Source organism: Hemitrygon akajei, chromosome 8 (genome assembly GCF_048418815.1).
Source record: "Hemitrygon akajei chromosome 8, sHemAka1.3, whole genome shotgun sequence".
NCBI lineage: Eukaryota > Metazoa > Chordata > Chondrichthyes > Myliobatiformes > Dasyatidae > Hemitrygon > Hemitrygon akajei.
In genome coordinates, this window is record NC_133131.1 from 45,722,890 (window position 1) to 45,845,682 (window position 122,793).

At 42.9% G+C, this 122,793-nt stretch overlaps 1 pseudogene; it reads right to left on the reverse strand.

Annotated features, from left to right (window-relative positions):
• Nucleotides 1-17,282: 17,282 nt before the first annotated feature.
• Nucleotides 17,283-92,306, reverse strand: LOC140732500 (cytochrome P450 2D20-like; annotated as a pseudogene).
• Nucleotides 92,307-122,793: the final 30,487 nt, after the last annotated feature.

Below are 122,793 nucleotides of genomic sequence, written 5' to 3' on the forward strand. Positions count from 1 at the left end.
GGAAACCCGCACAATCACAGGGAGAGGATGCAAACCCCTTTCCGATATTGGTGGGATTGAACCCTGATCACTGGCAGTGTCATAGCATTACGCTAACTGCTGCACTACCGTGACATCCCAGACTTTAAATTGCCACTGATCAATGTAACAATCGATTGGCCCCTTTTTTAAAGAATGAAAACCTTACTAGTGCACGTTATTTCAATTTATAACAGTGTGATAGAATCTTGTGGTACGCATTTTCAGGCTTTTGTATCTTCTGCCCGATGGGAGGGGTGAACGGTGGGAGGGTCTTCAATTATGTCCGAGAAGGAATGGAAGAATGAGTTCCTGAACTTGGCCAAACTGCCTGAGGAAAGAATAAAGTCTGAATTTGATTTGATTACAATTGCAGGTTCTGCTGACTGCTGAACAACACTAATTTACAGCAGAGTTCATTGTGATAAGATCAAAGAGTACTGTTCTCCTAATGCTAATGAGTGACCCTACTTGTAACATCTTGTTACTGCTATGATAAATAGGAACATTTTGAAGGCACAAGTGTGCAAGAGGTTTTGGTTGAAATTTGGACTGGACTATACCTTGTTTTGGATGATGGGAACTTAATGGACAACAGGTCAATGAGCAGCGCACTTTCATGTGAAGAGCTTGGGATATTGGTGGATGCTGACGAGAGTGCAGGGAGGACACAGTTAGGTTTAAAAGACATATAAAAAGAAGCAAAAGGACTGATGAGCTGCATGCACGCAAGGGCTCTGTGGGTTTAAGATGCAGTAGTAATAATTTAAACACAGCTCCAAAAGTACAGGAATAATCACTTAACATTCTTGATCAGGAAAAAAGTGTCAGGTGACAGAGCTGATTCAGGAAAATGTATATAATGCAGAGGCAGAATCTCTTTAAGAGGTCAATGAGTGAGTCCATTCGCTTAAGTGTGAATGAGGTGTTATATGACTGGGAAGGTCTCTGAGGCCACCACGGAGTGAGTGGGAGAAAGAGAGGGAAACCTGCAAGGGTGTTACCAGATTGTAAGGGCTGGTGATACTGAGGGTTCTCTGCTCCCACAGTATGGATTAGAATAACGTTGGAGCTCATCTATGATTCTGTGATCGGCATTTGGTTAGACCAACGAGGAAAGAGCCAAGTGGAATGACTTCCAGAGTAGGAACACTAGGGGAGCACGTTGTAGTTTTCTGTACTCAATTCCATGATTTCTGGTAAATTGATTTTTCTGTATCAGCCAGCTGTCTGTGATATTGCAGAGATGCAAGAGAGACTGCAGGTGCTGGAAATTTGGGTCAACACACACAAAGAGATGCAGCGGGTTAAGAACCAGAGTGCCAGAACAGAGAAGTAGAGAGGTTGTGGAGGCAGATTTTGTTAAGATCTTGGACAAAGCCAGGGATCAGAAAATTGAGCATGGTGCTTGCTTAATGTTCTGAGTTGCATATAGTTCAATGCAAGTAGTATTGTAGGAAAGACAGATGAGCTCAGGGCATTGGAACTATAATATTGTAGCCATTAGTGAGACTTAGCTGTAGGTGGAGCAGGACTGTTGGTTTAATATTCTGGAGTCCTGTTATTATAGACCGGCCTAGTGGGAGGGATTAAAATGGGGGGGTGTGTGCATTACCTGTCAGGGAAAATGTCACACAGTGCCCAGTCAGGACAGACTGGAGAACTCATCTAGTGAACTCATCTAGTGGAACTGAAGAATAAGAAAAGTATGTCCATGTTAATGGGGCTATGTTATAGAACACCCAATAGTCTGTGGGATTTAGAGGAACAAATTAGTAGTGCAATCAGATCTGGAGTGGAGGTCTTGGTCTCCCACTTCTGCACAACCCCCTGTGAGAGAATGGGGCTCGACTCCACCTCATTCCCTGCAGGCTGTACGGTGCCAGTTTCAATATCACTTCATCACTGTCATTCCTCTCCCTCCTGCTCCTTATCCGACAGCATCTGGTACCGCCTGTCCTGCTGTTCCATCAAGTGGGAAACAGGGAGCCTCTCCTCATTCCCTGCAAAGACAAAACAACAGGCAGCTATGCACATAAACTTCACCCAAACCTCCGCCGATGGTGACGCATCAGTGCACAGGGTAGTGACAATGTGTGCTGTTCATCGATAGGATATTGTAGTCACAATGATGTAGTGCTGATGGGATTCTTCATGGTGGCTTTGCTCCAGATGAAGTTTGTACCTCGGTGCCCCCACCCATGCCTCCTTCAGCCTGGGGAGAACCCCTCCCACTGGAGTGGCCTCCCTTCTAGCTATCACTGCTTTATCATATATGGAGAAGGTGAGGGGCTCTGAATGATCCTTGCAGGATGCATCGTCTTGTGGAGGGGGAGTGAGAGAAGACCATCAGTGAGAAGGGGCATTGGATGGTGTGGATGGAATCATAATTTGTGATTCACACTTGGTGCAAGTAAGTGTGTGTGAGGCAGGAATATTTCTGTTGGTGTCTATCTCACCTTGGCATCCCTGGGGAGATCATGAAATTCTTGAAAGGGTTGATTAATGCAGCAAGGATTCTCATTCCTGAAAGAGAGAATTCCTTCTCCTCATGGGTTTCTGTCTTACCTGCATGTCTGTGACTGGTGAACAACTCAATTTCCCTTTCTGTATCTCTCTCTCTGCCCACTGCAATCTCGCTCACCTCCATGGCAGAACTGCTTCCCCGGGCAGTTGCTTTACTGGGCAGCGCTGTGGTGCAGGAGGTAGAACAGCTGCCTCCGGCTCCAGAGACTCCGGTTCAATCCTGACCTCTGGTGCTGTCTGTGGGGAGTTTGCACGTTCCCCACAAGCATCGGTTTTCTGCCACAATCCCAAAACCAGGAGATTTCTAGTTAATTGGTGACTGGAAATTGTCCCTGGGGTGGAGAATCTGGGAGGAGTTGATAGGAATGTGGGGAGAATAAAATATGGGATTAATGTAAATGTGTTGGTGCAGACTCGATGAAAGGGAGTTTCATGCTGAATCTTTCCATGACTAGGACACACACTCACACACTCTGTCAAATTTCCCTTTATTTCGGAGTTACTCTGTAAGGAGGGTTTCCAGGCTTTGCCTCACCATGTTATATAACCTGGTGCATTTTTGAAACCTCCTGAACTTTGTTGATGGGCAGAGATTGAAACATGAAAGAGACCTCCATCCAATCCATCTTCATAACATATTGCTTCAAGAAGGCTAACAGTATAGTCAAGGATTCCTGCCTCCATTACCATTCCCTTTTTTCTCTTCTAGAAGTTACAGGAAATTGAAAAGCCCAATAGGCCAGACACAAGAACATCTTCTACCCCAGTACCACACTGCTGTCTGACTTCTGAACTAATCCCCTCTTTGAAATCCCCTTCCCAGTGTCATAGAGTCAAAGAGCCATGCAGCATAGAAACAGGTTCCTTGTCCAACTAGTCCACACCGACTGTGTTCCCCGAGAAGCTGGTCCATCTGCTCGTGTTTGAACCAGAGCTCTCTAAGCCTCTCCTATCCATGTATCTATCACGATGACTTTTCAATATTGCTGATGTGTACGCTTATCCACTGTTTCTGGCAGCTCATTCCAACTCTGCACCATATTTGCAGGAAGAAGCTGCCACAATGTTCCTTTTAAATATCTGACCTCTGATCTTAAACCTATGTGATGCACCATCAATAACTCACTCTGAGACGTAGGAAGCAAGGTATCGGCTTTTATTGACTGGAAGAATGAACAACACTACATCCTGGGGAATGAGGCTGGGCAACAGGCCTCAGTCGCCTTTATACAGGGGTCTGTGGGAGGAGTCACAGGAGCAGTCAGCAGGGGTCTGTGGGAGGAGCCACAGGAGTAGTCCAGACAGGTATATGTAGTTCACCACACTATGCCCTCTTGTTTTTAGCCCCATCCCCAGGAAAAGACAACGTGCTTTCATCTTGTCTACGCCCTTATGACCTTGCATAACTCTATCAGCTTACCCTGAAGTTCCTAAATTCTGCAGTAGTGTCATTCCTTTACTTGACATTAACCAGTTACCATTTTATTTAAAAACTTAATGTAAATAGTTCCTGGGGTTTTACTGAAGCTTTTAACTAATTTATAACGTGGTGTTCCCATGTTGTGAAACTCTAAACTCTACCTCTCTGGGTTATTACTTTGAACATTTCTCTTTGCACTGTTTCAGATTGCATTACAATCTTTCCACCATTCTGTAGGTTTGCACTCAGTGTCGTAAAACATGGAACATTTAAACACAGAACAGGCCCTTTGGCCCATAATGTTGTGCCAACCTTTTAAACTACCTGAAGATCAATCAAACCCTTCCCTCCTACATTGCCCTCCATTTTCCATCATTTATGTACCTATTTAAGACTTTCATAAATACCCCTAATGTACCTGCCTCTACCACCACTCCTGGCAGGACGTTCCACGAACCCACCACACTCAGTGTAAAAAATTTTCCTTTAAACAAACCGTCTATAGTTTACACTGATCACCTTACAGTGAAGTTCCCATTTATTTATTATTATTTTGTATTCAATTTACTCTGCAAATCTCACATGAGCAAAGAATGGTGTTGCGGTCTGGTGTGTAATGACAGTAATCTAATCTGAATCTGAATCACTGTGCCTTAAGTGAAGCATTTCAAAACATTTACATTGCTGTCTCTTCCCGCCCCCAACTCTGGACCTGTTCTCCACCTTCCAAAGATTTGGAAGACTCGATTAACTGGGGTTGGGAATGGAAATGTTTTCAAATAAAAAGGAATGATTAGAATTCAACTATTAGTTACAAAGGTTCCACATGAAGGAGTTGAAGTGGGTAGGCAACATGCGCCATCTGGTGGCTGTGTACTGAGCTTCATGTACTTGCATGAGCGAGAGGGTCAGTGTAGTCTCCAACAGTCCCTCCCCACCCACCATTCGTGGACTGTGTGGAGTTTGTTTACTGCCCGTTCGCTCTGGAGAACATGGAGATCTCAGCTCTCCCTCAGCCCCTGCTCAAACTCTTCCACTGGTTCATGCTGCTGACCTTGTTCTGCACCGTCTTTTGTCTGGTCTTTGATGTCACCAACAGGCAGAAGACATAAGAGCTACGCTACTCTCCCAATAAGAAATAATCAAATATGCAAAAGAGGAATAGTGACGTAGCCTCCAACGATGGCATGAACATCAATGTCTCCTTCAGGAATTTTTTTTCTTCCCACTTTCATCTTTTTCTATTCCCCTCTCTGGCTTCCAACCTCTTCTCATATGCCTATCACCTCCACCGGTGCCCCTCCTTTTTCCCTTTCTCTCTTGGTCCACTCTCCTCTCCTATCAGATTCCATCTTCTCCTGCCCTTTACCTTTCACATCCACTTGGCTTCACCTATCACCTTCTAGCTTGTCCTCCTTACCCTCCACTCACCTTTTTATTCTGACATCTTACCCCTTCCTTTCCTGTCCTGAAGAAGTGACTCAGCCCCAAACGTTGACTATTTATTGATGACCATGGATGCCACCTGTAGCTGAGTTCCTCCAGCAATTACTTGTGTGCTGCTCTACATTTACTCTCCCTTTCAAAGCCTGCATACCAGACCTTGAGCTCACTAAGGAGTGACCCATCACACCCAGTTATGCCGTTAGGTTTCCCACTGTAGGAAATCATGACACACACACACCCTCCTAAAACTGACATGCATTTGTAGTTTTGTTCCCAGATTCCCACTCTTGCCTCATTTTAATATTGTTAGAAAGAAACAGAAAGATCATCTATTTTTTAAGTGGTGACAAATTAGCAGACCCTGGTGTTCAAAGGACCCTTTGGCACCCCTGTATACAATCACTAAAAGTTATCATGCAATGAAGCAAGTAATTAGAAAGGAAAAGTTTGTTGGCCTGTAGTGACATCTTGCTGCAGTTCTACTGAGCCTTGCTGAGGCCACATCTGGGGTCCTAGGTATTTTTTTGACAGCATATGAGTTAGAGCAGCAGGAAGGATTTAAAAGGAGACATCTTTATAGAGCAGGCACTGAAGGAGTGGGTGACGGAGTGGAGGGAGTCTGAGTAGGAGGGCTTTGGTTCAATGGGTCGAGGCGAGGTAAGCTACTTGTGAGGAATAGGAAGTATGTCTGTGAGGCTGGTGTTCTGTACTGGGCGTCAGATGTGGGATGTCCAGGAGACTCCTAGCCCCCCCCCCAGACGGCCACATCTGCACCAGGTGTGTCGAGCTGCAGCTCCTTAGGCACCTTGTTAGGGAACTGGAGATGCAGTTCGAAGATCTTCATCTGGTAAGGGAAAGTGAGGAGGTGATAGAGAGGAGCTATAGGCGAGTAGCCACACCGGGGACTCAACAGATAAGTGGGTAACAGTCATGAGAGGGAAAGGCAAGAGTCAGATACTAGAGAGTTACCCTGTGACTGTCCCCCTTAACAATAAGTACTCCTGCTTGAGTACTGTTGGGGGAGATGGCCTACCTGGGAAGCAACAGTGGCCGCATCTCTGGCACAGAGTCTGGCCCCATGGCTCAGAAGAATAGGGGAAGGAAGAGGAAGACATCAGTGATAGTGGACTCTATAGTTAGGGGGTCAGACAAGTGATTCTGTGGACACAAGAAAGAAACATGGATGGTAGTTTGCCTCCCGGGTGCCAGGGTCGGGGGTGTTTCTGATCGCATCCACAATATCCTGAAGGTGGAAGGAGAACAGCCAAAGGTCGTGGTACAGATTGGTAGGAAAAGGGAGGAGGTCCTGAAAGCAGACTACAGAGAGTTAGGAAGGAAGTTGAAAAGCAGGTCCACAGAGGTAGCCATCTCGGGATTACTGCCTGTGCCATGCGACAGTGAGTGTAGGAATAGAGTGACATGGGGGATAAATGAGTGGATGAGGGATTGGAGCAGGGGGAAGAGATTCAGATTTCTGGATCTTTGGGACATCTTTTGGGGCAGGCGTGACCTGTACAAAAAGGACGAGTTGCACTTGAATCTGAGGGGGACCAGTATACTGGCAGGGAGGTTTGCTAAGGCTATTGGGGAAAGTTTAAACTAGAAATGCTGGGGGTTGGGAACCGAACTGAAGAGTTGGAGGAAGGAGAGGTTGGCTCACAAATAGAGAAAACTTGTAGGCAGTGTAAGAGGGAGAATAGGCAGGTGATAGACAAGGAATGCACTCAGACCGATGGTTTGACATGTGTCTATTTTAATGCAAGAAGCATCATGAACAAAGTGAATGAGCTCAGAGTGTGGATCAGTACTTGGAGCTATGATGTTGTGGCCATTACAGAGACATAGATGGCTCATGGGTAGGAATGGTTACTTAGAGTGCCAGGCTTTAGATATTTCAGAAAGGACAGGGAGGGAGGCAAAAGAGGTGTGGGTGTGGCACTGTTGATCAGAGATGGTGCCACAGCTGCAGAGAAGGAGGGAGACATTGACAGTTTGTCTATTGAGTCTCTGTGGGTGGAAGTTAGGAACAGCAGGGGTCAATAACTCTACTAGGTGTTTTTTATAGACCACCCAATAGTAACAGGGATATCAAGGAGCAGATAGGGAGACAGATTCTGGAAAGGTGTAATCATAACAGGGTCATCATAGTGGGAGATTTTAATATCCCAAATATTGATTGGCATCTTCCTAAAGCAAGGGGTTTAGATGTGGTGGAGTTTGTTAGGTGTGTTCCGAAAGGTTTCCTGACACAATATGTAGATAAGCCTACAAGAGGAGAGGCTGTACTTGATATAGTATTGAGAAATGAACCTGGTCAGGTGTCAGGTCTCTCGGTGGGAGAGTATTTTGGAGATACTGATCATAATTGTATCTCCTTTACCATAGCATTGGAGAGGGATAGGAACAGACAAGTTAGGAAAGCGTTTAATTGGAGTAAGGGGAAATATGAAGATATCAGGCAGGAACTTGGAAGGAGAAATTGGGAGCAGATGTTCTCAGGGAAATGTAAGGCAAAAATGTTGCAAATGTTCAGGGGATATTTGTGTGACATTCTGCATAGGTATGTTCCATTGAGACAGGGTAAGGATGGTAGGGTACAGGAACCGTGGTGTACAAAGGCTGTTGAAAATCAAGTCAAGAAGAAAAGAAAAGCTTACGAAAGGTTCAAAAAACTAGATAATGATAGAGATCTAGAAGATTATAAGTCCAGCAGGAAGGAGCTTAAGACGGAAATTAGGAGAGCCAGAATGGGCCATGAGAAGGCCTTGGTGAGGAGGATTTAGGAAAAGCCAAGACATTCTACAAGTATGTGAAGAGCAAGAGGATCAGATGTGAGAGAATAGGACCAATTGGACCAATTAAGTGTTACAGTGAGAAGAGTGTATGGAACTGGAGGAAGTAGCAGGGTATTTAATGAATACTTTGCTACAGTATTCACTACAAAAAAGTATCTTGGCGATTGTAGGGATGATTTTCAATGGACTGAAAAGGTTGAGCATGTAGATATTAAGAAAGAGGATGTGCTGGAGCTTTTGGAGAGCAATTTGGATAAGTCGTGGGTACCGGATGAGATGTACCCCAGGCTACGGTGGGAAGTGAGGGAGGAGATTGCTAAGCCTCTGGCGATGATCTTTGCAACATCAGTGGGGATGGGAGAGGTTCCGGAGGATTGGAGGGTTGCGGATGTTGTTCCCTTATTCAAGAAAGGGAGTAGAGATAGCCCAGGAAATTATAGATCAGTGAGTCTTACTTCAGTGGTTGGTAAGTTGATGGAGAAAATCCTGAGAGGCAGGATTTATGAACATTTGGAGAAGTATAATAAGATTACGAATATTCAGCATGGCTTTGTCAAGGGCAGGTTGTGCCTTACGAGCCTGATTGAATTTTTTGAGTATGTGACTAAACACATTGTTGAAGGAAGAGCAGTAGATGTAGTGTATATGGATTTCAACAAGCAGGGTACCCCATGCAAGGCTTATTGAGAAAGTAAGGAGGCATGGGATCCAAGGGGACATTGCTTTGTGGATCCAGAATTGGCTTGCTCACAGAGGGCAAAGAGTGCTTGTAGACAGGTCATATTCTGCATGGAGGTTGGTCACCAGTGGAGTGCCTCAGGGATCTGTTCTGGGACCCTTACACTTTGTGATTTTTATAAATGACCTGGATGAGGAAGTGGAGGGATGAGAAATGGGTTAGTAAGTTTGCTGATGACACAAAGGTTGGAGGTGTTGCGGAGAGTGTAGAGGGCTGTCAGAGGTAACAGGGGGACATCGATAGGATGCAAAACTGGGCTGAGAAGTGGCAGATGGAGTTCAACTCAGATAAGTGTGAAGTGGTTCATTTTGATAGGCCAAATATGATGGCAGAATATAGTATTAACTGTAAGACTCTTGGCAGTGTAGAGGATCAGATGTTACACGGGGGTGACAGAGGAGAATCCAAGTGCAGGACACTGGCACGTTGTCTCAGTTGGGGATGCTGGCGTAGACCTGAACGTAGAGCAGGAAACCAGAGGGATCTTGACAAGGAGACGGGATTCACAAGAACTCTCTAGAAACTAGAGCAGAACTTAGAACTACCGGTTCTAATCGGAACAGGGAACGAAGTATCACACGAGAATTGACCAACGAACTGGCAACCTGTGATAGAGTCGCCATTGTATTTATTTCCCAGTCTCTGATGAAGGCCAGATGTACGATTATTGGGTAACTAGCAGTAATTGACTGAAATTGGGGCATGATCAGGGAGAAAGAAGTGTTAAAGGGGAACGGCCAACTGGAACCATGACATCAGAGGGATCTTGGGGTCCCAGTCCATAGGATGCTCAAAGCAGGTTGACTCTGTGGTTAAGAAGGCATATGTATATCAGTCTTCATCAATCGTGGAATTGAATTTAGGAGCCGAAAGTTAATGTTGCAGCTATATAAGACCCTGGTCAGACCCCACTTGGAGTACTGTGCTCAGTTCTGGTCGCCTCAATACAGGAAGGATGTGGAAACCATAGAAAGGGTGCAGAGTAGATTTACAGGGATGATGCCTGGATTGGGGAGCATGCCTTATGAAAACAGGTTGTGTGAACTTGGCCTTTTCTCCTTGGAGTGATGGAGGATGAGAGGTGACCTCACAGAGGTGTATAAGATGATGAGAGGCGTTGATCATGTGGATAGTCAGAGGCTTTTTCCCAGGGCTGAAATGGCTGCCACAAGAGCACACAGGTTTAAGGTGCAAACACGAGCAAATCTGCAGATGCTGGAAATTCAAGCAACAGACACAAAATGCTGGTGGAACACAGCAGGCCAGGCAGCATCTATAGGAGAAGCACTGTCGACATTTCAGGCCGAGACCCTTCGTCAGGACTAACTGAAAGGAAAGGTAGTAAGATATTTGAAAGTGGGGGGGAAATGTGAAATGATAGGAGAAGATCGGAGGGAGTGGGGTGAAGCTGAGAGCCAGAAAGGTGATTGGCAAAAGGGATACAGAGCTGGAGAAGGGAAAGGATCATGGGACGGGAGGCCTCGGGAGAAAGAAAGTGGGAGGAGAGCACCAGAGGGAGATGGAGAACAGGCAGAGTGATGGGCAGAGAGAGAGAAAAAAAGAGGAGGGGGGAAAAGAACTAAATATATCAAGGATGGGGTAAGAAGGGGAGGAGGAGCATTAACGAAGTTACTGAAGTCAATGTTCGTGCCATCAGGTTGGAGGCTACCCAGATGGTATATAAGGAGTTGTTCCTCCAACCTGAGTTTGGATTCATCTTGACAGTAGAGGAGGCCATAGATAGACATATCAGAATGGGAATGGGATGTGGAATTAAAATGTGTGACCACTGTGAGATTCTGCTTTCTCTGGCAGACCGAGTGTAGGTGTTCAACGAAACGGTCTCCCAATCTGCGTCGGGTCTCACCAATATATAAAAGGCCACACCGGGAGCACCGGACGCAGTATACCACACCAGCCGACTCACAGGTGAAGTGTCGCCTCAACTGGAAGGACTGTCTGGAGCCCTGAATGATGGTGAGGGAGGAAGTGTAAGGGCAGGTGTAGCACTTGTTCCGCTTACAAGGATAAGTGCCAGAAGGGAGATCGGTGGGAAGGGATGGGGGGGGACAAATGGACAAGGGAGTCACGAAGGGAGTGATCCCTGCAGAAAGCAGAAAGAGGGGGGAGGGAAAGGTGCTTGGTACTGGGATCCCATTGGAGGTGGCGGAAGTTACAGAGAATTATATGTCGGACCCGGAGTCTGGTGGGGTGGTAGGTGAAGACAAGGGGAACCCTATCCCAAGTAGGGCAGCGGGCGGATGGGTTGAGGGCAGATGTGCGGGAAATGGGAAAGATATGTTTGAGAGCAGAGTAGATGGTGGAAGAAGGGAAGCCCCTTTGTTTAAAAAAGGAAGACATCTCCTTCGTCCTGGAATGAAAAGCCTCATCCTGAGAGCAGATGCGGTGGAGACAAAGGAATTACGAGAAGGGAATAGCGTCTTTGCAAGAGACAGGGTGGGTAGAGGAATAGTCCAGGTCGCTGTGAGAGTCAGGAGGCTTATAGTAGATATCAGTAGATAAGCCGTCTCTAGAGATGGAGACAGAAAGATCAAGAAAGGGGAGGGAGGTGTCGGAAATGGACCAGGTAAATTTGAGAGCAGGGTGAAAGTTGGAGGCAAAGTTAGTGAAGTCAACGAGCTCAGCATGCGTGCAGGAGGCAGTGCCAATGCAGTTGTCGATGTAGCAAAGGAAAAGAGGGAGACGGATACCTGTATAGGCTTGGAACATGGACTGTTCCACAAAGCCAACAAAAAGGCAAGCATAACTGGGACCCATACGGAAGCCCATGGCTACACCTTTGCTTTGGAGGAAGTGAGAGGAGCCAAAGGAGAAATTATTGAGAGTAAGAACTAATTCCGCTAGACGGAGGAGAGTGGTGGTAGAGGGGAATTGGTTAGGTCTGGAATACAAAAAGAAGCAGAGAGCTTTGAGATTCCTGGTGGGGGATGGAGGTATATAGGGTCTGGACATCCATGGTGAAAATAAGGCAGTGGGGGCCAGGGAACTTCAAATCATTGAAAAAATTCAAAGCGTGAGAAGCATCACGAACATAGGTGGGAAGGGATTGAACAAGGGGGGGGAATAAAATACTGTCAAGGAATGCAGAAATGAGTTTTCGAATTTTGAAGCTGAGACAATAGGTCTACCTGGACAGACAGGTTTGTGGATCTTTGGTAGGAGGTAGAAATGGGAAGTGCAGGGTGTGGGAACTATGAGGTTGGTGGCAGTGGATGGGAGATCCCAGAGCTGATAAGATTGGTGATGGAATAGGAGACAGTGGCCTGGTGCTCCTTAGTGGGGTCATGATCGAGGGGTAAATAAGAGGAGCTATCAGAGAGTTGTCACTGTGCCTCGGCCAGGTAGAGGTCAGTATGCCAGACTCCAACAGCTCCTCCCTTATCAGCGGGTTTATAGTGAGGTTGGGATTGGTGTGGAGGGAGTGGAGAGCAGAGCGTACGGAAGGAGTGAGGTTGGAATTGGAACACGGTGTGGTGAAGTCAAGACGGTTGATGTCCTGTTGGCAATTAGCAATAAAGTGATCCAGAGCAGGCAGAAGACCAGAGCAGGGTGTCCATGAACAGGAGGAGGGTTGAAGATGGGAGATGGGGTCATCGGTGGGTGTAGGAGAGTCCTTCTCAAAGAAGTAAGCCGGTGACGGAGCCGACAAAAGAAGAGTTCAGCGTCATGGCATACGCAGAACTTGCTGAGGTGTGGGTGAAAGGGGACAAAGATGAAGCCCTTACCAAGGACAGAGCGCTCTGACTCAGAGAGTTAGTCCTGATGAAGGGTCTCGGCCTGAAACATCGCCAGTGCTTCTCCCTATAGATGCTGCCTGGCCTGCTGTGTTCCACCAGCATTTTGTGTCTGTTGCTTGAATTTCCAGCATCTGCAGATTTGCTAGTGTTTGCACCTTAAACCTGTGCCCTCTTGTGGCAGCCATTTCAGCCCTGGGAAAAAGCCTCTGACTATCCACAGGATCAATGCCTCTCATCATCTTATACACCTCTGTAAGGTCACCTCTCATCCTCTGTCACTCCAAGGAGAAAAGGCCAAGTTCACACAACCTGTTTTCATAAGCATGCTCCCCAATCCAGGCAACATCCTTGTAAATCTGCTCTGCACTCTTTCTATGGTTTCCACATCCTTCCTGTATTGAGGTGACCAGAACTGAGCACAGTATTCCAAGTGGGGTCTGACCTGGGTCTTATATAGCTGCAACATACCTCTCGGCTCCTAAATTCAATTCCACGATTGATGAAGACCAATACACATATGCCTTCTTAACCACAGAGTCAACCTGCTTTTTGCGTCCTATGGACTCGGTCCCCAAGATCCGACTGATCCTCCGCACTACCAAGACTCTTACCATTAATACTATATTCTGTCATCGTATTTGACCTACCAAAATGAACCACTTCACACTTATCTGAGTTGAACTCCATCTGCCACTTCTCCACTCAGTTTTGCATCCTATTGATGTCCAGCTGTTACCTCTGACAGCCCTCCACACTATCCACAACACCTCCAACCTTTGTGTCATCAGCAAACTTACTAACCCATCCCTCATCGCTCCACTTCCTCATCCAGGTCATTTATAAAAATCAACAAGTGTAAGGGTCCCAGAACAGATCCCTGAGGCACTCCACTGGTGACCATCCTCCATGTAGAATATGACTCATCTACAGCCACTCTTTGCCTTCTGACTTCTGAGTAGAACGACAAGCATTCACAAGGTTCATCATTCCCAGTACCAAGCTCTCAAAATAACAGAGATTTGAGAGCGTGTGACAGGATTTTATTTACCACTGTGATAACAGTATTTCATGATCTGTGCAACTGATCACTTGGGTTTTTTTCAACAAGATGTTTTCTGTGAATTACACAGTGAATGGTAAATATGTTAGGTACAGTTCTTTTTCAATAAAATAAGAATTTTCTACTATTTGCCTTCCACGTGCTCAGATATTTCATCTGTTCACCTTTAAACTGAATTGTCACTGAGTGGATTCACTTTAATTATTTGGTCTGGTGACTTATGAAAACCATACTGCTGGCAAAATCAGTTCTCTAATTGTATGGGGCTTTCCAGATTTAGCAATGAGCAATGGAATGCTGTATGAAGCATGCAAACCATCACTGTTTTGTTGTGAAGTGAGAGAAACATGTTTATAGAGTGTTTTCTTTCTTTTCCAATATTTTTATTAAATTTCATATACATAAATACAGAATTCATAGGGGTACTTATTATAAATCAAAATAAGATAGCACAAAATGCACTATATATATCACACTGATACAATCACAGTATCCCATATTCATGATCAATTAAATTGAATTATGAAATACAATAATAATATGGTTAATAATAGTATAAAAAATCTACACCCACTACCAAGACAAAGCTGGTTGGTTTAAAAAAAAGAGGAAAAAAAAGAAAAATAAAGAGTACTTTACCATATAGTGTTTTATAATAATAGCCCAGATCTACATTTTAATAACAATAACAATTCAAAGATTTTTAAAATAGTGCAGAAAGGGTCCCCATAGCGTTTGAAAATCTTAGTTAGAATCAGAAATCAAACAATGAATCTTCTCTAAATTTAAACATGACATAACATCGCAAAACCATTGAGCATGTGTGGGGGGGAGGCAACCTCCTTCCATTTAAGCAAGATCACCCTCCTAGCCATAAGAAAAGTAAAAGCCAGTACCCGCAAATGAGAAGGCTCCTAAATTATCGCTCTTTCCTCAACAATACCAAATTAAGTAGTCAACGGATTGGACTTAAAATTAACCTTAAAAAGTACAGAAAAAGTTTGGAATACATCTTTCCAATATTTTTCAAGGCTCAAACATGACCAAAACATATGAATTAATGAAGCCTCTCCATTATTACATCTATCACAATAAGGAGATGTATCTGCAAAACAATGAGAGAGCTTGTACCACTTTAAATTGAAGGAGGGAATGACGAGCACATAATGATGAAGAATTAACCATTTTGAAAATAGCCCTCCAGGTCTCAGCAGATAATGGAGTCTGTAAATCCTTTTCACAAGTTTTTTTAAATTTTGTCTAAAGGAGCCATTCTTAATCCCAACAACAAACCATAAATATAAGATATTGAGCCATTATCAAAAGGTTCCAAGTTAAAAATTACATCTATTATGTTTTTATAGAGTGTTTTAAGTTTCTGGAAGTTTTTACAAAGTGCCTTAAAATGAGCCAAGTTCTTGTTTGCTTTATCAGTGTATTCTCTTCAAATGTTCACGTAACCTGGAAAAAAAACACTCACACAACAGATGGATTGGCTGCAATGTAACATGCTGCAATCAATAAAGGAGAAAATTATGATGTCATCGTAACTCAGGCAAAACTTGACTCTCTGTTTGAAGCATAAAGTGGGACAGCAATATCTCGGTTGGGCCATGGGCTGGAGAAATGCGGTCAAGGCCATTCGAAAGGGCAGATTCTGAACTTTACCTAATTGAATGGCATACCCTTAATCAAAGGAATTGTGCCACTGTGTGATTAAATATGGGAATCGTACTGGCTAACACCATACTGCAGTAGTGAGCAGCAATAATGCACAGGCCAGACCCGGAAATAACACAGTTTCTTCAGTCCAGATTTCTCATGATATGCCAGATACACAAGCGTCACATTGCTTTTCAATGACAATAACACGCTTTGTGCAAAGTGGAAGAAAACGGTGGGTTAGCATGAGATGAGTGATTACATGATCATTGTAATCAGCTCTGAGATACTTGGGATCAACTGCTTATAATAAGCATTTCATTGCTTAAATTAGCCTTTAATCTCCCAGCTGACCCCTTGCTACCGAGCACCCCTCACCATCTGCTTTATCTTTATTGCTCCCTTAGAAACTCCCACCACCCCTGGGGTGGCGATATCACCCATTCTAGGAATCACTGGTGTAGAGGGCTACGGGCCAAATGCTGGGAGGTGTGTCTAGCTGAGATGGACATCTTGGTTGGCAGGGACCAGTTGGGCTGAAGGGCCTGTTTCTATGCTGTATGACTCTGTCACAAGCCCCAAACCCGAATGTGGGGGGAGAGAGGAGGAGTGAAGAGTAAGCTGAGTTCAGATGGGAGTCAGATGTGTTTAGTCAGTGTGAGGTGGATGTGATGGACCTCTGATCCTATTGGGTAACAGAAGGAGATAATGTTTGTAATCACCAAAATACAGGAGAGAATGATTATGTTTATAGTTTGTAAAATGCAATATCGAATAGTTTCCCAATGATTTTAAGAACATGCAATATTGCCTGATTCAGATAAATGATACTAACGTTGATGCTAAACACAAGAGATTCCACTGATGATGGAAAACCAGAGCTGAACAAACAATTACCAGAAGATCTCAGTGATTCAGGCAGCATCTATGGAAAAAAATTAACAGTGGAAGTTTCCGGCTGAGACCCTTCTTCAGGACTGGAAAAGAAGGGTGAAGACACCGAATAAAATTGTAGGGAGTGGGAGGGGGAGAAGATAGATAGATAGATAGATAGATAGATAGATACTTTATTCATCCCCATGGGGAAATTCAACTTTTTTCCAATGTCCCATACACTTGTTGTAGCAAAACTAATTACATACAATACTTAACTCAGTAAAAAAAAATATGATATGCATCTAAATCACTATCTCAAAAAGCATTAATAATAGCTTTTAAAAAGTTCTTAAGTCCTGGTGGTAGAATTGTAAAGCCTAATGGCATTGGGGAGTATTGACCTCTTCATCCTGTCTGAGGAGCACTGCATCGATAGTAACCTGTCGCTGAAACTGCTTCTCTGTCTCTGGATGGTGCTATGTAGAGGATGTTCAGAGTTATCCATAATTGACCGTAGCCTACTCAGCGCCCTTCGCTCAGCTACTGATGTTAAACTCTCCAGTACTTTGCCCACGACAGAGCCTGCCTTCCTTACCAGCTTATTAAGACATGAGGCGTCCCTCTTCTTAATGCTTCCTCCCCAACATGCCACCACAAAGAAGAGGGCGCTCTCCACAACTGACCTATAGAACATCTTCAGCATCTCACTACAGACATTGAATGACACCAACCTTCTAAGGAAGTACAGTCGACTCTGTGCCTTCCTGCACAAGGCATCTGTGTTGGCAGTCCAGTCTAGCTTCTCGTCTAACTGTACTCCCAGATACTTGTACTAGCTAGAAGATGATAGGTAAAGCCAGGAGGGTGGGAGCAGTAAAGGCTGGAGAAGAAGAAATCTGATAGGAGAGGAGGGGACAGCAGGGGGAGGTGATAGGCAGGTGAGGAAAGAAGTAAGAGGCCAGAGTGGCAAATGGAAGAAGGGGGAAGGGAGAGGGAAGAAAAGTTACCAGAAAGAGAAATCGATGTTCATGCCATCAAGTTGGAGGCTACCTAAACAAAGTATGAGGAGCTTCTTGTCCACCATGAGAATGGCCTCGTCATCGGAATAGAGGAGGCCAGGGACCAACATGTCAGAACAGGAATGGGGATAGGAATTGAAATGTTTGGCCACTGAGAAATCCCACTTTAGGCAGATGGAGTGGAGGTGCTCGATGTAGCGGTCCCCCAATTTACGTCAGGTTTCTTCAACATAGAAGCTAGATCAAGAGACAAAGAGTGAGCAGGCGAAGGATGGAGCCTGCCCAGCAGAACCATATGGGTGTAACTGGGGATCAGTGCAGGGGTGAGGAGCTGGAAGACATGTTGCTCTTATCCTTGCAGAGATTGTCTGGCTGTAATCTTATTTCTAGTGGCAGGAGGGTTGGGTGTCAAATACTGACATGTTCCTTGCATTATTCTTCCGTATCTTTGTACTGTCTTGGGATATTTTGAAATTACATCTTCATATTTTTATCTTTAAATTAAACCATTTCAAACCACAGTATGCCATGGAATATGGACAAAACCCAGGCAGGGAAGCTCCTGGGAAAAGTCCCGCACACATCTTATCTGACTTTAACACAGAGCCGATAGGGGGCTGGACTGAGGGTAATTCTGAATTGAGCATCCTTGCAGTTTGGCTTTGGCTCATTCTCTGGGAGAAAGAACGTAAATCTTTGGAGCATGTACGTGAAGAAGATGAAGAGCTCTGTCTTTGCCAGCTGCTCCCCCAAACACACACGATGACCTGTAGGGGCAAGGGGCAGGAGAGGTCAGTGTCCCAGAACAGTGACAGGCGGGCTCTAGTTAAGCAATGAATTCCCATGTGCTTCTGCTACTGTTGTACCACTGTGGTGATTCAAAAAATCTAAAATAAAAACTTAAAATGCTGAAAACTCTCAGCAGGTCAGGCTGCCACAGTGAACTTTTCAGGTCTATGATGCTACATCAGAACCGGGAAAGAGGGTAAGCAGATTCTTACACAGATATTTTGCTTTGTCTTAAATTCAACATAAGGTAATATGCAGGAGCAGAATCCCCATGGACACCACCCAGAACTTAAAAACACCCTCTTGTCTAAATGGTTTTCATAACCAACCGCCACTACACATCTCCCACGCACACACATTACTTCCAGATTTTCTCAAATTGAAATGTCAACTGTACATTCCCCTCCATAGATGCTGCCTGAGCCGCTGAGTTCTTCCAGCTTTCTGGTAAATAAAATTGGTTTATTAATGCCACACATTTAGAGGCAGAGTGAAAATCTTTGTTGTGCATGCCATCCATACAGATCATTTAATCACATCAATGCATTGACATAGGACAAGGAGAAACAATAAGAGTGTTACAGTTAGTTACAGAGAAAGTGCAGTGCAGGTGGACAATAAGTTTTGAGGCCATAATGGCGTAGATTGTGAGGTTAAGAGTCCAATTATTATACAATTGTTTTATAACACTGGGAAAGAAGCTGTCCTTAAACCTGCTGCTACCTGCTTTCATGCTTTTGTACCCTCTGCCCGATGGGTGGAGAGGAGAAGCTGGAATGGCCAGAATGGGTGGGATCTTTGATTAACTACAGTTCTTTACCGAGACAGCAAGGAGTCCAGACAGCAACTGTGTGTTGCTCCAGATTCCAGCATCTGCATTCTCTTGTGTCTCCCCTATTTCCCTACTTGGGTCTTCCCAACTTATGTATACAACCCCCTCACCGGGGCTCATATACAAACCTGGCTCATTAGCTAACTCTGCTAACGGCCACGTGAATCAGTGGTGAGAAGGCCACCTTTCATAAACAATATACGTCAGGGGCTGATGTGCTTTGGGGTTCAAGCAAACAGGAAATCTGGGATGTTCTGACTGAGGAACATAGATTTTAGTGATTGTTGAATTAAAAACTGCTCATACACAATTATCCATCACCAAGGAATGACAGATCGTACACTGATGTAAAATTATAAAGAAAGTATATTTACCAATTTTCTACTTTATCAAACAGTTAAAAGGAAGAGGAAAGAAATATAAAAGGGCCCATTACAGTTATAATGTGCACATAAACGTTGGGGCTCATTTCTGAAGTAGTTGTGTGTATCACTACACTCACATGCTAAACCCAAGTTCTATGTGAAAGAGAGTAGCCACAGTTCAGCCTTCCCTCGAAGACCATATCGAATGAACTGACTCCCTCCTTGGAACAACTCATCTGCACGAACTCTTCTTACAATGGGACTCTCCTTCAAATAGCATTCTGCCACATCTTCTCTTCTGCCCCACTCTGCAGCTCCCATCAAAAAGACCCCAAACTAGACTAATGTCCTTTAGAAATTTGCTCCCATCCTACACTCTTGTATGTTTCACTGGGCAGAAAGTTACAGCATGTACCGAGACAACCCTGAATGGCTGACACAACATTCCTGAGTTGAACAACATGGCTCCTTATCTTTAGCTGAAGCCAAAGCACTGTTACCAGCAGTTCACACTGCCTTCACAGAAATCTGCTAAAATATAAATACTTCACAGAAAAGCAGTAAAAATTGTACCTATGGCATTACATGTAAATAAGTCCAAACTATGTATCTCCTTGTCGCAGGAGTTTGAGACCTCACAGAGGGCCCTGACAAGATGTGACAGGAAACAAACACATTCCCTATCTCAGCTCCTCCATTTGAAACTGGATGGGAACTGGACAACCATAGCTTTCTCTTTTGGCAAGTTGAACAATCCCTGAATCCCACATTACCTGCAGAGAATGGGATGAAGGCCTCTGGCTTCACAAACTTGCCCTCTGTGTTGAGGAAGTGTCCTGGATTGAACTGATATGGAGTCAACCACAAGTCTTCGTCAAACAAGGCTGAGGTAAGGTTTGGAATAATCTGCGTTCCCTAAAGAAGACACATCAGTCAGAACAATAAGGAGATGTCTTCTGAGTGTGAACTACTGCAGGGAATATAATCCACAGTCTAGATATACATCCCCCCCCACCCCGCATCGTGGTGTAATGGCATTGAAGCCACACCATGCAAGATTGGGGCTTATTGATCCACTGTAGATGTCTGGGTCCTGTGTGTTCTTGGCTTATTAGATCAGAAGAATGTGCAGATGCTCCCACCATGTAAGACCGACCGGTACTCCTGACAGATTGCAGAGACCTCTTCTCAGGGACTGCTTGCTGACTGATGTGCAGTCAATTTTCCGAGCTTCCCATGAGGTGTTTGGGGATTTTCGGGCTCGGCTGCAGGTTATAGAATGCGGGGCTGGGAGAGTAATCACACTTCAGAGAGCAGCCCTGCAGAGCCTGAGATGTGGAGACGGGCAGAGACAGCAGCTGGGAAGTCAGTGAATGAAAGGGAGAGGCACCAAGAGTAGGTGGATTTTGAATGGTACAGTTAGGGGAGACTCAGGAAGGGTGGTCAGTCCGAACGAGGGAGCAGAATACATGTATATGGATGGGGGGGGGGGGGGGGGGGGGGGGGTGTGTGTGTGTGTGTGTGTGTGTGTGTGTGTGTGTGTGTGTGTGTGTGTGTGTGTGTGTGTGTGTGTGTGTGTGTGTGTGTGTGTTGTGTTCACACCTGTGACTGTGCACAATAATGGCTTATCTCCAGTTACTTGGACCTCTTGCCATTGGCCCAGGACCTCTCACTCTGTTCAGCTGTCAGCAGTTGTAAAGTATTTTTTTTTCTCTCTTTACTCAGTACTTAGATGAACCACTATTACAGCCAGCAGGCTTTCCAGACAAGTCTCTATTAGCTTTGCACAATGCAATGGAGCGATATTTGCCCATTCTCCTTCGCAAAATTGCTCAACCGATGCCAGATTAGTTGGAGAGTGGCAGTGGACAGCAATCTTGAGGTCTTGCCAGAGATGTTTGTTTGGGTTAAGGTCAGATCTCTGACTGGCCCATTTAAAGACAATTTTCCTCATTTGAATCCACTCCGTGTTTGCTCTGGCAGTGCGCTTTGGGTCATTGTCCTGCTGAAAGAATAACTTCCCTCCCCTAGTTCAAACTTTCAAGCAGATTTTTATCCAGGATCTCTCTGTATTTAACATCATTCATCATCCCATCACTCTTGACCAGATTTCCAGTTCCTGCTGCTGAGAAGCATCCCCATAACATGATGCTACCTCCACCATACTTTCCAGTAAGGAGGATGTTAACTGGCTGATTCACAGTATTAGATATAGACTACACCCACTGCTAAAGAAGCATATCGGTGCCCACAAAGACTTTGCAAAGTGTCACTAGGAAGACAATGAAAAGATGTGGAAGATGGTGTTGTGGTTGTATGAGACTAAAATGGAAGTTTTTGGCCTCAACACTAAGCGGTACATGTGACTCTACTGTTAAAAAAAAGGGCATGTGATTATTCACAAATAAAAATTCTCAGTTAAATTGATCAAAATCCCTGGTTGTAATACTTACTTATGTTAACAAAAGGTTGGGGGCTGAATACTTTTCCAAGGGACTGTAAGTAAGGAGTGATAACAGAATACAGTAGTTGGGGATATTAAACTGTCCTTGTACTTAATGTACAGATTTGTCATACAGGAACAGCAGGTGGTTTGGAAGGCAAATAGGATGTTGGTTCTAATTACACAAGGAGGGATGGAGCATAATAGCTGCTACGATCATAGATGAGACTACACATGAGGTGCTGGTTGTAATTAATGATTCCTTTTACAGAAGGGATATACCGGTAGTTTATTGGAGGTAGTTCAGGGAAGGTTCATCACGTTACTTTCTAAGATAAAAAGCTTGTTATAAAGAATGATTGAGCACATTGGACCTCATCATTGAAGTTTAGAAGAACGAGAGATGATCACTTTGGAACACATTTCTCATGTGGTTTAGTGTTGTAGATGCCGAAAAGGATGATTCTCCCTTGAGGAAGAATCATTTTCTTAAAACAGAAATGATGAGAACTTCTTTATCTCACAGAGATGTCTCTATGCTAGAGTTGCTGAATGTATCCAAAACCAAGATGGAGCCATTTTTGGTCTGCAGGCAAGTCAGTGTTAGGGAAAACAGGCTAGAGAGTGCAACTGATGTCAAGATTAGAGCATCCCTGATCATGCTGAATGACAGAGATGACTCAGGAGGTCACAAGGCTTACTTCTAATCCTGTTTCTTATGTAGAGGAGATGGCCTCATACCCAAGTTTCATTGCAGATTGTACCTTAGGGATGGTGTAACCCATAACCGTGGTATCTCTGTATGTTTGATGAGGCAGTGAAATTGGAACAATATTCCCTAAGCGTTGTGTTTCATGGATAACAGCGTTTGTGAATGGCATTTCCTCCCGGTCTTCCAACCTTGGCCTTCGACCCTTCCTAATCACTCTGTCAATCTCCTTGTGAACCCGAGCTGCAGGAACAAAACAGGAACTAATTTCTCTTTCTTTCTCCATTGGTGCAGCCTAAACTGCTGAATATTTCTAGCATGTCGAGTGTCAATTTATAAGACATCTTTACAACCAGAAAAGTAAGTTTCTGAAATGTAGTCTCTATTAGACAGCTCTCACAAACAATACAGTGAATTGAGGGATAAATCCCAATCTTTGAAAGAAAAGAGAGAAAGGTTTCACTCTGATACCTCATCCAAATGACTGCACAACCAGAATTATGTCTACAATCTTTGGAGTGGGTCTTGGATCCAAAACAGAAGGGATATCAATATATTGCTGTGCTGTTTCCAATGTGTCAAATTGGGACTCTGAAGCTTGCAAACATTTCAGAAAGAAAGATCTGTGCAACCCCTATCTTAGAACTGACTGAATGAAAGCTACATGAAAGCACGTTTAAATATCATTGGCACAAATGTCCCATTACTAAGTGCACCTACAACATGTGTAGAATCCTCTGAGGTCAGTGCCCTTTCCCTGAGGAAGCAATGCTTAAAGAGTATTGTGCAGGCATTTATGGAATCATCCTCCAGTTCTGTAATAAACATAAAGCTTAGGTTGCATAATTTTTATAGATAATTCCTCCAACAACACAGTGTGAGTGAGTGCTTGAATATTCTATCACCAAGTACATCAACGTGCCAAGCTTCAGGAATTGTTTCCAGCAGTGGCCTGTGTTCTGCTGTCAATACCCTCACTCTAAGGAATGCCGACCCAGAAACTGGTCAGACCCCAAACCCCAGCAATATTTCAGGGATGTGGGCAGCCATCTCCTTTGTGTGCTTTGGGGAACACTGGTCCTTACATCCCCATTCACACTGTTACACAGCCAGTCCACCTTCAATGCAACAGGGATTTACTGAAAGATGTACAGTTCACATTTTTGGTTTTTCACGCATTCACTTTCAGTCGTGTAGTAGTACAGATGGTAGGGTTGCTGCCTGACAGTTCCTGAGACCTGGGTTTAATCCTGATCTCGGGTGCTCTCTTTGTGGAGTTTGCACATTCTTCTGTGCCTGTATGGATTTCCCCAGGTGCACTGGTTTCCTCCCACATCCCAAACACAGACAGGTTGGTGGGTAAATTGACACAGTAAATAAACTCCTGTGTGTGGATGAGTTTAGAATCCAAGGGGAAAGTTGATAGGAATGTGGGGAGAATGAAATGAGATTAGTGTAGCATTCTTGTAAATGGATGGTCGCTGGTTAGCATGGAGTCAGTGGGCCAAAGGGCCTTTCCCATGCTGTGTGACTTTGCAACTTTAATAGAAGACAGTTTGCTTGTGACAACCAGGCCGTGACTAGGATCGGAGTTTGACTCTGTGACCTATGACCTCATCTGATTGGAGTGTTGACTCAGGCACAGAAGCCCTGGTGTTACTTACACTGTATGTCTGGATGGAGCATCATGAAGAGAAAACCCCAGCGTAGAGTGGTCGAGGTGGTCTCTGTACCAGCAGCAAAAAGGTCAAAGACTGTACTGATCTGATTCGATCCCTGGAAACTTGTCCCCGGATTATCCTTTCGCTAAATGCAGAAATAAAATCACATTGAAATTGTCAGCATTTATATTCTTATCTGGACTTGTAGGAAATGTATGTAGTTGGGATCTTAAAAAATCTCTGATCTGTAAATATCGAAAAAAGTGAGCATTGAAAAAGTTAAACTTCATTGAAAGTTTCACAGAAGAGGAGAGATTCCCTCCACCAAACAAATCCTGAAATTGTTTAATACCCAATCTATTCCATTCTTTAAAAGATAGGTCAATTAAAGATGGTTTAATAAAATAATTAGAAAAGATGGGACTCGAGAGGGAGAATCTCAATAAACCAAAATGTTTCCTAAACTGTAACCAAATCCCAAAGTATGTTTCACCACCACATTGTCAGTTAGTTCATTTAAAGGTAAAGGAAGCGAGGATCCAAGTAAAGAAATAATGGAAAATTTCATATCAGAGTTGACTTCCAAAGAAACCCATATAAGGCAATTCTGATGGTTAATGTAATATATCCAGAATGTAATATTTTGTATATTAACTGCCCAGTAATGTAGTCTAAAATTGGGTAAGGCAAAGCCTCCATTCTGTTTGGATTTTTGACAGTGAGCTTTATTTATTCGAGGTTTTTTATTCTTCCATATATAGGAAGAAAGAATTGAATCCAAAGAGTCAAAAAAAAAAGATTTAGGAATAAAAACAGGCACAGCTTGAAAAAGATATATAAATTTAGGTAAGATATTCATTTTAATATAAGGAATTCGGCCGATCAGTGATAAAGAGAGAGGCGACCAATTAGAAAGTGTTTTTCAACATAATTCATTAAAGTTAAAAAATTTTCCTTAAATAAATCTTTATAATTCTTAGCAATTGTTACTTCTAAATACATAAATTGCTTTCTTAAAATTTTAAAAGGAAGGTTAATATCAGTTGGTATTAAATTGTTTAAAGGAAACAGTTCACTCTTATGTAAATTTAATTTATATCCTGAGAACTGACAAAAATTAGTCAGTAAACAGAACACAAATGATAAAGAGGTCATAACATTAAATATAAAAATCTGTAAATCATCAGCATAGAGTGACACATTACGGATAGTACCTCTCCTTAAAACACCAGTAATCTCTTTAGACTCTCGAAAAGCAATTGCTAAGGGTTCTAATGCCAAATCAAAAAGCAGAGGGCTCAAAGGACAACCTTGTCTAGTTCCACATTGGAGTTTAAAGGGTTTAGAATTCTGAAGATTAGTAAAAACCTGAGCAGAGGGAAATAAATAAAGTAATTTAATCCAATGAATTAAATTAGGTCCAAAATTAAATATTTCTAGGGATTTAAAAAGATAATTCCATTCAACTCTGTCAAAGGCCTTCTCCACATCCAAAGATATCACACATTCCGATATTTCCTTAGATAGAGCATACATAACATTTAACAAATGCCATATATTAAAATGGGAATATCAATTTTTAATAAATTCTGTCTGATCATCTGAAACTATCGAAGATATAATATTTGCAAGTCTGCAAGCCAACACTTCAGATAAAATTTTAGTATCAAAATTGAGTAAAGAGATAGGTCTATACGAAGAGCATTCTTTCTTTCTTTTTACAATATTTTTATTCAGAAAAAAACAAGATTTACAGAGTGCAACACATAGATACATCTCAACATAACCTGTGTACATTCATATATTGTAATAAAATTGATCAAAATGTTATAGCATAACACATAAAGGTATACCACTCTGTAATCAAAAATTTATAGAAAGGTCATACATCATAAAATAATTTTTTTATATAAAAAAAGTCAACCCCCTACCAACTACCAAAGAAAAAAGCTGATGGATGATAATGGATAATTAGAAAAAAAACATATTCGCTTAAGAAGAGGAGATAAAAATATACATAAAAGTCTGTGTACTGTTAAACTTTATAAATTGGAAAAGTAATTTAGGAAAGGTCCCCAGATATTATAAAAAGATTGTTTCAAATTTAAGACTGAGCAGCGGATCTTTTCTAAATTTAAATAAGACATAATATCACGTAGCCATTGAAGATGTGTAGGAGGGGTAGACTCCTACCATTTAAGCAAGATTGCTCTCCTTGCTAAAAGAGAGGTAAAAGCTAAAACCTGTAGGTTAGGAGTATTTAAAGTTATATCTTTATTTGCAATAATACCAAACAAAGCAGTAAGGGGATTTGGGTCAAATTGGACCCTAAAAAGTTGTGAGAAGGTATGGAATACTTCCCGCCAAAACTTTTCAATTTCAGGGCAAAGCCAAAACATATGAATTAAAGAGGCATCAGCAGAGTTGCATTTATTGCAAAGTGGAGAAACATTCGGATAAAAACTGGACAGCTTCTGTTTAGAAATGTAAGCTCTATGAACCACTTTAAATTGTAGAAGAGAATGATGAGCACAGAAAGATAATTTATTAACTCGTTTAAGAATTTTATTCCATCTATCATCAGAAATCTGACAACTTAGGTCATCCTCCCAAGCTTTTTTTATTTTATCTAAAAAGTCTTGTCTAGAATCAATCAACAAGTTATAGATACCAGTAATAGAACCATTAACAAAAGGTTTTAAATTTAAAAGACCGTCCAGTAAATTTTTATCAGGACCTATAGTGTTATGGATTCAGCAACAATAAATATATGAGTGAGGCAGGGGTTTTTGTAACAAATAAAAAAATTATTAAACACTGAAAAACAAACCCCAAAAGTAAACAAGCCACTCACGTAACCGGAAGCCAGCTGCTGTGTGGCAGCTTAAACAGTTCTTAAAGCGATGTTGCAAAAACAGTTCTTCAAAGTAGTATTGCAAAAGTTCAAAATGCTTACAATCCATTTAGGGAGAGACTTTTTAAGATGATTTAAATTCTCTTTCACATTGTCTTGCTGCAATTCCCAGTCGAACTACTTTTCCCACAAAGAATTTACGAAGATGAAAAATGAAACGGCTTAAAGGCACTGACCTTTCCTTTACAACATTGTACTCAATCCTTTCTGCTATTTCACAGGGATTAACACGAGCACAGTCAACGAATTCCTTTCGAATGAGGATCAAATAAGGTCGAAACTGTTTCACTGTCGAAATAGTCTTTCCTCGATCTTTTAACTCCCGAACTTCGATCTTCATTCTCCACTGATTTTTAACTAGCAGTATTATAAAGTAACTGCTGGCAATGACCTTTTAAACTTTAGGCATTAAATAAAACTCCATCTTTCAACTAAACTGCGTCATAACATTAAATCACGCAGTAGCATGAAGTCAACATGGCAAATCCAGCAATGAACTGCCCCTCCTCACAGGGAGGGGTCCTCCTTTTATACCCTGTAAAAAAAACCTGTCACATGACCTCTACTGGCGGGAAAATGATGTCACTCCATCATCACAAGACCATTACCTCAAGTCCAGTATAGCTTCAACACCTGTCACGTGACAAGTACACCACTGTCACCTGTCACAGGTACATAACACCTCCCTCCAAAAAAAAAATTGGTCTATCACGAACAAAATTTTAACAATTATTTACAAGAAAAAACAAATGTATAAATTTTATAACATACACAATATACATAGTATCATATAACATCTTACAACTCACAATACAGTAGGAGTGTTACAATTGTAAAAAAAACCATTCCATAAAAAAATTACATTGTACATTCAACATCAAGATAGACAATCAGCAACCACATTATCTTTACCTTTAAAATGAGTTATCACAATATTGTACTCTTGTAACATCAAACTCCAATTTAATAACCTTCTGCTTTTGCTTTTCATCTTACTCAGAAAAACTAACAGATTATGATCAGTGTAAACAATAAGTGGTTTTTGAGTTGTACCAACATATACATCAAAATGTTCTAAAGCTAAAACAAGAGATAACAATTCCTTCTCTATTGTCGAATAGTTTCTTTGATGCTTATTAAATTTCTTAGAAAAGTAAGCTACTGGATGATCAACATCATTACCCTCATTCCTTTGCATTAATACTGCTCCTGCAGCCTCATCACTAGCATCTACAGCTAATGAAAATGGTTTTTCAAAGTCAGGTGCCTTGAGCACAGGTTGTTGACATATCATTGTTTTCAATTTTTCAAATGCTTCTTGACAAGGCACTGTCCACACAAACTTCACATTCTTCTGCAAAAGGTTAGTTAATAGAAGGGCAACATTAGCAAAATTCTTACAAAATTTTCGATAGTATCCTACCATTCCCAAGAATCTTCTGAGAGTTGTTTCCCCCCTTTGGAGTGGGAATCTCTAAAATTGCCTGAACTTTTGCCTGAACAGGAGCAACCTTACCTTGACCCACAACATAACCAAGGTAAGTCACAGTGGCATGTCCAAATTCACTCTTAGCTAAATTAATAGTTAAGTTAGCTTTTGAAAGCCTTTCAAACAATTTCTCTACCGCAATAATGTGTGCTTCCCAAGTATCATTTCCTGTCACTAAATCATCAATATAAGCATCAGTATCTTTCAATCCCTGAATCACAGAGTTAATCATCCGCTGGAAAGTACCTGGGGCATTCTTCATCCCAAATGGAAGAACATTATATTCATATAGAGTTACAAATGCAGAAATCTCTCTACCTCTGTCCGTTAATGGAACACACCAATACCCTTTCAATAAATCAATCTTTGTAAGGAACTTTGCTTTTCCAACTTTATCTACACAATCATCTACTCTAGGAATTGGATATGCATCTGTTTTCGTTACAGCATTCACCTTCCTATAGTCCGTACAAAACCTAATACTGCCATCTGGTTTTGGTTCCATAACACATGGTGAACTCCAATTCGAGTTAGAAGGTCTAATAATATTATTCTCTAACATATATTTAATTTCTTTCTCAACAAGTTCACATTTTTCTATGTTCATCCTATATGGGTGTTGTTTAATAGGTTTGGCATCTCCAACATCTACATCATGTGAAGCTATAGTAGTCCTTCTCAGAACATCTGAAAACAAATCCTTATATTTAAAAATTAATTTCTTTATCTGTTGTTTCTGCTCTAGCTGTAAATGTGCTAGTTTCTCATCAATATTTTCCAGAATGGTTGAATTTGGTATCCTGACAGAAACAATGTTGGATTTAGAATGAAATTCAGATGAATCATTTATCATGTTCCTAGTTAAATCAAACTCATTCTCATTAACCACAACAGTCACAGTATCAGATTGTTTCTCATAATATGGTTTTATCATATTTATATGGCAAAGTTGTGTTGACCTTCTACAATCTGGAGTTTTTATCACATAATCCACATCATTGATTTTAGGCACAATTTCATAAGGACCATGAAATCTAGCTTGTAAAGGATTCGTTTGCACTGGGAAAAGAACCAGCACCTTATCTCCAGGCTTAAACATCCTCATCCTAGCTTCTTTATCATACCAAATTTTCATTTTCTCCTGAGCCAATTTTAAATTGTCCTTGGCTAAGCTACAAGCTTTATGTAACCTGTCCTTAAATTTCAAAACATAGTCCAACAAATTAGTGTGTATTTCCTTACTAATCCACTGTTCTTTTAATAAAGCTAAAGGTCCTCTAACTCTATGCCCAAATACAAGTTCAAATGGACTAAAACCTAAAGATTCTTGTACCGATTCCCTTACTGCAAATAAAAGCAAGTTTATACCCTCATCCCAATCACTTTAATTTTCCATACAATATGTCCTAATCATATTCTTGAGGGTAGAATGAAACCTTTCCAAGGCACCTTGCGATTCTGGATGGTATGCAGATGAAGTGATTTGTTTAGCTCCCAATTTATAAACTATCTGTTGAAACAATCCAGACATAAAATTACAGCCTTGATCAGTTTGTATTTCCTTAGGTAATCCAAAATAAGTAAAGAATTTTATAAGAGCCTTTGTCACAGTTTTAGCTTTTATATTCCTAAGTGGTACTGCCTCTGGAAACCTAGACGAAGTACACATAATAGTCAACAAGTACTGATAACCAGTTTTTGTCTTTGGTAATGGACCAACACAATCTATAATAACTTTAGAAAACGGTTCACCAAATGCTGGAATAGGTTGTAATGGAGCCACTGGTGTAACTTGATTTGGTTTACCCACAATTTGACAAGTATGGCACGTTTTACAAAACCTCGCCACATCTTTTCTTAGACCAGGCCAGTAAAAATGTTTTAAAATCTTGTCCACAGTTTTCCTTACCCCTTGATGTCCACCTAAAGGCACACTATGAGCTAAAGTCAAAATCACATTTTGATAAACTTTAGGGACAACTACCTGGTAAACAATATTCCATTCCTCACTTGCAGGAATTGTAGGAGATCTCCACTTCCTCATCAACACTCCTTTTTCCAAGTAATATCCTACTGGCACCTTCTCAATTTCACTATCTAGTAGAGCTTGTTCTCTTAATTTTATAATCTCAGGGTCTCTATTCTGCTCTGCTATCATCTTCTTCCGAGACAGAGATAAATCTTCATAGTCAGACTTATTCCAAGAATCTTGTTCAAACAACGAAGGTAAGAAAGTCTCTGACACATCCTCAAAACTCGAATCCTGAGTTGAACAGTCATGAGTAACAACCTCATTCTGCACATCAATCTTTTTAGCCATAGCTCTAGTCACAACACAGGAAGAATCTGTTAGAATTCATCTCTGGTTCCTCTGACTCCATTGTCAAATGCACTTCAGGAAAAACTTGTCCACCTGCCAAGTCATTACCGAACAATAAAGAAATATCCTTCACAGGTAAGCTAGGCTGTAATCCTACTTTAACAAATCCTGTAACTAACCCTGACTTTAAATTTACTTTATGTAAATGTACAGGCATAAAATCACTCCCAACACCTCGTATATAATTTACCTCACCAGCATCAGACTCTTCATTAAACTTCAACACACTGTCTAACATCAGTGACTGACAAGCTCCAGTATCCCAAAGGATTTTTATTGGCACCAGAGTAGATCCTTCTTTCAAGGATACAAACCCTTCAGTTATAAAATGATCATATCCTTTTCTAACTTGGTCAGACTCTAACAAAACCTCATTTGTGTTTATCGAACCCTGTAATTTTACAGGTGCTTCAATATGTTGCACACAAGCAACTGGAACTGCTTCCTTCTCTTTCTTTTTCAATCTGAAACAGTTAGCTATTACATGGCCAGGTTTCTTACAATAGTTACAAATAAGACCAAACTGTTTTTCCTTCATATGTTTTCCTTCCTCCTTACCTTTCTCATTAACTTCTGATTTAATTTCTGATTTACCTTGAGTCCCCGTGTTATTTTTCCTCTTAAAAATTCTGCCCTGAGGAAATTTATTCTTATGGATTAAAACATACTCATCAGCTAATCTAGCAGAGTCCTGCAATGTATCAGTATCCTTCTCATTTAAATAGGTCCTTACTTCAACAGGGATGCTTCTTTTAAATTCCTCCATTAAAATCAGCTCTTTCAATGTATCATAGTCCCCAATTACATTTTTAGAGGAAACCCATCTCTCAAAACACACAGTTTATCATAGGCAAATTCCACATAAGTTTTTTCCACAGACTTCTTCAAATTTCTGAATCTTTCCCTATACGCTTTTGGGACCAATTCGTATGCTTTCAAAATATGCTTTTTCACAATATCATAATCAAGTGCTTGAGCAACAGTTAAAGCTGTATAACCTTGTTGTGCTTTGCATTTAATTACACTCTGTAACAACACTGACCATTTATCTTTCGGCCACTGAAATCTGAGCAATCATTTCAAAATGTTGGAAATATCTTTCCACTTCTGTTTCACTAAATGGAGGGACCAATTTAATATCATGACTAGCAACAAGCAGTTTTCTAGAACCAGAAGACTGATTCCCAGACCTTAATTCCGTCATTGCATATTCAAATTCCCTTTTATTATTATCAGCCTCTAACCTACAATGCTCCAATTCTGCTTTACTTTGTTCCAACTTCATTTGTTCGATTTGCAACTGCATCTCCATATTACTTATTGGAAACAACTCTAAAATTGATTCATCAAAATCACCCGAATCCACATAGTGTGACGTGATTTTTCTCTGTAATAGAGCCTTTGATATAGACTTCAACATACGTTTAAGTTGCAATCTACTAGCTATCTCAGACACCTCAGTTTTCTTCGCCTTCGCTAATAACTCTGCATCTGGCGAAGCCAGAAACTCATCAATATTCATTGTTGCCAAATACCACTCACAAGCCAATCAAACAAAAGAATCGAGTATTCCCCTTTTCCAAAACACCGATTCAAAATTTAACAAGCATTTAACCTCAAATGATTCATCCCAGACGAGCCCCCATATTTATGTTATGGATTCAGCAACAATAAATATATGAGTGAGGCAGAGGTTTTTGTAACAAATAAAACATTTATTAAACACTGAAAAACAAACCCCAAAAGTAAACAAACCACTCACGTAACCAGAAGTCAGCTGCTGTGTGGCAGCTTAAACAGTTCTTAAAGCAATGAAGCTTAAACAGTTCTTAAAGCGATGTTGCAAAAACAGTTCTTCAAAGTAGTATTGCAAAAGTTCAAAATGCTTACAGTCCATTTAGGGAGAGACTTTTTAAGAGGATTTAAATTCTCTTTCACGTCGTCTTGCTGCGATTCCCAGTCGAACTACTTTTCCCACGAAGAATTTACGAACATGAAAAATGAAACGGCTTAAAGGCACTGACCTTTCCTTTACAACACTGTACTCAATCCTTTCTGCTATTTCACAGGGATTAACATGAGCACAGTCAACGAATTCCTTCCGAATGAGGATCAAACAAGGTCGAACCTGTTTCACCGTCGAAATAGACTTTCCTCGATCTTTTAACTCCCAAACTTCGATCTTCACTCTCCACTGATTTTTGACTAGCAGTATTATAAAGAAACTGCTGGCAATGACCTTTTAAACTTTAGGCATTAAATAAAACTCCATCTTTCAACTAAACTGCGTCATAACATTAAATCACGCAGTAGCATGAAGTCAACATGGCAAATCCAGCCATGAACTGCCCCTCCTCACAGGGAGGGGTCCTCCTTTTATACCCTGTAAAAAAAACCTGTCACATGACCTCTACCGGCGGGAAAATGACGTCACTCCACCATCACAAGACCATTACCTCAAGTCCAGTATAGCTTCAACACCTGTCATGTGACAAGTACACCACTGTCACGTGTCACAGGTACGTAACAATAGGAAAAGTAGTTAATTGGAAACTTAAGAAATCTCTAATTTGAAGGTATCTGTAAAAATGTGTTTTTGGGAGTGCAAACTTAGTTGACAATTGGTCAAATGAAGCAAGAGATCCTGAGATAAACAGGTCCCCAAAACACTTAATACCTAGTTCATCCCAATCCTTAAAGAATTTGTCATTCATGGAAGGGATAAAAAATAATTAAGGAGAATGGGAGATGATAATGAAAAATTCGCTAAACCAAAACATTTTCTAAATTGAGACCAAATCCTTAAAGTTTGCTTGACAATTATGTTATTTGTTGTTTTATTTGCTGAAAAAGAAGAGTATGATCCAAGAAGAGAGACAATAGAGGAATTTTTTACAGAATTAACTTCTAAGGAGACCCATGATGGGCAATCTTTACGATAAATATAATAGGACCAGAAAGTAATATTCCTTATATTGGCAGCCCAATAGTAAAACCTAAATTTGGGTAGGGCTAATCCACCCATCTCTTTATTTCTTTGTAGGGAAACTTTACTTAAATGAGCTTGTTTATTATTCCAAATATAAGATGTTAAAATTGAATCTGAAGAATCAAAGTAGGTCTTAGGAATAAAAATAGGTAAAGCCTGAAAAAGATATAAAAATTTAGGAAGAATCTTCATTTTAATCGAATTAATTTGGCCAATTAGGGATAAAGAAAGAGGAGACCATTTAGAAAGCATCTTTTTCACATAATTCAATAAGGGGTTTAAGTTTTCTTTAAATAAATTCTTGAAGTTTTTAGTAATTGCTACACCTAGATATGTAACTTGATTTGTAACAACTTGGAATGGAAATTTGGCATTTGATGACATTAGGTCATTTAAAGGAAATAGCTCACGTTTATGTAAGTTCAGCTTATATCCTGAAAAAAAAACTAAACTGGGAAATTAAAGAAAGAACCGAAGGTAAAGAAGTTTCAGTGTTAGAGATAAAAGTAAAATATCATCAGCGTATAACGAAATTTTATGAGTCATACCTTCCCTTAGTATACCAGAAATGTCCTTAGATTCTCGAAATGCTATTGCTAAGGGTTCTATAGCTAAAGCAAAAAGTAAAGGACTAAGAGGGCAACCTTGTCTAGTTCCCCGCTGTAATTTAAAAGGCTTAGAAATTTGAGAGTTAGTAATAACCTGAGCGGGAGGAGACAAGTAAATTAATTTAACCCAATGAATAAAATTAGGCCCAAAGTTAAACTTTTCTAAGGTCTTAAAAAGATATTTCCACTTAATCCTATCGAAGGCTTTTTCTGCATCTAAGGATAATATATACTCTGATATTTTTTTGGGTGGTGAATATATCACATTAAATAACCGATGTGTTGCCTTTATGGCATTTGTTTAGTTTATTATATTTTCACTTTAGTAATTTGTTTGTTATCATTTTCTAGTTAAAGTTAAGATTGTTTAAAGTAAATTCGTTGTCTGTGATATATCGTGGCATGCAATGATGTCACACCCGGTTTTGTCGTGTCTTGTGGGAAAATACCGGTTTGGAGAAATGGAAAGGAGGGGGCTCATGTGTGCAGGATCAGCACGAGAAAAGTTTTCTTTCTATGCACTAGAAACATCAGTGAAGCAACGCCGTAAGTTCATGAGATAATCGATATGTTGAATTAAAAATGTTAACGCCGATTCTGTTAAAAGTAATGACGGTTGATAAAGTTTATGTTTTTGTTATTTAAAGAGTTGCGGATAGTTTGTGTTGAAGTGTATTTAAAGCAGTCGATGGCGTAGGTAGATTCTGACTGTATGTTGCACTTTAATGTAATATAGTTGTTGTAGTTTTACTTTTGCAAGTATTTATTATGTAAATGTGATATCAAGAAGGAAACAAATACTGTAAATATATTTTGTATTGTTTTATCAACAGTTTTCACCATACGTTAATGTGGAAGAGTGAACAGTAAATGGTTAATCTTACTGGGACCGCCTCATTGACTGGTTTAAGCTTGGTGTTTAGTTCAGAGTTCTTTTACACCTGTGCGAGAACACTACAGTGAAAAGGCGGCATTATCAGGTGTTTCAAACGCTGCAATGACAACTCGATCCAGCATCAAGTCGTTGCCATCCAGCACCAGGAGCAGTAGGGCATCAACAAGTAAGGCTGCCCAAGCAAGAGCTAAGGCAGAAGCCGCCAAGGTGCGAGCGTTGTACGCCGAACAAGAAGCAAAATTGAAAAAGGAAGCGGCTGCCAGAGAAACCGAAAACCAAATGGAAAAGGCGGCCAGAGAAATGGAAAAGGCTGCCAGAGAAATGGAAAAGGCTGCCAGAGAAGCCGAAAACCAGTTGGAAAAGGTAAGGATAGAGTCAGAGTTAGAAGTGCTGACGCTACACCGAGAAGCAGAAGCTGCCAGGGTGGAAGCAGAGATAATAGAAAATGCTGAAGAAATTCATGTTCTGGTTGACATAAAATCTACTTCAGAAAAGACCAGATTGGAACGCACAAGCGACTATGTCCGATCTCAAATGGACTTGAAGATTCGTTCTTCCTCTCCATACTTATATGCTAACATTCCATTTCACGAGGAGTCTCAGAGAGGCCCAATTGCATCACATCCATCCGAGGAAGACAATTTACCCTTGCAACTCCGCGATGAATTCAAGAATGAAAGGGCTGATAACAAATACTTCTCGACACCAAACTTACCAGATTTGGCGAGAAGAGAGGCAAAGGCTGAATTCAGAACAGCAAATTCCATAACAAATGTACACCCTCAGTCATATACCCGCCGACATATTCCCCCAGCCAGCATGCCACTTGCAGTTGAACCCATGGCACAGTATTTAGCACGACGAGATCTCGTCACTTCAGGACTATACCAGTTCGACGATAAACCTGAAGATTACTGTGCATGGTACTTCTCATTCACCAATGCTATCCACTGAGTCCAGCTCGGAGCAACCCAAGAGTTGGATCTTATGGCAAAATGGCTGGGAAAAGAATCATGCGAACAGGTGAGACGCATACGTTCAGTGTACATTAACAACCCCAAACTAGCCTTACGCAAAGCATGGGAGAGACTTCGGGAGTGCTATGCAGCCCCTGAAATTATTGAATCGGCACTATTCCGACGTCTGGAAAATTTTCCTAAGGTGTCAGCCAAGGACTACACTAAGTTAAGAGAGCTCGGAGATTTTCTCATGGAGATTCAAGGTGCCAAAGAAGATGGCTATTTAACTGGTCTATTATACCTAGATACTTCATACGGGATTAGACAAATCGTGGACAAACTTCCATTTTGGCTGCAGGAAAGGTGGGTGTCTCTTGGCTCAGAGTACAAGGAAGAGAACGATAGTCCATTTCCTCCCTTTGAGTATTTCACTAGGTTTGTGTGCAAGGAGGCGAAGAAGCGAAACGACCCTAGCTTCATGAGTCCAGGTAGCAGTACAATTTACACCAAGCCAGCTAAATCCACTTTGAATAATTTCAACATTAATAAACCTGTCTCAGTGTGTAAAACTGAAGTCTTTACAACTAACAATGACCCTAGCAAGAATTGTCCATTGCACAACAAACCCCACCCCCTCAAAAAATGCAGAACGTTTAGGAAAAAACCCCTTGAAGAGAGAATGGCCCTTCTCAAGGAGAAAAAAATATGTTTTAAATGCTGTTCCTCGACCTCTCACCTTGCTAGAGAGTGTACGATCGCCGTGAAGTGCCCGGAATGTAATAACACTAATCACAATGGGGCCATGCATCCCGGCCCGTTACCGCGAACCGACAACGCTCCTTCACCCCCACAACAGGACGGCGGGGAGGGAGAGGATCACTCCAGGACAACGGTTGTCAGCTTGAGCTGCACAGAAGTTTGCGGTCAAGCTCAGTCAAGCCGTTCTTGTTCAAAGATCTGCCTCACTAAGGTGTACCCTAAGGGAGCCAAAGACAAGGCCATCAAAGCCTACGTAATTCTGGACGATCAGAGCAATCGCTCACTAGTCCAGAGTTCTTTGACTTGTTCAACATTGAGAGTAATCAGTTCCCATACTACCTTAGAACTTGCTCAGGCAGCGTGGAAACTTATGGAAGGAAGGCAGAAGGCTTCCAGCTCGAGTCCCTGGATGGTAAAGTTGTTATCTGTCTCCCTCCACTCTTAGAGTGCAATGAAATTTTGAATAACCGCACTGAGATCCCGACGCCAAGTGCAGTGTTACACCAGCCACATCTCCAGCACATTGCCAAGCACATCCCAGAACTGGATCCAAAGCAGAAATACTCCTGCTATTAGGAAGAGATGTTCTCCAGGTGCACAAGGTTAGGCAGCAGGTCAACGGACCACACAACGCTCCTTTTGCGCAACGCCTGGATCTGGGCTGGGTGGTGATAGGAGAGGTGTGCCTTGGCAATGTACACAAACCGACAGTTAACACACTCAAGACCAATGTGCTAGAGAGCGGCTGCCATTCAATTTTTCAACCCTGCACAAGTTTCATGTGTATCAAGGAAGCACGACAAGGCTTTAACAAATGTAAAGTAACCGACAAGATGCTGGGTCAGTCAGTCTTCGCTCAAACTGAGCATGATAATAAACTTGCTCCATCAGCTCAAGACGCCATTTTCTTAAAAATAACGGACACCAAGGTCTTCAGAGATGAAGCAAATAATTGGGTCGCCCCACTACCTTTCAGAGAACCACGCCAGCGCTTGCCAAACAACAAAGAGCAGGCAGTCAAGCGGTTCACGTCCTTGCAAAAAACCCTGAAAAGGAAACCTGAGATGCAGCAACAATACGTAGCATTTATGGAGAAGATCTTCGCTAACGGACATACTGAAGTAGCACTGCCACTGAGGGAAGGCGAGGAGTGCTGGTACCTCCCAACGTTTGGGGTTTACCACCCACAAAAGCCCAATCAGATCAGGGTGGTCTTTGACTCCAGTGCTCAGTGCGCTGGTATGACGTGCTCCTTACAGGCCCCGACCTTAACAATACCCTTCTCGGGGTCCTGCTGCGCTTCCGGAAGGAGAAGGTCGCAATCTTAGCGGACATCCAGAAGATGTTCCATTGCTTCTTAGTACAGGAGGGCCATCGCAATTTCCTCCGTTTCTTATGGCACAAATGTAACTTACCTCGCACTGTGGACGAATTGGCCCAGGCAAAGGACGTCATCTTTAAAGCAACTCAAAGAGCAGCTTTTGCAGGGGAGTTTTTGGCTCTCCAATCTAATAAACCAATACCAAAGGACAGCCCTTTGAGGAAATTCAACCCGATCCTGAAGAACGATATCATCTTCATTGGAGGCCGGTTAATACACTCCCAACTTCCAGCTGCAGAAAAGAGTCCAGTAATCCTGCCCAAAGACAGTCATGTGTCCTTACTGCTCACTCGCCATCACCATGAACAGGTAAAGCATCAGGGCCGTCACCTGACGGAAGGAGCAATCAGGGCAGCGGGACTGTGAATCTTGGGAGGTAAAACACTGATCAATTCAGTACTTCATAAATGTGTAACCTGCAGGAAACTGCGAGGCAAGTTGGAAGCTCAACGTATGGTGGACCTCCCACCAGAACGCCTCAAAGCCTGCTCTCCTTTTACATTTGTGGAGCTCGATGTATTTGGTCCCTGGACTATCACTATGAGTTGCACCAGAGGAGGACAAGCAGAGAGCAAGCGGTGGGCCATCATGTTTAGCTGCATGAGTTCAAGAGCGGTACACATTGAGGTCATCGAATCTTTGGATACATCCAGCTGCATTAATGCTCTCAGGCGCTTCTTTGCGCTAAGAGGCCCTGCAAAACAGTTAAGGTCTGATTGCGGCATGAACTTTGTTGGAGCGTCCAAGGAGCTGGGGATGGACAAAACGGTGCAAAAGTACCTCAGTCAGCAGGGATGCAACTGGGAGTTTAACACACCACATGCCTCTCACATGGGAGGCACATGGGAGCGGATGATTGGTATCGCCAGAAGAATTCTTGATTCAATGTTTCTGCAGCAACGCACCCGATTGACCCACAAGGTACTGTGCACACTAATGGCAGAGGTCACAGCCATTATAAATGCACGACCACTCCTACCTGTGTCTTCTGACCCGGAAAACCCCTTCATACTCTCATCATCAATGCTCCTTATGCAGAAGGCAGGAGCTCCCCCTCCACCAGGGGACTTCTCAGATAAGGATTTGTACACAAAGCAATGGAGACAGGTCCAGGCTCTGGCAAATCGGTTCTGGTCTCGTTGGAGACATGAATATCTACCTTTGTTGCAACACAGACAAAAGTGGACAGAACCTCACAGGAATCTTCAAGTTGGAGATTTTCAGGGACAAGCAAATCGCCCGCAACAGCTGGCCAATGGCCAGAATCACTGCCACATTCCCTAGTAGGGATGAACATGTCAGGAAGGTTGAGTTGAAAACTTCTGACCAAGGTGATGTGAAAATCTACCAAAGGCCAGTTGCAGAAGTCATTCTACTTCTACCTAATGACTGATTTAGAGACTGAAGTTTTGTATTATGTTCATTGTGACCCTACGAAGGTCAGGCATGGAGTGTGTTGCCTTTATGGCATTTGTTTAGTTTATTATATTTTCGCTTTAGTAATTCGTTTGTTATTGTTTTCTAGTTAAAGTTAAGATTGCTTAAAGTAAATTCGTTGTCTGTGATATATTGTGGCATGCGATGACGTCACACCCGGTTTCGCCGCGTCTTGTGGGAAAATACCGGTTTGGAGAAACGGGACGGAGGGGGCTCATGTGTGCAGAATCAGCGTGAGAAAGGTTTTCTTTCTACGCACTAGAAACATCAGTGAAGCAACGCTGTAAGTTCATGAGATAATCGATATGTTGAATTAAAAATGTTAACGCTGATTCTGTTAAAAGTAATGACGGTTGATAAAGTTTATACTTTTGTTACTTAAAGAGTTGCGGATAGTTTGTGTTGAAGTGTATTTAAAGCAGTTGATGGCGTAGGTAGATTCTGACTGTATGTTGCACTTTAATGTAATATAGTTGTTGTAGTTTTACTTTTGCAAGTATTTATGATGTAAATGTGATATCAAGAAGGAAACAAATACTGTATATATTTTGTATTGTTTTATCAACAGTTTTCACCATACGTTAATGTGGAAGAGTGAACAGTAAACGGTTAATCTTACTGGGACCGCCTCATTGACTGGTTTAAGCTTGGTGTTTAGTTCAGAGTTCTTTTACACCTGTGCGAGAACACTACAACTGACGTATATTAAAATATGAGTAACGATTTTTAATAAATCCTGTCTGGTCATGTGATATAATAGATGATAAAATATTTTTAAGTCTTCGAGCTAAGATTTTGGATAAAATTTTTGCATCAACATTTAATAAAGAAATCGGTCTGTATGAAGAACATTCAGCTGGATTTTTTTTAAAGAATAAGAGAAATAAATACTTCATAAAAAGATTGAGGGAGTTTACCTGATTTAAAGTACTCTGATAAAACAGAGGATAAATAAGGTGTAAGTAACGTAGTGGAAGTTTTATAAAACTTCCCAGGAAAGCCATCAGGTCCTGGGGTCTTACCAGAATGTAAAGCACATATAGCCTCAGCCAGTTCTTCATTGGAAATAGGCTGATCTAACTGTGTTAGGCTATCAGCAGACAATGTAGGAATGTTGATATTACTGAAAAAAGCATTCATATAGGTATCATCTGAAGAAGAGTCAGACTGATACAACTTAAGGTAAAAGTTTTTAAATACGTTGTTAATTTCAGAATGGTCGGATATCTTAGTACCATTATCTTTTAAAATTTCTGTGATTTGACGATTAACTGTAAAAGATTTTAAGCAATTGGCTAATAAAATACCTGTTCTATCCCCGTGAATGTAAAATTGAGTTTTATCTCTCAACAGCTGTCGTTCAATTGGGTAAGTCAGCAGAAGATTATACTTGGATTGGATTTCAATCCGCTTATTATATATACTTGGATATGGAGATAGGGCATACTTTTGATCAAGATCTTTTAATATTGCTGCTAAGTCAGACCTTCCTTTGTCAGCTTTTTTCTTTATATAGGTAGAGTAAGAGATAATTTCTCCATGAATATAGGCTTTAAAAGTATCCCAGACTATAGTACCAGCAGTATCTCCTTTAAAATTTTCTTTAAGAAAAAAGTAATATGGTTTTCCAAAAACTTTAGAATTTTTTTTATCAGATAACAATGATAAGTTAAAATGCCAACTTCTATTTGGTACAGAGTAAACAGGTAATCTTAAAGCCAGAAGCACAGGTGCATGATCAGACAAAGCAATCTCCTTATAATCACAGGATCGAACCAGTGGAAGCAAGTTTCTATCTATAAAAAAGTAGTCAATCCGAGAGTACATATGATAAACCTGAAAGAAATATGAATATTCCTTTTCTTGGGGGTGCAAAAAATGCCACACATTGAGAATACCACATTGAAATAGAAAAGATTTAAAAAGTAGGACTGATTTATTAGTGACAGGGGTTTTACTTGAAGAGTGGTCTAATATAGGGTCAAGCCAAAAATTAAAATCTCCACCCATCACTAAGGAATACTGATTCAAATCAGGCAAAAAGAGAAAAGATGTTCAAAGAACAAGGAATCATCTTTATTTGGAGCGTATACATTCGCAAATACCATTAGTTTATTCTCAAGACTACCCAAAACAATAACAAAGCGCCCATTTGTATCAGAAATTACATGTTGAATAAAGGATACATTCTGATCAAACAGGATAGAGATGCCTCTCGATCTAGATTGAGAGGGTGAGTGAAAATGTATATCCTTCCATCCTTTGAAAGAACGTGAAATATAATCTTTACAAAGATAGGCTTCCTGGAGAAAGATTATACGAGTTTTAAGTTTCCGGATATAAGAGAAAATCTTATTTCATTTAACAGGGTTATTTAGACCTTTCACATTAAAACTGAGTATATTAATAAAAGATTCCATCAAGTATCCTTTAGTAATGTATAAAAGGTAATCACAGACATGTAGATCGCGAATAAATAAAACAGTAAGAACATCCAATCAGCTTTCTGGAAGAATCCATTTCCCCCTCCCTCCCCCCAAAGAGAGAAATCAGCCAAGGGAGGCTGAAGACTAAATCTAACGTTCCCAACCCAAAACTCCGGTGGCTCCAAAAAATATATACGTATAGCTGTGCTGAATAAATGATTGTAAATATATATATATAAAAACAAGACATCAAAGTAAATAAGTTCCTATTTATGAAAAAAAACATGGGAAAATATAAGTATTAGTCTCAGTAAAAAGCCCTGCAGAGCCTGAGATGTGGAAACGGGCAGAGACACCAGCTGGGAAGTCAGTGATTGAAAGGGAGAGGCACCAAGAGTAGGTGGAGTTTGAATGGTACAGTTAGGGGAGACTCAGGAAGGGTGGTCGGTCCGAACGAGGGAGTGGAAAAAGTTTTGTGTTTGTGCCTACTTGTGTGTGTCCACACATAGAGTAAGTGTTTGTATCTGTGTATAATAATGCTGTGTGTGTGTGTGTGTTTGTGCATAAGCATGTGTGTATTTGTGTATTTAAGTGTACATATACCTGTGAGTGAGTGTGTGCGTATGTGTGAGAGTGTGTGTGCATGTGTGCGTTTGTGTGTGCGTGTGTGCATGTGTATGTGTTGTGTTTGCATTCACACCTGCGATTGTGCACAATAATGGCTTATCTCCAGTTTCTTGGACCTCTTGCCATTGGCCCAGGACCTCTCTCTCTGTTCAGCTTGTATATGTTAGTAGCCCCACCATTAAAGCATTTACACACAAACATCTCCTGCTCCTCAAAACTGGACTGGAGACAAGTCACCCTATCCCAACAGACTGCCAAAGATAACATCAGAAACTCAGCACTTCCCCTAATAATTAAAATGCATCAGAAATTCTGCACAAAATATCCCGCAGATCCCAGAAATTTTGAGGAACACACACAAAATGCTCGGAGGAGTCAGCAGGCAAGGAGGTGCCTGTGATAGAAAATAAACAGTCAATGTTTGGAGCTGATGCCCTTGTTCAGGACTGCCTGACTCGCTGAGCTCTCCCATCATTTTGTCTGTGTTGCTGATGTGGCAAAATGCAAGTTACAGTAGAAGTTCTGGCAGGGAGAATATACCGTGATTTGTAAAAGATTCAGCTCCCAAACCTTTGTTCACAGAGAAGATTTTTATAACCAGGGATTTTTATCAATTTAACTGAGAATTTATATTTGTGAATCTCATGCTCCTCTTTTCCACAGCAGAGCCCCCCCCCCAAAAAAAAACAGGGAAAATTGTAAAGCATGATAAACTAAAATTGCAAAATTAGACCAGATCTATCTTTATCCATGATCAAGTTGAAACTATTGGTGTTATGATCACTGGAACCAAAGTGTTCCCCTACACACACTTCTGTCACCTCTCCTAACTCGTTTCCTAATAGGCGATCTAATATTGCATCCTCTCTGGTCGGTACCTCTATATAATGTTTTTTGTTTATCAGGCATTTCAATTGATAAAATTAAAGGTGAATGGTCCAAGAGTAGTCTAGTGGCATATTCTGTTTGAATGATCCTGCTTTCTAATTTAGCTGATATTAGAAATAAGTCAATTCTAGAGTAGGAATCATATTGTTTTGAATAGAAAGAGTAGTCTCTTTCCCTTGGATGCTGCCATCTCCAAGCATCTATTATATTCAAGTTCTTCATGAAGGCCAGGGTGATTTTTGCTGCCCTGACCTTCACAACTTTTTTAAATGATCTATCTAAAATTGGATCCAGACAAAAATTTAAATCCCCTCCAATTAAGATCTTTTCATTTCCTTGAACAACTTCCAAAAAAATATTTTGGGTAAATTTCTCATCGTCATAATTGGGGGCATATAAATTCAAAAGTGTCCAGGATTCTGAATATATTTGACAATTGGACATAACAAATCTCCTGGCCGGATCTGTGATAGTACCCTCCACCTTCACTGGCAAATTCCTCCCTATCAATATTGCCACTCCTCTGGCTTTAGAATTAAAGGAAGATGCTATTACTTGATCAACCCATCCTCTCTTTACTTTGTTATGTTCTGTCACTGTAAGATGAATTTCTTGAAGAAAGGTAATATCAATATGATTTTTTTAAGATATCCCAGGACCTTTTTCCTCTTTATCGGTCCATTTATCCCATTAACATTAAGACTTAAAAATTTAATTGCTCTATTCATAGTTATCAGATTTTATTGGTTGATAAATCCTGCCCATAAAAAACGTACAAATTAATCCCACTTCTTTGAGTGACTCTGAGATATTTGGTGCCATTCTCAATAGAGTATAGAAAATAGAAAGGAAACCAAAGAGGAAAGAAAATAAAGAAAAAAAGAAATATAAAAAAGAAAAAGAAAGGGAGAAAAACCCTCCCAACTGACGCTCCAAGTCCACGGCGCCTTAACCCCTCTTACTGTGGGGTCCGATAAACATTGCACTAAAGATGGACGTTCTTTAACATATAACATAATTAATCTTTTTTTTAAAAAAAAGAGATGAAAAAATTATCCACTCCCCCAATAACTCCTTAATTAAACATCTGAAAAAATAAATTATATTCCACACCCGTTATTACTAAATATCTAACATAATCTATAATATTGAAAGTAAATATCATTAATATAGCAAAATATCCAAATAAAGAGGAGAATTCAAAGAAACTTACTAAATATAACCCTAAATATTATAACAGTACATATCCAGCATACCAAAAATTAAACATATCAAGAGATAATATCTATATAATCAAAGCTATTCATACTAGTTATAACAAAATTAGATGAGCTATATAGTTCCTAAGTAGTATAATTCAAAAAGACGATCCATAATCAATATTTCTAATCATAATAGTCTTCATCCATAATCATATAGATTCGAAGTTCAAGATTATAATGTTGTTAAAATTAAACTATATTAATAAAGAAAATCAAATAATTTTCTTCATATACTTTGTCCAAGATACATCTTTCTAGGCCTCTTGTTCCAGAAGAATATTCTGAATCACGATGTCTCAGATATTTTTTGAATAAAGTTTATCGCCTCCTGGGGGTTAGTAAAAAAATTTCCTCCCTCCATCCGACAGAGTAATTCTCAGCTTTGCTGGATATAATAAAGAATATTGAAGACCTTTATTCTTTGATAACCTCCTTGTTAAGTCAAAGTCTTTCTGTTTTCTTAACAAGGCCACACTAATATCTGGAAAGAAGAATATTTTTCCCCCTTCAAACTCTAATAGGCCATTTCTCTCTCTGGTCTCTATTGCTGCAGCTCGTAATACTTTTTGTTTATCTTGATACTTCAAAAAGCATATAAGTATAGAGCAGGGCCTTTGCTCTGGAGGTGGTCGGCGGATTAAAGTCCTGTGGGCTCTTTCTATAATGAATTCTTTGTCAAAATGCTTTTTCCCCAGAACTTTGAGGATCCATTCTTGAAAGAAAGTTACTGCGTCTCTTCCTTCCAGTTCCTCTTTTAAACCCACTATTTTGATATTATTTATTCTGCTATAGTTTTCAACTGAGTCCAGTTTATCCATTATTTTTACTTTCTCAGTTCTCCAGGAATCTTTTTCTTTTTCCGGGCTTTATAATCTATTCACAACATCCTTCATATTATTTTCTAAATCCTGGGTTCGCAAATTTAAAGATTCCAAAGTCTGCTTCATTTCCTTAGATTCTTGCATGATAAGGTCTAAATGGCTCTTGAATTTGTCCATCCTACCGGTTATAGTCCGGACTGCATCAGCCAACTCATGAATTGCAGCCTCGCAGTCACTACCCGAGCCGTCACTGCATTGCGCTGCAGCCGTCCTCGGACCTTCCACAGGCTCAGAGGATCTATCCGACGAGCAGGCCTCATCACCCTTGCTCCCGTGTCCCTCAACTCCAGACGCTTCCGGGAGTGCAAGGCCGGCAGCGATAGCGCCAGTAGGATTTCCATGATTTTTCCTTTTAACCATTGCTTTTATTAAGGTTATATGAGAGCCTTATAAATAGGTTGTGAAGAGCTTTTTGTAGGAGTTATTCAGGAAAGCGCCCGATCAATGGCATGACATCACGTGACCCCCCAACAAAGAATGTTTAATCAAAAATACAGTATGTTTACAATAATACTCAAATATTACTGCAATATTAAATGCACAACTCTCATCCTTGCTTAGATATATATTCCAATTCAATGTAGAATGCATCTCAATCTATATATATCTGTAGTGGCGCTCCGGTGGGGGAGTGGGGAGGGGACATGGTCAACTTCTCGCCCCGTCCTACCAGGTGGCCAGCATTTATTTATTGTTCTTGTTTTAAGATGCGTTTGTGGGAGTATGGTGGGAAGTTGAAGTTCATTTATTGTTACATTTTAGTTCGATCTATAAAGTGTTCATTTGTGTGTTTGTGGGACACCCTGACTGTACCTGGACAGTGTAATAACCATCCTCCCCCCCCCCCACCTGTATGTGTCTGAGTTGGTTTTCACTGAACGATGGTGCTCTGTGTGTTACGCAGACACATAGAAAGCCTACAGCCCTCTATTTTTCTGAGCTCCATGTACCTGTCTAGGGGTCTCTTAAAAGACCCTATCATTTCCGCCTCCACCACTGGCAGCCCATTCTCCTCCCAAATGACAAACGAAAATGTGCCCGGCTGTCACAACCACGGACTCTACTGCAGGGTCTACGTACCCCCGCGGTCAGGCTGTGCAGCGGGTTCATTAATTGTGCTCGTGAATATGCACATTCCAGTTGATTGATTATAGTGGTATTTAACTCCCTTCTTTTCATTGTAGCCTTGTTGAGACTGAGCAAAGCACAGCAATGTTACGCTCCGTGCTTACCTTTGTCCTTGTCTTGTTTTGACTGTCACTGGAAATGAGTGGTGTTCGTTTAGTATTTACATATTCCTTTCCGCTGTGGTGTTGTCGTTTAACTTTCAATTTGAGAGTTTTAGTAAGTGGCCATGTTGGCTAGCGGTTATTGTTCTTCTTTCTCTTAAAACCATGAAATATTTGTATTAAAGTCTGTGTGTATCTCTCTCCACACTTGGGCAATTTCCGAACAATCTGACACCAGCACTCACCCCTGTGGTACAGCACTCGTCACAACCATCCCATATGGAAATCCTCCCTCTACCACCCCTTGTTTCCCTAGCTAGGAACCTGTTTGTGGAATGTTTAGTTTTGTAGTTGTAGTTGTTCAGCTTGGTGAGTTTTAGCAAAATACCTGTTGAGTTTGATGAGTTACTGAATGTTTATTGATATTGGTTTTGTAATTCAGGCTGGCTGATCATCTGTTTTACTGTTTGTAAATAAGTGGTTAATGTATTTACTCATTATCAGTGGATTCTGTATTGAATCTCTGAATTATTACCTGCCCACTCCCCAACCTGAGCAACAACAGCTTTGCACAAACCCCTCTGCTCTTGTGGTGCCCTAAAATGCTGGAGGAACTCTGCAGGTCAGGCAGTATCTATGGAGAGGAATAGAGTCAACACTTCAGGCCAACATCCTCCATCAGGATGAATCCTGCAAGCGAGGTGTGTGTGCGTGTGTGTGTGCGTGCGTGTGTGTGTGCGTGCGTGTGTGTGTGCGTGCGTGCGTGTGTGCGTGCGTGCGTGTGTGCGTGCGTGCGTGCGTGCGTGCGTGCGTGCGTGCGTGCGTGTGCGCGTCCGTGCGTGTGTGCGTGCGTGCGTGCGTGCGTGCGTGCGTGCGCGCGCGTGCGTGCGTGTGCGTGCGTGCGTGCGTGCGTGCGTGTGTGGGGGGGGGCAGGACTCGAGGGTCTGAGGTTGGGCAGGCTCAGACTCTCACCTTGTGTCTATGTGTCAGAGTGATATATTCAGTGGGTGCACTGTGGTTCAGAGTAATGTTGTTTCATTTGGTTGTACATAATGTCATATGGCAACAAACTCAAACTTGAACTTTATTCCTTGGAACGTTGGGAAAGTGAGGTGAGGAAAATGATGAGGGGGCACAGAAAGTGTGAATACACATAATCTTTACCCAGGAACATGGAACCAAAAACTAGGGCACAGAGGTTTATAGTGCAAGGGGAAAGATTTAAAAGGGACACCAGGGTGTTGTCACATGGAGCGAGCAACCAGAGGAAGGAGTTGTGACAGGTAGAATAATAATATTTCAGACATTTGGGTTAAGTACATGTTTAGGAAAAGTTCAGAGGGATTTGGGCCAAAAGTGAGCGAATGGGACGAGCTTGGTGGACTCTGTGGTTGAATGGATGGTGGCTGTGGCATTGACTCTCAGGAGTCATGTGACATTGGCAGAGTTGCTGAGACTCGTCCTAGTTCGCTCCTTTTGTTTGGCAGATTATAATCCAACCTCTGGGATTTAAGGTAAAATGAGCTTTCTGTCTCATGTACATCGAAGCAAACAGTGAAATGCCTCATTTGCATCAACAAGCAATACAGTTCGAGGATGTGCCGGACACAGCCTGCAATTGTCGCCATGCTCCTGGTGCTACCATTGCAAATATTCAGGTAAGATTAGTGAGTTGTGGGCATGCCGTGTTGGTACCAGGACATGGTGATGCTTTTGTGCGCTGCCCAGCACAACCTTTGGTGATTTGATTTGACACATTTCACTCTACCTTCAATGCACGTGTGACAAATGAAGCTGATCTTGATCTTTTATCGCCACCACCCCTGGCAGCCTCTGCACCCATTCCAGTGTTGTCTGTATGGAGTCTGCATGTCCTTCCTGTGAGTGTGGGAGTTTCCTCCAGGTGCTCCGGTTTCCATCCACAGTCCAAAGACTGGCCAGTTAGTAGGTTAATTGGTTGTTGTAAATTGTCCTCCTGGCGTTAAACAGGTGGACCGCTGGGTGGTTTGGCCTATTGAGCCAGAAGGACCTGTCTGTACTCTATCTCCAAATAAAATAGAATCAATAAAAGATAGAATCCAGGTCACTGTGCAATGAGACAGTAACTCTACTGGCCTGAGCATGGTGCCATACCAGGAATCAAGGACTAATACCTGCAATTGTTGGTGCCCAAGACAATTTTTGTAAACTTTTTAAAGTACGTTTGCCATCACACCATCCCTCCAAGACTTGAGCAACACTCACATGTTTGGCTCCTGGATCTTTTTGGAATTGTACCACAGCGTCCAACAGTCTTCCTGCAGTTTGTCTTCATCCACGAGCTGGATTTGAACTTCAGCATGTGACTACCCTTGAGCATGGTCTTAATATCATTGTCCTCGATGAGACCTTGGGAGGAACACAGAGAGGACGCATCAGTCGGAGTGACAGCAGAAGGGAAGTGGAGGCTGGGGGGAGTGGGTAGTGAAGGGGAAGTGGAATGGAGGGGATGGAACAGACCAGAGGAGAGTGAGGATCTGGTGAGGTAGGGGTAAGTGGTCAGGAGTTAGGAAGGTGGGGGAGAGCAGTGGAGCAGAGAGGGAGGGTGTTAATGTGTAGGAGAGGGAAAGGTATTGCAATGAGTGAGATAGAACACTAGAGCACACTACAGGCTCTTCAGCCCACAGTATTGTGCCAAATTTTTAACCAGTTCTAAGATCAATATAACCTTCTCCCCAGATAGAGCACCCCCTTTTCCTATCATTCATGTGCTCTGTATGGCTATTTCTTAAATGTCCCTAATGCATCTGCCTCTTCCACCACCCCTGGGGTGTTTCCACACACACACCACTCTCTGTGTACACTCCCTGGCATTTGCCATTCACACCCTGGGAAAATATCTCTGGCTATCCACTCGATCTATGTTTGTTATGACCTTGTACAATCCTATCACCCTCCTTCACTCCAAAGGGAAAAGCCCTCACGTGCTCATCCTCTCCTCATAAGACTACATGAGGATGGGTTAAAGTCATCCAGGTAGCATCCTGGTGAAACTCCTCTGCACAATCGATACCAGGAAGGGGGGAAATTGGAAGCTTTCAATTGAACTTGGAGGAAATCCATGGAGTTTTGGGGAGAATGTACAAACTCCTTACAGAGAGCAGTGGAACTGCATCCTGATCAGTGATCACTGGCCCTGTGGAGCGTTGCTCTAACTGCTTCTCCACTGTCCCGTACCGGGGGAAGGGGCAGTTAGATAATGAAGGTGGGTGGGAGACTGCAGGTAAACAAAGGGTCTGTGATGTCTGACATGTCATCGAGAGATCTACACAGAATCAGACCCTTCCACCCATCATTTCAATCACCTCATCTATACTAGCCCCAGTTCTCAGCATTTCATCAGTAGCCTTCTACAACTTGGATATTCCAGAGCCCCAAAGTCTTTGGAACACAGTCCCCTTTATATAAAAAAACTTAATACAGCAGTTGTGCCTATACATTTATTCCCAAATTCTTACATGTACACATGGACAGATCTATTTAAACTATCATTTTTACCTTCATCCCTTTGACGAGAATGGGGATTCCAGTCTTTCTTCCAGGACCAAACGATTGCTCTTGCTGATCTCTGATGGTTCCTTTATCCTCGCTTCCATTTTCCTCCTTCTCATGGAAAGTGGCCAGTGAGTGAGTGCGCCAGTGAAAGAGTGGAGATTTGAGGCTTTGACTCGAGAGGCTTTGATGAGAAGAGGCGGAGGACGAGCTTGTTCCCAGTTAGTCTTTACAATGCCTCCTGAGACAGTGATGTGCCTCTCCTGTGAGATGTGGTAGTCTTGGGGGAACTCCCCTCTCCCGCAGAGTCACATCTGCCAGAAGTGCTTGCGGCTGGGCGATCTGGAAGACCGTGTGAGGATCTGGAGCAGCAGCTGGATGACCTTCGACTCATAAAGGAGAATGAGGCAGTCATAGATGAGAGCTACAGGGAGGTAATCACACCTAGGCTGCCGGAAGCAGGTCGTTGGGTGACAGTCTGAGGGGGGAAAGCAAAGGTGAGTAGACAGGTAGTGCAGAGCACCCCTGTAGCCATTCCCCTGAATAATAAGTTTACCATCCTGGATACTGTTGGCGAGGATGACCGACCAGGTGTGAGTCACGGTGGCAGGGCCTCTGGCACTGAGTCTGACCCTGTGGTGCAGAAGGATGGGATGGAGAAGAGGAGAGCTGTCGTCATTGGAGACTCTATAGTCAGGGGAGCAGACAGGAGACTTTGTGGATGTGAGAAGGAAACCTGCATGGTTTATTGCCTCCCGGGTGCCAGGGTCCTGGATGTCTTTGACCGTGTGCATGACATACTGTTACGAGAGGGAAAGCAACCAGAAGTCGTAATACATGTTGGGACCAACGACATAGGCAGGAAGAGGGATGAGGTCCTGAAGTGTGAGTTTTGGGAACTAGGCAGAAGGCTGAAGAACAGGACCTCAAGGGTGGCATTCTCAGGATTGCTGCCAGTACTACGTGATAGTGACGGTAAGAATCGGAGGAGATGGCAGTTGAATGCGTGGCTGAGGAGTTGGTGCAGGGGGCAGGGTTTTAGATTTTTGGACCATTGGGATCTCTTCTGGGGAAGGTGGGACCTGTACAGATTGGATGGGTTGCACCTGAACTCGAGGGGGAGCAATATCCTTGCTGGTAGGTTTGCTAGCATGGTTCAGGAGGGTTTAAACTAATTTGCAAGGGGGTTGGGACCTGGAGCAATAGAGCAGTGAAAGAAGTGCATGGAGTAAAGCCAGATCTAACATATAGAGAGGCTTTGAAGAAAGATAAGCAGAATAAAGGGTGTAAAGGTAGTAAGGTAGAAGGGCTAAAGTGTGTGTACTTCAATGCACGAAGCATCAGGAACAAAGGTGATGAACTGAAAGCTTGGATACATACATGGAATTATGATGTAGTGGCCATTACGGAGACTTGGCTGGCACCGGGGCAGGAATGAATTCTCAATATACCTGGATTTCAGTGCTTTAAAAGGGATGGAAAGGGGGGAAAAGGGGGAAGAGGGGTGGCATTACTGGTCAGGGATACTATTACAGCAGCAGAAAGGGTGGGTAATGTAGCAGGATCCTCTTTTGAGTCAGTATGGGTGGAAGTCAGCAACAGGAAGGGAGCAGTTACTCTACTGGGGGTATTCTATAGGCCCCCTGGTAGCAGCAGAGATACCGAGGAGCAGATTTTGGGAAGGTACAAAAATAACAGGGTTGTTATCATGGGTAACTTTAACTTCCCTAATATTGATTGGCACCTGACTAGTTCCAAGGGTTTAGATGGGGCAGAGTTTGTTAAGTGTGTCCAGGATGGATTCCTGTCACAGTATGTTGACAGGCCAACTAGGGGTAATGCCATACTAGATTTAGTATTAGGTAACAAACTGCGTCAGGTCACAGATCTCTCAGTGGGTGAGCATCTGGGAGACAGTGATCACCGCTCCCTGACCTTTAGCCTTATCATGGAAAAGGACAGAATCAGAGAGGACAGGAAAATTTTTAATTGGGGAAGGGCAAATTATGAGGCTATAAGGCTAGAACTTGCAGGTGTGAATTGGGATGATGTTTTTGCAGGGAAATGTACTATGGACATGTGGTCGATGTTGAAGGATCTCTTGCAGGATGTTAGGGATAAATTTGTCCTGGTGAGGAAGATAAAGAATGGTAGGGTGAAGGAACCATGGGTGACAAGTGAAGTGGAAAATTTAGTCAGGTGGAAGTAGGCAGCATACATGAGGTTCAGGAAGCAAGGATCAGATGGGTCTATTGAGGAATACAGGGTAGCCAGAAAGGAGCTTAAGAAGGGGCTGAGAAGAGCAAGAATGGGGCATGAGAAGGCCTTGGCGAGTAGGGTAAAGGAAAACCCCAAGGCATTCTTCAATTATGTGAAGAACAAAAGGATGACAGGAGTGAAGGTAGGACCGATTAGAGATAAAGGTGGGAAGATGTGCCTGGAGGCCGTGGAAGTGAGCAAGGTCCTCAATGAATACTTCTCTTCGGTATTCACCACTGAGAGGGAACTTGATGACGGTGAGGACAATATCAGCGAGGTTGATATTCTGCAGCATGTTGATATTAAGGGAGAGGAGGTGTTGGAATTGTTAAAATACATTAGGATGGATAAGTCCCCAGGGCCTGATGGAATATTCCCCAGGCTGCTCCACGAGGCAAGGGAAGAGATTGCTGAACCTCTAGCTAGGATCTTTATGTCCTCGATGTCCACGGGAATGGTACCGGAGGATTGGAGGGAGGCGAATGTTGTCCCCTTTTTCAAAAAAGGTAGTAGGGATAGTCCAGATAATTATAGACCAGAGAGCCTCACGTCTGTGGTGGGAAAGCTGTTGGAAAAGATTCTTAGAGATAGGATCTATGGGCATTTAGAGAATCACTGTCTGATCAGGGACAGTCAGCATGGCTGACTTTGTGAAGGGTAGATCGTGTCTAACAAGCCTGATAGAGTTCTTTGAGGAGGTGACCAGGCATATAGATGAGGGTAGTACAGTGGATGTGATCTACATGGATTTTAGTAAGGCATTTGACAAGGTTCCACACTGTAAGCTTATTCAGAAAGTCAGAAGGCATGGGATCCAGGGAAGTTTGGCCAGGTGGATTCAGAATTGGCTTGCCTGCAGAAGGCAGAGGGTCGTGGTGGAGGGAGTACATTCAGATTGGAGGGTTGTGACTAGTGGTGTCCCACAAGGATCTGTTCTGGGACCTCTACTTTTTGTGATTTTTATTAATGACCTGGATGTGGGGGTAGAAGGGTGGGTTGGCAAGTTTGCAGACGACACAAAGTTGGTGGTGTTGTAGGTAGTGTAGAGGATTGTCGAAGATTGCAGAGAGACATTGATAGGATGCAGAAGTGGGCTGAGAAGTGGCAGATGGAGTTCAACCCAGAGAAGTGTGAGGTGGTACACTTTGGAAGGACAAACTCCAAGGCAGAGTACAAAGTAAATGGCAGGATACTTGGTAGTGTGGAGGAGCAGAGGGATCTGGGGGTACATGTCCACAGATCCCTGAAAGTTGCATCACAGGTAGATAGGGCAGTTAAGAAAGCTCATGGGCTGTTAGCTTTCATAAGTTGAGGGATAGAGTTTAAGAGATGCGATGTTATGATGCAGCTCTATAAAACTCTAGTTAGGCCACACTTGAAGTACTGTGTCTCAGTATAGGAATGATGTGGAAGCATTGGAAAAGGTACAGAGGAGATTTACCAGGATGCTGCCTGGTTTAGAGAGTATGGATTATGATCAGAGATTAAGGGAGCTAGGGCTTTACTCTTCAGAGAGAAGGAGGATGAGAGGAGACATGATAGAGGTGTACAAGATATTAAGAGGAATAGACAGAGTGGTCAGCCAGCGCCTCTTCTCCAGGGCATCACTGCTCAGTACAAGAGGACATGGCTTTAAGGTAAGGGGAGGAAAGTTCAAGGGGGATATTAGAGGAAGGTTTTTCACTCAGAGAGTGGTTGGTGCGTGGAATGCACTGCCTGAGTCAGTGGTGGAGGCAGATACACTAGTGAAGTTTAAGAGGTTACTAGACAGGTATATGGAGGAATTTAAGGTGGGGGGTTATATGGGAGGCAGGGTTTGAGGGTTGGCACAACATTGTGAGCCGAAGGGCCTGTAATGTGCTGTATTATTCTATGTTCTATGTTCATCCTCTCATTTCCAGTGTTCATCCATGGGGCTTAGCTCTAATTCATTCACCTCTGTTTGGATATGCCCGGGAGCCGGGTCAGGACTTATCCCTCGATCTGCCAGTCAGTCCCTGTGACGAGATGCCCTGCTCATTTCCTCCATTCCCTGATTCAATACTCCCCTCCTCCCTATTCTGGCTTCTAACCTACAATCCCTAGTGTTGATTCTCTTGACCAGTAGTCCAGAGTGCGCAGTCAAGCCCCCGGCTTCACTTCCTCAGTGATGGGCTTCTCTTCACAATCTAGTGGCTGGGTTGTGCCGATTGGCTGTCACAGCTTTGGGCTGCTTCTTGGCGAACTTCTGGCCGGCCCACCAGCCGATGATGGTGGCAAGCACCGCCCATCGACAGGCCAAGGACCACCAGCCGATGATGGTGGCAGCACCACCCATCGACAGGCCAAGGACCACCAGCCCATATAGGTTGCAGAATTCCATTGAGTTTGTGCGTGATTCCAAGAAAATGTGTCTTAACAGCTGAGCACAGCAAGGAAACTCTCCTCCCCTTGTGCACTCGGACAAACTGCACTCAGCCTGCAGTTTGGTGTGGTCAAGTACTGGATCGTAATGACCTCACAATCTACCTCATTATGATCAAGCATGCGACGACAGGAAAATGCAGGTTGTTATGGACACAACTTAGCACATCACAGAAATCTTCTCGGCCTTTCTGGAAAAGATCAAGCGTTCCTGTTGGAATGCAGCGATCCCCAGTGTTCTCATTAGAACCCGCGACCATTGGCTGAGGAGCTGGTCCCGCGACTCTCAGCCCGTCACTTGATGGTCTTCCAGCACACGGAGATGCCCGCGGCTGAATGCTGCCGGCGGACACACGCTCGCCTGCAGGAAGACGTGCTGAGAGATGCACTGAAACTTGGTGCAGCCACCACAAAGGCCCGTTGGGGAAGGACGACAGTTTAGGGTCCGTCACCCGCGGGAGTGCGAGGGGTCGGGTGGGGAGGAGTACATCCTTCATCAGCGGTGTGGATAGATGAATAAACATAGTGCCACAGGAGTGGCTGGAAATGTGTAAAGAATGAGAGTCAACCCCTAGTTTTCATTGTAAACAGTTTTATTGTAAATAGGTTTCATTTTTGACTAAGGTTTGAGAGACAATGAATGATTATTTGGAATAAGGACTGCGAGTCAATGCATGATTTATTGTAAATAATTTTATTTAGTGAATAAGGACTGAGAGTCAAGGAATGGTTTTTGTAAATCATTTTATTTTGTAATATTTCTGAATAAAGTATAGTTTGGGAAAAAAATCTGATGTGACAGTGTGCAGGGAGATTATCTCTGTGTCTGACCCTGGCTGTATCTGATGTGACTGTGTGGAAGCAGATTCTCTCTCTGTCTGATCCCCCTTTTTTAAACATTCTTTTATTACAAATATTGGTGCTGTACAATACACTCTACCATATACGTAAGATATACGTAGTCAGATATACGTAGTACTGACTACGTATATGTTGATTTACAAAACTTTCCTGAACACATTTTACAAACTCTAACCCATCTAGACCTTTAACAATATGGTGGAAACTTTAACAATATGATGGTTTACCAATCAATACGTGGAAACTTAAAATCCCCTACTATCACAACTTTGTTTCCTGCAGTTGTCTGCTATCTCTCTGCAGATTTGCTCCTCCAATTCTTGCTGACTATAGGGTTTGTCTATAATACAACCCCATTAATGTGATCATACCTTTCCTGTTTCTCAGCTCCACCCATATGGCCTCGGTAGACAAGCCCTCTAATCTGTCCTGCCTGAGCACTGCTGAAACATTTTCCCTGACTAGCAATGCCACCCCCCACCCTCACCCTTCATCCCTCTGCCTCTATCACATCTGAAACATTGGAACTGTAGAACATTAAGCTGCCAGTCCTGCCCCTCCTATAACCAAGTTTCACTAATGGCTACAATGTCATAATTCCATATGTCAATCCATGCCCTCAGCTCATCAGCCTTCCCCACAATACTCCTCGCATTGAAATAGACACACCTCAGAAGAGGAACAATTACCTCTTATTGTAATTTATTAAATAATTTATGTATAGCATCCTTCTGCTATTGCAGAATGACAAATTCCATGACATATTTCAGTGAGAATAAACCTGATTATGATACAATGATTCTCAGATGACAATAAAGGACCTTGACTTGTCTTGGTTGGTTGCTCCCCCGGTGACTCGGTACATTGCTGTCACACTCAGCAGTGACCAGAGACAGCTCAGATTCAATTTCCAATCAAGTCCAGTCACTATCTTTCAGCCAGGAAAGAAATCTGAGCAGAATCAAAATCAAGCAAGATAACCAATGCTGATTATCATCTGATCGTAGAAGACTTTGTAGAGGACTGTCACAATTGTTGAGTCTCTGGCACTGAGTCTGCTTCTGTGACTCAGAAGGGAGTGGGGGAGAGAAGAGGAATGCTGTGGTAATAGGGAATTCATCAGAGTAACGGACAGGAGGCTTTGTGGGTGAGAAAGAAATTCCTGGGTGGTATGTTGCCTCCCAGTTGTCACGGTTCTGGCTATCTTAGACTGAGTCCTCAGCATTCTTAAATGGGAGGGTGAACAGCCAGAAGTCATGGTCCATGTAGATACTAATGAAATAGGTCGGATGAATGACGAGGTTCTGCACAGGAAGTTCAAGGAGTTATGTGCCAAGTTAAAGGGCAGGACCTCCAGGGTTGTGATCTCAAGATTGTTACCCATGTCACATGCCAGTGAGGCCAGAAGTAGGAAAACTATACAGTTTAGTACGTGGCTAACGAGTTGGTGTAGGGTGGAATGCATAAGATTTTTGGATCATTGGGCAATCTTCTAGGTAAGGTGAGACCTGAACTGGAGGGAGACTAATATCCTAGTAAGGTTTGTTAATGCTACACGGTAGGGTGTAAACTAGTCTTGCAGGGCGATGGGAACCAGAGTGCCTGAACAGTTAGTGGAGAGGTTGGGGAGACAGATGCTGGTAAGACCTCAAACAAAGTTTGGAATCAAACGGTTGAGCACAGTGTAACTAGTGTCCAGAGCTGTGTATATTTCAATGCAAGAAGTATCATAGCAAAGGCAGATCATAGGAAAGGTGAATCATAGAGCTGACAATAAGGTAGCTGGCTTACAGAGGCAATGTGCAGTGAGGAAAGGCCATTGATAGGCCAAAATTGCAGTCAACAGGATGAGTTGCAACATAATAGGTGGACAATATTGAAAGGGTGAAAAGGCTTGTATACAGACCCTGAAACAGTAGTAAGGATGGGGCCTACGAATTACAATGGGAGATAGAAAGTGCATGCCAGAAGGGCTATGTTATAATTGTCATGGGGGACTTCAATATGCAGGCAGAATGGGAAAATCAGGTTGGTGCTGGATTACAGAAGGAGGAATTTCTAGTGTGCCTACGAGATGGCTTTTTAGAGCAGCTCGTGGTTGAGCCCACAAAAGGATCAACTAGCAAACACGAGGAAATCTGCAGATGCTGGAAATTCAAGCAACACACCCAAAATGCTGGTGGAACACAGCAGGCCAGGCAGCATCTATAGGGAGAAGCACTGTCAACGTTTCGGGACTGACGAAGGGTCTCGGCCCGAAATGTCTACAGTGCTTCTCCCTTTAGATGCTGCCTGGCCTGCTGCATTCCACTAGCAAAGGATCAACTATTCTGGATTGGGTAGTGTGCAAAGAACCAAAATTGAATAGAGAGCTTAAGGTAAAATAACCCTGAGGGGCAAGTGATCATAATATGATCAAATTCACTCTGAAATTTGAAAAGGAGAAGCTAAAGTCAGATGTATCAGTATTACAGTGGAGTAGAGGTAATTACTGAGGCATGAGAGAGGAGATGGCCAGAATTGGTTGGAAAAGAACACTGGCAAGGATGACGGCAGAGCAACAATGGCTGGAAGTTTTGGAAGCAATTTAGAAGGCACAGGATATATACATCACTAAGAGGAAGAAGTATTCTAATGGAAAGTTGACACAACCGTGGCTAACAAGATAAGTCAAAGCCAACATAAAAGTGAAAAGAGGACATATAATAGAGAAAAGATTAATGGGAAGTTAGTGGACAGGAAAGCATTTAAAAACCAATAAATGCCAACTAAAAGAGTCATTAAGAAGGAAAAGATGGAATATGGAAGTAAGGCAGCCAATAATATTGAGGAAGATAGCTAAAGTTTCTTCAGATACATGAAGTGCAAAAGAGAAGCGAGAATGGGTATCAGACCGCTGGAAAACGATGCTGGAGAGGTAGTAATGAGGGACAACAAATTGGCGCACAAACTGAAGAAGTACTTTACATCAGTTTTCATGGTGGAAGGCACAAGCACTTTGGTGGAAGTTCCAGGCATCAGAGGTCATGAAGTGAGTGAAGTCAACATAGCTAGTGAGAAGATTCTTGGGAACTGAAATGTCTGAAGGTAAAAAAGTCACCTGGACCAGATGGTGTAAACCCCAGAGATCTGACATATTAGGAGAATGGGCAAAGAAATGGCACATGGAATACAGTGTCAGAAAGTATATGGTCATGCACTTAGTAGAAGAAATGAAAAGGTTGACTATTTTCTAAATGGAGAGAAAATACAAAAAAACTGATGTTCAAAGAGACTGGGGAGTCTTTGGGCAGAATTCCCTTAGCTAACGAAGCTAATGAAGAAAATCAAAATAAAACTGCACATGCTGTAAATCTGTAATAAAAAGCAGAAAATGTTGGAAACACACAGCAGGTCAGACAGGATCTGTGGAGAGAGAAAGAGAGTCTCTTTGAAATATGTGACTTTTCCTTTACATACCTTCTCCTGCTCCGCTAAGAAGGCATCAGTGAAGTCCCTGGGTGTGTTTGGATCCCACAATTCTTTACGTGCTGTGACAATTCCTTGTAAAAAGTCAATTCCTTTCTCTTGATTTTCAAATATTTTATGCTGCGGGCCCGGGAAATAACAAAGAAAGGGAAATGCGTTCAACATCTGCAATAGAGACAGGGATTGAAATATTACTTCACAACATATATGTGAATTTTTTGAAAATACAGAATGTAGAAATTCATTCACTATACCCATCACAGATACACCCAAATACCGAATGTGCATTTTCTCTGACCCTTGCAGAGATAGTCCATGTGTTACCTGTGAATTGTCATTACTGATACAATGCAGGGAATCACAGGACACAATTACACAGAGTTGTATCCGTGAAACAAATCACCAAATAGCTGGCATTTTGTTGGGCTATTGAGCAACAATAAGAATTAATCATGATTAATTTTGCAATTAAGGTCATTAATAATGTTGACTGTGGTTTGAGTCACACTGCTGAACACCAGCATTCTGAATGTTGCACTGATAAATTATCCATGTTGAAACCCCTCTCTGTATTTGACAGCCACACTCACACAATCCATAGATTTCTGCATTCCCTCAAATCTCAGTTTTTCTTTTCTCCCATCACTGGTGAGTGGGAGGACATAACTTCATTTAAACAATGCAAAGCTTACATATGAAGAATAATTTTACTTGATTTGGATATTAGAGAGAGCAATGAGAAGTCCAGGGAGAGGTTGGCAACACACACAAAATGCTGGTGGAACACAGCAGGCCAGGCAGCATCTATAGGAGAAGCACTGTCGACGTTTTGGGCCGAGACCTTCGTCAGGACTAACTGAAAGAAGAGATAGTAAGAGATTTGAAAGTGGGAAATCCGAAATGATAGGAAAAGACAGGAGGGGGAGGGGTGAAGCTAAGAGCTGGAAGGGTGATTGGCAAAAGGGATACAGAGCTGGAGAAGGGAAAGGATCATGGGATGGGAGGCCTGGGGAGAAAGAAAGGGGGAGGGGAGCACCAGAGGAAAACAGAGAGCAGGCAAGGAGTTATTGTGAGAGGGCAGAGACAGAAAGAAAGAGATAAAGGGGGAAAATAATAAATAAATAACTAGATAGATAAATAAGGGATGGGGTAAGAAGGGGAGAGGGGGCATTAACGGAAGTTAGAGAAGTTCATGCCATCAGGTTGGAGGCTACCCAGACAGAATATAAGGTGATGTTCCTCCAACCTGAGTGTGGCTTCATCTTGACAGTAGAGGAGGCCATGGATAGACATATCAGAATGGGAATGGGATGTGGAATTAAAATGTGTGGCCATTGGGAGATCCTGCTTTCTCTGGCGGACAGAGCGTAGGTGTTCACTGACATTGATTTCTCTAACTTCCGTTAATGCCCCTTCTGCCCCTTTACCCCATTCCTTATTTATTTATTTACTTGTTTGTTTATTTCTCCCTTTTTTTTCTCTCTCTCTGTCCCTCTCCCAATAACTCCTTGCCTACTCTCCATCTCCCTCTGGTGCTCCCCTCCCCCTTTCTTTCTCCTTAGGCCTCCCATCCTATGATCCTTTCCCTTCTCCAGCTCCGTATCCCTTTTCAAGTCAAGTCAACTTTTATTGTCATTTTGTCCATAACTGCTGGTACAGTGCATAGTAAAAATGAGACAACGTTTTTCAGGACCATGGTTTACATGACACAGTACAAAAAACTAGACTGAACTATGTAAAAAAAGAACACAGAGAAAGCTACTCTAGACTACAGACCTACACTGGACTGCATAAAGTGCACAAAAACAGTGCAGGCATTACAATAAATAATAAACAGGACAGTAGGGCAAGGTGTCAGTCCAGGCTTCGGGTATTGAGGAGTCTGATAGCTTGGGGGAAGAAACTGTTATATAGTCTGGTCGTGAGAGCCCGAATGTTTCGGAGCCTTTTCTCAGACGGCAGGAGGGAGAAGAGATTGTATGAGGGGTGTATGGGGTCCTTCATAATGCTGTTTCCTTTACAGATGCAGCACATAGTGTAAATGTCCATGATGGCGGGAAGAGAGACCCCGATGAACTTCTCAGCTGACCTCACTATCCGCTGCAGGGTCTTGAAATCCGAGATAGAGCAATTTCCGAACCAGGCAGTTTTTTGCCAATCAACTTTCCAGCTCTTAGCTTCATCCCTCCCCCTCCTGTCTTCTCCTATCATTTCGGATTTCCCCCTCCCCCTCCCACTTTCAAATCTCTTACTATCTCTTCTTTCAGTTAGTCGTGAAGAAGAGTCTTGGCCCGAAACATCGACAGTGCTTCTTCTTATAGATGCTGCCTGGCCTGCAGCGTTCCACCAGCATTTTGTGTGTGTTGCCTGAATTTCCAGCATTTGCAGATGTCCTTGTGTTTGCATTTTTAAAGAGCTTGGTAGATGGATTGGAATTTCACTGCCTTCATTTTCCATTTCTGTTGATTATTAGTTGGAAAGGATTGAAAACATCGCTGTTACTCTCAGTTTCTGTGGTAAGACAGTTGAGTTCAGGATAGCTCAAACATTCTCTTTTTGATGAAATCTCATCTTGGTTCCTCTTTCTACTGTCCAATCTGCAGTGTATTTCTAGCTTTTTCTGGTTTTATTTCAGATTTTCAGATATGCTTTTTCCTTCTCTCTTAGACGTGAGTAACCTGGGGCATCAACAGCTCCTCCAGGAGATCCAAACCACGAGCTGTGTGGGCTTGTATCACATCCACAGGAAGCTCGCAGTTTGTGGAGCACAGGACAAACTAGGGCCTTGTGGATTTAACAATGACAAAAACCTAACAATTCAGATCTACATGAGGGGGTAACGTGCAAATGGCTGGTAACTGAAGCAAAAATTGATGCAGGAAATCTGCTATAAAAACCGCAAATGCTGGAAATATTCAGTAGCACTGGAAACATCAGGGGAGAGAGATAAAGGATTAATGTTTCGGGCCTGGAGAAATGTATCTTAAGTTACAAAGAGAGGGAGGGATAGAGAGAAAAAAAGAAATGACTGCAGTCGAGTGGGGATCAAGGCTGTCCTGGCGACATAATGCTTTCAGACACAGATGTATAGATAATAATGAGGAAAGGTGGACCTCATTGTCCAGTCAGGCAGCTCATCCAAAGCAGAGGACAACAAGGTTAAAGAGCATGGACTATCAAGGCTGCAGTGGGAGAACTTTTGAACTACTCAGTTAACTTGAGGTAGACTGGTGGCCTGAGCTGATAATCTGATGACTAACAATCAATAACTAATAATCAAAAGTCTCCTTATTTTAGAATATATAGAGGAACTTGCCAGGGCTGTCCTCTTAGTCCTTTATTATTTAATTTGGTTTTAGAACCATTTGCTATCACTCTTAGGGATTCTAATTCTGTGCAGGGTATTAAGAGAGGGGATAAATTACATAAGGTTTCGTTGTATGCGGATGATTTATTAGTTTACATTTCAGATCCTAGGAAATCTATTCCTTTTATGTTATCTATATTTACAGAATTTAGTATTTTCTCTGGATATAAACTTAACTTACATAAAAGTGAACTATTTCCTATTAATAATTATTCTGATTATTATGATCAAATACCTTTTAATATTGCTATAAACTATTTCACTTACCTTGGTATTAAAATTACTAAAAGTTTTAAAGACCTATATACGTATAATTTTTCCCCTCTAATTGAATATACTCAACAAGCGCTTCCTAAATGGTCGCCTATGTCGATGTCATTAATTGGTCGAATAAATGCTATAAAAATGGTTATTTTATGGAAATTTTTATATACATTTCAAGCAGCTCCATCTTTTGTTCTAAAAATATTTTTTGATAAAATAGATTCTATGATCTTGTCTTACATTTGGAATAATAAAAGCTCCAGAGTGAATAAACTTTTATTGCAAAAATCAAAAAAAATAGAGGGCTGGTGCTACCAAACTTTAGATTGTATTATTGGGCAATTAATATTCATTATATCACCTTTTGGATTCATGGTATAGATAACCAGGATTGCCCTTTATGGTCACATTTGGAGGAGAATTCGGTAAGGGGGTTTTCTTTAGCTTCTTTACTAGGAGCTCCCCTTCCTTTTTCCCTCTCCAGAATAGGTAGACAAGGTCTCAATCCTATTGTTAAACACACTTTAAAAATTTGGTCCCAGTTTCGTAAATTTTTTGAATTAAATAACTTTGTACTCTCTAGTAATATCTATTCTAACTGTTTCTTTAAACCATCAACTCCCAATACGGCTTTTTTAATATGGAAAACTAAGGGAATAAAAGCCTTTTTAGGTTTGTTTCCAGAGGATTGTTAAATGTCTTTTTCACAGTTAATGGATAAATATGATATATCTAGTACACATTTTTTTTAGATATTTACAAGTTAGGAATTTTTAACGTGATTTTTTACCGAATTATCCCTTGGCTTACTCATCAAATTTGGTTTATGTTATTTTTCAGCTTAAACCATTTCAAAAATGATTAATAACTATTATTTATGAAGAGTTAATAAATGTACGTATGTCACCTAATGATAAGGTTAAACGTAGTTGGGAAATAGAACTTCAACACTCACTTTCAGATGATCAATGGAGTAAAATTTATTATCTAGTTCATAATTCATCTATCTGTGCACGTCATTCCTTAATTCAGTTTAAGATAGTACATAGGGCCCATATGTCCAAAGATAAGTTAGCGCATATTTTTTCTAATATAAGCCCTATTTGTGACAGATGCAACGCTGAGGTGGCTACTCTAACTCATATGTTTTGGTCCTGTGTAAAGTTAAATAATTTTTGGAGGGATGTGTTTAGAATATTATCAAAAGTTATAGGTGTGGATTTACAACCCAATTCAATCACGGCAATTTTTGGGATTATTCCAGAAGAAACAGGTAGAGTTCCTGCTTCCGCTCAACACGTGATAGCCTTTTCAACTTTACTGGCTAGGAGAGCTATCTTGTTATACTGGAAAGATTCTAATCCACCTACTGTTTTTAACTGGCTCTCCTCCATTATGCCCTGTTTAAGCTTGGAGAAAATTAGAAGCCGGACGTTTGACATATCTTTTAACTTGGAGCAAGTCTGGTGACCCTTTATTCAATATTTTCATATGATTTAATTTTTCTTTAGTTTTATTTTTATTTTTTTAAGGAAAAATTGTCCTTATCCACGAAGATTCGGAGGTGACTGGAAGGATGTTTTCTTTCTTCTTCTCTTTCTAATTTTATCTTCAAATGGACTGCCCAATCTTTCATCTTTTTTTAGGCTAGTTTAGTGGGGTTTTTTCCTTCTTATACAATCAAATTTCCAATCTTTTTTTTTCTTTATGACTTGTCAAGAGGAGTTGTGGTTTTTTGTTTATATATTACATACAACAGCGTAACATTATATTTAATTGACTTTGACAGTATACACTTTTTAGTTGTTTATACGTCTTATGTATTATGTGTTTGTTTAAACCTCCTCTGATTTGTAATTTTTTTGCTGGAAATCAACAAAAAAGATTGAAAATGAAAATGAAAACATACGAGGAATGTTTGACCACTCTTGGACTGTACTCCTTGGAGTTTAGAAGAATGAGGGCAGACCTCATAAAAACATTTCAAATTGTTAGGGTTAATATTAGGGTTAATTCGAGATTGCCATTACAGGTCAGGAGTGGCTCACGTAATGAGAGGGAGGGGGGAGCGAAACTGGGGACCCCGGTACACCGAAACTACTAGTGTCACGCGATTCAGTAAACAAAAGAAACAGGTAACTCGTAAGCATATGGCTGCGGGCCAATAAGATGGACACAAGTGCCCGATATTACCTAATATGTAGCGGGGGGTTGTGCTGGGGGGAAAAGGGATATAAATAAGAGCAGATTGTAAGGGGAAGTCGGAACGCGCCTTCTCCAGCGACTCCGTCGATTCGCTGTGCCAGTTACGAATTCTGCAATAAACCAAAGTTTTGTAATATTCCGGTGTTGGTTGTCTCTCTTCCTAAATGAACACAGGGCAGAATTTCAAGCCCAACATTTGGTGACCCCGACGTGGGGAGGGAGAGACAACACAGGCTGGCGGGTCCGACAGCAGACAACTTGCGGCCGCAAGCTTGACTAAGGTCAGGAAGTGCCTGTTATATCGAAGACTTCCACTAGATAGTTAAATCACTGAGTTAGATCTTGTCTGCTGACGGATCCTCACCAACCCCAAATTACCCTGGGAGAGATCATTCCCGGTGCAGAATCGTGACTGGTAAGTACTAACTCTTATCTGTTTTTAGGAAGATCCTCCGCCCGTGGAAAAGTCTTCTGAGTGAGGGTACCCGCCGCCCACGATGGGCATAAAAGTCTCAGGAGTGAAGAGAAAAGTGTCGCGGTACACCGTAGTACACAGGGATACTGACGGCGCCTACCTTAGACTGGTTGTTAAGAGGAGAAATCTCCCACGCGAAGGTCAGGTTTTGAAAGGCGACCGTCCCACATTTGATCCTCTCTGTGTACTAGGGAGCCATGGAGCACTTCAATTTCGAGTTACCGAAACTCAGACATTTGTGTGTTGAGTAACAGAGTATATGAGAGTTTTTAGAAATATGGTAAAATTGATAACTGTGCGAGTTCAATAAACTAACAGTGAGCAGCCGCAGGGGTCGGACACCATCAAGGTAGGAGTGGAAGTGTTCCTCCGAGGCCCGGGGAAGCTCACCTGGAACGGAAAACGGTGGCATGGTCCATACCCTGTCACCGAGGTCTCCAACAGGGCATTAAAAGGTAAGAAGGGAGGGGGACAATAACTGGCATCATTTTCTACTGGCCAAATAAGACCTTTGGTAAGTGGGGAGCGTTTCTGGGACAGTCAGCTCTAGGACTGTCTATTTCAATTGCTATCTTTATTACGTGTGGTTGTTGTTGCGGGACTATAGATCGAGCCTTGACCGGAAAGGATGGACCTCCACCGGCGTACCAGGCACCCTTGTTCCCGGTGGAAGGGGAGGACACGGCCCTCCCGGAAAGCGGACGCGCTATGGGAGGACACGGACTGAAATGGACCATGGCAAGGGGGGGGGATTGTGAATTTGTTCTTGAATAAGTTTTCTGAAATGTTGCATGCTACTTGTAAAAATTGCGGATGTTTAGGGAACCCCTACCCATATTTTGCGACCCTAGGTCGGACAAATCAGGATAAGCAAATAGGGAGGACACGCCAAGGAGTGCCGGGGGACGCTCACCTCCCTGCCTGATCCTGGCAGCCGCGGAAAAGCTTGTAAGGGGTGTGGCCTCTGGGAGGCCAAGGGAGGGAGTGTTAGGGTTAATATTAGGGTTAATTCGAGATTGCCATTACAGGTCAGGAGTGGCTCACGTAATGAGAGGGAGGGGGGAGCGAAACTGGGGACCCCGCTACACCGAAACTACTAGTGTCACGCGATTCAGTAAACAAAAGAAACAGGTAACTCGTAAGCATATGGCTGCGGGCCAATAAGATGGACACAAGTGCCCGATATTACCTAATATGTAGCGGGGGGTTGTGCTGGGGGGAAAAGGGATATAAATAAGAGCAGATTGTAAGGGGAAGTCGGAACGCGCCTTCTCCAGCGACTCCGTCGATTCGCTGTGCCAGTTACGAATTCTGCAATAAACCAAAGTTTTGTAATATTCCGGTGTTGGTTGTCTCTCTTCCTAAACGAACACAGGGCAGAATTTCAAGCCCAACAAAATGTTGAAAGGCATGGACAGGGTGCATGTGGAAAAGTTGTTTCCCATGATGGGGGAGTCTAGTACGAGAGGACATGACTTGAGGATTGCAGGGCGCCCATTCAGAACAGAAATGCAAAAAAAATTTTAACCAGAGGGTGGTGAATCTATGGAATTTGTTGCCACGGGCAGCAGTGGAGGCCAAGTCATTGGGTGTATTTAAGGCAGAGATTGATCGGTATCTGAGTAGTCAGTCATCAAAGGTTATGGTGAGAAGGTGGGGGAATGGGACTAAAGGGGAGATTGGATCAGCTCATGACGAAATGTTGGAGCAGACTCGATGGGCCGAATGGCCGACTTCTGCTCCTTTGTCTTATGGTCTTATGGTATGTTAACATTACACTTGCCTTCCTTGCCATTGATTCAGAGTGCAAATTAACCTTTAAGGAGCCTTGTATGAGGAGCCCCCCGTCCCTTTGCATCTCTGATTTCTGAATGGGTTCTTCATTTACAAAATAGTCCACACCTTCATTCCATCTACCAAAGTGCATGAGTAGACTTTGCTCCATTGCTCCATCTGCTCTTTCTAGCCATTCCCCTCAACTGTGCAAGTCTTTCTGAACACCCCCTGCTTCAACACTGGCTTCCCCTCCACATATCATTGGGTCATCTGCGAACATGGCCACAAATCCATCAATGCTATCATCCAGATCACAAATGTATAACGTGAAAAATAGCGGACCCTACACCACCCCCTGTGGAACACCACTAATCCACAGGCAGTTGGTCAGAAAATGCCCGTTACTCCCACTGTTTTCCTTCTGCCAGTCAGGCAAGATCTCAAAATTCCTCTCCGTATATCACATCTACAACAAAACAAACAGTGAAATGAGTCACTTGTGGTAGCAACCAGCATGCCCGAGGATGTGCTGGGGGCTGCCTGCATGTGTTGGCACACATTCCAACACCAGCACTTTGAGCATACTATGTTGGCATTATGCTAGTACTTCCCCTGTAATACCATCTTATATTGTTCAGTAACAAAATGTGATGTCCCTTGTCAAAGGCCTTTTGAAAATTCAAGTCAACAACCGTGCACGCTCCTTTGTCTCTCCTACCTGTTATTTTCTTAAAGAATTCCAACAGGTTTGTCAGGCAAGATTACCCCTGAAGGAAACCATACTGACTTCAACCTATATTACTGAGTACCTTCATGTGCCCCAAAACCTCATCCTTAATAATAACTCTAACATCTTGCCAACCACTGGAATTAAGCACTTTGACCTTTAATTTCCTGTCTTTTCCCTCCCGCCCTTCTTAATCAGTAAAGTGACTTTTGCCATTTTCTAGTCCTTTGGAATCATTCCAGAACTAATGAATTCAACCCAAACTGAACATGCAGTTTTTTCAATTCACCAACCTCTCAACCATCTCTAAACCTTCTGTTAGACAGTTCAATTGGTATTAGAGTGACTTTGAAAAAATATTGATTGCTTACTAAATCCACCTGTTGGGATAGAGGAATATGATAAGACCATGAATTATTTTATCCCTCCATGTCAACATCTCCACTTCACTACGTGCTGTGTGTCTGTCAGCTCACCTGACTTCTTTGTGTCAAAGGTCACTTCCCTGCTGACTAATGACCATTTTCTCAAATCTCCCTCTTTCACCCTCTGTTCGTTCTTTGTTTCGTCTCAGGTACTTCCCAGGCATCTGAAGAAAGATGACATCATGGGACAAATTGGAACATCACCCTCCCTTCACTTAAATATTTCTCGTAAAAGCCAAATTTATGATGACACATTGTGTACGTTACACATTTCCAAGAGGGATTTTTTCTTTCTTTTACTTTGAAGAATAAGAAGTGGATAATTAGTTTAAGGAGACCAAGCTCATTATAAATCCATTACAGGATCAACAGACAACCAAAGATTGCCATGCTTGACCAGCGTGTTTACAGACTTTCTTCCACTGATATCATCACCTTCCTGTAGAAAGAAGTTCTTCCACAAATTTTATTTCTATTTTTCTGCTCAGTCTCATCCAAAGTGCTAAATAACTATGGCTTCCTAGTTCCTTGTGACCTGAACTGTATCCTTGCTTCAACCTCATTCCAAACAGTGGGACTTTTCCATTCATTGGGTATTAGAACCAGCAAGACCCAGTAGACTCAAATCACTGGCAACTCGAAGTGTCTCCTAAGATTTCCCAGATGATGAATCACAGTATACCACAATCCTCATTCAGCCTGCAGGATCACAAACTTCAGTTCCATATTAAAGGGGAAACCTTGTCACATGGTTACAGTATGAGGTAGGTAGATTGATACTTTATTGATCCCAAAGGAAATTACAGGGTCACAGTAGCAGTGTGCACAGATATACACATATCAGAAGAGAAGTAAGAAAGAATAAGAAATAAGTATCTCTAACAGTCTAAAAGGAGAGGGTAATCACTTTCCTGGCGAAAGGTAAACTTATTATAGAGCCAAGTGGCTAAGGGAAGGAATTACCTCATATAGTGCTCTTTGGATGGCATAGTTGTCTTAGTCTATTACTAAAAGTGCTCCTCTGTTCAGCAAGGTGACATGCAGTGGGGGAGAAATATTGTCCAGAATTGCCAGGAGTTTCTGCAGGGTCCTTTGTTCTACCACAGCCTCCAGTGTGTCCAGTTTGACTCCTACAACAGAGCCAACCTTTCAGATCAGTTTATTGAGCCTGTTGGCATCACCTATGTTGATGCCATTGCCCCAGCACACCCCTGCATAGAATATTGTACCGGTGACAACAGTCTGGTAGAACATGTGAAGGAAAGATGTGCACACTCCAAAGGACCTCAGTCTCCACGGGAAGTAGAGGTGACTCTAGCCCTTCTTGTACATAGCCTCTGTGTTGGTGCTCCACCCAAGTCTGTCATTCAGGTACTTGGAGGTCCACACTACATCCACATCCTCACCTGTAACAGGGAGCGGTGCAGGCTTAGTCTTCCTAAAGTCCACCACCATCTCCTTTGTCTTACTAATGTTGAGCTGCAGATGATTCAGCTTCCGTCATTTGGCAAAGTCCTCCACCAGGGTCCTGATTTCATCCTCCCATTCTCCCATTCGACACCCTCCTTTGCTTAGTCAGCAGAGAATTTCTGCAGATGACATGACTCAGTGTTGTACCCAAAATCCAAGGTATATATATAATTACAGAATTATCCAATGGTTTCAGCACAATTCATTCAGTGCACAATGTCTACCATATCAACTCAACAGTCTCTATCCTACCCCTTACAGATTTTACCTCACCATATGTTTATTCAGCTCTCTCTTGAAGACTGCAATGGACTTCCTCCATCACATCTGACAAAAGTGCATTCCAGATTCCAAGTACCTGCTCCATGAGATAGACTTTCCTCGAGGCAGTCTTCGTTCCTTTCCTTTTGGTTTTGTACCTGTGACCTTTCACTGCCCAGAACTTTCAACATTTTATTAACGTTGACCAAATCTCCCAGCTTTCTCTGAAGAAACTGCCTGACTGTTTCTGGTCTATCCTTGTAGAGATAGTCTGTTATCCCAGGAACCATTCTCATCAATATTTTCTGGAACCCTCTGTAATGGTGTCAGATGCTTCTTATATTGAGGTGACTCCAGCTGAAAACAATGGTTCAACTGAAGCCAGGCCGGAATGTTATAAAGGTCCAGCAGCCTTTGCTGCTTTTATACATTGTGCTTTTACTGCTGAAGTTCAACATTGTTTATGTCGTATTAATCATTTTCTCAACCTACACTGCCACTTTCAATGGCATGTACCCAGAAACCCAGGTCCCCCTCTACTTCCTGTTGCCCTTTCAGAACGGAGTTCAGAATATCACTAAAGACTCTTTGGCACAGGGCCCAAGAGGCAGCAAATGGTCATTTTCTCATCTAGCTCCATTAAAGGTACAACCTTTCCCCCCACCACTCCCCCATCAAGAACATCTTCAAGAGGTGGGGCCTCAAAAAGGGGGGCATCCATCAGTAAGGACCCTCACCATCCAGGAAATGCCCTCTTCTTGTTACTACCAAGGTGGAGGAGGTACAGGACCTGATGACCCACACTCAGAGATTCAGAAACAGCTTCTTCCCCTCTGACATCAGATTTCTGAATTCTCCATGAGCCCCTGAACATTACCTTGTTAATCCCATTTTTGCATTATTTATTTATTTAAGTTATATTAACTTTCAGTCTTTTCACTGTACTGCTGGTGCAAAACAACAGGTTTCATGTCATTTAAGTTCATGATCATAAGTCTGATTCTGATTGTGATTCTTTATTCAATGAAAATCGTAGCGACCCTGAGCTTCCTGTTGCCTGGAACATTAATTCTCCATTCCATTCCCACTCAGACTTCCTGCATGGTTTCAACAGTGAGAAATATCGCCGAATGTTCTGTTTTGGCATAATGCAGCCTTCCAAGTTCAATATCAAGTTCTCCAATATCAGCGATCTCACTCTTTCTCTCTGTCCCAGAAATAGCTATTTCTGCTGGTCGGTATTTGGGCTCAGTCATTTGTATTTGAACATGTGGCTTTTCTGGGCATGTCCCCCAGTCCCACATGGACACAAATTCAAACCACTGTTCCCACTGTTACTTTAACTAATTTGGTCTTGCCTTACCAGGGATAGTCCCTCTGTTCTATTCCTCCCTCAGCTTCTGCACTACCCAGTTTTGATGAAGAGTCTCAGAGATTAAATATCAAATATTTTTCTTCCTGCACATGCTCATTGACTTGCTGTGCGTTTTCAATATTTCCTGTTTTCCCACATATTTTATTCTACCTTGGTTTTCTCCATTCTTCCGACCAGATTGACAAACCTTCCAAATTCTTCGTGCATTTCAGTGTTGGCATAAATAAATAGTTTACTTTTCCACAGCAGTCAAGGCATCTCTTGGTTCTTTAGACAGCTTCTTCATTACCTTTCTCCTCTTCAAATGCTTTAGTCAAGAATTCTGCTTCCTCCACAATTTACAACTGCAGTGACTTCTTCCCAAGCCCAAAGTTTTTCAATGTGGAAAGTGAGAATCTTCTCTGTTCTCTCCACCAGTTCCCATACTTTGCTAAGACGATACCTGCAGGAACAGTGGGAATTATCAGGGGTTAAGACATCAGATGGTAAGAAATGTTTCCCCATTGTAGAGGTGTCAAAACCTACAGGGCAGGAGTTTAAAGTTTATAGTGCAGGGGTAGGAAGTTTAGATGGGATCTGAAGAAAAGCTTCTCAGTCAGATGATGTTTGGAATCTGAAATGTCCTGCCTGATAGAGGGTTGGAAATAAGTTCCCAAGACATTTAAGAATTATCTACCAGAACACTTGATTCACTGAAGCATGGGAGGCGATAGGTTAGATGCTGGTAAATGGGATTGGTATAGATGGGTATTTGATGATCAACATGGGCATGATGGGCCAAGGGGCCTGTTTCTGTGCTGTTTGACTCCATGAGTTTTGACTTTGGGCTGTGATAGTGAAACAGACACCATGAACTGAAATGCCAGCAGCAGAGAGCAAAATGGACAATGGAAAACTCACACAGTCTTACATTCATCTTACACTGCAGATGCTGGAATCTGGAGCAACACACAATCTGCTGCAGAACTCAGTGGCTTGAGCAGCATCTGGGAGGTGGGGGATGGCAAGGAATAGTCGATGTCTTGGGCCCTGAGCGCAGAGTTTCCAACTGAAACATTGACAATTCCTCCACCTCCACCCCACCGAGATGCTGCTTGACCTGTTATGTTGCTCCATCAGATTATTTGTTGTTTCATTTCAGCTTTATTTTCTACAGTGCTCATTCAGAAATATTTATGAATATCGTGAACTGGAAAAAGACCAAAATCTGGTGAGTCCAGCATCCCAGTGTCTCAATAACTGATTTATCATTAACAAGGCAGAATCACTCAGCAATCATAAACTTTCACCTCAGTCAGCACAGAATGTCAGGACTACAAACTGTCAGTGGCAAAGGGATAGGAATGAACAAGGATTGAGTTCTTTCCTGGCATTTATGATAAAGACTCTTCTCCAGCTTCCAGCTGGGTACAGGTATCAATTATAACGCACATTTCAATGACAAACTCTGCCTTCTTCTTCAGGGATGATGCCTGGGTATTGTCTAGACAGGAGGTATTTATACCCCCATTGTCCATCCTTTCTGATTGGTTGTTTCTCATCCAATCCGATTTCTGCTCTCTGACCTTGTTTAGAATTGATTTCCAGTTCTTAATTAGAGACCTTCACCTTTGTTAAAATTATTTCCTTCTAGTTTTAGCTCAATGGCTTCCTTTACCAGCTGGTCCCAAAAGCCACAGTAGTTCTGTGCCGTTGAAGTCAATCCTATGGCCATTGTGAATACAGTGTTCTGCTACTGCTGATTTCTCCAGCTAACCCAAACGGGTACACCTCCTGTGCTCCTTCATGCAGGTTTCCACCGTGCATCCCATCTGGCCGATATACACTGCTCCGCATTCACAGGGAATCCTACAAACAGCAGCCAACTTAAGTCTCAGGTCATCTTTGACCTGCATAAGCTGTGACATGAGCTTCCTAATGGGTTTGTGGCTGCTATTAATCTAGTATTTGGTGATCCTCCCAAAAACCGTGGAAAAACAGGGAAGAAAGACAGAAGCAATGGGTTACCCCTCATTGTTATGTTTCCTGGTTTTTCTATCAACCCTTTAAAGAGCCCAATTGATTTCCTTTAGCTTGTAGCCATTCTGCAGGGACGTCATGCATAATCATCTTATTTCCTCAGGGAGAGTCTCCTGGTCCAAAATAGTAATCAGATTGGTAAACAATTCTATTGTAAACAAGGCGGGAGAGCAGAAACCTGATTGGATGATGACTAACCAATCAGGAGGGATGGGCTACAGGGGTCTAAATACCACCAGTCTAGACATACTCAGGCATCATCCCCAAAGAAGATGGCAGAGGCTGTCATCAAAATGTCGGGTATAATCGATAACTGCACTTGACCAGAAGCCTGAGAAGAGTTTATTCATCAGCAATAGGAATGTGCATAAATGTAAGCAACCTGCTGATGTAAAAAATTCTGGGTTGATAAGGAAGAATTCTCAATTTATCACCATGAACAGATTCTAAACACCTTGTGGTGATAAAAAACTAATTTACAACATCGCCAGTCATCCTACATGTATAACTTGCTGAGGCATAGAATATAGAAAGAACTAGAAGATAAAAGTGTGTTTTAGGAGCCACTTCAATACAATGCAGAACATTAAATGATCAAAACAACCCATTGAGACTCCTTTTGTCTGTCATTAAGATGTAGTTACAGAGATCTTGGGAGAACTGGTCTCTAATATTTCTGGATACATTTGAACTAATTCCTTTGGACGTGATGACGTCTCACCCTCCTCCCCAGTCTGGTAGTGGGGTTCACAGTGCAATGATCATTCACAGAAATCTGAAGTCCAACAATTCCCAATCCCTCCCATTGGTGCCCAGGACAGTCTCTGGTGCCCAGTTCACACTCACCTGCCCCGATCTGCTGAAAGAGGTTCTCATATATCGGAAAGGATGGCCGGTCAGCAAAATCTTCCGATTTCTTCACCAGAGCCTCTTTCAGGGTCTTGTAGCCACTCAGCACCACCAGGTTTGTCCATCCAAACTCTAAACTCACCACATCGCCGTACTTCTTCCACAGCTGAAAGTGGACACATGATGGGAGAAAGCAGCAGGACGTTACTGCAGAATCGAATAGAGACAGCACGATCACTCAGCTCTCTGTCAGACCCAGCACCTGTTTGTTCTGCATCCCTGCGGCTGTTAGTGCCGGGCCCCAGGGAGCTTGGCTCTCGGCCCCTGTACCACTGAATGCAACAGGGGATTCCTGTCACCGTTGTTTCCCCACTGATACATTCACATATCCACCCCAGGATTGTCCTGTGGGGGTGTGCCTTTTTCTGATTGCCAAAAAGTTGCTTTCATTGTGATTGTTTAGTTCAGAAGCTGTAGATGCTTTTCCCATTGCATAGCTCCCTGGTGTCCAGTTTCAAATTATAAAATAGCACGTGGAAGGGGTCTTAGCTAAGAATGTTGTTGAATGTATGTGTGTTTGTTGAATATTCAGCTTTGCAGTGTCTGTAACTTGGGAAAAATGTATATTTGGTTGAATTTTTACTGTTTGTAAATAAATGATTAATATACCTATGTGCAGACAGTGCTTTCTGTATCACTCGCCAGACCCCTGATCCTGACTGAACATTACATTTGGTGCTGTGAGCAGGGTCTGGCTTTTTGAGCAGATATGCATTTCTTTAAGAGGTTATTTGAAAGAGAGGACCCTCTGTTTGAGAGGTGTGGAGTCCCATGGTGGACAGATAATAGTGCAGGTTTTGGAAGTCTCGCTAACTTACTGAAAGGTTATGGACTGCCGGTAGATTGGTCAGACCAGTTAGATTTCACTCAGGTTGAAATGGGACCACATTGTTTCTATGCTTAAATCATCAGGTTTTCCCAAAAGATAACCAGGGAGATGCTTTCTATCTGTTTGCAGCAACTGTAAGGCATTCGTATAAAACAATAATGACTCAAGAATGAATTGGAAGATCTCAGTCAGCACTGTATTATTCTGAGCGAATCACTGTTGATGGCTCAGAGTAGGGTTACAAAGTTAGAGAATATGAATACTGTATACAGATAGCCTGTTGGCTAATGAAAGTACAGGGTTTAGAGATGGCTCAAAGGGCCAGGTTGGGAACCTGATCCCATTAAGGTTTGAGCCATGTTAAGATGAGGCAATAATCCTACTCTGGGGCTGGGAGATGGGGATATCTGGCTGGATGATGAAAGTAAGGGAGAGAGAGTAGAGTGGACCCCTTGGTTTAATCATCGAGATGATCACCTTCTCCCTTGTGTGTCCACAACAGTACGGGCCAGGCAGGGGGGTGGGGGGAGGGATCAGTCTGCACCTTCTTCCTCTCAGGAGTGGGAGGAGGCTCAGCAACGTGTGGGGGATGGTATAATGGTCACTTTCGACACAAGTTTAGGGGATAGGTACAACAGGCTAAGGAGTCTTTGGCTGCGTGGTTATTGAGGTTATGGAATGGGGGAGGTACCATAATGAGGCCCATCTAATAGAAAGATGGGTGCCTCAGGCAACCTATCATCCGAACACAAGATCAATAATGTCCTCAGAACACTGGTTTCTTCCCCTGAGCCTAACGCATCACTATGGATTCGGGTAACACCAGCAGTTAAACTTAGGAATCCCACTCTTACTGAAAGGAATTTAAAACCTCAAGCAGAATGGAGCACAGTAGAGGAAGGTGCTAAAGTTCTATGCCAGTGGGTTCTTATCAGAGAAATATACCTTGATAGTGGTAGCCCACCAGAAGATATTGAATTAACTTCTGTAAATGGTGGGACACATGGTTATAGAGGTAGTTTTTCCAACAAAAGGGATAGTGCTGTCTTTAATAGTGCCAGCTGTTGGTCATCTTATAAGAACAGCAATCTTATTACAAGGTTTAGAGTACGTAGAAGTGGGTGCCTGTAGGCAGGTGTGGAAGCCAGATAAGCAGATGGGGTGTAGGGGGATCCGGCATGTCCTGTGAATAAGAGTTGCTTTAGAGTTGCTTAAAGGTGGGATTCCAGAGGAGCAGGAAAATGTGGTTCCTACTCCCATCCCTCTATGCAATGTGGAGGAAGTTCTGTATGGAAACACAAAAAAAGAGAGATTGGTAGGTGGAAGGGTCATTCTTCAAGTCCTCTACAGTTAAGGGTTCCTTTTGTCCTCTGCCAGGTTCCTCTCATTCCATTCAGGATTCCCTGCAAAGGAAATCCGTTCACCAGCAGTGGAAATCAGGGGCTGGTTAGCACATTCATGCCTCAGTGTTGTAGGGAGGGTATCCTGCATCCATCTTCCCTGTAAATAGAATGTGAATGATTTGAGTGTGTGTGTGTGTGTGTGTGTGTGTGTGTGTGTGTGTGTGTGTGTGTGTGTGTGTGTGTGTGTGTGTGTGTGTGTGTGTGTGTGTGTGTGTGTGTGTATGTATGTGCAGGGTCCCACCCAGTTGCTTTTTCCTTATCAGTTCTCTGATAAGTACTGTTTCTCTGTGAGAAATTAACACTTAAGATTTTGCAGTCCCATACAAAGTTTTAAAAGGAGCACAACCTGTGTCTTAATCTGCTACAGTACTTTGTTGCTTGTTTCCCCAGGATTTTTGTAATTGGTTTTAGAGATGACTCACTTTTGAGTTGAAACTTGAGCAACTTTATTCTGGATATGAGATGCCCACAGTTCAGAGGGAGCTGAGCATTCGGGGAGCAATTCTTGTAGTTCTGTTGTTTTTGAGTTTTCTAAATAGCCAGTGACTATGTTGAGTACAGGTACGAGGTGCAAGGTGGATGGCAAGTGTGAGCAGGAACAGTATCCTGGGATGGTTGTGTCTGTGCCGAGTGGTGTAGTGAAGCTGAGCACTTACAAGATATGGAGTTCCAAAGCCTACCTATGATTCCCATAGCATGGTGCAATTGATATGCGGTGCTGTACGTATGCCACCCCAGTGCCCAGCATGAGCACCTTGCCCACGCTGGTTGATAAGAGGGCTTTTACAGGAGAAGGATGTTTTGAATGATAGCCTTTCTCAGCACAGTATGGCCAAACTGTCCCAGGAACTACGGCTTGGATTACCTGCTCCCAAAGGAAGGTGCTACTTGGATTATTATTGGTTAAGAAGCCAACAGACAATAGGTGCAGGAGTATGCCATTCGGCCCTTCGAGCCAGCACTGCCATTCAATATGATCGTGGCTGATCATCCACAATCAGTACCCCGTTCCTGCCTTCTCCCCATATCCCTTGACTCTGCTATCTTTAAGAGCTCTATCTAACTCCTTCTTGAAAGCATCCAGAGAACTGGCCTCCCCTGCCTTCTGAGACAGAGCATTCCAAAGATCCACAACTCTCTGGGTGAAGAAGTTTTTCCTGAACTCCGTTCTAAATGACCTACCCCTTATTCTTAAACTGTGGCCTCTGGTTCTGGACTCCCCCAACATTGGGAACATGTTTCCTGCCTCTAGCATATCCAAAGAGAGAGAGTGAGTGAGATGTGAGCAGCTGCAGCAGGCAAACCTACCGTTGTCTTCTCGTTACATTGTACTCATGTGGTCATTCGGTTATGACCCCTCCGTTCTCAGCTAGACCGTTCTTCCGTGGTGGAATCGGTCCTCCAAGCCCCCACCCTCCTGTGGGTGCACAACACTCTTGCAGTGTCTCATGGCGTGTCTGCCGGTGTCTCAGCAGACCCGTCTTTTACCTCCCCTGACGGGGTATCAGCCATCCATCAACTGATCATGTCCATGTCCATCAAACTGGCACGCCCTTCTGTCTCAGCAGGCACCTGGCATCACTCTGCTGTGTCAGCAGGGATCCACACAAACAGGCCAAATGTCCTTGGTGTTAAAGTCAACAATTAGCGAAGAAGCCTTAATACTAAATCATCCATTTTAATCCTTGTCTCTCTCTCTCTCTCCCATCTGCAACAGGATGCCTCCCCCCCCCCCTTCATCTCTCTCTCTCATTAGCAGCATAGTTCACAGGGGGGTCAACTCTGGACCCCATCTCCATCTGGTTTTCTCATCACACATAACACCACAACAGCAATACAAAATAACAATAGTAGGTTTTAGCTCCAAAGTTGTTCCACTCCACACACAATGTATCACCAACAGTGATCTTCAATGAATATCCTTTCAACACAAGTGGTACCACACCTGAATTCATCTAAGGGACATCCCAAAGTGGTGGCCACAGGATACTCAAACAGAATCCATGTATGGATTATCACCAACAGTAGCTCATCACAAAGGGGACCATCTTCAAGGGAACCACCACCCAGGCAAGGGTCAACACTAGATTCCACTAGGTTACCCCAATCACGTACAATGTGATAGCCACTTATCCACTTCCACGACATACAAAATAACTCCAACAGTGATTTGCTACAGGGGTGCCTTTCTTCAGTGAAATACCACACCCAGACCAGGGTAAACACAAACGTGGTATTCACAAAGGTTTCCCCGCACCAGAGAACCCACTCCTGTGGATAAACTAAGTGACAATCATACTTTCGTAGCCGAATGGAAACAAACTCACCCTCACAGGCTACTTAGAGAGTCCAAACACTGATCTCTTTGTCACTAGGTTTCTTCTGTTTCACACCTTCCTCTCCTCTCTCTGCAAACTTGTTCCTACTTGCAGCACTTGTGATCTCAACTCACCCCTTTGGGCTACTGAAAGTTTAAACCAGCGACCGACTCACTGGTGTCTTCCTCTGACCGAATCCATCTTGACTCTGAGCTGTGTCTCTCTGGAGCAGCTCAAACAGTGTCCAAACATCAGTCTCATTCTCCCTGCATTTTAAAGTGACAGTCCAGAGAAAAAATGAACCCTAGGGGTATATAACATGCTCTTCTTTGGGAAATGGTCCCTGCACAGGGCAATCCCAAGTCAGCGTCATCATCTGAACTCAGAGAAAATCACAGACAACAAACAACAGGGTACATTGGCCTTTATAAATCAAAGTATTGAGTATAAGAGTTGGAACATTATGGTGAGGTTGTATAAGGCATTGGTGAGGCCGAATTTGATAGATAGATAGATAGATAGATACTTTATTCATCCCCATGGGGAAATTCAACTTTTTTTCCAATGTCCCATACACTTGTTGTAGCAAAACTAATTACATACAATACTTAACTCAGTAAAAAATATGATATGCATCTAAATCATTATCTCAAAAAGCATTAATAATAGCTTTTAAAAAGTTCTTAAGTCCTGGCGGTTGAATTGTAAAGCCTAATGGCATTGGGGAGTATTGACCTCTTCATCCTGTGTGAGGAGCATTGCATCGATAGTAACCTGTCGCTGAAACTGCTTCTCTGTCTCTGGATGGTGCTATGTAGAGGATGTTCAGAGTTTTCCATAATTGACCGTAGCCTACTCAGCGCCCTTCGCTCAGCTACCGATGTTAAACTCTCCAGTACTTTGCCCACGACAGAGCCCGCCTTCCTTACCAGCTTATTAAGACGTGAGGCGTCCCTCTTCTTAATGCTTCCTCCCCAACACGCCACCACAAAGAAGAGGGCGCTCTCCACAACTGACCTATAGAACATCTTCAGCATCTCACTACAGACATTGAATGACGCCAACCTTCTAAGGAAGTACAGTCGACTCTGTGCCTTCCTACACAAGGCATCTGTGTTGGCAGTCCAGTCTAGCTTCTCGTCTAACTGTACTCCCAGATAATTGTAGGTCTTAACCTGCTCCACACATTCTCCATTAATGATCACTGGCTCCATTTGAGGCCTAGATCTCCTAAAGTCCACCACCATCTCCTTGGTCTTGGTGATATTGAGACGCAGGTAGTTTGAGTTGCACCATATCACAAAGTCCTGTATCAGTTTCCTATACTCCTCCTCCTGTCCATTCCTGACACACCCCACTATGGCTGTGTCATCAGCGAACTTCTGCACATGGCAGGACTCCGAGTTATATTGGAAGTCTGATGTGTACAGGGTGAACAGGACCGGAGAGAGTACGGTTCCCTGCGGCGCTCCTGTGCTGCTGACCACCGTGTCAGACCTACAGTCTCCCAACCGCACATACTGAGGTCTATCTGTCAAGTAGTCCACTATCCAATCCACCATGTGAGAGTCTACTCCCATCTCCGTTAGTTTGTGCCTTAAGATCTTGGGCTGGATGGTGTTAAAGGCACTAGAGAAGTCAAGGAATGTAATCCTCACAGCACAACTGACCCCATCTAGGTGAGAGAGTGATTTGTGCAGCAAATACGTGATAGCATCCTCCACTCCCACCTTCTCCTTATACGCAAACTGAAGAGGATCCCGGGCGTGCCTGGTTTGTGGCCTCAGATTCTGTATTATCAGCCGCTCCATGGTCTTCATCACGTGCGACGTCAAGGCAACAGGTCTGAAGTCATTTAACTCCTTTGGTTGTGGTTTCTTCGGTACCGGGACAATACAGGATGTTTTCCACTGTCTGGGTACTCTTCTCTGCTCCAGGCTCATGTTGAAGATGCGCTGTAGTGGTTCTCCCAGCTCAGTCGCACAGGCCCTCAGTAATCGTGGGGAAACTCCATCCGGTCCAGCCGCCTTGCTGGTACAGATCTTCCTCAGTCGACCTTCCACCTGTGCAGCCGTAATCCTGGGTGTGGGCAAGGTCTCCTGTGAGTGGCTATTTTCCTGTGATGTGACTAGTGATCCAGGGCTTATTATTGGGATAGCAGCGAACAGTTCTAACAGGGACAACGGCATCCACACAAAAGTTAATATAGTCCGTTGTGCATTCAGTGACCTCCTCAACGCCCCCACAGAGCCCCCCTTGCAGTACATCCCAGTTAGTAGTACCAAAGCAGTCTCTCAGGGCCTGTTCAGCTTCAGGAGTCCACTTCCTAAAAGAGCGTGTGGTAGTGGGATGCCTCATCACAATTGATTTATATCTGGGCTGTAACAAAACCAGGTTGTGATCAGCTTTCCCCAATGAAGGCAGTGGGGATGCACTATATGCCTCCTCTACGTTTGCATACAGTAGGTCAATAGTCCTATTACCCCTGGTGTAGCAATCCACGTACTGGGAGAAAGCAGGTAGTGTCTTGTCCAAAGTCACACGCTACCGTTGCGTCGGCACGCGGTGGGACATACACATTCACCACAATGACGCTTGCGAATTCTCGAGGCAGGTAATATGGCCTCATACTCACGGCGATCAGCTCAATATCTCTTTCACAAACGGAGATCTTTGTACTCACATGCCCGGGGTTACACCATCTTACGTTAATGTAGACAGTGAGTCCCCCTCCTTTCTTCTTCCCACACTTTTTGGCATCTCTGTCAAATCTTACCGTAGTAAAACCAGGTAATTCTACATTTACATCCGGGATGTTAGCCGTCAGCCATGTTTCGGAAAAACACATTAAACTGCATTCCTTGTATGCTTTAACATTCCTTACTAGTGAGGCTAGCTCATCCAATTTATTTGGCAGCGAGTTCACGTTCCCCATAATGACCGAAGGAACAGCGGGTATTGTGTACAGTATTGTGTACAGTTTTGGTTGCTGAATTGCAGGAAGGATATTAGTAAGGTTGAAAGAGTGCAGAGAAGGTTTACAAGGATGTTGCTGGGACTTGAGAAACTGAGTTACAGAGAAAGGTTGAATAGAATAGAACTTTATTCCCTGGAGCATAGAAGAATGAGAGGAGATTTGATAGAGGTATATAAAATTATGATGGGTATAGATAGAGTGAATGCAAGCAGGCTTTTTCCCACTGAGACTAGGGGAGGAAAAAAACAGAGGTCATGGGTTAAGGGTGAAGGGGGAAAAGTTTAAAGGGAACATTAGGGGGGCTTCTTCACACAGAGAGTGGTGGGAGTGTGGAATGAGCTGCCAGATGAAGTGATAAATGTGGGTTCCCATTAACATTTAAGAAAAGCTTGGACAGGTACATGGATGAGAGGTGTATGGAGGGATATGGACCAGGTGCAGGTCAGTGGGACTAGGCAGAAAAATGGTTCGGCACAGCCAAGAAGGGCCAAAAGGCCTGTTTCTGTGCTGTAATGTTCTATGGTTCTAACCAATGTGCAAAAGACAACAAAATATGTAAATACAAAAGAGAAAATAATAATAATAAATAAGCAATAAATATCAAGAATACAAGTTGCAGAGTTCTCCGAAAGTGACTCCACAGATTGTGGGAACAGTTCAGTGCTGTGGTGAGTGAAGTTATCCCCTCTGGTTTAAGAGCATTATGCTTGGGGGATAACAACTGTGCTCGAACCTGGTGGTGTGGGACTTGAGGCTCCTATACCTCTTCCCTAATGGCAGCAGAGAGAAGAGAGTATGGCCTGGGTGGATGTTGCTTTAACTGTGATGGACTGGGCTGCATGCACTATGTTTTGTAGGTTTTCTGTTCAAAGAGATTGGAGTTCCAATGTCAGGCCATGAAGCAACCAGTCAGTATACTCTTTAACGCTCATCTATAAAAGTTTGTAAAAGTTTTAGATGACATGCCAAATCTGTGCAAAATTCTAATAATGTAAATGCACTGCTGTGCTTTCTTTAAAATGGTAGCTATGTGCTGGACTCAGGACAGATCCTCTGAAATAATATTGCCGAGGAATTTAAAGTTACTGACCCTCTCCACTTCTGATCCCTTACTGAGGACTGGCTAATGGATCTCTGGAGTTCTCCTCCTGTCGTCAGTAATCAGCTCTTTGATTTTGCTGATGTTGAGTGAGAGGTTATTCTGACACCATTCAGCCAGATTTTCAATTTCCCTCCTATATCCTGATTCATCACCACCTTGGCCCACAGCAGTGGTGCTGTCAGCAAACTTAAATGTGGCATTAGATCTGTGCTTAACCTCACAGTCGTAAGTATAAAGAAAGTAGAGAAGGGTGTTAAGCACACAGACTCGTGGTGCACCAATGCTGATGGTGATTGTGGAGGAGATCAGTTGTTACTGATCTCAAATGACAGAGGCGTACAAGAGAAGAAATTGAGGATACAGTTGCACAAAGAGGTAATGAGGCCTAGTTCTTGGAGATTATTGATTAGTGTTATGAGTGATGAACACACCTGATGGATAATGGGGTACAGAGTTAACTATACCCCCCTGAGAAACACCAACTATTACTGTTGCTATGCTGACCATGAGAGAGACGAAAAACAGGCAAGAACATTTGCTACAGATAAGAGATGGGAGAGAGACTGTTGATTTACTGTATTATGACTTCTGCAAGGGTTATTTATCTTCTACTAGTTTGCTCATAAACATTCCTCAGTGGACTGAAGGAGTGGCCTTATCTGATGGACACCGTCATTCGTCATTCAGGAGTGATGGATAGCTGAGTCCCTGTGAGTAGGGATAAAAAGACAGGTCTGGAGAGACACCCACCAGACACGCCAGTGGACACTGATTGAGTGTTGGAACCCACAAGAAAGGTGGGGGCTTTGGAGACCAAACCAGGAGATCGGTCATAAAGCTCACAGTGTTAAAGCAGGGCCGGTGGGGACTTGTGTGTGTGTCTACTCATGCCAGAGTGACGAGTCCACCACAGAAGAATGGTCTAGCAGAAGGACGGAGGGGTCATAACTGAATGACCACACCAATACGATGGATTAAGAAAGCAAAGGAAGGTTTGCCTGACTGTAGCTGTTACATCTCGCTCGCTCGCTCTCTCTCTCTCCAACGATTACAATACAACAACCATAACTACATCAGCACTCATGAACTGAACTGAACTTTATACTTTTCTGTGACAATTCATTTACCCCTAGACATCGATAGAGTGTCAGGGTCTGGTCCAGTCCGGAATACGCGTTCTGGGTCTCGATCTGGTCCGAGGGCTCCGGACTCTGGGTCCTGCAGTTGTCCCTCCCGTCACCCGTGAACTAGTTAGGACCCTCCTGGCTCAAGGAGGCAAACCTGTAACTCATTGAGCTGCAGGTGTTTATAAGGGGCCTTGGGACTCGGACCAGGCGAGTGGTCGATTTGTTCTGTTTCCCGTTCTCCGCTGACTCTGAACTCTTCTCTGTATTCTGTTATCCTGCCCAGGCTCAGATCTACTCCTCATCGTGCTTCTCTGCCCCGTACCAGTACTGCCAGGTTGGTCCTCTCCCCCACCTTTCTTCCCATGCGCTGGTCCTGCTTCTCCGCTCGTTAGTGTTGTTCGCGCTGTCTGCTGGCCTTTCCAGATTTTCCTGTTATCATGACTGTTGTGTTGATCACCCTGGACCTATGCCCGCTCCTACCCCTTGCCTCCGTCGGGCAGGTCTGGCCAACCCACCACGGCCTGGTGATGGTTCTGCCCATTCCTATCCCTTGCTTCTGTCGGGCAGGTCCGGCCGACCTGCCACTGCCCGGTGATGGTTCTGCCCGTTCCTATCCCTTGCATCTGTTGGGCAGTTCCAGCCGGTCTGCCGCTGCCTGGTGGGAGTTCTGCCCCATCCTCCTCTTCCGCCCGAACTCTGGGATTGTGCCCTGCACCCGCCTAGGAGTCCGCGTCGTGCCCAGGCCTCCGGTGTTTCCGCCTGGGAGGCAGCCCTACCCGGGATATATGCGGCCCGCCCAGGGAGGGCTCTCCACCAGCCTATCTAACCACCTAGACCTGTCCGCCTGCCTGCCTGAACCCCGGGGACCTGTCTGCCTGCCTGCCTGAACCCCGGGGACCTGTCTGCCTGCCTGCCGGAACCCCGGGAGCCTGTCTACCTGAACTCTTACTCCGGGAGCCCGCTCCGCCCTGCCTGCCCGGACTCCGGGAGCCCGCTCCGCCCTGCCTGCCCGGACTCCGGGAGCCCGCTCCGCTCTGCTGCCTGGACTCCGGGAGCCCGCTCCGCCCTGCCTGCCTGGACTCCGGGAGCCCGCTCCGCTCTGCCTGCCTGGACTCCGGGAGCCCGCTCCACCCTGCCTGCCTGAACCCCGGGAGCCCGCTCCGCCCTGCCTGCCTGACACTCTATCGACCTGAACCCCAGCTCTACCCTTAAATGCCATGGCATCCCCATCCTGTCCTCCCCCTAGTACTTCAGTGTCTGCGTCCTGCGTTTGGGTCCATCCGGCTGCGTTCCTGACATAGAGCTTGTTTATTATTGATTATTATTATTCCTACACTTTTAGGTTTATTACTGCTAACTTGTTTTATATGTATATTTGCATTATTGATATGGTTTTGCTTATTTTTATTAATAAACACCTTTAGTTTGGTACCACCAGACTCCAACGGATTCTTCTTTCTCTGCTGGTTGGACACCCAGTTACGGGGTACGTAACATTAGTTTTGAGGGGATGATAATGTTGAATGCAGTGCTGTAGTCAATGAAGAGCATCCTGATGTATATGTCTTCACTGTCCGGATGTTCCAGGTTGAATGTAGAGCAAATGAAATGGCATCTGCTGTTAACTTGTTGTGATATAGGTAATTGGAGCGGATCCAGTCGCTCTTCAGTCAGGAGTTGATGAGCTTCATCATCAACCTCTCAGAGCACTTCACCACAGTGGACGTAAGTGCTACTGGACTACAGTTTTACATAATTGAAGCCAGGATGAAGCAGACTGCTGGACTGCTGAGTTGACAGGTTAGAGATTTCAGTGAATACTCCAGACAGTTGAATAGCACAGGCTTTCAGTACTCGGCCAAGTACCCCATCTGAGCCAGATGGTTTTCGCACATTCACCCTCCTGAAGAATATTCTCACTGGACACAGGGTATCTTATTGGTGAATTGTTATCAGTGTTTTTTTTTGTTATCTCTGGTATGATATGAGAAGCCCACACCACATTTAGTCTCCCTTTTCTTTGTATCATGTCATGCTTCTTTTCTATTCATTGCTCTTTCAACACTTAATGAAACAATGGGGAAAAAACTAATTTTATGCCTCATTTTTAACTTCTGAAGAAACTTTGGAAAGCATCAGGATCCAACAGCCATCACATAACACCTCTTCACCAATAACCTACTCACCGGTGCGGAGTTTGTGTTTCACTGAGACCACTCATTTCCAGACTTCAAAACAGCCTTAGTTGGAACACTGACCGAAGACCTGAATTCAAGAGGTGAGCTTGATGACCTAATGGTGAGCATTTGACCAATTTTGGCATCAAGCAGTCTGATTGTAAGTGAAACTTGCTCTATTAAAACTTGTGATGACCACCTAACCACGGCATTCAATAGCATCACGGGATGGTTTTCTGAACCAACATGTCGAGGAACCAACTAGAGAGCAGGTCATTCTAGATTGGGTATTGAGCAATGAGGAAGGGTTAGTTAGCAATCTTGTCGTGCGAGGCCCCTTCGGTAAGAGTGACCATAGTATGGTGGAATTCTTCATTAAGATGGAGAGTGACATAGTTAATTCAGAAACAAAGGTTCTGAACTTAAAGAAGGGTAACTTTGAAGGTATGAGATGTGAATTAGCTAAGATAGACTGGCAAATGATACTTAAAGGGTTGATGGTGGATATGCAATGGCAAGCATTTAAAGATCACATGGATGAACTACAACAATTGTTCATCCCAGTTTGGCAAAAGGATAAACCAGGGAAGGTAGTGCACCCGTGGCTGACAAGGGAAATTACGGATAATATCAAGTCCAAAGAAGAAACATATAAATTAGCAAAAAAAAGTGGCACACCTGAGGACTGGGAGAAATTCAGAGACCAGCAGAGGAGGACAAAGGGCTTAATTAGGAAAGGGAAAAAAGATTATGAGAGAAAGCTGGCAGGGAACATAAAAACTGACTAAAAGCTTTTATAGATATGTGAAAAGAAAAAGATTGGTCAAGACAATGTAGGTCCCTTACAGTCAGAAACAGGTGAATTGATCATAGGAAACAAAGACATGGCAGACCAATTGAATAACTACTTTGGTTCTGTCTTCACTAAGAAGGACATAAATAATCTTCCGGAAATAGTAAGGGACCAAGGGTCTAGTGAGATGGAGGAAGTGAGTGAAATACATGTTAGTAGGGAAGTGGTGTTAGGTAAATTGAAGGGATTAAAAGCAAATAAATCCCCAGGGCCAGATGGTCTGCATCCCAGAGTGCTTAAGGAAGTAGCCCAAGAAATAGTGGATGTATTAGTGATAATTTTTCAAAACTCCTTAGGATTCTGGATTAGTTCCTGAGGATTGGAGGGTGGCTAATGTAACCCCACTTGTTAAAAAAGGAGGAAGAGAAAAACCGGGGAATTATAGACCGGTGAGTCTGACAGCGGTGGTGGGGAAATTGCTAGAGTCTGTTATCAAAGATGTGATAACAGCACATTTGGAAAGAGGTGAAATCATCGGACAAAGTCAGCATGGATTTGTGAAAGGAAAATCATGTCTGATGAACCTTATAGAATTTTTTGAAGATGTAACTAATAGAGTGGATGGGGACAGCCAGTGGATGTGGTATATTCAGATTTTCAAAAGGCTTTTGACAAGGTCCCACACAGGAGATTAGTGCGCAAACTTAAAGCACACGGTATTGGGGGTATGGTATTGATGTGGATAGAGAATTGGTTGGCAGACAGGAAGCAAAGAGTGGGAGTAAACGGGACCTTTTCAGAATGGCAGGAAGTGACTAGTGGGGTACCGCAAGGCTCAGTGCTGGGACCCCAGTTGTTTACAATATATATTAATGATTTAGACGAGGGAATTAAATGCAGAATCTCCAAGTTTGCGGATGACATGAAGCTAGGCGGCGGTGTTAGCTGTGAGGAGGATACTAAGAGGATGCAGGGTGACTTGGATAGGTTAGGTGAGTGGGCAAATTCATGGCAGATGCAATTTAATGCGGAAAAATGTGTGGTTATCCACTTTGATTGCAAGAACAGGAAAACAGATTATTATCTGAATGGTGGTCGATTAGGAAAAGGGGAGGTGCAATGAGACCTGGGTGTCATTGTACACCAGCCATTGAAGGATGGCATGCAGGTACAGCAGGCGGTGAAAAAGGCAAATGGTATGTTGGCATTCATAGCAAAAGGATTTGAGTACAGGAACAGGGAGGTTCTACTGCAGTTGTACAAGGCCTTGGTGAGACTGCACCTAGAATATTGTGTGCAGTTTTGGTCCCCTAATCTGAGGAAAGATATTCTTGCCATAAGGGAGTACAAAGAAGGTTCACCAGATTGATTCCTGGGATGGCAGGACTTTCATATGAAGAAAGACTGGATCGACTAGGCTTATACTCACTAGAATTTAGAAGATTGAGGGGGGATCTTATTGAAACGTATAAAATTCGAAAGGGATTGGACAGGCTAGATGCAGGAAGATTGTTTCCGTTGTTGGGGTAGTCCAGAATGTGGGGTCACAGTTTAAGGATAAAGGGGAAGCCTTTTAGGACCGAGATGAGGAAAAACTTCTTCACACAGAGAGTGGTGAATCTGTGGAATTCTCTGCCACAGGAAACAGTTGAGGCCGGTTCATTGGCTATACTTAAGAGGAAGTTAGATATGGCCCTTGTGGCTAAAGGGATCGGGGGTATGGAGAGAAAGCAGGTACAGGGTTCTGAGTTGGATGATCAGCCATGATCATACTGAATGACGGTGCAGGCTCGAAGGCCCAAATGGCCTACTCCTGCACCTATTTTCTATGTTTCTATCACCAATTGCACAATTCAATAGCCTGGAATTTACCAGTTAACTATGTGGGCACGTCAGAGGTCAAGTCTCCTGGAGTGAGTCACTCACTTCTTGGATTCCTAAAGTTTTCCAATGTCCACAAGACACAATTGTGATTGAATACTCCCCACGTGCCTGGGTGATTGGAGCTCCAACAATCCCAGGAGTCCTGATACCATTCAGGACAAAGCAGCTCCTTTGACTGGTACCCCAACCACCAGCTGACACATTCATTCCCTCCACCACTGTTGCACAGTGGCTGTGCTCCACACAATCTACAAGATGCACAGCAGTTACTCACACCAACTATTCCATCAACATCTCCCAAATCTGCAACTTCTACCACAAAGAAAGAGCGGTGCATGGGGGCACCACCACCTACAGTTTCCCTCTAATTCACGCACCATCCCAACTGGAAACATACTGCTTTTCATTCATTGTTTCTGGGTCTAAATCTTGGAACTCCAAACCAACAAATCTGTGGAGCATCTTCACCAGAAGGACTGCTGCCATTCGAGAACGGAGCACGTCACCACCTGCTCAAGGACAGTTTGGAATGGGGAAGAAATGCTGTCCATCCCAGTGACTATCACATTTCAGAATTGATTTTTCAAACTTCTTTTATCAAATACATATTCACATTTGTATGCACTACCCTGCACCTTCTATAATTCAGAATAAATGTATACAAACCGTCAACCATTTTCAAACGAAGACTGCTCCTAACACAGTTACCCTTCACTCCCCCACCCCCAAGTCCATGGTGTAGAAGATACAAAAGATTGAGAGCATGTATCAGCAGGCTCAAGAACAGCCTCTCTCCCAGTGCTATGAAACACTTAAATGGACCCCTGTATGATGAATGTGAACCTTGACCTCACAGCCTTCCTGGCCATGGCCTTTGAACTTTATTTCTCTACTCTGACTGCACTTTCTCTGTATCTGTAAGACAACATTTTGCATTCTGGGTTTGTTTTTCCTCTTGGCTACCTCACTGTATGCAATAATTTGTCTGGATGGCAGGCAAACAAAAGCTTTTCACTGTCATCGAGTCACACGGCACTGCAACCGGCCCTGTAGTCCAACTGGTCCAGGTCGACCATGGCAAGCTCCCTGGTAGTTTCGGTTGCCAGTTAGAAGTCTCATCCCCTCACCAGACTATTACAGGTGGATATTGTCAAACTACACATAGGACCCCAGATGTTGTGATTCCTTAAAAAGGAGGCATCCATCTTTAAGGACCCCCATCACCCATGACATGCCCCGTTCTCATTGCTACCATCAGGAAAGACATACAGGAGCCTGAAGACACACATTCAATGATTCAGGAGCAGCCTCTTCCCCTCTGCCATCAAATTTCTGAAGGACATTGAACCAATAAACACAAACTCACTTTTTCCCCTCTTTCTGCACTATTTATTTCATTTAGTTTTTCTGATCCAATTCCTCAGCGACCATCTCAGGCTAACAAACTCTTCCTTTCTAAGTCCCTGTGCCAATGCACATTAACCTTCAGTGGTTTGTCTGTGGGACACCAACATCTAATCTGTCACCATTTAAAATTAGACCAACTTTTTTTTCTACCAATGAATTAGGTGTGAGAATCTCGCATCAGAATTACAAAGTTTACATTTAGAAAATTAACAACAAAGCAAACTACCCTGGCTAAATGAGGTCTAACTGGGGCTGTGGAGGCCAAGTCATTGGGTGCAGTTAAGGCAGAGGTAGATAGGTGAGTGGGGAGGACTGGAAGAATTGGATCAGCCCATGATTGAATGGCAGAGCAGACTCGATGGGCTGAATGGCCTACTTCTGCTACTATATCTTATGGTTTATGGGCTGCTAATAAAAATGACAGAGGTGACTTCAGATGTTGATAACCTGTTTTTGCGTGTTTTGCTGTCTATAAAAGGGGCAACTATAAAAAATACAGGAGATAACATCTAATAGGACTGAAGTGTGGATGTTAAAGCCATTCCAGAACAGTAGAGAAATTAAAACTATTCTGTCCAGCGTTCTGTTTTTTTTTCGGGGATCCAACATCAATAGTTCTTTACATCTTCGCTTTACTCCATCCCATCCCTGAGGAAGAAATAGAGAACTAAAAACAGGTATGAAGGGAAAAGGGGAGCAAAGGAAATCTGGATGATAAAAGGGAACAAGGTGCAATGGAGACACAACTAACAGGGCGGCAGCGTGGAAGTGAATTCAAGAACAGACGAGAAACTGAACGGTTAAAGGTGTCCCGGGGTGAGGGAGCCACCTCCTTCACACAGTCTCACTCTCTCTCAGCCTTTACCTTTGCGAATGACAGGTGAGGGTTGCTCAGATCCACCTGCAGGATGTTCCCGACGAAAGGTAAGCCCCGGGGCCCGGGAGGGTAGTTCCCACACGTCTTGCGCCTCTTCATGAAGTCAAAGACCAGGCAAAAGACGGTGCAGAACACGGCCAGCGCCGTGAACCTGTCGAAGAGTTTGAACAAGAGCAGGGGGAGAGCCGAGAACTCCATGTTCTCCAGAGCGAATGGGCCGTAAGCAAACTGCGCGCAGTCAGTAAAAGGCAATGAGACGCCGGCATTGACCTCTGCTCACATCCAAATCCCAGTATGTTGGCACGAAGATTGTTTGTGTGGCCAGCCCCGCTCAACCAATCCTGTCAGAACAGAAAGAAATAGTTCTTCTTCAGTCATTCCTTTGCGTTTTAAATCTTCTCCAAGGTATTGAAGATTTTTGAAACCGGGGGACAGGTCACGAGATGAGGAAACAACAATCGAAATGTTTTGAACTCCTTCCATTCAGGCACAGCCATTCAGATTGGTTTACTGACTTTATACAGCAGGCTGCAGTGAAATCCTTTGCTCGTCTGAGACACGAGTACATGTTATTAATAAATAATGAATAAACGGTAAATACGACGTCGAACGCAAAACAGCAGAATGGCGCCAAGATTGTTGTGCAGTCTGAAGTGGCGCACAAAGAGATGTTAAAGTACTGAGAGAGGCAAAGAGTTTCAGAACATGGCGACACCGCGCTGTGAGTTAGATACAACTTCGGTAAAACTCCATGAGCTATTTACTTTGAGCTTTTGACTGTCACCGAGTAACACGGCACTGAATCGGGCTCCTTGACCCAAATGGTCCAGGCTGACCACAGCATCCTCCCTGCTCGTCCCAGTTGCCTCTGTTCAGCCGGTGACCGTCCGAGCCCTTCACTGTATCTTGGGACATGCGCCACGAATAAGAAAAGAATAGACGTGTATAATTAGCTATTCACATTAATGAAATAATATATTCTACCAAACCCTTCATTTAGTTGTACTTAATATCTTGAAATTATTCACTATTATGTCTAGAGGATTATTTTACAAATTGGTTTCAAACACATTTGGTCTCTCATTATATTTCTCCAATGTATTTGATTACTGATTCTAAATACCATTTGTTAACATAAAACAGAGATGAGTAATTTTTAACAATCATTTTCTATTTATTACCATGTTGGATATCAAGACCTCAATCACAATCACTTCTACTTAGGCTTTTCCTAAGGCTTTTGACCTCAGTGCTTCTGATTTCTCACCATCCTGCCCCCCCCCCCCAGCTTGGCATCCTGCATCGGCCTCCATCTGTGCCTACGAGTAGCTGTTACCAGAACTAATCAAAGATAGGGTATCCCTGTCGGCATCAGAGATCAGAGAGAGCTGCATCAGCTTTAAAGAGAGTTCTCAATCTGCTTGCTTTGCTCATCCTGTGAACAGAGGCAATGGACTCCTCCTCGGTTCCTGTTAAACCCTACATTTCGTGAGGCAGCTTCCACACTATCTGACCACTCATTTGCAAAAGTCTTGCCATTACAATCTCCATCTTCCTCTGAACCCCCTGGCATGGTGAGGATAAGTGGGCATCCCTGATCTCACTTCTGGTGAACTCCTGCTACAAGTCTGCTATACTGCAGGGTAAGAGATATCACCATATCATAGGGATTTTATCAGAAACTCTGTGTGGACACTGCAAGACCTTCCCAAAGCCACATGTTCTGTTAACACTTGAAATATAGGCACTAACACATTTTCTCTAATCCAATTTCTCAGTGACCAACTCTTTGATGTCTTGTAAAGCCATCTTCAGATTATTGCAAATGGATGTTACATAGAAACATAGAAAACCTACAGCATAGAAAACCTAAAGAAACATCATGAACAAAGCGACAGAGCTTAAAGTGTGGATCAGTACTTGGAGCTATGATGTTGTGGCCATTACAGAGACTTGGAAGGCTCAAGGGCAAGAATGGTTACTTAGAGTGCCAGGCTTTAGATGTTTCAGAAAGGACAGGAAGGGAGGCAAAAGAGGTGGAGTGTGGCACTATTGATCAGAGATAGTATCATAGCTGCAGAAAAAGAGGAAGTCATGGAGGGATTGTCTACTGAGTCTCTATGGGTGGAAGTTGGAAACAGGAAGGGGTCAATAACTCTACCGGGTGATTTTATAGACCTCCCAATAGTAACAGGGACATCAAGAAGCAGATAGTGAGACAGATTCTGGAAAGGTGTAATAATAATAGGGTTGTTGTGGTGGGAGATTTTAAGTTCCTAAATATTGATTGGCATCTTCCTAGATCAAGGGGTTTAGATGGGGTAGAGTTTATTAGGTGTGTTCAGGAAGGCTTCCTGACACAATATGTAGATAAGCCTAGAAGAGAAGAGGCTGTACTTCATCTGGTATTGGGAAGTGAACCTGGTCAGGTTTCAGGTCTCTCAGTGGGAGAGCATTTTGGAGATAGTGATCATAATGCTATCTCCTTTACCATAGCATTGGAGAGGTACAGGAACATTTAATTGGAGAAAGGGGAAACATGAAGCTATCAGGCAGGAACTTGGAGGTATAAATTGGGAACAAATGTTTTCAGGGAATTGTGGCAAATGTTCAGGGGATATTTGCATGGCGTTTTGTATAGGTACGTTCAATTGAGACAGGGAAAGGTTGGTAGGGTACAGGAACCGTGGTGTACAAAGGCTGTTGAAACTTTAGTTAAGAAGAAAAAAAAGCTTATGAAAGGTTCAAAAAACTAGGTAATGATAGAGATCTAGAAAATCATAAGGCTAGCGGGAAGCAGCTTAAAAATGAAATTAGTAGAGCCAGAAGGGGCCATGAGAAGGCCTTGGCAGACAGGATTAAGGAAAACCCCAAGGCATTCTACCAGTATGTGAAGAGCAAGGGGATAAGACGAGAGAGAGTAGGACCTATCAAGGCTGCGCAGGTTGACTCTGTGGTTAAAAAGGCATACAGTGCATTGGTCTTCATTAACTGTGGGATTGAGTTTGAGATCTGAGAAGACCCTGGTCAGCCTCCACTTGAAATACTATGCTCACTTCTGATTGCCTCACTACAGGAAGGATGTGGAAACTATAGAAAGGGTGCAGAGGAGATTTACAAGGATGTTGTCTGCATTGGGAAGCGTTCCCTATGAGGATAGGTTGAGTGACCTCGGCTTTTTCTCCTTGGAGCAATGGCAGATGAGGGGAGACCTGATAGAGGTGTATAAGATGATGAGAGACATTGATCATGTGGATAGTAAGTGGCCTTTTCCCAGAGCTGAAATGGCTAACATGTGGCTAACACCACAGTATTATGGTGCTTGGAAGTAGGTACAGAGGAGATGTCAAAGACAAATTTTTATACAGAGGGTGGTGAGTGCTTGGAATGGGCTGCTGGTAGTGGTGGTGGAGGCGGAAACAATAGGGTCTTTTAAGAGACTCCTGGATAGGTACATGGAGCTTAGAAAAATATAGCACTATTGGGTAACCCTAGGCATTTTCTAAAGTTAGTTTATTTTTGGCACAGTATTGTGGGCTGAATGGCCTGTACTGTATAGTGCTAGAAACATAGAAAACCTATAGCACAATAAGCCTTGCATGGGGTACCTTGTCAAATGCCTTGCTGAAATCCATATACACTACATTTACTGCTCTACCTTCATCAATGTGTTTAGTCACATCCTCAAAAAATTCAATCAGTTTTGTAAGGCACGACCTGCTTTTGACAAAGCCATGCTGACTATTCCTAATCTTGCTATGCCTATCCAAATATTCATAAATCCTGCCCCTCAGGATCTTCTCCATCAGTTTACCAACCACTGGAGTAACTCACTGGTCTATAATTCTCTGGGCTATCTCTGCTTCCTTTCTTGAATAAGGGAACAACATCTGCAACCCTCTGGAACCTCTCCTATCCCCATTGATGATGCAAACATCTTGGCCAGAGGATCTACAATCTCCTCCCTCACTTCCCACAGTAGCCAGGGGTGCATCTCACATGGTCCCTGTAACTTATCCAACTTGATGCTTTCCAAAAGCCCCAGCACATCCTGTTCCTTAATATCTACATGTTCAACCTTTTCAGTCGGCTGCAAGTCATCCCTACAATCGACAAGATCATTTTCCATAGTCAATACTGAAGAAGAGTATTTATTAAATACCTCTGCTATCTCCTCTGTTATGGGTGATGAACAGACCTGATGGACAATGGGGTGAAGAGTTAAACATCCCCCCCCCCCGAGAAACATGAACTAATACTGTTGCTATGCTGACCATGAGAGAGAGATAAAGCCCAGGCAAGAACATTTGCTACAGATAAGAGGGGGAGAAAGACTGTTGATGTTACTGTATTATGATTTCTGCAAGGGTTATTTCTCTTCTACTATTTTGCTCATAAACATTCCTCAGTGGACTGAAGAAGTGGCCTTATTTGATGGACATAGTCATTCAGGAGTGATGGATAGCTGAGTCCCCATGAGTAGGGATAAAAAAGACAGGTCTGGAGAGACACCCTCCAGACACGCCAGTGGACACTGATTGAGTGTTGGAACCCACAAGAAAGGTGGGGTCTTCGGAGACCGAACCTGGAGATCGGTCAGTAAAGCTCACAGTGTTAAAGCAGGGCCGGTAGGGACTTGTGTGTGTGTCCACTCATGCCAGAGTGACGAGTCCACCACAGAAGAACGGTCTAGCAGAAGGACGTAGAGGTCATAACTGAATGACCACACCAATACGACGGATTAAGAAAGCAAAAGGAAGGTTTGCCTGACTGTAGCTGTTACATCTCGCTCGCTCTCTCTCTCTCCCCAACTATTACAATACAACAACCACAGCTACATCAGCACTTATGAACTGAACTGAACTTTATATTCTATGACAATTTATTTACCCCTAGACATCGATAGAGCTTGTTTATTATTGATTATTATTATTCCTACACTTTTAGGTTTATTACTGCTAACTTGTTTTATATGTATATTTGCATTATTGATATGGGTTTGCTTATTTTTATTAATAAACACCTTTAGTTTGGTACCACCAGACTCCAACAAATTCTTCTTTCTCTGCTGGTTAGACACCCAGTTACGGGGAACGTAACAAATTGGGGGCTCATCCTGGATTTGATTACCAAATTAGGAGGCCAGTGAATCGGGATAAAAGTCCCTTATCTGATCTGGTTATGAGATTAACCAGACAGGAAACCAGCAGAGATGGACATTGTCAAATTTTTAAAAGACCCGACTGCGGGGGCATTAGAGGTTGCCAGGAAGGCTGAATTGGTGATTGTTGCAAAACAATTAGATCTCCCAGAGGTGAAATTGTCAATGAGAAAGTTGGATACTTAGAGAGAAATAGTTATGCATTATGTATCCAAGGGTGTGTTCACACCAGATGTATTGGACCTGTTCCCTGAGAGGAAACCAGCCGAGGGGGAGGTTCAGTTAGAGATAGAAAAATTAAAGTTGGCTGAGAAAGAGAAGAAGAGGCAGCATGAACTTCAGTTGAGGCAGCTGGAAGCAGAGGAAGAAGAAAGGAAGGCTGAAAGGGATGCTAAAAGGAGGAAAGAGGCGGCTGAAAGAGAGAAGGAAGAAGCTGAAAGGCAGATGGAGGAAAGGGAGAAAGAGAGGCAGCATGAGCTGGAAATAGAGAGATTAAAGGTACAGCAGGGAAGAGACCGGGTGGCAGACCCAAATGAGGGGTTCAAGATTAGTCGGGAGATCCAGTTGGTACCTCCATTCGAGGAGATGGATGTCGATAAGTTCTTCCTCCATTTTGAGAAAGTGGCTGTGAATCAGAACTGGTCTGAGAGAAAATGGGCTGTTCTGGTACACAGCGCACTTAGGGGGAAGGCTCAGCAAGCATCATTCTCTATGGATGAGTCTAGGAATTATAAGGAAGTAAAAAGGGCTGTACTGAGGAGTTACGAGTTGGTGCCAGAGGCATACTGGCAGAAGTTCCGGAACTTGAGAAAGCCATGGAACCACACGTATTTAGAGTTTGCCCGTGAGATGCAAATATATTGTGAGCATTGGTGCGCCTCAAAAGGGGTTGATGAAGATTATGATAACTTGTTACAGTTAACACTGATAGAGCAGTTCAAAAGTTGTATCCCTGAGAGTATGAAGATGTACTTGGATGAGAAGGAGACAGAGACTCTGTCTGCGACTGCCAAGTTAGCAGACGAGTATGCCTTAACCCACAAGTCAAAGTTTTCCTCAAACAAGAGTTACCAGAGAGGCAGTAGGGAGGGCAGAGAAAGCCCACCGGCTATGGCAGAGAATAAGCCGGGAGCTAGTGGAAAAGGTGAGGAGGAGGAAAAGCAGGCTGGCAGGAAGGTTCCTAGCTTTACCTGTTATAATTGTGGGAAAGCTGGTCATATAGCATCTAAGTGCTTTACTCCGAAGAAGGAGACAGGAAAAGGGAAAACAGCAGACCCAACAGGTTGCATTGAGTCGGTCAGCAGATCGATGAGGAAGGGAAAGGTAGATGGAGCACAAGAGGGGCGTGAGAAGTTTATCTCGAAAGGGACGGTGTCTGTGAAGGAAGGAGAAACCCTAGTTCCAGTGCGGATCTGGAGAGATACTGCGGATGTGTATTCAGCAGTGAAGCTGACAAGTAAGCCTGTGAGTGCTGAGGACCCACCCATAGATTCCAAGATTTATCCCGCATGCACAATCACTCGCAGCATGTCTAGAAAGGCGGCTGAGAAAGGCGCCAGTTTAAATGAGTCCAGTGTTGATTTGGTGGAGATGTTTTTACCGACCCTGTGCCAAGAGGGGTTAGAGGGTGGTAAAACGGAGGATAGTGGGGTGAAGGAGAGTAAAGGAGAGGAGGTAGACCCACCCTTAGTCAGGAGGGAATTTATAGAGGCAAAGAGTAAAGATGAGAAACAGATAAGGCAGTTGGAAGGTCCAGGGTTGGACACGGATGATCTGTCTGGCTTGACAGAGCAGTTTGCAGTTGAAGAATTTAAATGTGTTTCCGATAATGATGTAAGGGCTGTCCTAGATGAAAAGGATGCCACTACCTTGAGGGAGTCTGCTGGGTTGGCAGATGAGGTTGTTTTAACCTGCTGTGTTGGCAGATGAGGTTGTTTTAACCTGCTGGGTTGAGTTTACTCCGGAAGGGAGTTGCCCAGAGAGTAACTAGGAGGATCAGGGGAACTTAGAATTTGAAAAGGGGACGGGTATTGAAAGCCTGGAAGAGATAGATGTCCCATTTGAGTGTGTTCAGGGTGTGGAGTCACATGGTACTGAACCTAGTATTGAAACTCAAGAAAAGTCTGAGGTATCTGATTTAGTTGAAAAGGAATGCAGTTCTTTTGGGTCAGATGGACTTGGTTGAGTGAAGAAAGAGTTAACCTTGGTATCAGTGGAAAGTGAGAATTCTCAGTTGTTTGTGTTAGAAGGTATGTTAAAAGTTAATGATGAGATGAAAGCTGGTGATGTGAATATTATTGAAGGAGAAGGGAAAGATGTTGTTCCTAAATTGGATAAAGAAAATTTAAAGTCTGAATTGGTTTTAGAAGGATTGACAAAAGGGAAGGGACCATTAACTGAACAATGGCTTGTTAACAAGGTGCCTGTGAATCAATTACAGTTTGTTTGGAAATTTAAAGATAAACAACTTGGTGATGTTGTTCAAGTATGTGATTTGAAGAGGCAGAACTTGAAATGTTGCTTTGACCAAGAGGAATCATCTGCCGCTGTTAAACTGAAAACAAATAGAATGAAAGATCCTGAAGATAAAATTAATGGCTTGCTTAAAATTAATGAATTGTGTGGAAGTTCAGCAAATGGGCTTAGTTTGGAAAACATTGGTGATAAGATAACTCCTGTGAAGGGAGTCTGTGAAGGCCTATTCCACACTGGTGAGCAAGCTCACCACGTGAGAGTTAAGTGGAAAAGGGACAAAGGTTGACCAAATGCCACTTTGAATAACAGGATCTGGTTTTGAGGGAATTTGACAAAGCTGTGAAAGATAAAAACACCATGAAGATTGACTGTTTAAATGTTAAGTTTAAAAGTAAAATAGAGATTAGTATTTGCACAAACTTTTGTAATGTACTACATTATAATCTCACATGTATTGGTTCACGCTTTGTAATAGACACCTAAGCTAAGAACACAACCCTTTAGTATTTTTTTGCTAACATGAAAAATAAAAATAGGCTGTTATTAAATTGGAGTCTGTTGTTACAGGAATTTGATATTAAAATATAACATGTAAAGGGGAGTGACAATGTAATTGCTGATTGTTTATCTAGATGTTAACTTGAACGTGTATCTGTATTATTCTTGTAGTTAAGACAACTTCTGTATTTTGTTAAACTCTGTAATTCAGTCATGTGCTTTATTAGTTAATTTTCCCCTGGTGAAAATTCCCAGAAGGATGGGGGTGTTATGGGTGATGAACAGACCTGATGGACAATGGGGTGAAGAGTTAACCATCCCCCCCCCCCCGAGAAACACGAACTAATACTGTTGCTATGCTGACCATGAGAGAGAGATAAAGCCCAGGCAAGAACATTTGCTACAGATAAGAGGGAGAGAAAGACTGTTGATGTTACTGTATTATGACTTCTGCAAGGGTTATTTATCTTCTACTATTTTGCTCATAAACATTCCTCAGTGGACTGAAGAAGTGGCCTTATTTGATGGACATAGTCATTCAGGAGTGATGGATAGCTGAGTCCCCATGAGTAGGGATAAAAAAGACAGGTCTGGAGAGACACCCTCCAGACACGCCAGTGGACACTGATTGAGTGTTGGAACCCACAAGAAAGGTGGGGTCTTCGGAGACCGAACCTGGAGATCGGTCAATAAAGCTCACAGTGTTACAGCAGGGCCGGTAGGGACTTGTGTGTGTGTCCACTCATGCCAGAGTGACGAGTCCACCACAGAAGAACGGTCTAGCAGAAGGATGGAGGGGTCATAACTGAATGACCACACTGATACGACGGATTAAGAAAGCAAAGGAAGGTTTGCCTGACTGTAGCTGTTACATCTCGCTCGCTCTCTCTCTCTCCCCAACGATTACAATACAACAACCATAACTACATCAGCACTTATGAACTGAATTGAATTTTATATTCTATGACAATTTATTTACCCCTAGACATCGATAGAGCTTGTTTATTATTGATTATTATTATTCCTACACTTTTAGGTTTATTACTGCTAACTTGTTTTATATGTATATTTGCATTATTGATATGGTTTTGCTTATTTTTATTAATAAACACCCAGTTACAGGGTACGTAACACCTCCAATTCCATACACACTTTTCAACTGTCACGTTTGATTGGTCCTATTCTCTCACGTCTGATCCTCCTGCTCTTCACATACTTGTAGAATGCCTTGGGGTTTTCCTTAATCCTGCTCGCCAAGGCCTTCTCATGGCCCATTCCAGCTCTACTAATTTCATTTTTAAGCTCTTTCCTACCAGACTTATAATTTTCTAGATTTCTATCATTACCTAGTTTTTTGAACCTTTCGTAAGCTTTTCTTCTTGACTAGGTTTTCAACAGCCTTTGTATACCACGGTTCCTGTACCCTACCATCCTTCCCCTGTCTCAATAGAACGTAGCTATCCAGAATGTCACACAAATATCCCCTGAACATTTGCAACATTTCTGCCGTACATTTCCCTGGTTCCCAATTTATACTTCCAAGTTCCTGCCTGACAGCTTCATATTTCCCCTTACTCCAATTGAACGCTTTCCTAACCTGTCTGTTCCTATCCCTGTCCAATGCTATGTTAAAAGAGATAGAGTTATGATCACTATCTCCAAAATGCTGACCCACTGAGAGACCTGTCACCTGACCAGGTTCATTTCCCAAATCCAGATCAAGTACAGCCTCTCCTCTTGTACGCTTATCTACAAATTGTGTCAGGAAACCTTCCTGAACACACCTACCAAACTCCACCACATCTAAACCCCTTGCTCTAGGAAGATGCCAATCAATATTTGGGAAATTAAAATCTCCCACCATGATGACCCGATTATTATTACACCTTTCCAGAATCTGTCTCCCTATCTGCTCCTCGATGTTCCTGTTACTTTTGTGTGGTCTATAAAAAACACCCAGTGGAGTTATTGACCTCTTCCTGTTCCTAAATTCCACCCACAGAGACTCAGTAGACAATCCCTCCATGACAGCCTCCTTTTCTGCAACCGTGACACCATCTCTGATCAACAGTGCCACGCCCCCACCTCTTTTGCCTCCCTCCCTGTCCGTTCTGAAATATCTAAAGCCTGGCACTCTAAGTAACCATTGCTGTCCTTGAGCCATCCAAGTCTCTGTAATGGCCACAACATCATAGCTCTAAGTACTGATCCACTTGCTAAGCTCATCTGCCTTGTTCATGATATTTCTTGCATTAAAATAGACACACCGGAAACCATCAGTCTGAGTGCATTCCTTCTCTATCACCTGCCTATTCTCCCTCTTACAGTGCCTACAAGTTTTCTCTATTTGTGAGCCAACCTCCTCTTCCTCCAATTCTTCAGTTCGGTTCACAACCCCCAGTATTTCTAGTTTAAACTCTCCCCAATAGCCTCAGCAAACCTCCCTGCCAGTATACTGGTCCTCCTCGGATTCAAGTGCTTTTTGTACAGATCACGCGCACCCCAAAAGATGTTCCAATGATCCAGAAATCTGAATCCCTGCCCCCTGCTCCAATCCCTTAGCCACGCGTTTATCCTCCACTTCACTCTATTCCTATACTGTACCCATAGTTGCGTGGCACAAGCAGTAATCTGGAGATTACTACCTTTGTGTTCCTGCTTCCCAACTTCCTTCCTAACTCCCTGTAGTCTGCTTTCAGGACCTCCTCCCTTTTCCCACCAATATGTACCACGACTTCTGGCTGTTCTCCTTCCCACTTCAGGATATTGTGGATGCGATCAGAAACACCCTGGACCCTGGCATCTGGGAGGCAAACTACCATCCGTGTTTCTTTCTTGCATCCACAGAATCACTTGACTGATCCCCTAACTATAGAGTCCCCTATCACTGCTACCATCCTCTTCCTTTCCCTACTCTTCTGAGCCACAGGGCCAGACTCTGTGCCAGAGGCACGGCCACTGTTGCTTCCCAGGTAGGCTGTCCCCACAACAGTACTGAAATCGGAGTATTTATTGTTAAAGGGGACAGCCGCAGGGATACTCTCTAGTACCTTACTCATGCCCTTCCCTCTCCTGACTGTTACCCACTTATCGGTCTCCTGAGTTCCCGGTGTGATTACTTGCCTGTAGCCCTTCTCTATCACCTCCTCACTTTCCCTGACAGACGAAGGTCATCGAGCCGCATCTAACTCAGTCCTTTAGAAGCTGCAGCTCGACGCACCTGGTGCAGATGTGGCTGTCCAGGAGGGTGGAAATCTTTTAGTGATCATATACAGGGGCGCCAAAGGGTCCTTTGAACACCAGGGTCTGCTAATTTGTCATCACTTAAAAAATAGATGATCTTATTATTTCTTTCTAACAATATTAAAATGAGGCAAGAGTGGGAATCTGGGAACAAAACTACAAATGCATGTCAGTTTTAGGAGGGTGTGTGTGTGTGTCATGATTTCCTACAGTGGGAAACCTAACGGCATAACTGGGTGTGATGGGTCACTCCTTAGTGAGCTCAAGGTCTGGTATGCAGGCTTTGAAAGGGAGAGTAAATGTAGAGCAGCACACAAGTAATTGCTGGAGGAACTCAGCTACAGGCAGTATACATGGTCATCAATAAATAGTCAACGTTTGGGGCCGAGTCACTTCTTCAGGACAGGAAAGGAAGGGGTAAGATGTGAAAATAAAAAGGTGAGTGGAGGGTAAGGAGGACAAGCTAGAAGATGATAAGTGAAGCCAAGTGGATGTGAAAGGTAAAGGGCAGGAGAAGATGGAATCTGATAGGAGAGGAGAGTGGACCAAGGGAGAAAGGGAAAAAGGAGGGGCACCGATGGAGGTGATAGGCAGTTGAGGAGAAGAGATTTGAAGCCAGAGAGGGGAATAGATAAAGATGAAAGTGGGAAGAAAAGAAGTTCCTGAAGGAGACATTGATGTCCATCACTATTCCTGTTTTGCATATTTAATTATTTTATTGCCTATTGGGAGGGTAGCGTAGCTCTCGTGTCTTCTGCATTTTCGTGACATCAAAGACCAGACAAAAGATGGTGCAGAACACGGAAGCAGCATGAACCTGTCGAAGAGCTTGAGCAGCCTTTCGAAAATCTCGTGATATCGCTGGTATTTTGCGGACGGGTGCTACCCACGAAGTTTCACTTTATGTGGATGAGTTATTGCTTTTTACTTCCAATGTCGAGACTTCATTACCTTCTACACTTTCTCCACTCTCTCATTTTAGCCAGTTTTCTGGATATACATTGAACCTACATAATAGTGAACTTTTTGCTTTGAATAATTTGTTATCAATTAATACTAATCTTCCTTTTAAAATTGTAAGAAACCGATTTATTTATTTGGGTGTAACAATTACTAAGATTATATATACCTACTTAAAGAAAATTTTCTTACTTCATTAAATTATATAAAAAGAACATTGTCAAATTGGTCGCCTCTTTCGTTATCGTTGATTGGCCGAATTAATTCTATTAAAATGAATATCTTACCTAAATTTATATACCTCTTCCAGGCCTTACCCGTCTTTATTCCTAAATCCTTTTTTGATTCTCTTGACTCTATTTTATCCTCTTATATATGGAAAAATATACGTCCTTGACTGAATAAAGTTCATCTCCAGAAAATTAAAAAGAATGGAGGTTTAGCTTTACCAAATTTTAGGTTTTATTATTGGGTAGTTAGTATACGGAATCTTACATTTTGGTTATATTATATTAATCATGAGGACTGTCCAGGGTGGGTTTCTTTAGAAGCTAACTTTGTTAATAAATTTTCTATCACTTCCTTTATCTTTAAGTAAAGTAACTGAAAATGTGGTAGTTAAATGTACCTTGAGGATCTGGATACAATTTAGAAAACACTTTGGTTTATTGAGATTTTCCCTTTCTAGTCCCAATTTTCTTAATTATTTTTAAGCCCTCTATGACTGATGTAGTTTTTAAACAATGGGATAGATTGGGTATTAAATATCTTCAGGATCTGTTTGTTGGAGGAAGCCTTTCTTTGTTCAAACATCTGTCAACTAAATATAGTTTACCAAAAACCCACTTTTTTCAATGTTTACAAATTAGAGACTTTCTGTGATCTCCATTATATACATTTCCTAATAGTCCTGATAAGAAGCTTATTAGATGCAATTCTTAATTTGAAACTTTTTTATAATGGTTCAATATCCAATATTGTTGATGGGAATGAGAACTAATTCTTTTTTTTTGTAATTAATTTTTTTATTGAAGTTCATCATCAAACAAACACTTCCATAAGATGTATTTCAGGCATTGTACGTATATATCATATAATCATATATATCACAAATCTCCACAAAGTATTTATCTGAGGTATACACTTATAGAAAAAAGGGGAAAGAAAAAACAAGCAAAAGGAAAAAACTATGTACAAGTAGGGAGTGATCTTTTTTTTTACAACAGATTCATTGATTTGTGAGAATAAAATCAGGCCTATGAGGCATTATGTAGTTAAACCATTTTTCCCAGTATGAATCAAATTGTTCCAAATTGGATAAAATTCTCTTACGTTTGATTGGATTTAATAGCCCATTGACATTAAAAGACCGTGTGGTGGACGCTGGGCCTCGTTCAGGTGAAGCGGCGAATATGTTTGAAATCCTGAAAGAGATGAGGGAGTTCTGGAAAGAAATAGAGCAGCAGCTCCGTGATATGAAGTCAGAGCTCACCAGCGTCAATCAAAAAATAGCGGTGGCAGAGACTCGAATTGAGAAGGTGGAAGATCGCGTTCAAAATGTGGAACGGATACTGAGTAAGACAATAAAAATAGTACATCACCAAGAAGGTAAACTGCTTGACCTGGAGGGAAGATCACGACGGAAAAATATCAGAATATACAACGTTTCTGAAGGAGCGGAGGGCTCGTCTATGACGGAGTTTGTTGGAAAGTTACTGCGGGACGCGCTGGATCTTCCCTCGGATATGGAGCTGGAAGTCGAAAGAGCCCACCGCGCGCTCGTCCCGAAACCTACACAGAATAGAAAGCCATGCTCAATAATAATAAAACTCCTTTGGTACAGCACCAAAGCGGAGATTCTATGAAGGGCCTGGGGTAAGAAGAGAGTGTTTTTCGAGGATAAATTAATATATTTTGACCAAGATTACCCCCTGTGGTCCTGCAGAAACGCAAAGGATACTCTGAAGTAAAGCGAGTACTAGAGAAATGATTCTTTAGACAAAATCAAAAATCTTTGGGAACAAGATTTACAGACTTCAATTTCTGAAGATTCTTGGAATGAAATTTTTTAATTGGTTAATAATTAATTGTTATGTGTCCATCATTCCGTCCTACAATTTCAAGTGGTCCATAGGGCTTATATGACGAAGGATAAACTTTCTCATTTTTATATGGATATATCTCCTTACTGTGATAGGTGTAACAATGGAGAAGCTTCATTCATTCATATGTTTTGGACATGCCCAAGTCTGGAAAAATATTGGAAGGAATTATTCCAAACTTTTTCTGTACTTTTTAAAGTGAATTTTAAGTCTAATCATTTGACGCCTTATTTGGTATTGTTGGAGGGAAAGATGTCATTTTGAGACCTCTGACTTGCACATTCTGGCTTTTATCTCTCTTATGGCTCTTGCCTAAATGGAATGATGCTGCTCCGCCTAATCACACTCAGTGGCTACGGGATGTTATGGCATGCTTAAATTTAGAAAAGATTTGTGGTTCAATTTCTGAATCTAACCAAGATTTTCAAAATTTGTGGGGACCGTTATTGAATTATTTTCAAAATCTTTCATTTCCGTTAAAGTACAGATGCTGGTTAATAGCATATTTCACTACCTGGTAAGGTCTTCTCTTCCCTTTTTTTTCTTTACCAAACAGCTTCAGCTTTGGTAGTGGGTATAGATTTTTTGATATATATATAAAAAATTATTCATATCTCAACATACAAATTAATCTACATGAATATAGGGTAAGGAGTTTGTTAATGTGATTCAAATATAATGTATTTGGTATTATATCTTTCTTTTGTTGTATAATATGTATTTTCTTGAACTCTGTATTCTTCTATGTAGAAGCATGACATAGCGCGAAAGGTTTAAAAAGGAGAGGAGGTTTTCAACGGTTATTTAAATCACAGCAAGAGGTGGAGAGGGAGAGGTAAAAGAAGCTGTGTTTCTTAACTGATCAGGGCAAAGAGGCTAGACTGCACAGGCACATGATGTAGCACACCAAAGGTTTAAAAAGGAAGACCGCCATATACAGCAGCCATCGGCGTAGCGACCATTGTCTGAGTGGACTGAGGCAGAGTGGGTCAGCTTTGGCTCAACCAGGCTTCAGCGAGAACAGGCAGAGGCGAGTCTGAATGGGGCATGACTTCACAAGCACGTGAAAGTCGGCCCGTGAGGCAGCATGAGAATTTAAAAAGTGAGCAGAGGCTGAGTACGAGCTTCACTCCAAGTGAGGTAAGGCTGGGTAAGCTCCTTTAATTAATCTAATTAGATTAGGAGTAGGTAATGGAGGCAGCAGTTAGGGCAGTTGAGTGCTCCGTTTGCAGTTTGTGGGAAGTCAGGGCGAGCACTGTTGTCCCTGATGACTTCACCTGCAAAAGGTGCATCCAGCTGCAGCTCCTGACAAACCGTGTTAGGGAACTGGAGCTGGAGCTGGATGAACTTCGGATCATTCGGGAGGCAGAGGCAGAAATAGACAGGAGTTTCAGGGAGATAGTCACCCCTAGGAGTCAGGAGACAAGTAGTTGGGTGACTGTCAGGAGAGGGAAGGGGAATAGACAGGAAGAGCAGAGCACCCCTGTGGCCGTTCCCATCAACAATAAGTATACTGTTTTGGATACTGTTGGTGGGGACGACCTACCAGGGACAAGTTGCAGTGGTTGCGTCTCTGGCACCGAGACTGGACCCTCAGCTCAGAAGGGAAGGAGGGTAAAGAGGAGAGCAGTAGTAATAGGGGATTCGATAGTTAGGGGGACAGATAGGAGGTTCTGTGGAAGAGTTCGAGAATCCTGGATGGTCTGTTGCCTTCCTGGTGCCCAGGTCCATGATATCTCAGATCAAGTTCTCAGTATTCTCAAGAGGGAGGGTGAGCAGCCGGATGCCGTGGTTCATGTAGGGACCAATGACGTAGGTAGGAAGAGTGAGGAGGTCCTGAAAGGTGAGTTTAGGGAGCTAGGTGCCAAGTTAAAGGACAGGACCTCCAGGATAGCAATCTCAGGATTGCTTCCAATGCCACGTACAGGTGGGTTTAGAAATAGTAAGATAGTGCAGATCAATACGTGGCTGAAGACATGGTGCAGGAGGGAGGGATTCAGATTTATAGATAATTGGGCGGTTTTCCAGGGAAGGTGGCACCTGTTCCGGTGGGACGGTTTTCATCTGAACTGGAGGGGGACAAGTATTCTTGCAGGTAGGTTTGCTAGAGAGGCTCCAGTGGATTTAAACTAGATATGAGGGGGGAGGGGAACCAGAGTGTAGGAACAGATCTATGGGAGAAGGAAGAAAAAGAAGACAGTAAAATTCTTTGTACTGTTAGAGATAAACAGAGAGAAAGAGGTGGAGAATTTCTTAAATGCATTTATTTTAATGCTAGGAGCATTGTAAGAAAGGTGGATGAGCTTAGAGCATGGATTGATACCTGAAAATATGATGTTTTAGCTATTAGTGAAACATGGTTGCAGGAGGGGTGTGATTGGCAACTAAATATTCCTGGATTTCGCTGTTTCAGGTGTGATAGAATCGGAGGGACAAGAGGCGGAGGTATTGCATTGCTTGTCAGAGAAAATATTACAGTGGTGCTCTGGCAGGATAGATTAGAGGGCTCGTCTAGGGAGTCTATTTGGATGGAATTGAGGAATGGGAAAGGTGTAGTAACACTTATAGGGGTGTATTATAGACCACCTAATGAGGAGCGAGAATTGGAGGAGCAAATTTGCAAGGAAATAGCAGATATTTGTAGTAAGCACAGGGTTGTGATTGTGGGAGATTTTAATTTTCCACACGTAGACTGGGAAGCCCATACTGTAAAAGGGATGGATGGTTTGTAGTTTGTAAAATGTGTGCAGGATAGTTTTTTGCAGCAATACATAGAGGTACTGACTAGAGAAGGGGCAGTGTTGGATCTTCTGTTAGGGAATGAAATAGGTCAGGTGACGGAGGTATGTGTTGGGGAGCACTTCAGGTCCAGTGATCACAATCCCATTAGTTTCAATATAATTATGGAGAAGGATAGGACTGGACCCAGGGTTGAGATTTTTGATTGGAGAAAGGCTAACTTTGAGGAGATGTGAAAGGATTTAGAAGGAGTGGATTGGGACAATTTGTTTTATGGGAAGGATGTAATAGAGAAATGGCGGTCAATTAAAGGTGAAATTTTGAGGGTACAGAATCATTATGTTCCTGTTAGGTTGAAAGGAAAGGTTAAAAGTTTAAGAGAGCCATGGTTTTGAAGGGATATTGGAAAGTTGCTTAGGAAAAAGAGAGATATCTACAATAAATATAGGCAGCATGGAGTAAATGAGGTGGTCAAGGAATATAAAGAATGTAAGAAGAATCTTAAGAAAGAAATTAGAAAAGCTAAAAGAAGATGCGGGGTAGCTTTGGTAAGTAAGGTGAAAATAAATCCGAAGGGTTTCTACAGTTATATTAATAGCAAAAGGATTGTGAGGGATAAAATTGGTCCCTTAGAGAATCAGAGTGGACAGCTATGTGTGGAGCCAAAAGAGATGGGGGAGATTTTGAACAATTTCTTTTCTTCAGTATTCACTAAGGAGAAGGATATTGAATTGTGTAAGGTAAGGGAAACAAGTAGGGAAGTTATGGAAACTATGACAATTAATGAGGAGGAAGTACTGGCGCTTTTAAGGAATATAAAAGTGGATAAATCTCAGGGTCCTGACAGGATATTCCCTAGGACCTTGAGGGAAGTTAGTGTAGAAATAGCAGGGGCTCTGACAGAAATATTTCAAATGTCATTAGAAACGGGGATGGTGCCAGAGGATTGACGTATTGCTCATGTGGTTTCATTGTTTAAAAAGGGTTCTAAGAGTAAACCTAGCAATTATAGGCCTGTCAGTTTGACGTCAGTGGTGGGTAAATTAATGGAAAGTATTCTTAGAGATGGCATATATAATTATCTGGATAGACAGGGTCTGATTAGGAACAGTCAACATGGATTTGTGCGTGGAAGATCATGTTTGACAAATCTTATTGAATTTTTTGAAGAGGTTACAAGGAAAGTTGACGAGGGTAAAGCAGTGGATGTTGTCTATATGGACTTCAGTTAGGCCTTTGATAAGGTTCCGCATGGAAGGTTAGTTAGGAAGGTTCAATCGTTAGGTATTAATATTGAAGTAGTAAAATGGATTCAACAGTGGCTGAATGGGAGATGCCAGAGAGTAGTGGTGGATAACTGTTTGTCAGGTTGGAGGCCGGTGACTAGTGGTGTGCCTCAGGGATCTGTACTGGGTCCAATGTTGTTTGTCATATACATTAATGATCTGGATGATGGGGTGGTAAATTGGATTAGTAAATATGCAGATGATACTAAGGTAGGTGGCGTTGTGGATAATGAAGTAGGTTTTCAAAGCTTGCAGAGAGAATTAGGCCAGTTAGAAGAGTGGGCTGAAAGATGGCAGGTGGAGTTTAATGCTGATAAATGTAAGGTGATACATTTTGGTACGAATAATCCAAATAGGACATACATGGTAAATGGTAGGGCATTGAAGAATGCAGTAGAACAGAGTGATCTTGGAATAATGGTGCATAGTTCCCTGAAGGTGGAATCTCATGTGGATAGGGTGGTGAAGAAAGCTTTTGGCATGTTGGCCTTTATAAATCAGAGCATTGAGTATAGGAGTTGGGATGTAATGTTAAAATTGTACAACGCATTGGTAAGGCCGGATTTGGAGTATTGTGTAGAGTTCTGGTCACTGAATTATAGGAAAGTTGTCAACAAAATAGAGAGAGTACAGAGAAGATTTACTAGAATGTTACCTGGGTTTCAGCACCTAAATTACAAATTAGGTCTTTATTCTTTGGAGCATAGAAGGTTGAGAGGGGACTTGATAGAGGTATTTAAAATTATGAGGGGAAAGATAGAGTGGACATGGATAGGCTTTTTCCATTGAGAGTAGGGGAGATTCAAACAAGAGGACATGAGTTGAGAGTTAGGGGGCAAAAGTTTAAGGGTAACATGAGGGGGAATTTCTTTACTCAGAGAGTGGTAGCTGTGTGGAATGAGCTTCCAGTAGAAGTGGTAGAGGTAGGTTTCATTTGGCATTTTAAAAAAATTGGATAGGTATATGGACCAGAAAGGAATGGAGGGTTATGGGCTGAGTGCAAGTCGGTGGGACTAGGTGAGAGTAAGCTTTCAGCACAGACTAGAAGGGCCGAGATGGCCTGTTTCCATGTTGTAATTGTTATATGGTTATATGGTTATAAATTAATAAAAATATTGAAAAAGAAAGAAGAGCTTGATCAGGAGCTAGAGGAGAGCCAAGATCTCCATGTTCTCCAGAGCGAACGGGTAGTAAACAAATTGTGCGCCATCCACGAAGGGCGGGTGGGGAGGAGCTGTTGGAGACTACACTGACCCTCTCTCTCATGCAAGTACATGAAGCTCAGTACACAGCCACCAGATGGCGCATGTTGCCTACCCACTTCAACTCCTTCATGTGGAACCTTTGTAACTAATAGTTGAATTCTAATCATTCCTTTTTATTTGAAAACATTTCCATTCCCAACCCCAGTTAATCGAGTCTTCCAAATCTTTGGAAGGTGGAGAACAGGTCCAGAGTTGGGGGCGGGAAGACACAGCAATGTAAATGTTTTGAAATGCTTCACTTAAGGCACAGTGATTCAGATTCAGATTAGATTACTGTCATTACACACCAGACCGCAACAACATTCTTTGCTCATGTGAGATTTGCAGAGTAAATTGAATACAAAATAATAATAAATAAATCGGAAAGTCACTGGAAGGTGATCAGTGTAAAGTATAGACGGTTTGTTTAAAGGAAAATTTTTTACACTGAGTGTGGTGGGTTCGTGGAATGTCCTGCCAGGAGTGGTGGTAGAGGCAGGTACATTAGGGGTATTTATGAAAGTCTTAGATAGGTACATAAATGATGGAAAATGGAGGGCAATGTAGGAGGGAAGGGTTTGATTGATCTTCAGGTAGTTTAAAAGGTTGGCACAACATTATGGGCCAAAGGGCCTGTTCTGTGTTTAAATGTTCCATGTTTTACGACACTGAGTGCAAACCTACAGAATGGTGGAAAGATTGTAATGCAATCTGAAACAGTGCAAAGAGAAGTGTTCAAAGTAATAACCCAGAGAGGTAGAGTTTAGAGTTTCACAACATGGGAACACCACGTTATAAATTAGTTAAAAGCTTCAGTAAAACCCCAGGAACTATTTACGTTAAGTTTTTAAATAAAATGGTAACTGGTTAATGTCAAGTAAAGGAATGACACTACTGCAGAATTTAGGAACTTCAGGGTAAGCTGATAGAGTTATGCAAGGTCATAAGGGTGTAGACAAGATGAAAGCACGTTGTCTTTTCCTGGGGATGGGGCTAAAAACAAGAGGGCATAGGTTTAAGATCAGAGGTCAGATATTTAAAAGGAACATTGCGGCAGCTTCTTCCTGCAAATATGGTGCAGAGTTGGAATGAGCTGCCAGAAACAGTGGATAAGCAAACACATCAGCAATATTGAAAAGTCATCATGATAGATACATGGATAGGAGAGGCTTAGAGAGCTCTGGGCCAAACGCGAGCAGATTGACTAGCATGCCGGGGAACACAGTCGGTGTGGACTAGTTGGACAAGGAACCTGTTTCTATGCTGCATGGCTCTTTGACTCTATGACACTGGGAAGGGGATTTCAAAGAGGTGATTAGTTCAGAAGTCAGATAGCAGTATGGTACTGGGGTAGAAGATGTTCTTGTGTCTGGCCTATTGGGCTTTTCAATTTCCTGTAACTTCTAGAAGAGAAAAAAGGGAATGGTAAGGGAGGCAGGAATCCTTGACAATACTGTTAGCCTTCTTGAAGCAATACGTTATGAAGATGGATTGGATGGAGGTCTCTTTCATGTTTCAATCTCTGCCCATCAACAAAGTTCAGGAGGTTTCAAAAATGCACCAGGTTATATAACATGGTGAGGCAAAGCCTGGAAACCCTCCTTACAGAGTAACTCCGAAATAAAGGGAAATTTGACAGAGTGTGTGAGTGTGTGTCCTAGTCATGGAAAGATTCAGCATGAAACTCCCTTTCATCGAGTCTGCATTAACACATTTACATTAATCCCATATTTTATTCTTCCCACATTCCTATCAACTCCTCCCAGATTCTCCACCCCAGGTGCAATTTCCAGTCACCAATTAACTAGAAGTCCCCTGGTTTTGGGATTGTGGCAGAAAACCGATGCTTGTGGGGAACGTGCAAACTCCGCACAGACAGCACCAGAGGTCAGGATTGAACCGGAGTCTCTGGAGCCGGAGGCAGCTGTTCTACCTCCTGCACCACAGCGCTGCCCAGTAAAGCAACTGCCCGGGGAAGCAGTTCTGCCATGGAGGTGAGAGAGATTGCAGTGGGCAGAGAGAGAGATACAGAGGTGAGTTGTTCACCAGTCACAGACATGCAGGTAAGACAGAAACCCATGAGGAGAAGGAATTCTCTCCTTCAGGAATGAGAATCCTTGCTGCATTAAACAATCCTTTCAGGAATTTCATGATCTCCCCAGGGATGCCAAGGTGAGATAGACACCAACAGAAATATTCCTGCCTCACACACACTTACTTGCACCAAGTGTTAATCACAAATTATGATTCCATCCACACCATCCAATGCCCCTTCTCACTGATGGTCTTCTCTCATTCCCCCTCCACAAGGTGATGCATCCTGCAAGGATCATTCAGAGCCCCTCACCTTCTCCATATATGATAAAGCAGTGAACTGACTCTCTGACGATGGTGTCTGAAAAGAGGATGCTGTCCAAGTTGCATGCCATCTTGGACAATGTCTCGCATCCACTCCATAATGTACTGGTTAGGCACAGGAGTACGTTCAGCCAGAGACTCATTCCACTGAGATGCAACACTGAGCGTCATAGGAAGTCATTCCTGCCTGTGGCCATCAAACTTTACAACTCCTCCCTCGGAGTGGCAGACACCCTGAGCCAATAGGCTGGTCCTGGACTTATTTCCACTTGGAATAATTTACTTATTATTATTTAATTATTTATGGTTTTATATTGCTATATTTCTACACTATTCTTGGTTGCTGTGACTGTAACAAAACCCAATTTCCCTCGGGATCAATAAAGTATGTCTGTCTGTCTGTCTAGATAGAAGGGAGGTCACTCCAGTGGGAGGGGGTCTCCCCAGGCTGAAGGAGGCATGGGTGGGGGCACCGAGGTACAAACTTCATCTGGAGCAAAGCCAGCATGAAGAATCCCATCAGCACTACATCATTGTGACTACAATATCCTATCGATGAACAGCACACATTGTCACTACCCTGTGCACTGATGCGTCACCATCGGCGGAGGTTTGGGTGAAGTTTACGTGCATAGCTGCCTGTTGTTTTGTCTTTGCAGGGAATGAGGAGAGGCTCCCTGTTTCCCACTTGATGGAACAGCAGGACAGGCGGTACCAGATGCTGTCGGATAAGGAGCAGGAGGGAGAGGAAGCTGTAAAGCCTGTAGGTAGATAAATCTCTCTGACCAGACGGACTATACCCCAAGGTTCTGAAAGAGTTAGCTGAAGAGATTTTGGAGGCACAAGTAATAATCTTTCAAGAATCACTAGATTCTGGAATGTTTTCTGGAGGAATGGTAATTTCCAAATGTTCCACTCTATAGGAAGTGGGGGGAGGGGGGTGGAGACAAAAGACAGGAAGTTACAGGCTAGTTGGACAAAGTCAGCATGGTTTTCTTCAGGGGAAAGTTTACCTGGTAAATCTGTTGGAATTCTTTGAGGAATTAATGGGCAGAATTGACAAAGGAGAGTCAATGGATGTTGTTTATTTGAATTTTCTGAAGCCCTTTGACAAGGTGCCGCACCTCAGGCTACTGAACAAGATAAAAGCTCGTGGTATTACAGGAAAGATACTAACATAGATAAAAGAATGGCAGACTGACTGGAGGCAAAGGGTGGGAATAAAGGGGGCCTTTTATGGTAGACTGATGGTAACGAGTGGTATTCTACAGGGGTCAGTGCTGGGACTGCTTCTTTTCACCTTATACAGTATGTCAATGATTGAAATGAAGGAATTGATGCTTTGTGGCCAGGTTTGTGGACAATATGAAGATAGGTGGAGGGGCATGTAATATTGATGAAGAAAACTGTCTGTAGGACAGAAACATTGGGAGAATGGACAAAGAATTGACAGCCGGAATGTAGTCTAAGGAAGCTAGGGAAGTGTATAGTCATGCACCTTGGCAGAAGGAATAAAGGCATAGACTACTTTCTAAATGGGGAGAAAATTCAAAAATCAGGGGTGCAAAGAGATTTGGGAGACCTCGTGCAGGTTAACTTGCAGGTTGAGCTGGTGGTAATGAAGGCAAATGCAATGTCAGCATACATTTCGAGAGGAGTAGAATATATAAGCAAGGGTGTAATGCTGAGGCTTTATCAGGCATTGGTCAGACCACAAGTGACATATTATGAGCAGTTTTGGGCCCCTTATCTAAGAAAAGATGTACTGGTATTGGAGAGGGTCCAGAGGAGGTTTGCAAGAATAATCCCAGGAATGAAAGGGTCAACATATGAGAAGTGTTTGATGGCTCTGGGCCTGTACTCACTGGAGTTTTTCCAGAGGGGGGAGCTCATTGAAGCCTATCAAATATTGAAAGGCTAGATAAGGTGGATACAGAGAGGGTGTTTCCTATAGTGGGGGAAGTCTAGGACCAGAGGACACAGCCTTAGGAAAAGGGATAGCCATTTGGAACAGAGATGAGGAAAAATTTATTTAGCCAGATTATAGTGAACCTATGGAATTCTTTGCTACAGTTAGCTGTGTAGGCTAAGTCATTGGGTATATTTAAGGCAGAGATTGATAGTTTCTTGATTGATCAGGGATCAAAGGTTATGGGCAGAATTCAGGAGAATGGGGTTGAGAGGGATACAAATCAGCCATGACTGAATGGCAGATAAGACTCGATGGGGTGAATGGCCTAACTCTACTTCTACATCTTATGATCTTATGGACGAATGGTATCTCAAAGTCAAAGTCAAGTTTATTATCAAATGCACACGACCATTTGTATGTTCAGATGCAATGAAAATCCGACTTGCAGCAGCATTGTCGGTACATAGCATCATATACATCGCATTCACAAGAAAAACATAAATTAAACATAAGCTTACTAAAATCTTACAAACATACAAGATAGGACTCAAGTAAAACAAAATAAAACAAAGTCCATTTTAGTACCATGTGATTGAAGTGGTCATAATGTGGCCAAACTTTCATGAATAGTGTTGTGTTCGTTGGTTCAAGAACTAAATATTTGAAGTAGACGTCCTTGAACCCGATGGTGTGGGAATTCAGGCTTCTGTACCTCCTGCCTGATGGTAGCTGGGAGAAGATGGCATGGCCCAGATGGTGGGGATCTTTCAGGATGGAAGTTGGCATCTTGAGGCAGCGCCTCCTGTAGATATTACCGCTGGTGGGAAGAATGTGCCCAAGATGTATTGGGCTGAGTCCACTGCAGGTACTTTTGATAGCTTCTCACATTCCTGCACATTCGATTGGTTCAGTGACATTGACGTGGAGGCACTGATAGAGGCTCTGCTCAGTCTTACCCTGCCCCAGCCACAGGTCTTGCCTCTGCCACACTGGAGCAACCTGAAGCTCTAAGTTAACAGGGAGCAGGTTGCTGTGCTAACTGAGCAGAGAGATACCATTTGTCCCAGGTTCCCTCTCTCTATGGATATATTCTCTCCAGGAGCTGATGACAGAATTTAGCTCTACTCTATCAGGGAGATAGAATGGAGAATGTCAGACCATGATGTTGTGTCGACGTTCCTAACCCTTCCCTCCCACATAGCCCTCTGTTTCCTTTCATCCACTTAAGAGTCTCTTAAACATCCCTGATGTATCCACCTCTCCCACTCCCTCTGACAGTGCATTCCATTGCCTACCACTCTCTGTGTAAAATACCTATGTACCTCTGACAACCCCCCGCTATACTTTCCTCCAATCACATTAAAAATATGTCATCTCATATTAGCCATTTCCATCATGGGAAAAAGGTGCTGGCTGTCCTCTCTATCTATGCCTCTTATCATCTAACAAGTCACCTCTTGTTTTCCATCTCTCCAAAAAGACCTAGCTAAACACAGCACAATCAGAACTAAGCACAACAGCCCAAGTATAGTCTATTTCGGGCTTTATAGAGCTGCAACATTACCTCACAGCTCTTGAACCGAAACTCCAGATTAATAAAGGCTAGGCTAATGCATCCTATCTTCTTAATCACCCTGTCAACGGGTGGCAAATTTGTTATGATATGAGGCTTGAGATGATCACTCTTCTACATGAGCAGAGTTAACTTGAGACACAATAAATTCTGCAGATGCTGGAGATCTTGAGCAACACACACAAAATGCTGGAGGAAGTCAGCAGGACATATAGCATCTATGGAGGAAAATGAACAGTCCATGTGTTGAGCTGAGATCCTTCATCAGAACCGATTGACTTCATCTTTCCTGTGGCAGAGCAGGGAGTAGGATTTCTGCAGATCATGCACCACCTGAGTCCTGTGTGGAGAGAGACAGATGGGTGACTCGGGTGAAGAGGAAGAAGGCAGGGAGCAGGTTGCTAAGATCCGGGGTCTATCAGAGCTTCAGCCCAGGACTGAGGATTGAAATAATGGTGGGGCAGTTGGAGTGCTGGATAATCATTGTCTAGCCGGCCCCCAGGAGATCGCCTGGTGTACAGGTTCAGCATGTTGAGGCTCCCAGTTCATCACTCCAAGCCCTCTCAGGCAGTGAACCTACTCAAACTAAAAGAAGAACATCTGCAGACGCTGGAAACCAAAGCAACACACAAACTGCTGAAGGAACCCAGCAGGCCAGGGAGCATCCATGGAAAAGAGGAAACTGTCAATGTTTTGGGCTGAGACCCTTCATCAGGACTGGAAAACATAAAGGAGAAGTCAAAGTTAGAAGGTGTGGGGAGGGGAGGAAGAAGTGCAAGGTAGTAGGTGATAGGTGAAACCGGAAGGCGGAGGGGTGAAGTAACGAGCTGGGAAGTCAATTGGTGAAAGAGAGGGGGAATCTGATAGGAGAGGACAGAGACCATGAAAGAAAGGGAAGGGGAAGGAGCACCAGAGGGAGTTGATGGGCAGGTAAGGAGATAAGGTGAGAGAGGGAAATGGGAATGGGGAATGCTGAAGGAGAGGTGGGGTGGGGTTGCAATTACCAGAAGTATGAGAAACCATGCCATCAGGTTGGAGACTACCCAGATGGAATATAAGGTGTTGGTCCTCCAACCTGACCTGAGTGAGGCCTTATTGCAGCAGTAGAGGAGGCCATGGAGTGACATGTTGGAATGGGAATGGGAAGTAGAATTGAACTGAATGGCCACCTGGAGATCCTGCTTTTTCTGGCAGATGGAATGTTGGTGGTTGGCGAAGCCGTTTCCCAATCTACAGAGGGTATGTCTCTGGGTGATGGATTCTTCCTGGTCACCATAGACATCAATGTGTGGATTCAAAGTGAAAGGGACACTGTAGACACACAAGTGAGACTGCGACATGGTGTGAGGATATCAGTACCCACCTCCCAAATCAGGAAAGGCACTTCAACACGTAATTGTTAATGATGTTTTGATTTGGAGGTGGTGATGCAGCTACTAGTTTTGCCAAAAGTGATCCCATTTAATGTAATAATATATGTAATTATGTAGAGATAAGTTATAATGGTGTGCTTTTCTCATCAATGGAGCCTCTGACAGGACTCCCCAGGAAGATAGCGTGTTCAAACCAAACCTTGATCTGGGCGTTCAGTGAAGTGAACTCATCAACAACACAGTTGTGAAATATCTTGGCAATTTTTCTATGACCTCCCCTGTCCCCCCACCCAAGGTCCTGCAATGTTTATATTATGCCCAATGTGAAGCTGATAACTATCTTATGATAAGTATCCCATGCTTTTTCAGTCCACAGTTGTCCTTGGCAATTGATGGCTCCGATGAGATAAACTGACCAGATAACCTTGTTTGCTGCTTTTCCCCGTGGTCACCCCAGTTTTGTGCTACAGTTATGAGCTGCAAAAATACAAGGATTATGCACTCCTAGATAAAGCATCGGCCATATTTAATGAAGTTGTCTACTTCTTGGAAACGCCTGATCTGCTGCTTCCAATGTGAGATGTCAATGTTTGATTTAACTGAACAAATGGTTGCAAACTACTTTTTGTAAAGTACTATTCTAAATCACTCAGATGTATCTGTAGAACCTGACCCTGCTTACTTACACACACAACAGTATCACAAAGCTGGGGTAACCATGGGGATAAACTGTAAACTAAGTGATCTGGTCAGTGAGTAATTGGAAGCAGTTAGCCAGTGAGAACAGAGAGAAAATAAGTGTTGTGAATTGTAGACCAGGAAAACAAGCCTGACAGGCCTTTCTGGGTGTGTCCTGCCCTCCCAAAGGGGGAAAAGAACGTGAAGACTGAGACAAAATCACAGATCAACACACACAGAATGAGGGAGGAACTCGGCAAGTTAGCCAGAAGCTCGGGGGTTCTGATGAGTCTCTTCACTTGGCCCGAAACATCAACTGTTCAATTCCCTCCATAGATCCTGTCTGGATTGATGGGTTCCTCCCACTTTGTGTGCGTTGATCCATATTTCTAGCACCTGCAGTCTCTCTTGTGTCTCTGTGAAATCACAGATGGTTGGCTGATAAGTTGAGATATCAACTTGCCTGAAATTGTAGAATTCAGTATTGACTCCAGAACACTGCAATGTGCTGTCCCAGTGTTCTCACCCTGAAAGTTGCTCAACTCACCCCTTCCCATTACACAGAACAAAGCCAAGAAGTGCCTACTTCCTCATTGGTCTAACCAAATGCTGATCACAGAAATATAGATCAGAAACTCTTCCCTTAGCTACAACATTATTCTAATCCATAGTGTAGGAGCTGAGGACCCTCAGTATCACAGGTCCTTACAATCTGGTGATGTCCTTGCGGGTTCCCTTCATTCTCTCACTCAGTCTGTGGTGGCCTCGGGAACCTCCGCAGTCATGTATTACCTCATTCACACTTAAGCAAGTGGCTTCACTCGTTGATCTCTTAAAGCGATCCGAAGGAGATTTTCCTGAATCAGTACTGTCACTTCCGTCTGCCTTATTTTTTTTCTGTCAAAGTTCAAAGTAAATTTGTTTTCAAAGTACAGATATGTTACCAGAAATAACCCCCAGATTTGTTTTCTTGTGGGCATACCCAGTAAATCAAATAATCACAACAGAATCAGTGAAATGCTGCCCCCAACAGGGTGGACAACCAGTGTTCAAAAGACAACAAACTGTGCAAATAAAAAATGAAAAATGTGAAATATAAAATTAAAAAATTAATAAGCAATAAATATTTAGAACACAAGAGAAAGAGTTCTTGAAAACGGTCAATACATTGTGGAAATATTTCAGTGATGGAGCAAGTGAAGTTGAGTGAAGTTATTCCCACTGGTTCAAGAGCCTGATGGTGTGAATCCTGAGGCTCCTGTACCTTCTTCCTGAGGGCAACAGTGAGAGGAGTGCATGACCTGGGTGTTGCACCAGAGAGAGGTGAAGGGTGGGCAAGGAAATAAGGTGAGAGGGGAAAAGGGGATGGAGAATGGTGAAGGAGAGGGGGGTGGGCATTACCGGAACTTTGAGAATCGATGTTCATGCCATCAGGTTGGAGGCTATCCAGACAGAATATAAGGTGTTGTTCCTCCAACCTAAGTGCAGCTTCATCACAACAGTGGAGGAGGTCATGGATAGACATATTGGAAAAGGATTGGGAAGTGGAATTAAAATGGGTGGCCACTGGGAGATGCTGCTTTGTTTTGCGCAAAGAGCGTAGGTGCTTGGAGAAGCAGTCTCCCAATCTACGTCAGGTCTCACTGATATACTGGACACAGTACACAACCCCAACAGACTCACAGCTAAGAGTCACCTCACCTGGAAGGGCTGTTTAGGGCCCTGAATGGTAGTGAGGGAGGAGGTGTAGGGGCAGGAGTAGCACTTGTTCCACTTGCAAGGATAAGTGCCAGGAGGGAGATCAGTGGGGAGGGATGAGTGACAAGGGAGTCGCTGAGGGAGCGATCCCTGCAGAAAACAGAATGTGGGTGGGGAGGGGGGGGTGAGGATGTGCTTTGTGGTGGGATTCCATTGGAGATGGCGGAAGTTATGGAGAATTATGTGCTAGATGCAGAGACTACTGGGTGGTAGGTGAGGACAAGAGGAACCCTATCCCTGGTAGGGTGGTGGGAGGATGGAGTGAGAGTAGACATGTGTGAAATGGAAGAGATGCAGTTGGATATATCAATTTCTTGAACTTCCCGTAATACCCACCCCATCTCCTGCAGCATTCCCCACCCCCTCTCAACTTCAGATTCAGATTCAGTTTATTGCCATTTAGAAACCACAAATGCAATGCAGTTAAAAAATGAGACAACGTTCCTCCAGAATGATATCACAAAAGCACATGACAAAACAGACGATACTAGAAAATCCACATAACATTTGGCAATCCCCAATCCAGAGTCCGGAGAGGCTGCTGCGTATTAATATCGTGCTACTGTCTTAGCGTGTTCCCCAGAAAGGAGCTCCAAATTCACCAGACAAAACAAGACCAAAAACTAAAGCTACAAGACCTGCACAAAACCACATAGTTACAACATATAGTTACAACAGTGCAAACAATAGCATAATTGATTAAAAAAAAAACAGACTATGGGCACAGTAAAAATAGTCCAAAGATGTTAAAGGGCTATAAGTTCAAAAGAAATCACCAGACAGTTTCCACAAGTCTCCAGGGTCCCAACAGACATGCCATCCCACTCCCGCGGCAGAAGGGGAATACCCCCGCTATGGACTTCCATGGCACTGCCCGACTCAACCTCGCAGACGCAGCACACACCAAAAGCAACCTGATAGCAGCGGACTCCGAGTCCGTCGAACCTCTGAGCCGATGACCATCCCTTCCGGCACAGCTTCTCCGAGCACCATCCTCTGCCGAGCATATTAAGACGGCCCCACCAATGGCCGTCGGCAACTCGACCCCAAGGACTGGGGGCCTGTTATTCCCAGCAGAGTCCCGGACCTCACAGCAGCAGCAGCAACGAAGAAGGTCTTCCTGGAGATTTCCCGATGTTCCTCCGTGCTCTCACGTCTGTTTTCAATCGATTATGATTGAGCACGGCACCCCACTTCATAAATAACAGATAATCAGCTCCGGAGTGGCCACTGCAAGCTGCGTCGTGCCGCCATCTTGGAACTTGCTATGAACCTTGCTGTAAATTAGGGTTGCTCAGGAGTCAGCAGAACCTACACGGGTGTAATCAAATCAAATTCAGACTTTATTCTTTCTTCAGGCAGTTTAGCCAAGCTCAGGAACTCATTCTTCCATTCCTGCTCCTCAGTGAGACAGCGGACATAATCAAAGACCCTCACAATCCAGTCATTCTCTCTTCTCCCACTTCCCATCGGGCCGAAGATGCAAAAGCCTGAAAGCACTT